The 144,179-nt window shown below is 38.9% G+C and overlaps 1 protein-coding gene across 1 annotated transcript; it reads left to right on the top strand.

Moving 5' to 3' along the window:
- Nucleotides 1-36,599: 36,599 nt before the first annotated feature.
- TRHR (thyrotropin releasing hormone receptor) lies at nucleotides 36,600-91,510 on the top strand. Its single transcript, XM_029222417.1, has 4 exons — nucleotides 36,600-36,855; nucleotides 37,411-38,284; nucleotides 86,558-87,048; nucleotides 91,340-91,510. The coding sequence occupies exons 2-3, from the start codon at nucleotides 37,496-37,498 to the stop codon at nucleotides 86,963-86,965; spliced, it is 1,197 nt and encodes a 398-aa protein (XP_029078250.1). The 5' UTR covers nucleotides 36,600-36,855; nucleotides 37,411-37,495; the 3' UTR covers nucleotides 86,966-87,048; nucleotides 91,340-91,510.
- Nucleotides 91,511-144,179: the final 52,669 nt, after the last annotated feature.

The following is a 144,179-nucleotide window of genomic DNA, read 5'->3' as shown; positions in this document are numbered from 1 at the left end:
TTCCATGGTGGCGCAGTGGTTGAGAGTCCGACTGCCGATGCAGGGGACACGGGTTCGTGCCCCGGTCTGGGAAGATCCCACATGCCGCGGAGCGGCTGGGCCCGTGAGCCATGGCCGCTGAGCCTGCACGTCCGGAGCCTGTTGCTCCGCAACGGGAGAGGCCACAACAGTGAGAGGCCTGTGTACCGCAAAAAAAAAAAAAGAGCTTTAATCTCTTTTTGCTGAGATAGATGAGGTTCTAATTCCTTAGAGGGTTTGTTTTCCTGCTTTTTTTATAGCTGGGAATTTTTCTGCTCACAAAACCTATCTAAAGTCTGTGAATTACAAGCTGCCTTGATCTCCACTGGAGAATATTCAAAGATTCCAAGACCTTCAGTAAGGAAAGATGCTAAGTACTCTTCTGGCAACCAAAATCTACTAAGTAGGTAAAATGTTGAATTTTGTTATGTTGTCATTTAAGAGGTCTTGCATCAAGAAATCAGTGGTACGATTTCACATTATTTGAATTATGATTCCAACGATCTTATTGTGAACTCAGAGTTCAACTATTATAACCCTTGAAAAATCAGAGAAAAGCAATTTAAAAAAGATGTGTTTCCTTGAATACGCCACAAATTGAGAATGGAGTATTATTCACAGCCATCATCAACACAGTAGGAAATAATTATCTTAACTTCAAAAGTGTCACTCACTATCACTGAAAAGTTACCTGCTTAAAAGACAAAATAAAGAAACCAGCATTGACAGTTACTACTAAATTCCTCCCCCAGAAAGCTCTAATTTCTAGCTGCCACTAAAAAAGAAAAACGATTACCATACTCTCTTTCTTGCTTGGTAATAGTTTAGAAGTTGATTTTTCAGACAGCTTAGGAAAAATTTGATGAAAAGCCTCATTTTTCATAATTATGTAAACTGTACATAGTGAGCAGAAAAGAGAAAAATCTTTTATGTGTGAGAATGTCAGCAGCAGCAGAAGCCTAGGTATGGATGAATGACTTGGATGGATTTGAATCCCAATCAGTCTAAGGACAGGAGAATAAAAAGGTTAAGAGGGAATAGAATAAAGCAACAAGATGCTAATTTGGAAGTTTCAAATGAGACCCAGAGAAAGGCTATAAAATAACAATGGCTTACAGTGGGCCAGGCTCTGTTCTAAGAACTTTTCATATTATAAAACTCATGATAAAGACATGAGGCAGGAACTTCTATAAAGCCCATTCTTTAGGTGAGGAAACTGAGGCACAAAAAGGCCAAGTAACTTGTTCAATGTCTCACAGCTATTGTCATGGGTTTCAGATTCCAATTTAAGCCCAGGCATTCTGGTTTAGAGTGCAGGCCAAAGATGTTGCATAAAATACTGAGATAGCTCTAGAGGCTGACCATATGCAGAGATTTGCAGGAAACAGCCAGCCAGAAGCTGGTTTTACAACACTAAAAAAAATCTTATTTACAAAAGGGTGATGAAAGAGAGTGCAGGTGAGAAAGAGGATTTTGTGAGGATGTTTCTTTGGCAAAATCCATCTTTTGAGCCCCAGCCCCTCTTCCTTCAATAAGATTGATGGGTGGCTCCAGCCCCCTCAAAACAAGTCTCGGGATTGAGAGACGGTTGGGGAGAGGGGTTCAACAAGAACACTCAGAGAGCCATTGTTATTAGGGACACAGTGGACTGAGATCTGACCTTTGTCTCTAGAAATCTGGAAGGCAGCAGAAATAGGCCCAGGACCTGCTTTGATAGTGGGACAAAGGCAAGTTTCTGCAGCTTATTGAAAGTTACTATACTCCTCTCTTAAGGTGGGTCAAAGAATGTGTGATTTTCTTTTCTGTGAAACAGAATGGAGACAGAATTGACTTGGAAAATATATAAATCTGTGTCTGTTTTGTTCATGCTGTTTTCCTAGTACTTAGAATTGTGCTTGTCCTAGTGGCTAGGGCAGATTGTTCAATAAGTATTTACTAATTTTATAAATTATTATTATTTTATTATAAAATATTATTTTATAAATTGTCATGATGAAAGAGGGAGAGAGAATGAGAAGGAAGGGAATGGTCCATTTTGACATCCTAACATTCCTTGCCCTTTCCTGTGGTGGAAGACCCAGGTTTTCTTTTAGAAATCTGTCCCTCTTCCATGACTTGCAGTGTTCCTTGATGTTTCACTTAGGGAGCTAAGGATAGATGTGTGACCCAAATTAAGCAAGTCAGACTCTGGTTACTGGTATTAGGATTGTTAAAATAAAATATTGCATGGGACATACTAAAAATTATTGGTTGTTTATCTGAAATTCAAATTTAACTTTGTGTCCAGTGTTTTTATTTGCTAAGTCTGGCAACCCTACCTGTAATTTAAGTCATGGTTACTTGGCACAGATAGAAGCCTGATGGAGTCCAGCTACTCCAGTATCCATTAGTTTTTGCCTCCAAGGTTCCCTAGCACTACCCAGGCTCTGTCCTGCCTCAAATCTGGTTATTTAGTTATTCCTCCAATTCTTTGTCTATCCCTACTCTTATAGCCTTCCAATATATTTAATTTTTTCCTTACCTTTTTTTGTATCAGATATCTAAAGTTGTTTTTTATAGTTTGCAGCAAAAAATCCTGGTTGAAATATCACCAGATATCACCAGCAGAGACACATTGGTGGTCCCATGCTGGAAACAGCCAGGTTTTTTGGCCCCCAAAGAATCTTTAAACTGAATTTATTGCCACTAGGATCTAAGATAGGGATGTTTATATTAAAAAGTGGAGACTTCTGGCTTCTCCAAAACCTCCAGTCTGGCAATATGGGGCTGCAATCCTACATGGTAACAACTGTCTGGATTGGACTAGTTGTTCGCCTTAAACAGATCATGTGCTTATTTATTTATATTATCTGTCAGGCCCTGAGGGTATTTGAGTATGTGATCCATGATATTTATAGTGCCCTCATGTTCCGTGGTTTTTTATTGCTTGCCTGATTCAGTTCAGTTTAACTCAGTAAATCTTTTAACACCTAAAGTCGTTGGCACTAAGGAGAGTGAAATAAGTTATGGTCCAGACCATCAAAGAACTTCTTAGTCTAATGAGGGCTACAGACACTTCAAAGGAGAATTTCATATGTAAGATAGTGAAAGAAATAATAGAGGTAAGTACAGAGTGGTATGAGAACCCATAGAGAGCATCTTATTCAACCTGGATTACCACGGAAGGCTCTGGAGAAGATGATGCCTCACTGAGTTTAGAAGGATAGAGGAGAAAAGAATTCCTGACAGAAGAGCAGGTTTAATAAAAGGAAGAAGACATGAAACACCAGGTAGACTATGAATAAGTGCAAGGGCTTTGTTTTGTTTTTTAACAATCGGCAATTTCTCATGCCACAGCCCTATTTTAACCTCTGGCAGTCTCTAACTCCTGTTAGACTAAACTTTAGCCCCAATTTCTATCTTTACTCCTTGCTTATAGGTGTTTCCTCAACCTTGACCCACTCTAGGATGTACTTGTTTCTGCCAGTGTTGATTTTCCATTCTGTCTTTGTAGTCACCCTCCAGAGAAGTGTGAGTCCCCTCCTTAAAGAAAAAGTTCATGATGCCACTTCCAGGCCAACGGCTTTTCAGAGGAATCAAGCCAGTATGAGTCAAATTCATCTTCTTGATCTACCTGACCCTATCTTCAAAACCAGATGAGGGTTCTATGATTTCTCTCCTGGTAGGCAACAAATCTCTTTTAAAATACCATGTATTTTTTAGTATTAAACTTCATAGATCAGAATCAATAAGATAATGTTACTATAAATTTGCTCCATTTGTTTCTCAACTCTTAGACTCCCCTACTATGATATGGCTGTTCTTAGAAGTATCATGAGGAAACAGTTTTGTCTTGTTCACTTCTGTATCCACAGTTCTGCAAACAGTAATTGACACATAGTGCTCAATACATGCCTATTTAATTAGTAAATAAGGTTTGTCATGTACTTAGAAATATATATATATTTGTAGTTCCACTTGCAAAGCTTTTTAAAATGCAACCAATTCCAATAATCTTTATCAAGCAAATAAAATTAGTATGACTGAATGGTTTAAATACAGACCATAAGCATTCCTTCTTGTTGACATCATCTAAAAGAAAATTTGGTATTGAAATCACAGGCTTACTTTAGAGAAGACAGAGGATCAGTTGCAGAATTATTTTAATCTTTTTGTATGGTGTAGGGATCCAAGCAACTAATATAACTAAATCTTTCTCTTCAAATTGTAAAATATATCAAGTGGTAAGCTGAGAGTTATTTTGTTGTGTTATTTATAAGGTATTTCAAGGAGAGAACCAAATAGACATATTAGCACTTTAGGGAAATAACCTACCCACTTACTTCCCAATAACCTATCTATTTATACCCAATCTTGTTCCAGAAAAGATTGAATGTGGCTTGCAAGGTTACATAAAATACTTAGCACAGATAAAAGCAGAGCAAAAGGAAGAAACAAAGGACATAAAATGCGACCAGGAAGAATACTAAAATGCAAAATGTACATCATGAAGACTCATGATTGCCACAATTGAGTCATAAATGTGGCCCTGAGCATTCTATCAAGTTCATGGGAAAATGCAAACCTGATTAGTTCCTCAATGCACATGGTTCATAACTTAGAAACAGCAATTTATCAGGATTAGTACAATAATTATTGTCCTAAAATCAGACAGGATGTGTTCAATAATGTTCTTATATATTACTTCAGTGTAGGATGTACTGATGATCGCAGTAGAGAACAATTTAATAAAAGCATTTCTACATGGAGGGAATACTTCCTGGTGACTTGACTCTCCTTATGTACTTACTTGCCGTAATACGCATGAGTAGCTAAGAATTACAGTGTACACAGCATGCAGTTGTTGGAACAGTCTCTTATGTAGAATATTCCTATTTATTTTTGTTTCCAAATTATCATTTCATTTTTCACACGATATATTTCTAATCATCAAGAACAGAAACAAAATACACTCCTGTATCTTTAACAGTGTCATTCAATAAAGAACCACCAATAATTTTAACTTACAGGCTTTTATGTTTGCGGCTGTTTAAAGAAAATTATGGTCTTTACCATTTAAAAACTGGGAAATATTCTAGTATTTCCTTTCAATTTGTATCAAGTCTGTGGAGTTCAGCACTGCATCAGCCACAGAATTTTAAATATCCTATTGTTACTGTAATTATTTATGACAAAGAAGCATAAAGATTATATTGTTTGACAAAGTCATGATGACTAAGCAAATAATAGAGTTTTTTAAAAGGGAAAATGTGAAATTTTGCTTTTTGATAGATAACTGTTCCACCTTATAAAAGTAAGGTTAAAAAGAAAATAGCTGGAGTTTCCCTGGTGGCGCAGTGGTTGAGAGTCCGCCTGCCGATGCAGGGGACACGTGTTCCTGCCCTGGTCCGGGAAGATCCCACATGCCGCGGAGCGGCTGGGCCCATGAGCCATGGCCGCTGAGCCTGCGCGTCCGGAGCCTGTGCTCCACAACGGGAAAGGCCACAACAGTGAGAGGCCCGCGTACCGCAAAAAAAAAAAAAAAAAAGAGAAAAGAAAATAGCTTAGTTTTTAAATCAACCATTGGGAGGGGATGGAAATTTTAAATTCCAATTTAACAAGCATTTGTTGTGCAATGGCTATGTGCTAAGCACTGTACTAAAGGTTTTCACATGTGTATAGCACAGTAAGTATCCTAGCAGCAGCCCAGTGATGTGGGTATTTTATCTGTATTTTACAGATAAAAAGCTGAGGCTCTAATGCTAAGGTCAGTAAACTTTTTCTAAAATGGGACAGAGATTAGTTACTTTAGAGATTGTGGGCCATTAAGTCTGTGTCACAGCTACTCAGATCTGCTGCCATAATGTGAAAGCAGCCATAGACAATACTTAAACTAATGGGCGTGGCTGTGTTCCAATAAAACTGTGTCCCCAAAACAGATGGCAGGTGCTTGAACCATAGTTTTCACACTGAAAACATTAGTAACTTGCTCTTGAAGTCACTAGCAACTTGCTCAAATCACTTAGCTAATAAGTAAGGAAATTTGGAATAAAATTCAGATTTTCTGCTTTGAAGCTCAATATTCTTTTTACTCTCCTATAACTTCTTCAGTACCTAGACACCCATTTTAAAATAGTTATTTGTGGACAAGGTTTATTCAATTGTTTTTAATCTAGCCAAAATAATACCCCAGCAAACTTATTAGAAAAGTATTTTTAAATATTAAATCAATAAATATATATATTTTTTGTGGGATTAAGATCAGATTAAACAGTGCAGAAGAAAAAAATCAGTGAGCTTGAAAATATAATAACACAACCTTCCAAAATGAGGCAGAGAAAGAAAAACAGGAATGAAAAACAAACAGATGCATAGGACAACATCAAGTAGTCTAACACATTGTAATTGAAGTCCCAGAAAAAGAAGAGAAAGAAGGTGAGACAAAAACATTTGTCTAAGAAATAATAACCAAAAATTTTATAGATGTGTTACGAATGATAAACCTATATTTCCAAGAAACTCAGTAAATCCCAAGGAGTGTATGCATAAAGAAAACATGGTAATAAGTAGAAAATCTTAAAAACAGCCAGAGGAAAAATTATTATATACAGAAGAAGGAAGATAAGAATTACAGCAAACTTCTCATCAGAAACTATCCAAGACAGAAGAAAATTTAGTGACATCCTTAAAATACAAAATTCTTTCAACCTAGAATTCTCTCTAGTTTATTCTAGGTAGAATGAACTTGCAACCTAGAATTCTTTACCCAGAAGAAACTTATTTCAGAAATTAACTGGAAATAAAGACCCTTTTTCAGACAAGCCAAACTGAAGAGAATTCATTGCTTACAAACCCATAGTAAAAAAAAAAAAAAAAAAAAAATTTAAGGAAAAAATTTTGTGGGGTGCTATTAAAGCAGTGCTTAGAGGGAAATTTAGAGCGTCGAATGTTAAATTTTATCAAGTAGGAATGGTCTAAAGTCAATGATCTGTGATCTATTCCACATTGAGAAATAGAAAAAAAAGAGCAAATTAAACTCAAAGCACAAGAAGGAAAATTATAAAGATAAGAATAGAAATCAATGAAATAGAAAACAGAAAAGTTAATACAGAATGTCAGTAAAACCAAAAGCTGATTGTTGGATGAGAACAATAAGTTGGATAGACCTCTAGACCACAAATACGGGAGCTAGATATTTTTGTCCTCTTGTCACAAATGAAGAAACCAAGTCTCAGACTGAAGAATTAATGTTCTTGTGGTCATTTACCCATTAAGTGGTGGGGTCTTAACTCAAACCCAAGTCTGAGTCTCAATTCCATTTTATTTTCAATAAGTCAGCAATAAATAAGTAGATTATGGACTACAGGGTGGTATGGACAGACAAGTTTTCCCTCCTATTTTCCCTCACACTTAAATGAATGACCAAGCACTAAAAATGAAATACTTTTAGTATCTGAAGTTAGACACACTAGCATGGATTACTATTTAGCAGAGAGTAACAGTATTAGTCCATTCCAGAGTCAGGGCATATGGTTGTACAATGGAGGACTCCAGTCAGCACTGTTCGCACTATGGTCTACGTGAATGGTTCCCCTGCAGTTGTGCAGCAGGTCACCTTCACAGCCATACCTGGTGGCTGCTCTGGTTCATTCATTAATTAAACAAATATTTATTGAGTGTCTGGTATGTGCTAAGCTCTGGGCTACGTTCTGAGGACACAGAGATTAGTAGGGGTCTTAAAGTTTAGTGGGGAAAATGGGCAAAGGGACAGAAAATGGCAGTACATTATAGTGAGAGCAGAGTAAAATGGTAACGCTTAGGAGAGACTTCTAACTCAGAGAGTAGATGAATATCTGGGATTTGGCTCTATTCTCTCTCCGACTTTGGCTTTTTACTCCTCAACATCAACCCAGGGTTTCTGCTCCACAAAAGTTTTAGTGCACTGATGGTCAAGGCAGGAATGGCTCCTTTTCAGGAAGGTGATGGTGGACTCTTAGAATTATTGGCTCATTATAGAGCTCTTAGGCAAATTAATCTATTAGGTAAATTAATCTATAAGGCTAACAGATGCAGGTTTCTTTTTAATGTGAAAATTATTAGGCTAACAGACTCTCCCCATTAGGGGCAAAGCTGAGAAGAAACACAGGAAGGGAATGGGATGGAGAAATCTTCTGCCAGAGCTGTAAATCCCCTGAAGGGAGGAGCCATGAGAGTCTTGTTCAGGGCTATAACCGTCTCCCTCCCACACCCAGCATACACACTGGTGCTGGATTGTTCGTGAACATCAAATAAGTGAATGAATGATTGAATGATAGATGCACAAAAGTATTAGCCTGGGAATGTGGACATTTCAGGGATGGGAAAGACTATTCTAAGCAGAGAGAATAACATATGCAAAAGTATAGGCAAAAGAAAAAAAAGGACAAGAAAGTATGATGAGTTCCAGGAACTGATAATAGTCTAGTCTAGCAAGGCTTGAGAATAAGGGGATTAAGGAATGAAAGCTAGAGATGACATTCTGAGTCAAAACACTGGTCAGTTCGATCCTTTGACATCATGAACTTGTTGAATAAATTGTTTCCCTTTCCATAGACTGGGTTAGCATTCTCTAGCATGTCATAATATCTAGTTAATGAAACATTAAACCACCTTCTATATGTCATTTCAGCTTTTGGGGGTATCACAACAAACAGATCTACCATTTTGAATATAAGCAAATATAATTATTTGAAACATATTATGTATTCTAAGTTTTTCCCAACTTAGTAACTTTATCTGAGTTGTCATGGTTGGGAAGCTCATAAAATCATTCTGTAATTCAAAATATTGTTAATCAGTCTGAAAATTAACATTTTTTTTCTTGTGCTTGCAGCAAAAGCTTCTGAGAGCTTCATTTCAATTAGATTTGTCCAATTATAATAAATGCCTTTAATGAAGACATAAAAGGACAGGAATAAAAGCAAAAAACCAGGAACACTGAAGAGATAGATCTAAAGGGCACCCATTATTCACTTTCTTGTAATTGACCTCAGAATTTACCATCTCCCTTAAAAGAAGGAAATCGGAATTATATATAATGTATTAGTAACAATTGTACTTTGGGAGTTTTTCCAGGTAGTTTACATAAATGGGAAAACAAGTGTATATGAGGTCATGCATTTCCATCTGAATACTTAAGGGTAATAATACTAATTTTAAAGTACACTAGAAAAAAAGGGTTAATCCTTCCCCATTGCCCTTATATCCCTGTTGCCTTATTCGGGTGTACTTGTGAAAAACTTGCAAGAAGAGAAGTTGTCAAGGCCAACATTTATTCATTTTAATCTATGAGCACATATTTTAACTGTAAAAAAATTTTAAATTTCTCGGCCTAAATCCTTAATTACCAGGACTAATGTAATTAATACTAATGTAATTAATACAATACTAATGTACTAATACTAATGTAATTAATACTAATGTAATTAATACAAAGTTAATACTTTGCCAGATCTGGGTTTGTGTGACACACATGTGAGAATATTTCCTGACTAGCTCTTAAGAAGCAATTAAAAATCAGGGTTTCTGGCTGAACTTGTAATCACACAAGTAGCATTAGATAGAATCAAAGTCTATTTGAAACCTATAAGCACATTTTCTTTTAGCAAATTAGCATATGTCCAAGGATGGAACAGCACATTCTAAGTGCAGAGTTAGGGGAAACTGACAAACTTGTCCAAACTAATAATACTAATCAGTTTTGCTCTATTTTTTGCCATAAGAAAGTCTAGGGGGCTTCCCTGGTAGCGCAGTGGTTGAGAGTCCGCCTGCCGATGCAGGCGACACGGGTTCGTGCCCCGGTCCGGGAGGATCCCACATGCCGTGGAGCGGCTGGGCCCGTGAGCCATGGCCGCTGAGCCTGCGCGTCCGGAGCCTGTGCTTCGCAACGGGAGAGGCCACAACAGTGAGACGCCCGCGAACCGCAAAAGAAAAAAAAGTCTAGGATTTTTAGGGAACTTCACAAGAGGTCTATGGAATGAATATATGCCTAGTATCTATTAGATTTTTTAGTTCCATGATTTAGTTTAACTCTCAAACCTCTTTGAGTTAGATACGTTGGTTTTATCATCTTCATTTTGCTGGTAAAGGAAATTAGGGTGAAAAACTTGACCAATGACAGCCAGGAGCAACCAGAATTTGAATTCAAGTCTATCGAACTCCAAAGCCTCTGCTTTATGTTACATATCCACAAAGTGCCAGTCCTATATAAGTTTTTTAAAACATGAAGTTAGTGGCTGGGAATATGTAGTCACTTTACTCCTAGTACTCGTACATCAGTAGTTTTCTTTCCTTCAGCATAAAGGCGTTACTTTATTGTCACGGGGAAATAGTCTGAAATAACCCATTTCTGTAGAAAAGTTTATGTAAAGTATTCTAAAGAGAAGATACCCAGAATTAATATATTTTTTTCTGTTTATAAAGGTTTGCATTTAAATATCACTCTATAGAAAAAAATTTACACCTATGTCTCAATATAGTCACAAAGGCAGAGAACATTTTCTCCCCTTCATCTCGAATATCAAACATCATCTTGAATATCATACATTTCTACAGGAATGTAGCTATTGCTATAATAAATTAACCATTAATCCCCTCCCTTATTCCAATTATTGAAAATCTACCTCAACAAAATTCCATTTAAAAAAGAATAAAGTACAGAATGAACTACAGATTTCCTCAGGAAAACTGGGGTGGGGGGTAGAACTGCCACGTGGATTTGATGTTTCCTTTTCTTCTAATCTTATTTAGGTATTCTAAAAACACAAGAGTTAGGGAAGCTCAGAGAATGCCACCCAAGGGAAGATTCTGCTTAATGAGAACACAAGAAGGGGAGAATAATGCCTCTAAGATTCCCATTAATAAGGCACCAGTCTATTGGCACCAATATATTACTTCCCAAACTCCATCTCTAACCCTCCAATAACACCTCCTCCTTGTGGCTCTTCCCAGCTACTTTACTTCCTACATATTTGGAAATGATTTCAAAGGGAGAGCTATAAATAAACAGAAGTACCCCACTTTCTGCCACACCCTTACTAGATGCAGCATAGAGGTTAAACACATGGACTCTGGAACCTTTTGGCTCGGTTTTTGTCTTCCTGTTTTGCCATGGTCTTGGGTATGTTGCATATGCCTCAATCCCCCATATATAACATGGGGATAAGAACAGTATCTCAGTCCCCCATATATAACATGGGGGTAAGAACAGTATCTCCTTCACAGAGTTGTGCTGAGGATTAAATGTAAAACATTTATAGCAATGCCTGGAACAAGAGTACGTTTTCAATCAGTGTTAGCTATTGTTAATATTTTGAAGAAGTTGTAAGTTTAATTCTCCAACTTCACACCAATATAATTATAAAAATTCCATTTATACTTTCAATTTAATTGTGAAAAACCGTGTTTTTGTTCCAGACTTCATCAGACTCTCACTAAATACTCAGGAGAAAATATCCCATCTGTCTCTGAACAATATTTCAAACCTCACTTCTCCAATTTATGATTATGTGTTTCTAATGAGTCGAAAGACGAGCATTCACAATTTGCCACATTTATTCCCTCCAGCTTTTAATGTGAATAATATTCTCATTTATTTATTAATTCACTTTTAGTCACAACCCACTGAATGGCATGCTAATCTTTCCATGGCTTTTTTTCCCCTATAAATACACATGGCCATTAAAATCAACAACTGTTGTTTTGGTTTCTTTTGAATTATATAAACAATTAGATTTACAGAAGGTAACCCAGTAGTCCCAGTTTTTTGGAGACTTTCTAGATTTAAGCACTGAAAGTCCTGTGTCCAGAGAACTCCTTGATCCCAGACAAACTGGGACAGTTGGTATTTCTACATCATTCATATTGAACAAATGTATTGCAGTTGTCTTTAAAATATTCCAAACCATTAGAAAATGAAGTGCGGTAAAAATGGCATTGGATTTTAGACTCAGAGTTGCAGGTTTCAGATAACATCCTGTTTTGCCTTGCACTCTCTGTGATTTCAGCAAGTCAGTCAAACATTCAAGGTTGTCATTTATAAAATGAAATTGGAACATTGGTCTTCATTACACTAGGGCTGTTGTGAAGGTCAAATGTAGTAATGGTCATGAAGACAGAATCTTGATGAAGAAAGTTTTACATATGTTATCTTTTCTGATCTTAAAATTTAGTACTAAATGGTGCTCCTATGAATTCACGATGGTTACTAAAATTCAGAAGTTAAAAGGAAGTATTATACATGAAGTTTTTGTTCTTTCATACAGATATTTCATATCCGGCCATATCTGTAAGCAACTCTATTTTATGTTTAGTCAATAGTAAGAATTCACATCTCTTCTGGTATTCTAATACTCTGTCATGAGAGTCCCAAAACCCTCCTTTTAACATTTATAGTACAAATATTTTCTCAGTTCAAAAAGGATAAGTTAGGAGAGATCATTTTAAGTACTGCTCTCACCAGTGAGCATTTCACAGATACTTATAAAGATGTTTTTCTAGGATGATCATATTTCCATAAACTGGATGATATGCTGGTATGCAACAAGCTTCTGAAAACAGATTTCTGACTGTCCCTTTATGAGTTGTATGACTTTGAGCCAATTGTGTAGCCTCACTCTGCCTATACCCTGCATCTGTAAAATGGGAGTAATAATAACACCTCCTACCTAGGATTGTTATGAGGACCACATGGTTGGATACAGGAGAAGAGTGTAGAACAATACCTGGCACAAAGCAAGTATTCTCAAAAGTATTTTACCATTCTTATGACTTTCAGCCAATCACAGCACTAGGCACTAAGAACAAGCTATTGAATAAAGGTGGTTACTGCCCTCAAGGAGCATTATGTGAGTACTATAAATGCTTTAGGGGAGGCAATCCAGGATCATGGTGTCAAGCAAGGCTATCCTAGAGAATACTATGCTTAGTCTCTCCCTTTAACTCAGGAAAGGGGCCTAATCTAAGCTTAGTAGACTCTCCTGTTGAAAACCTTAATTCCAAATCATTTCCAGGTTTTAAATGTGTTTAGTCTTCAATAATTTCTCCCCCCAATTTGAACATCAGGACTTTTGACATTTCAAGTACATACCAGGGTCAATGAAAGTAGCTTCTGTCTATGTCTCAGGGCCTTCTGTTTTGAATATTTGAGTTACTAATTTGATTCCTCAGTGCTCCAAACCAAAAGATTCTTTGTTTTCATCCTAACCTTTTCATAGCTTGTCTTCTGCAAGGAAATGTTGCCAGAACATCAATATTTCCTCCATTAGAAAGCTGAAGAATTTGGTTTCCACATAATTCAGTAAAAATGTGAGTGTAATTGAGGATATCTCACTCAGACAGTTAAGCGGACAATATCCTTTGTCATCATCTGTGGTCATGGTGACAGTTTGGGACAGAACCCCCCACCTCTACCCAGTCTCTTCTGTCACTGCTTTCCCACCCTCTCCTCAGTCCCTCACTAATCCTTCAGTGAGAGTCAACTTTCAGCACACAAGGGGGATGATCAGTGACTTTCTGCTCTGTACAATTATTGAAAGTGTAATTATTATTATAATATCTCCTGCTGAAATGAAGCCCATCATATCTCATTTGGTTTTATTAATTGCTAAACATTTTCTTTAATTCTCTTAACAACATGGCGCCTACTACTCAGTTTTCTTCATTGGAAAAATAAGTGTCTTAAAGATGATAATTAGATCTTCTCACTTTCTTCTACCTTGTGTATTTATTTATTAAGGGCAAATGGGGATGATTTCTAAGGAGTGTGCAGTGGCTGCAGGGAAGCTTGCAAGGCAGGTGCAACGCTTGGTGCCCATGTCCAGTCTCACACAGTTGTTCCATTAGCCCCAGCAGTCCATCATTCAGCCGAGCCCCACCAGCAGCCAGGCTGCCTTCCTGATTCCCTTCATGGTCCAGTCCAGGTACTAGCAGAAGCATCATCCAAGAATCAGAAGACCATGAAGTTACACAGGCTTGGAATTGGGTCCCTCCAAACAAAAGTGACTCAACCAGTCAGTTTTCATCTTGTTTAAATTTCTCGTTAGGGCTCTTCAGAGATCCGGGTTTGGCAACGAACCCTGGGTTTATGTTATGGAGGGTCGCACATTCCTCCCTATGCCCATATGCACTCTTCCTTGCCACATTCCAGACTGCTTTATCATGTTTAGTTCTGCTAATTCATGAAGTTTTTTCTTTCACTATCTTACCAATAGGAGGACTATTTCTTTATTTTGTTTAAACTCCTCATATTCTGGAGGCCAGGATTCAAATCCCATTACTCTGTCTGCCCTTAGATATCAAGAGTAATCAGTTACTGAGTTCTAATGATTCCTATTCCATGGATTTTTATCACATCTTCCCCCTTCTTTTTTTATTTTTTTAACTGAAATATAGTTACTGCACAATATTATATAAGTTATAGGTGTATAATATAGTGATTAGCAATTTTTAAAGGTTATACTCCATTTATAGTTATTATAAAATATTGGCTATATTCCCGTGTTGTACAATACATCCTTGTAGCTTATTTTCTACCTAATAGTTTGTACCTCTTACTCCCGTAGCCCTATCTTGCCCCACCTTCCTTCCCTCTCCCTGCCAGTGACCACTAGTTTGTTCTTTATATCTGCGGGTCTGCTTCCTTTTTGTAATATTCACTAGTTTGTTGTATTTTTTAGATTCCATATATATATATATATATATATATATATATATATATATTTTATCTTCATGCCACAATTCTAATAAGGCCAACAACAATAACTATAGTTTATGAAAGGTCTACTGTGGGTCAGATACTTTACCCACATTATCTCTAAATCCTTGCCACTTCCCACCATGCAATGAAGGGCTTATTACCTCTACTTGGTTTTTCTGTCTCACTTATTATGATCTGACATATGCATATTTAATTAATTTATTTACATGTTTATTGGTTGCGTCAGCCAACTCGAATGTAAACTCCATGAGGACAAGGGTATTTGTTAGGTTCATTGCTGTATCACTAGTTCCTAGAACAGGTACCAGGCTGGCAAGGACCAAATCTGTTGCCTATTATTTTCATTTAGAACATAGCAAAGTGTCTGGCATTTATGTGTCACCCAATAAATATTTGTTGAATTAATTAATGAGATCAAGAATGACATACGAGACTCCTTTTCTGCTTCTGCCTAGTTATATTTTATTTTTGGCATTTCATCCCTAATTGGTCCACCTTTCATTTATTTATTCCTCTTAAATTTCAAACTGTTTTGGAAATGTGCTGATACTAATGATATTGATATCATTGCATCAGTCAAGCTTCAATCAGTTAAACAGAACCACTGGAGGAACCCATAATATGAAGGGATTTGTTACAGGGATTTGACCCTCTACAATTGTGGGAGCTGGTTAAGTGATCTTTGTAAGGTTATTGTCTTTGTGTCTGATGTTACAGCTTGAGGTTCGCTCATTAGCCAGTCAGGAAGGGAAGACGGAGATAAAGTGAGAGACAGCCAGAAAGAGCTGGAATCCATAAACACATCCTGGAATCCACGAAGAAGAACTGAAACCTGTGTCATTTCCTGTTGCTTCTGACCTTGATGGTGTGGGTATCTGCAGAAATCTAGGCCTTTCATCATGGAATTAAACACACATACCTGGTCCAGGATTCAGAGGCACTGAAAGAGGATCCAAAGGAAGGCGGAGTAGTTGCAGGCCTGGCCACTGCTTCACAGTTGATGAGGTGAACTAGCAGGTATGTGATATGTTGTATAAGTTACCACCAATGGCTATGGCTTCACTTCTGCCCTCACATATCCTACAAGGTTCTTTCTCGTGGCCGACCCTGTCTGGAAATGTACAGAAAAGGGAATCTGAGAAATATAGCTCATCCTGGCCAAGTTGACACATTACGAAACTGCCTCTCATATCTTCCAATGAATTGGTCATGACAACTTGTTGCATTCCTATCTTGTCAGTTGTTAACAATCCCAGCCTAATTTAGACTAGAAACTTGAGGAACAATGTTTCCTTCTTTTATAAAGGTACTGATAGTATTACTGAATTCCCATTAACTTCTTGCTGTTCCGTGCCACTTAAAATGTAATTGGATATTCATTTAACTTCTCTGTTGGTTAGAAATATATTCGTCTGCAAATTTGAACCCAAACAAACAAATAAATAAAGTCATGCCTTAAGTAAAGTAAAACTTTATCTCTTTCTCACAAAAAAAAGTAGGAAGTCTAGAGCTGGTCTGTCCATGATCATCAGAAACCCAGGCTTTTTCTTTCAGTAAGTCTTAGCATCTTCAAAGTTATTTTATGATCCATGAAGGCTGCTAGATCTCCAACCGTCACACTTACTTTCCAGGAAAAAATAAAATTCAAAGAGCTTACTTCCCAGATCCCTTATAGCTTTCTTGAAGCTTTCCTAGAACTTCTGAAAAGCAATTTCCACTTGTATCTCAGAGCTTCAAGAGAAGCTGAGAATTATAGCCCAGAGCTGAGTACGTTGCTCAAGGAAAAATGAATGTTGGGAAGCAAACAACAATATCTGCCACAATTCCTAAGAAGAAATACTCCTGACGCAAATCACACTAGCCGAGACGGTGCTTTCTTCCCTAGGGATGAGGATATCATCAAATGCAATGGTGGGCTTTAAAGCAGTTGTTTTGTGGGAGGTGACTTCATTTAACATCGTCCACAAATACGCTTGATGTACTACACGTACAATATGGGTGTTACAAAGCAAGTCCTCAAACTCTTAAGCTGAAGCAGTGGAGATAATACCGAGTCATATGCATGACAAGTTCACTACTTGAAAGCTGTGCAGAGTGCTAGAGCTCAGGGGGACCGTGGGCACCCAGCAGCCTTAGGAACTGGAGACTGATTCAAAGAGGGCTGTGGCTGGGCTGGCACGTTGAGATCCACATGAAGCCATCATGATATGAACCAGGTTGTGGAGAGTACAGGGGTTCATTAAATGCCAGTGGGCATTTTTCCAGTTGAGAGAAAGAAGGGGCCCTGAGAAGAAAAATTTAGTAAGAATTCTGAGGACCAGCAAAAGTGGAGGAAGCTATGCAGACTTGACTTTGGCCACAGCATTAGTGTCTATTTAATATCACTGCATGTAAACCTGAATTACCCACCTACTAAAGATAGTTATTCATCCACCTGATCAAAAACACTTCATCAAAACACTTTTTGTCTTCATAATTAAGAATGTTACACCAGACAAAGCAAAACCTTAACGAAACCAATATAATGTTCTGTCTTTGCTTTTACTGCCTTCCCCCACAAGCATTTTAAGAAAAGAGAGAGTTGATTTGTCAAAATTTGCTCATCATGTAGCCCTTCTGATTCCTATACATGACATGTAACTACAGTGTAGTGAGACTAATGTCTCACAATGGAGTGGCATTTATGCAACCCAGGGAATGCCACACCTCCTTCAAAGTGTCGTGGGGAAGAAGGCAGTTATGGTGGCTGCTACAGTTCCAAACATTTTGGGGGCTCATGTTTTAGAATTCAACAGAGTCTGTGGCATTTTTTTGTTCCTTGTTTTTGTGGGGGGTTTTGCCACTCTTGTGTGTGCTTCTTATTTTTCCATCCTGCTTGGGTAAAGGAGGACACAAAGAATGAGTCTGTTCTCTGTGGTAGGCATTGGGGAGACCCAGAGCATGTGGTTAAGAGCACAGGCTCCAGGAACAGAGCATCCAAGTTCAAATCCCAGCTCTGCTCCACATGAGCTGGACAATCCTGGGTGAGTTTCTTACCATCTCCTTGCCTCAGTTTCCTCACCAGCAAAGTGGGGAAACTAAAAATAGCTCTGCATCATAGGGCCTAAGGCAGGGCTGTGGCTTCAGTTAGAGTTTAAGTAACTTTAGCTGTGAGAATAAGATCCCTGGGAGTAACCAGAAGAGGAATTTGGTATTGGTAAACAAATAAGTATGAACTTTAAACTTCTATTTTTACCTCATAAAATATTCTTAAGCAATTAAGTTAAATCTGAACAACCAAGTACTTACAGTTTTTTTATAAATAAAAATGTAACACCTTTATAATTAATGTCTTAAATCTTTTAAAAATAATGGATTCTCAGTAATGTAAAGGGGCTTCCCTGGTGGTGCAGTGGTTAAGAATCCATCTGCCAATGCAGGGTACACGGGTTCGAGCCCTGGTCCGGGAAGATCCCACATGCCGCAGAGCAACTAAGCCCGTGCGCCACAACTACTGAGCCTGAGCTCTGGAGCCCACGAGCCACAACTGCTGAGCCCGTGCACCACAACTACTGAAGCCTGTGTGCCTAGAGCCCATGCTCCTCAACAAGAGAAGGCATTGCAATGAGAAGCCGGCGCACTGCAACAAAGAGTAGCCCCCGCTCACTGCAACTAGAGAAAGCCGGTGCGCAGCAACAAAGACCCAATGCAGCCAAAAATAAATAAATTTAAAAAATAATAATGTAAAGAAAGAGCAGAACGAGGTATTTCTAAATTAGCATTACTGTTTTGAAGACAAAAGTTATTGAGAAGTTAAAGGCAGTCTCTAGTTCCTCATTAGCTTGCCTTCAGGACTGTGAAGTCTAAGCTCTATGCTTTGGAATGATTTTACTTCCTGTCTTCAATAATCCAATGTACATAAGCTGTGTCAGTCTGACAGCTCAAATTTAGTTTGAGGGAACAAACTGGAAAAGTAGGATCAGTTATTGGATAGTTTAAAGATCTTCAAATTGTTTAATTGCAGCCTTTACTGAACTTAACTAAATCTATTTTTATTCCCCATTAAGAAGGGAGCGGTTATCCCCAAACCGCCATGTAGAAACAGGACCGCCATCTGCTCTACCTACAAAGCCCCAGTGCAGATGGATCCCTTGGGCTCCATGACTCACTCAGAGCCCGGGACAGCAGACCAATCAAGCATGCTGGCCATGAAACTGTCGACGTGCTCTAGAAATGTTCATTTGCATTTGGAGTTTTGCAGGAGTATGTGAATTCAGACTTGTGGATGGCTATGGAAAAAATTAGTTTTGACCAAAAGTATGTTTCTTTATTACCAGGATCTGAAAAGTTCAAGTAGGTTCTTGCTTGTCTGTTTAAGCACTCTGTGACTCATGCTCACAGGTAGAAAGTTCTGGTGGCTGGCCTTGGCCATGGCTGTTTCCTTCATTCTTCTTCAAAAGGATACATTTGCTTTCAGGCAGGATATCCCTGCCTATGCATCGTGTATAACCCCTCTTTCTGATTGTGAGCATTGTAGAAGCAGTACCTGAAAGTAATTTATATCATGAGCTTGAATCAGACAGGAGGGAAACCTTTATTAATGCACAAGCAGAATTCTTTCAAATCTGAGATGAAAGACTGTTTTTGGAGTTGAATGAATTTCAACTACTGATTTTCCTTTTTTCCTATTATTTGCTTTCTTTCTCCTATTTCAAATTGTTAATCTGATGTGTTGAGAAAGATTCCTTAAAAAAATTTAAGATGCTCATTATGAGTTAAAGCAAATTGCCCAAGGTCACACAGCTAGTAAGGGAAAGGGGCTGTAAAAACTTAATAAACAGAAACCTCTGTAAAATAGAGTTGGGAGAGCTCCCACACCCTGTGAGGATAGCAGAGCCCAACAGAGAGAGGAAAGACTCTTCTTTTCTGGCAACAACTCGGCCAATGAAAATCCATGGGCTCTATGCTTACTGTAACCCTCCCAACTTCCTTTCCCCCTCTATAAAAATGTTCTCCTTCCCTTGCTGTGTGGGGACTTGCATGTGCCTTGCCCTGAATTGTAATTCTCTGCTGATCCTGAATAAGCCCATCTTTGCTGCAAAAATATCTGGCAGTCTATTTGTTTCAGGTCAACAGGGTCAAGGTCTGAGCATAATAGAGACAAATGAACTCCCTAATGAATAATTAAAGAATAAAAAGAGTTAACATTTCTTGAATTCTTATTCTGTGCTAGGCACCATTCTAAGAAATTTTTATGAATTATGACTTTTATTCTTTACAATTCTATGAGATGCGTGTGATTATTACCCTCCTGTTTTTTACAGAGAAGAAAATTGAGCAAAGGGAGCTTCAATAACTTATTTAAAATTACAAAGTTAGTAAATGATGGGGCCAAGATTAGAACTGACTCCAGAGCCCAGGTTTTTATGATTTGAATGAATGAATAATATAATTAAGTTTTTTAAAAACAGAACTAATTACAACACAACTCAGTAGAGAATCATCCACCTAAAAAATTTTTCATAGGAATCACAAACCTATGAAAATCACCAATCTCAGAAAATGTCTGACACCATTTTTAAGAAACAATAAAAAGTGTCATCAGCGGTCTCCACTACGAAATTGCCACCTGGATTTTCCTAAATTAGAATATTTTGGTACATCATTTCTTCTTATGGCTTGTGCCTTTAAAATAAAATTAATTAAGATTATGATTTGGCCTCTGGGGAAAACTGATTTGCAAGATTTGAAAACAATCATCAAAAAAGAAAATCATCAGAAGGATAACTTCAAGATATTTTAAAAATTCCTCCCCCTCAAAACAAATATTCCTTAGGTCTAAGCTCCCCTAAAGGACCAGGAACCAAAAATAAATGGGAACAGTAAAACAAGGAGAGAAAACAGTAAACATCGTAAAGACAACTTTGTATTTTCATGGACAACTCTGGAAAGGCAGTTCTCTGCTGCCCAACAGCTGTGTGATGTTCTGCAAAAATTTGCCTCTCTGGATTTATGAGGTATAAAGAATGGCCATCATAAGATCTGGAAATGATGACACCAGTCCTGAAATGACCGTGCCGACACTTAGAAAGTGCTGTGGAAGGCAAATAAAAATGATTAAATTTTGTGTGTCAGAAGGTACCAGCATGCAAAGCACCAGCAGCCATTTCCACAGGGAAGCATTCATCATAAATAGGCCATGGATGGTGGGCGGCAGGTGGGCAAAAGGCAGCCTGTATTGCTTTGGTGACTGCGGAGGAAAGGAGGGGTGGCCGCATTCTCACTGTAAGTCACCCTGGCTTTTTCCGCAGATGTCAGATCTTACGACTGACTTGTTCCAGTCCCACCGTGACAGAACATCTCCCCTAGTGCCCTGAGGTCCTCTGTGGATGATAATTGCTCCTATTAGTGAGCTCCTACTGTGTTAAGAAGAATTCTAATCGCTCTTATCTATCCCCGTACTTAAAACGTAAAAACTCCACGAGTAGGTATTATTACCAACTTCATTGTATACATGAAGAAACCAAGACAAGGAGAAATTAACTGCTCAAGATAAAACAGGGGGCTTCCCTGGTGGCGCAGTGGTTGAGAGTCCGCCTGCCGATGCAGGGGACACGGGTTCGTGCCCGGGTCTGGGAGGATCCCACATGCCGCGGAGCGGCTGGGCCCGTGAGCCATGGCCACTGAGCCTGCACATCCGGAGCCTGTGCTCCACAAAGGAAGAGGTCACAACAGTGAGAGGCCCGCGTACCGAAAAAAAAAAAAAAAAAAGATAAAACAGGTAGAATGGAAGAGTGCAGAATTCAAAGACAGTCAATCTGACCCCAGATTCCACCCGGTTAACATTCTATGCTAGAGGAGAGCAAACAGCAGCCTGCTGGCCAAATCAGCCCACTGCCTGTTATTTTAGTGGCCATAAGCAAAGAATAGTTTTTACATTTTTAAATGGTTGGGGAAAAAAATCAAAAGAAGTATAATATTCTGTGACACATGAAATTCACACATGAGTCACATGAAATTCAAATTTGATTGTTCATAAACAAAAGTTTGATTGGAACACAGCCACTCATTCATTTATATACTGCCTATGACTGCTCTCATGCTACAATGGCAGAAGCGAGCAGTTACAACAGAGGTTGGTATGGCCTGCAAAGCCAAAAATATCTATTCTCTGGCCTATTACAGAAAAAGTTTTCTGGCACCTGGTCTATGCAATACTAAGAAAGGGCTGGGGAGGATTCTCCAAGTTTGCCATACCCAAGTGATGACCCGCTGTCCAAGCAAGCCTTCCTTTCCACCTACCGCCACCTATTGATATTTCATTCTCCAACCTTTGCTCTTGTGTGTGAACCTGACACAGTACCACATTTCTGACCTACCACCAATAGGTTAGCTTATTCTGTCTTGAAATGTATGGACAGAAATGGAAGCATGGCACACCAGCAAAACTGGATGAGGGCATTCTACAAAATGGAACTATTGTAGAAACAAAACCAAGTTTCCAAAATATAATTATTGAGACTTTAAAAACATTTGAGCCAGTGTTCAAGTGGGAAGGGAAAGAAGTATTTTAAAATCTCTTATTTGAAATTAATTTTATGGCTCCCATCAAATAATGGATGGTTAAACTGTTGAAAAAGAAAATTGCTGGTCCCTTCATCTGATCCAGCCACTCAACTGCCTTCACTGTGGTCCAGCGATTCTCACCTGAGAATAAGAAAATACAAGTGAGTCACTCACTGAAAGCACCTGTTTGCACGAAACAGCAATCAAGGAGGAAAAGGCAGAGGAAAAAGTAAAGCTTCCATGATCACCGAATTTCAAATATTTTAATAAATAAATTAAAATCCATTTTTAATTTAAACATTAGTTTAATAAAACTTGCCCCTGAATATTTCATGCCTGGCTTTTATCTCTCAGGAATCACTATAGCAACAGGACAGGAGCAGGATTTGGCATTTCCTTAACCACAGTCAAGTAGACAACCAATAAAAGAGGTGAACTTTCAACAAAAGAACCATAAAATATACATCATTAGACCAGTAGAGCTCTGCCTTTCTCTTCTGTTAATGTGCATTCCACAAGAACAGAAAGCAAGGAAGTAAATATAATAATAGTCTCCAAAGAGGAGATACTACCCTGTACTCTCAAGGGGATTTATCTGCATATGTACAGTGGGTTTAAAGGTCCCCAAGAGCTTGATTCTTTGACATCACGTGGGTTGTTCTGCTCTGTTCCCTTATGCAGCTTTTAGCCTCTGCAGTGTCTGCAAGCTAGTGGCCTTACGTGTATGATGCACAAGAACTTGGGCATTTTCCACGCTGAGGTAAACCAACACAGGAGACCCAAATAGAGCAGCCTTGTAGGCTGCCAGCAAATGCAGTTTTGCAGACGTGATAAAATATCAGGGGCACAATCAGAGGGTCCCACTTCCCTGCCTAGGTCCAGAGGACAGCTTTGTCCAGCTTAGAGAGGAAACCCACTTTTTCCATTTTGGTTCCCTCAAGATGTCGGTGTAGGAGAGGCAATAGAGTATGACTCTGGGCTACCTGAACCTTAAACATCATTTCTTTTGATTCTCAACAAGAGTCTAAAATAACCTCAAAATCAAACATTTAAAACCAGAACATGTCAATTATTCCAACATCTTCACTTTATAGATGAGGAAACTGAGGCTCAGAGAATTGAAGTAAATTGTCCAGGCTCATTATGGAACACTCAAGTCTTTTATGGGACACTCAAGGCTTTCCTTTCCATTACACATACACCTTGCCTCCCTGCTCTTCCAAGCATGAAGCCAATTATTTTTTCATATGACGTTGGATCGCTTCACATTAAACTGAACCTGGTTTGCAAAAAGCTAATGTTGCTTGTTGAAACGTTGTTAAAAGCATGTGTCTAGAATGAGGAGAAGGTATTCCCATGACTTGTTCTGCCCTGGAGAGGCAGCGAACACTTGCCCCAATCTAACTGAGACAAGCAAGGAAAGTTGCTGCCTGCAGCAGCTCCCACGGAAGGCAATCAATCAATCAATCGAGTTTCGGTCTTTGAAGTACACTGAGCCCTTAGGTAAGCAGATTCAGCGAGAATTTATTAGGGACAGGCATAATGTTGTAGAAGTTTTCTTTTTCCAGCTGCATTAGTATTCAGTTACGCACACGCAATAGAGCCTAGGAGAATGCAGCTATTTTGGCAAGGTTCAGTGCGTCTTCAAATGTTAGGATGTTGTAGAAAAAAATAGAATGTTTGTTCCCAAAGACATTCTCATTACTAGGGAACATGGTAGTGGGTAAGTTGGGACACCCCAGAGTTCTAGAAACATGCCCCACCTTCCCACCCTTTCAGTTTATTACACACGTTCTTCCCTCAGCCTGAAATCCTCCCTCCTCCTTCTACTCTCAAGATTCAGGTCCAGGATTGGCTTCTCCATGAGCTTTTTTCATCCTCCAGGCCAAGTTGGTGGCCACTCTTATGTACAACTGAGAAGCTCACTGCACTTCTTCTCATTTCTATTGTTGGACTTACAAGTCATAGTATAACTCAGATTTTGTGCTTGCTTGTCTCGCCCATTGGACTATAAACTATTTGAGAACATTGGACCCTGTTCTACTTATCTTTGCTTCCCACAATCCTTAGAATAAGAAGGTGCACAGTTAACATTTATTTTCTGAAATAACACTTTGTGCGGGATATTGACTGAATTTTTTGTAATCTGCACGTCTTAGCAGTTCACCATTTTCTCTCCCTAAAAGCATGCCCTTGACGACTTGGACATCTTACTCTTTTGCATACACTTACCTTCCTCTTTCATTCTTAAATTGATTAAATCATTTGGCTAAGATTCAGAAGTAACCTGAATATTAACACTGGCTGTGATTGCCAAGAGGTTGGAAATTCTACAGAGCTAGTGCATTTGCCCAGGGATGCTGGTATGGTGGGGGCTGCCTATCTTCTCTGCATCTGAGTGGCTTTCAAACCCATTTGACCCATACCCACGGTAAGATGTATATTATATATTATCACCATGTACCCCATACCATCTAGAGCCAGACTTCCAGGTCTGCATCCTGGCTCTGGAATATATCAACTCTCTGTCCTTGTGAAGTTGTTTAACCCCTTGGTTTTCTCACCTGCAAAATGGAGTTGGAAATGAGCTTTATCTCCTAGGATTGTTATGAGAATTAACTGAGTTACTATACATTAAAGTTGTTAGAACAGCGTCAGCCATCATATTATTGCTTATATAAATTAAGTGAAACTAGAAGTTTATGAAATAATACCCATATTATTTGCAATCTAAAAAAAATTTGTCCTGAAATTTTAAATTGATTTCACAACTCAATATTGCATCTCAACTTGCAGTTTGAGGATAACAATGCTTAGCAATTTCATACTCTTTTTAAATACTCATTTGATAGAGCTTGGTAAACATCAGTCATTTGGGAGAATCCCTTTAGAACAGGCAGAGGGACTATAAAGCCTCAGTCAGATGGAGTCATAAGAATGGGCATCCTAGTCTCTCTGACTTACTTCGAGAATTTTTTCAGCAGGATAGAAAGCTCAGAGATAAACCCACACACATATGGTCACCTTATTTTTGATAAAGGAGGCAAGAATATACAACGGAAAAAAGCCTCTTCAATAAGTGGTGCTGGGAAAACTGGACAGGTACATGTAAAAGAATGAAGTTAGAACACTCCCTAACACCATACACAGAAATAAACTCAAAATGGATTAAAGACCTAAATGTAAGGCCAGACACTATCAAACTCTTAGAGGAAAACACAGGCAGAACACTCTATGACATAAATCACAGCAAGGTCCTTTTTGACCCACCTCCTAGAGAAATGGAAATAAAAACAAAAGTAAACAAATGGGACCTAATGAAACTTCAAAGCTTTTGCACAGCAAAGGAAACCATAAACAAGACCAAAAGACAACACTCAGAATGGGAGACAATATTTGCAAATGAAGCAACTGACAAAGGATTAATCTCCAAAATTTACAAGCAGCTCATGCAGCTCAATATCAAAAAAACAAACAACCCAATCCAAAAATGGGCAGAAGACCTAAACAGACATTTCTCCAAAGAAGATATACAGACTGCCAACAAACACATGAAAGGATGCTCAACATCACTAATCATTAGAGGAATGCAAATCAAAACCACAATGAGGTATCACCTCACACCAGTCAGAATGGCCATCATCAAAAAATCTACAAACAATAAATGCTGGAGAGGGTGTGGAGAAAAGGGAACCCTCTTGCACTGTTGGTGGGAATGTAAATTGATACAGCCACTATGGAGAACAGTATGGAGATTCCTTCAAAAACTACAAATAGAACTACCATACGACCCAGCAATGCCACTACTGGGCATATACCCTGAGAAAACCATAATTCAGAAAGTGTCATGTACCACAATGTTCATTGCAGCTCTGTTTACAATAACCAGGACATGGAAGCAACCTAAGTGTCCATTGACAGATGGATGGATAAAGAAGATGTGGCACATATATACAATGGAATATTACTCAGCAATAAAAAGAAATGAAATTGAGTTATTTGTAGTGAGATGGATGGACCTAGAGACTGTCATACAGAGTGAAGTAAGAAAGAGAAAAGCAAATACCGTATGCTAACGCATATATATGGAATCTAAAAAAAATGGTTCTGAAGAACCTGGGGCAGAGCAAGAATAAAGATGCAGACGTAGAGAATGGACTTGAGGACACAGGGAGGGGGAAGGGTAAGCTGGGACGAAGTGAGAGAGTGGCATGGACATATATACACTACCAAATGGAAAATAGATAGCTAGTGGGAAGCAGCCACATAGCACAGGGAGATCAGCTCGGTGCTTTGTGACTACCTAGAGGGGTGGGATAGGGAGGGTGGGAGGGAGATGCAAGAGGGAGGAGATATGGGGATATATGTATATGTGTAGCTGATTCACTTTGTTATAAAGCAGAAACTAACACACCATTGTAAAGCAATTATTCTCCAATAAAGATGTTAAATATAAATAAATAAAGAGTGAGATGCAAAAAATAAATAAAATAAAATATCACTGCCTCTTGAAAAAAACAAAAAAGAATTTGTTCAGCAAAAAAGGAGCCACGCTCTCCACTCCTTTCATCATTAAATAGATTCGAATCCTGTCTTTGCTTTGTCATTTCTTTGTAATACAGATGAGCATCCAGCTTCTGTAGACAGCCCTGCCACTTCTTGAAATCAACAAGAATTTAGCTGGGTACAACTTCAGAGGACCATGCCTCAAAAATCAGCAGATTTGGGCTTCCCTGGTGGTGCAGTGGTTAAGAATCCGCCTGCCAATGCAGGGGTCCCGCGTTCGAGCCCTGGCCTGGGAAGATCCCACATGCTGTGGAGCAACTAAGCCCATGAGCCACAACTACTGAGCCTGCGCTCTAGATCCTGCAAGCCACAACTACTGAGCCCATGTGCCGCAACTACTGAAGCCCGCGTGCCTAGAGCCTGTGCTCTGCAACAAGAGAAGCCTCCGAAGTGAGAAGCCCGCGCACCACAACAAAGAGGAGCCCCCGCTCACCTCGACTAGAGAAAGCCTGCACACAGCAACAAAGACCCAATGCAGCCAAAATAAATAAATTTATTTTTAAAAAGAATCAGCAGATTTAGAAAACAGTCTTTTTCTTCTCCTCTAAATATAGTAGCCATTAACATTTACTCAGTACACTCTTGTGTGGGCATAGTTCTAATAATTTTAACTCGTATTACTACATTTAATCCTAAAAAAACCCCACACACAACCCTATGAGATAGCTACTATTATTATCCTAACTTTACAAATGAAGATATTAACGTGCAGAAAAGTTAAATGACTCACCAAAGTCACACAGACAGTAAGTGAACCGGGATGAAAGACCCAGTCAGTCTGTCAAGAACGATGGGCTTTGTATATGCCTTTGCATTGGGCTCTATGTTTGTCCAAGGGTGGAGGAGTCAGGCACTGCACGTGTGATAGAGTAGCGTTCACCATGGGACATCCTCAGGGAGAACGTGGCACCTACTGCTGTCCACTGAGAATTTTCTATGCATGGTAGCTTCCCTACACCCCAGCTGATTGGTCAGGGGCCATTTGTCCAACTCTTTATTGCTTTTTTTCTCTCCTGGACCAAGGAGTCCTTCTCCTTGGTCTTGTGAATTTACTCCATACCATTTCACATAGAATTAGTCACTCCTAACACCTTACAGCTTTAAAAATATGTACATACCTCAATTATAGCAGCTAACACACTGCATTATAATTGGCAGTTTGTATAAGTCACCCCTGCCAGGCTGGGAACTTCTCTGTGCTTTTCATATTCACATTTCTATCTATAGAGCCTGGCAGAGAGCCTGTCAAATAACTGGCACTCAATAAGGCAGCATTTAACAAGTGTGAATGTATGAGCAGGTGGACTGACAAATGAACCTCCACACTGAAGGTGAGAAATCACTCTGCAATGTTGTCTCTTAATTCATTCACCACACTTCTTTCTTGCCATTCTTCTTGGAAAAGTATTTCCCAGAAAACTGAAAGTTTAAGAAACATTGTAACAAAATATTACAGAAGTATCTCACCTTAGAGGAAATTACTATGACGATGTCACAAACTGAAAATTTGTTCCACATTAATGCCTCTTTTTATTTTTAAAAAGATAATTTTCAGTATTGAGGTGGCCTTTGATTCTCTAAGATGCTATGCTTTTGATTTTGGCAGATCTTACTTATCTCCTTCAAACAAACCCCTGTTTCCTATCACCATCACACCCAACAAGCCCCACCCACCTTCTCCAAGGGTTTGGGCCACCTGTGCGGGGGTCCAAAAACATTTCCTCAGGGAGATGCATCCCTTCTGCACATCAGTGCTTGGATGATTTCATCAGTAACACCAAATAGTCAGCTGCCACTACAATCTAATAATTAAGTGACCGGATTTTATTCTTAACTACTTACTGTCTTCCTTTCCCTTTTTTTTTTTTTTTTAAATATGTACAGTTTCAGTATTCTGTGCTCTCCTTTCTGACTTAGCATGCTATGTAAGCCAACAATTCCTGACAACTAAAACAAGCCATTTTTTTCAACGTTTCCTATCACAATTGTAATTTCGAAGGCATCAGTAAGAATTTCAATTCTACAAATTCCCTCATTCATTATGAACATAATTATGGTGAATGAACAAATGCTTGTATTTTGTTAATTAATTAATAAACAGTTATGGAGGCATGAAAACATTTAATGTTATAATTCACATTTACTGGGTTTTAGAAGAATAAGAGAGATACAGCACTAGGATCTCCACAGAGATATATCTTAGCCAAACCACTAAAAAACCCCATTGGATTCAGCAAGACATATTTTATAACTTAGAAATTTTAAAGGTGGTATGTGGTGTTTTAGCAAATTTAATAATACCAGTTTTATTTTCCATGAACACATTGTGTTTATAGAATAATAAATATACTAAACTTTTATTATGTGCCGAGTACTGGACTGAGTGCTTAATATATATTATGTCATTTACTCAGCATATCTGTTCTATGAATTAAGTTTAAGGTAATCATTTGGGAAAATTTATTCACTCATTTATACAACAAATTCATGTTGTACACGAACTGCCTTTTCTGTATACTCTGTGTATTCTCCCTGCTGCATGCTGGGGGACAAACAAATGCATAAAGCACACTTCACCCTAAATGTGTACAGTTACTTTCTGCTTTGAATTTTTTATATGTAGCCATTACGTAGGTTTCTATGAAAACAAAACATGACGTAAATTTGTATGAAAATGGTGCAATCATTTTGGAAAACATTTTGGTGATTTCTTAAAAATATAAGCATATACTAAATTTATGTCCCAACAATTTTCACACTTGGAATTTGGTAATTCTTATCCAAGAAAAATGGCAGAATGTTTTTACAGACATTGTATTTGCATGCATATTTATAGCAGTTTCATTCATATTAACCAAAACCTAAAAACAAGTGAGATATCCACCAACAGGCGATTGGATAAAATATGATATATCCGTATAGCCATACGATGGAATGTTGTGCAGCAATAAAAGGGAACAAACTACTGCTTCAGGCAACAAAATGGGTCAATATAAAAAACATTGTGCTGATTTATGTGTGCATAAGAGTGCGTACTGTATAATTCCACTTATTTGAAACTCTTCAAAAGATAAATATAGTCTAGAGGTAGAAAGCTGAGCAAGATTTACCTGAACATAGAATTGTTCGGGGAATACAGAATTGCATGGGAAGGAACACAGGAAACATTTTAGGACGATGGAAGTTTTCTGTATCTTCATTGTGGTCGTGACTACAAAGTTATATGTATTTGCTATAACTCACAAAACTCTACATTTAAAGTGAATTTATTTTATGTAAATTGTACCTCGATAAAATTGATTTTTTAAATGATATATACATATCTGGGAAGCAGTGTTATGTGTCTGCATCTGTGTGTCTGACATAATAAATAAGAGCAGAGGAGGAACTGAAGGTCAAATACAAAGTTGATAGACTTAGTAAGCAAAAAAAACATTTTATTGATAAAGCCTTACACAACCATTTATGTAAGGATACAAATTCGGACTTGAAATTCCTAGCAGCCAGAGTCAGCCATGTTCAGCTTACAGAATAGAATTTTATAATAACTAAATTACAGTAACTTTTTAATATTATATGCATTTTTAAAAATAACTTTAGTGTTCCATAAAACATGAAATAAATCAAAATAATCAGAAGCTCAGACGTTTTTTCTTTTTATTTATTTATTTTTTTTTAATTGAAGTATAGTTGATTTATGAGCTCAGAAGTTTTGATTAAAATTCTTATTCTTCAATCTTTTGTGTAGGTCATGACACTTTGGAGAAACTTTTGTAACTGGTGTTAACACTTCCTGAACATGCTTCACCCAACCAGATGACAAATGCTACAGACTGCAGAGGGTAAGAAGCTATGTATATATGTTTCCACTTTTTCATTTTGAAATATTTTTAGGTTGACTTCTACTATACTTCATTTTTAAATCTAAGATCTTATTTTCTCCAGAAGTGTGGACACTAGGGAATGGAAAAATAAGAGTATATATGGTTGAGAAATAGAAAGGAAGGGTGCTTTGTGCCCAAAATATACAGTATTACTGTACAACTTATTTACCTTTCAGGTTCTGTACCTTTTCCAATAAGCACAAACACAACTTCATAATCCCATTTCATAAAGTATTTTTCTTTGTTGATCAACAGCCGACAGTTTTCTCTAGCTAACATTTAAATTTCAGCGAAAATGAATTTTGACACCTTTTCTATAATGTTTGCCAAATGCTTTCTTTTACTCAAAGCTCTGTGATCAAGCTTACACCTGAACAGGGAAATTTTGAAGGATACTTAGTTCAGTATCTAGGTGACTTAGCATCAAATCCTGAGTTGACTTTGTTTACTACTTCCAGAATCCAAACCTTCTATCCCAGTTCCAGTGACCCAGTCTTCTGTGGTTTCTGTGTCAGAATCTCAACTCGATAGGCTGTACCTCACTCTGCTCTTCTAAATCTAGAAACCTGTATAGTTATATAATTTTTCCCAGGAACCAGAGTCTGTGCTAGTGTTCTGTTGCCAACATTTTCTGTTGTCACCTTTCCAAATCTGGGTGGGTTACCCGCACCTAGTTTACTCATCTCCCTGGCCCTCCCACAGCCTGGACACCCACATACCACCACTCCCTCACCTCCAGAGACCAACATTGGTTGGTGTAGCTCAGTGGTTCTTAATCATCACCGTACATACCAAAGGTTAGGCTTCACTTCCTGACTAATTAAATAAGAATATCTGGGAAAGGGACCTAACTATCTATATCTTTTAAAACTCCCCAGACGATTCTGAAATTCAACAAGGGACGGAAAGGGAAAATTCATAATATTGATGCTGTCTTTATTTAAAAAGTTGATATTGTATTCATCAGACTTTTTTGCATAAACTTTAATTTTAAAAATATTGCATTAAAATATTGATGGTATAAATTACTGAGGTTTTGGGCACCCCCTTAAACTTTGCCCTCTCCTCACCATGGTCTGGGTCCTGCAAGCCGCTGACCTAGCTGGATGCTCTACAGTATCTCTGACCCCAGTGCCACTTGACCACAGTGATCATAGATCTTCTCTTTCGCAGCAATCCCCCACCCGCCAAGCCAAGCTCCAGGTATGATAGTAGAGATGAAAAAGAGTGATAGATACCAAGGAGAACAAGTCAATTGCTTTTGTCCAGAGCCCCACTCTCTTTCTCAGGCCCTAGTCCAATCTGGGGACATATACCAAAACCCAAAATACTTAGGAGGGCTAACCTGATATGTAAATTTTTAGAACTTTCTCTAGGTGATTCTGATTCATCATTGCTCCCACCTCCCACACCAGAACCGCTGAGCTAGATCATATAGTACAAGGTTATTCGAAGTGTGGTCCACAGACAAGCAGCGTCAGCATCACCTGGAGTTTATGAGAAATGCATATACTCAGGTCCCACCCTAGGGCTACTGAAACAGCAATTTGGGGACGGTTTTAACAAGCTCTCCTGGAGATCCAGATGCACGCTAACGTTTGAGAAATGCTGATAGCATAAATAATCATCTTTCTACTAAAGGGTTCATGACAACCAGCTGATCGCCAGCTACTACCTAGACAGCTAAGATCACCTTCAGAGACCAGGGTAGGGCTTTCCTGAATTCCTCTTATGTAGAATTCCTCTTGTGTAAAATCATGTCAGCCACTGTGTCTCAGGGACAGAGACTTGGCCAAGCAGATGATTTCCTGGGGTAACTAAGAAAGGGGAAGCCAGATACCAAGAGCAAGCTCTCTGGGTGGGAATGCCAAGAGTGGGAAGCAGAAGTGCTAAATCTTTCCTCAAGCTTGAGGGTCCAGTCTGAGGCCAGGCCAAAAAAAAAAAAAAAAGAGTCCCAGCTTGGAGTCCAAGGGCGTTCTTACAAAGGAGCCTGTAAGTGTGATGCTCATTCTTATTGATGCTAGCCAAGTGGCACACGACTGAGAAGGCCTGGATAAAGGGCAGAGGAAACAGAGCAAAACTGAAAGTGGGCAGTGAGAAGTTCATGCACCATCTACATGCTGTAACCATGACTTAGCAACTTTTTTTCAAAACAGACACCACTGAACTATTTTCAAAGGATGCATTTCTCTCTAGTCAGAATTACTCAAAAGATATAGAAGTCACAGTTGGTTAGAATTTAAGATATTATTGTGAGAAAAAAATCTCAACCCAAAATGTAAAGTGTAATCTAGTTGTACACTATTTCTTTTTTTTTTTTAACATCTTTATTGGGATATAATTGCTTTACAATGGTGTGTTAGTTTCTGCTTTATAACAAAGTGAATCAGCTACACATATACATATATCCCCATTTCCCCTCCCTCTTGCGTCTCCCTCCCACCCTCCCTATCCCACCCCTCTAGATGGTCACAAAGCACCGAGCTGATCTCCCTGTGCTATGCGGCTGTTTCCCACTAGCTACCTACCTTACGTTTGGTAGTGTATATATGTCCATGCCTCTCTCTCGCTTTGTCACTGCTTACCCTTCCCCCTCCCCATATCCTCAAGTCCATTCTCTAGTAGGTCTGTGTCTTTATTCCTGTCTTACCCCTAGGTTCTTCATGACATTTTTTTTTCTTAAATTCCATATATATGTGTTAGCATACGGTATTTGTCTTTCTCTTTATGACTTACTTCACTCTGTATGACAGACTCTAGGTCCATTTCTGTGCAGTTCTTTACACTTAGGGAGCATTTATTAGATATTATCTGATTGAGATTTACAAATAAAAAACCTACCTTATGAAATCACAGTTACTTTGAAAATATAATTTTGCAAAGAGCATAAATTAGCTTGAAAACAGACAGGACCATAAGGGACAGGCAAGTCTGGGATGGTGAAAGCAGAAGTTTGTACTCTCCAGAGAGGAAAGAGCTAGCTAAAGGGGAGGGAAGGAGGAGCCAGGGGTGGTGTGAGTCAGAGCAGAAAGGAGCGCTCATTACTCTGAAAGCTGCCTCGCGGTCACCAGCTCATACGCCTCACGACCAAAGCAGAACCAGAAAATTACCCCCCCACCCCCCACAATCCTTGCCATTTTACACAGCTGGGCCTTATATATTCTGTCTCCTCCAGTCAGAATATCTTCACTCATCCCACCCTTCAAAAAGAAGCTATACTTTTCTTCAAGACTGTTCTCAGATGTGACCTTGCCTCGGAAGCCCTCGCTGGCCCCTCCGTCTGTTGTGCCTACTGCCCACAAATGCTTTCCCCTTCACAACCTAAGCCCTCTCAACATATCTATGCATATTTGTAACTGTTCATAAGTCTGCTTGTCCCAATACACCATGACCTATCTGAAGGTAAAAACAAAATGTTATATACTAGATGCCTGGTACATAGTGAGAGCTTAACAATTAAGTGCTAAAAGAATGAAGACTGCAGCAGCCTGCAGCAGTAAATCAGCAGTTGCATTCTGTTACCACAATTGTTATGTTGGGAGAGGAAGAAAGGGGAAAAAAGGCAAATGCTCTCTCAGAAGCAAAAAAATAATAATAATAAAAATAAAAAATAATCAGAAGAAAAAAATGAAGAGCTGGGAAATAAAAACTAAGATTCCCTAAGCCCAACAGAGCTCAAAGGAAAGCAGAAGAGCTAATAGGAAGTAGGAGGAAGGCAGCAGATAGGCCCAGAAGCTAAGACCAATCCTGTTCCTAAGGGGGGCAGGGGAGGGGAGAAGAAACCTGGAGAAATGGTTTCCCAGCCCCAAGGCAATGAAACTGAAGACTCAGAATGGTGTCCTTACATAGAAATGCTGAAGAATGTGCTAAGATTTGGAGGGAGGTGGAATTGCCAGGGCAGGTAGCACTGTAGATGTTCTCTCCCCTCATGTTTACTACCCAAGACTTAAAATAAGGTCTCTTCAGAAGGCCTGAAAGCTGACTAAAATCCTGGGGATAATGAGAGGGGAAGATGTGCTTTATGAAGTGTGACTTTTGAAGAGGCCTTTCAGATTGGAGGTGGTGGGGTTGGGATGGGGTAGGGAGGCAATGCTTTCACCTTAGAAAGCACTTTTCATTCCAAAATGCAGAGGACTCGACCAGAAACAAGGTGTTCAGAGCAATCTCTGTCCTCTAGGGCAGGGAGAGAAGTAAAGCTGGCACCCAATCTGCTAAACCAGTTGAGGGAACAAACTAGAAGGTGGGCAGAAATCCTATTCAGGGTAAAAGAGTTTGTATTTGGCTGGTACCCTCCACTGTCTCTCTCAGGAACTGCATGTGATACAAGAGTCAAGACTCACAGAGGCCAGGTGTGCAGGATTACTGAGTGAAGCTGGCCTGTGTGACAGAAAAGAGGGAGGAAAAGAGGAGAGGACACATCCTATCCCCCCACAGACTGCTACTCACAACCACTACTCAGCTTCAGATGGTTATTTCTAGCAGGAATATGGACTCTTGGTTGCCAGATCTTTCCATGTTTATGAGAGGCAGAAATCCAGTTTTACTATACAATCTCTCAATATTGAAAGGTAGACAGACGATAGTCTACCTTTGAGCCTACATTGTGCAGGCCAAACAATACATTTCTGAAGCCTGAATCTGAGTCATGGGTCATTAATTTGTAACTCTGGTTGATTTAGAAGGAGAAGTAGATACTCAAGGAGCCCTCGATGGTTCAGAGGGTGGAATTCACTCAATACGATCCAAGCTTCGCCTTCATCCCATTGTTATCTAGCCTTGAACGTGACTCTGATTCCTTCATGGTCCTGTCTACACCGAATCTATTCTTCCATTGACATCTTCTAGAAAAAAGAACATCTAAACTTCTTAGAGTAGAGAATCAACCTGTTCACTCTATAGGGCATTAAGTTAAGGGCTGTTATTCGTTGTCAGTCTGAAATAAAAGTGGACAAACATTAACATTTGGTGTATTCAGTTGGTGCCTGGAGAAGAAAGACATATTTTCTGAGATCCCATTAAAAAGTATAAAGATTTGCCCATGGGCTACTTCAGAGAAATAAAAATCAAGCCGAAGTACACTTTCCTAAAAAAGATTGTTTATAAAGTTTTGTTTCAGAGGCGGTTACCAGAGTGGCCCTGGTTTAGATTCCACCTAGAAATAAATTGACACAAAACATTGCTGGGTGCTACATGTTGTTTGGCAGTCCACAGGGTGGGTGAAGAGGGGAGAGGCGTCCAGAGCAGTTAGAGAGATCCTAGTAAGTGACGCAGAGCCAGAGGTGAAAAACAAAGTTCACAGATCATATGTAGGTTTGAATTGATGTTCTTAGCTCAAACAGGTTTTTAAAAAATAATCTTTATAAGCCTCAGAAGATTGCAGCTGAAATGGTTTAAAATCCATTTCAACTCATTTTCCATTCATATAATATGAGAGGAGGGAGTCAATTTCACTCGTTCACTGGAGAAATAGTCTAAGGGTTTCCCTAGTAGGGAAAGAAGTTGATTTCAGCTCAGTCACATATCTCAAGCTTCAAGGGCTGTGTCTGGACTGAGAAGGATTTGCCATCCCCAAGTCCTATCAAACAGGGAGTGTAAATATATTTCAGGGCTGCCTCAGGTACTGGAGTTGCTGTAGAACTTAGACTATAAACAACTATAAGACCAGCTGCCTCTGGACCCCTTGCTGGTGATTTCAGCCTTCCAGATTAGAACTGTATCACTAGCACATTTAAGAGTAAATCCTTCAAGGGGAGAAGATTATGAATCAGTGAGGACTGACTGGCATTTGCCATTGTGAGTGTGTGTGTTTGCGCGTGTGCGGGAGGGGGGCGGGGGGAGACAGAGAGCGAGCATGTTCTCATTAGGGAACGATCTACGATTTGACAGGCTCTCTGCTGCTGCTTCTGCTGCTGCTTCTGCTGCGGCTGTATGGTCTGTCATCAGTTGGAAAGGCTGCAAGGGTTTAGAAGAACCGCAGTTCTGAAGACAGAGCACTGCTAAGTAGTCTCCCTGTCAAACAAAGTAGACGAGGTTTTCTGCAGCGTTGGAAACTCACGCTTAATACTGCCTCATCTACCTGGAAAAGCAGGCAACGCTACAGAGGAAAAGGTAAGAGAAGAAATTGTTCTCTGTTGGGTCTGCAGGGCAGAGGGCACGGGGAGAGGTAGGTTCAAAGGCTTGCTATTTTGTAGCAAAGGGATCTCACCCTTTGAGAGCAGAGGAGGCAGATGCTAATTTTCTGTCAAGCTTGATCATTGAGCCTCTTGGCTTTTTCCCCCCTCGTATCTTTTTCTTCTCCTTTGTACTTTTCCCAAGCATCTGAGAGATGTCTTTGCATTTATTTTTCAGGTAGCAGATATTGTTTCTTTTCTTTTCTTTTTTTCCATTGAGCACCCTTTCAAAACAAGGAGCATTTTCTGTGTCTCTTTTCTTGAGCATTTTTCTCCATTAAGAAAAAAACCAGTCCCTCTTATGGTAAGGTAGTCAAAACAGTTATTCCATCCTACACTGGAGTTGCAATAAAAGGAGTTTTGGGGAGTACATATGAGCCCTATTACTGCAGAAAAATGGGAGGTGAAAGGAGAGGAGAATTACCTGTAAGTGACTGTGACTTGATCAGAATTGGTGATGCTGTGAATGAATATGAATTGTAACTCTTCACAGGGGGAGAGAACCACTGTGATAAAGGCAGGGCACTGGCAAGAAGATGTGTTGAGAAGTGTTTCAGAGAAACCTCAAGCCACTAAAGATGGAAAACGAGACAGTAAGTGAATTGAACCAAACCCAGCTTCAGCCTCGAGCCGTGGTGGCCCTAGAATACCAAGTGGTCACCATCTTACTTGTGCTCATTATTTGTGGTCTGGGCATCGTGGGCAACATCATGGTAGTCCTGGTGGTCATGAGAACCAAGCACATGAGGACGCCCACAAACTGCTACCTGGTGAGTCTAGCAGTAGCTGATCTCATGGTCCTGGTGGCCGCAGGCCTCCCCAACATAACGGACAGTATCTATGGTTCCTGGGTTTATGGCTACGTTGGATGCCTCTGCATTACTTACCTCCAGTACTTGGGCATTAATGCATCCTCTTGTTCAATCACAGCATTTACCATTGAGAGGTACATAGCAATCTGTCACCCCATCAAAGCCCAGTTTCTCTGCACATTTTCCAGAGCCAAAAAGATCATCATCTTTGTCTGGGCTTTCACATCCATTTACTGTATGCTGTGGTTCTTCTTGCTGGATCTCAATATTAGCACCTATAAAGATGCTATTGTGGTGTCCTGTGGCTACAAGATCTCCAGGAATTACTACTCACCTATTTACCTAATGGACTTTGGTGTCTTTTATGTTGTTCCAATGATCCTGGCCACTGTCCTCTATGGATTCATAGCTAGGATCCTCTTCTTAAATCCCATTCCTTCAGATCCTAAAGAAAACTCTAAGACATGGAAAAATGACTCAACCCATCAGAACAAGAATTTGAATTCAAAGACCTCTAGTAGATATTTCAACAGCACAGTATCTTCAAGGAAGCAGGTAAGCAAATCTGAACCTCCAAGTCCACAGAGGAAATGTGGGAGAGAGTTCCCTGTGAGATGGGATCAACTTTGCCCTACTTAGCTAATGGTAAAACTAAAATACAATCATGCAAATGTTTCACAGTGTAAGCTTCTGCTTTACATATTAAATCCACCTCTAAAACAACTGAAGATCTAAAAATAGATGGGAAAATGTTGATAGCACATCAGCAGATACCAGTTCACGTGCTATTAGGATATAAGGAGATATAACAAAACCCCTAGAATTCCACCTTTAAAATGTTTGCGTCTCTCTGAGAAATGTTATCAAAATATTTAGACCATTTCTGGCTTCTATAGGGAGCAGCTGGATATTTTTAAGAATTCTATCGTCTGACAAATATTTGACAAGATAGTTTGAGAAAAGATGAGTCAAAACAGTAATGAAACTGAGAGGGGTTACTGAACTTTTTTTTTTTTTTTAGTCTTAGTGGAGAAAGATTCTGTTACCTTCTCTTCCACCTCCCTACAAAGTGTCCCAGCATGTAGCAGTTCAAAATGCACTTTGCTCAGGAAATGTTCTAATAAAAGGCTAACACCAGGGCTTCCCTGGTGGGGCAGTGGTTGAGAGTCCGCCTGCCGATGCAGGGGACACGGGTTCGTACCCTGGTCCGGGAAGATCCCACATGCCACGGAGCGGCTGGGCCCGTGAGCCATGGCCGCTGAGCCTGTGCATCTGGAGCCTGTGCTCCGCAACGCGAGAGGCCACAACAGTGAGAGGCAAAGGCTAACACCAAGCTCAATTTGTTACAAACAATTATTGAATTTTTTTTAAATGTCTGTTTTTCTTGCTAAGGATTACTAAAAATCCTTTTACGTTTCAGATCACCTGAATGCTCAGGTGGTTACAGTTGAATAATGGTTTTATATGAGTTAAACAAAGGGTTTCACTTTGTTTCAGTAGATATGGTTTATAAGACAATACAGGAATGAAATACTTTTATATCATATGCACATTTACCTATAGTTACACAATTGTTCTAAGTTATCTATGAACTTGGCTTTCAGGTCCTTTTCCTTCTTTGTTAAGCAGAAAAAAAATAGATGGTAAACATCCTCAGAGCTGAAAAGAAAAACTTGAAATCAACAATACTGGCTCTTTCAAATGGGTTGAATTTTCTTTCTGTTTTTTAAAATCCTGCAGGAATGCAGTTCTTCCTATGTGCACAGATAGAAACTGAGTGTGTACTTTTTTTTTTTTTTGCGGTACGCGGTCCTCTCACCGCTGTGGCCTCTCCCGTTGTGGAGCACAGGCTCCGGACGCGCAGGCTCAGCGGCCCTGGCTCACGGGCCTAGCCGCTCCGCGGCAGGTGGGATCCTCCCGGACCGGGGCACGAACCCATGTCCCCTGCATCGGCAGGCAGATTCTTAACCACTGCGCCACCAGGGAAGCCCATGAGTGTACTTTTTAAAGTAAGCACATGAATCATCCACACTATCACTTCCTAAACTCTAGATCAGCTGAAATATGAAGAACTGTAATTGGACATTGGGCACATAGTGAAATAAGTTACTAATAAATGTAGGTGTTTTAGACATGCATGAAATGAATAATGAACTGTCACTAGAAAGAAATATATACAACATTTTAAATGATACCATGATACTTGATTTATATAACATTTAGTATTAAAGATGCCCAGGTGATAGAAAAGACTTGAGCAACTAGGGAAGAGTTGAGCAACTATTGCCAGCTCTTAGATTTCTGTTGTTTGGGTCTAGCAGTACTACCTAATACAAGGCATATTTACTGGGCCTTGTATTGGGCATCTGTTACCCAAAACTTGATTAAGGGAAACTTAGAGAGATCTGTTGGCCATCTGCCAAGACAAACATTAAGAGAGTAAAGAATACAATAAGAGAGTAAAGAATACATACCTCTCAGTTAGAGACTAAACATGGGGTAATGTCTGTAGCAAAGAAGGTCAAGGAGTAGATTCATTCATTAGACTCTAATTTAGATCCTTGTTTTAAATTCTAAAATATTGTTTGTCTGGTCTAATATCTTCCCTTTCAATTATAGTCATTAGCACCTATCAGCATTAATAATGTGCTTCAAATTGCTAATTGTGTTACATGTTCACACTCTTATTTCAAAGCTATTACAAATAGGCTGCCCTTATAGAGGCTGAGTGGTAAGAGAAAAAGCCAAAGATTTGACTCCAAATACCCTGGGCTTTAAAAGGCCAGGGCTCTAATCAAGCTTGGATGTATGACCTTGGGTAAGCAGAACTCTCTGAGCCTCAGTTTCCTCATCTTTAAGGATAAGGATAAATAACAACCAGGGCTGGTGTGAGGGTTTAATGAAATACCTTATGAATGACACCTAAAATAGAGTGTTGGTTCATCTGAATGTTTAATTAGTTTCATTCTGAGTTTTTTTAATATGTTGGCAACTGTAAGGGAAATATTTATTCTTTAAAATATGCATTCACCATTTAAACAAAGATCATTTGTTGAGCAGGTGTGTATATGATATAGAAACTTCTCCAAGAAACTTTTTAATAATTAGGGCATTTGGAATTGTATTCAGAGCATTTGGGGTTGTCACAATAACATCCCTGTCACTTAGCATCAGGAGCCTGGGATGCCAAATGACCTGAAATGTGCTAGACAGCCCTGCACAATGAAGTGCCCTGTTACAAATGTCAAAACACCCTCCTTGAGTAACAAGGGATGCCATATAAATCAAAAGAAGTGTATTGAAGTAATATGTCATGTAATTCAGTCTTGATTATAGATAGGAGGAGAGTTCAGAGAAAAGAAAGGAAATTATGGGTCTAGAGGGATCAGAGAAGCCTTCATGGAAGAGGTGGCATTTGAGAAGGCTCTGGAAGGATGAGGATAATTTGGAAAGTAAAAGTCAAGAGGGACAGCACTTTACACAGAAAGGACATGGCTGGGATGAGAATGGTATGGATTTGGAGAAGGGGTCAGGAAGGGGATTTTTATAGTATGTAGTGATTTGGTTGACTAAAATGAAGTCTTTGGGGAACAGCAAAAAGTACGATTGGATTGATGTGTGTGTGTGTGAGAGAGAGAGAGAAGGAGAATGAGAGAAAGGGCTGTAGAGGGTCCCAGCTATCAGGCAGAGCAGGAGTTTGAACTTAGTGCAGGGACAATGAAGAAAGTGAGTGGTGAGCAGGCGGCAGCAATGAAGAAAGTGATGTTTGGGGACAATAAATCTGACAGCTGTGGACCAGGCAGGATTGGAGGCTGAGAGACTTGTGGCAGAGGGACCACTTTGGAAGTTGTTGGTAGTAATTCAGGCATGAAGTAGTACGACTCTCTATCAGGAGAATGTAAAGTAAGGTGTGAACCAGAGAGAGCTTTCAAAGAAAGAGAGGGTGAGATGTGAACATATCAGATACAAAGGATGAAGAGGGAACAATTCAATGTGGCTTCAGGGTTCCGAGTTTGGAAGAGCGGTAGTGCCTCCAATGAATGGAATGAGAGCCATGAAGGGGAGTCAGTTTTGTCCAAAATCAGTGACCCTTTGATCTGGCTCTTCCTCTTCTGAAACGGTTCTTTTCTTAAACCTTCCAAAGGTTCTAACTCCACCTCCTATAACCCAAGGACTATTATTCTAATATTTTCTCTGCATGTTTTTTCTTTCAGGCAATTTTAATGTACGTTTTAATAAATATTCTGTCTGGACCAGGTCTTTCTAACCAAGTAATGAAAGTTAAATGTGCATAGCCTAAAAGAACTACTTTTTAAGAAGAAATAAGAGAGTATTTATATGTAAGGGACAAGTTTGGGGTTTTTGTTCATTCATTTGTTTGCTTTTAACTTATATCCCCTATGCAGAAAATTCAGACCAGAATCTTTTTTCTTCCTATTATTCAGATTCAATTATGTTTTAGGAAACCAACTAAATATTTGGTAAATTCAATGAAACAAATTACTCAGAATAATGGCTTGGAATTGTGTAGACAAAAGAATTATCTGATTGACGAAATCTTTTGCTTTACAATTGGCTGTGATGATAATGGAGACATGGTTTAAATGATCACATTTTTCCCATTTCAGCTCTACACACTCCCAAAAGATCTCTCTCTGTTCAGTCAGTTCAGGTGTTCAGCACTGTGTAGATAAAATATCTTTATCATTGACTGCATATATCAAAGGGATTGATTGGATCTTTCAGTATTTTGGAGACACAGAAATATCTTGGTAAAGGACTACACTATGGATAAACACATTCAATTCAAATATATTATTTCCACAGGATACGGGGTATGCAGGATATTTTACAGATCAGGCTATCAGTTTCATTTTCAGCTGAGTCACACTAACATACTTTTTTGTTTGTTTTTTACAGTATATCTGGTGGGAAACTGTGCAACATAGTCCAAGTAGCAACTCCAAAAGTTTATGGCAAAATTTTCATTATGGATTTTGTTTGGCTTAAAAAGCCTTTGAAATGCCAAACAGTCTTTGTTTCCATAAATTTCTTAAAAGCCTTCTACCTTCCTAGAGGAATGTTGGTAGCCCAAGAGACAAAGGCAGCTTTCCTTTTAAAGCAATATGTGCCTTTTGTTGCTGTTGTTGCTGTTATCGCTGCTGATGATAGAAAAGCAGTCATGTATTATGGAAAACACAGAAAACTAGGAATAAGCAAAAAGGCATCCTTTACCCCACCTCTCAAAACCCACAATTTTATTAGCATTTAGTCATATTTATTTTCATGTTTTCACTTGATCTTTTTATATCATTATAGTCAATATACAGATATATAATTTTATATGCTGTTTTTACACAAAATGTGAAATTAATCTTCTCAAGGATAGCACAGAGTAAAAGAAAATGGATAAGATTGTGAGTCAGTTTTTCTCAGCCGCAGTTTTCTCATTAATAAAATGATACTAACAATTCCTCATGGAGTTACTCAAATCAGATGAGATGCATCAGACAAAATTTGTGGGTTTTTTTTTTTTTGTCTCTCCTCCCTCCTGTACCATCAGCTACCCTTCCATCAGTCCTTTACTTCTCAGTGACTTCCATTCCCCTAGGCAGCCTCCTGACTCTGACTCTGAGTAAACCGAGTAGGATGTGCTCATGGAAAATTAAGAATTCTGCCACAGGTGTGGCAAAAAACAACAAAAAAGAGTGTATTAATGATACTAAACTCTCCAGCATTAGGCCTAAATCAGAGGTTCCTCAAGTTTACTGGGACTGTTTTTGTACTGTTTTCACAGGTCCACCTTTCATTTTTAATTGTTTTATTTGTTCCATTTTTCTGGGTTCAACTATATCCTTAATAGTACAAAGATCTCTTAGATGGGAAAAAAGTGCAATTTTTGTAACTTAGCACACAGTTATCTAAGTGTGCAATCTTATTTTATTATTAAAGAAAAGTTTTCCAATTCACATCCTATATAAGGAAAAACTACATATGTCATAAATTGCCTCAGTGAAAGTGCCCTGCAGTTACACGTTTTGTGTCCTTTGGTTAGATGAGCGCACATTGTGTATTCCCAATTTTATGCCTGCAGCTTTGAGACATAATTTCACCAGTAAAGAAATATAAATTTTCCTGTATGCCTACAAAAAGGAAAAACCTGCACTCGTACAGAATTCTTGATTTTACCACACACCAAGAAACACCTTAAAATCAGCTAACCTTGAAAATGACAAACTATATTTCTTTACGTAGCCTCTTGTGAATTCTTCAAATTGCAGGTATTCCAAGTTCCAGACAGATTAAGTCTGGGCCGTAACCATGTTCTTAGTCTCCTTTACTTTTTTTATGAGTTGGGGGAAGGGTGAGAGGTATAAAGCTAGAGCTAGGTCAACATCCAGCAGAATTTTGCAGTAGGTCACTTTATATTCACTATCCTCCTCACCTTAATGAAACATTCACTCACAACCCTAAAAGCACCTAGTGCTGTCCTAGGTGGGGGCTACGGGGATACAGAAAGACACACTCTTCATCTTCAAGGAGCTCACTACTGGCCATGTACACAAATAATCCTGAGCAGACCATTATGTTCTACAGCAGAGGACAAAGCCTCCATGAGGGGAAAAGCAAAATGGCGGAGAATGGAGGAAAGCTCTATGGAGAACATGGCATTGATCTGGGCCTGTAAAGATGGGCAGAATGTCTAAAAGCAGCAATAAGGAGACAGAGAGAAAAGGAAGAAAGTTCAACAGAAAGAGAGGAATAGATAGGGGAGGGACTGGACACGTTCAAGGAGAGAGTAGTCTAGTATCATTGAAGTGGGGCAATGAAAGTGAACTGTCTACTGAGGGAAGCCTGAACCAGATTGTGGTCCTGCTATATCTAACTCCCATCTCTCCTCCCCATCCTTGACCTTTGTCACTCTACCTACTTACACCCACACCCATGATTACAACTCCCAACTATGAGAGTCTAGTACACAGCTCTAGCAAAGACATCTTCCTGACCCCTACGCCTAATTGAGTTTTGGACATCGTGTAATTACATCAAATCCAATATGTCTAAAACTAAATCCATTCTTTTTTCCTTTGTAAACCCCTACCTCTTTTTTTCTTTCCTATTTTAGATTCCCAAGCCACAAATCTAGGAGTCCTTCTAAGTTCTTTTCTGTCCTATATACTCACCCCAAATCCAAGTAATAGTCAAGTGCTAGTGACTCTAGCTGATAACTCATTATTTGACCTACTCCATCACACTACCATTGTCCTAGTTCACTATTTCTCACCTGCTCTATTTCAGGACACACCTCACCAAGCCTCTCTGACTCCCATTCCTCTGTCCCCCCACATCATTCTGCACATTTCTCACTAGGGGGTTTCTCTAACAAACAGATATGTTATTAAAATGCTTTAAAGTTCCCGGAGGCCTAGAGTTTAAACATCTTAGCATAACAAGTAAGATCCTGGCTCCTTTATATGTTTTTAGCTTCATCATTTATGGCTTTCCTAACTCAGACTTTATGCTCCGGTGATACTGAATTATTTGTAGTTCTCTGAACTTGCTATGTTCTCTCAGCCAAAATACCTTTCATCTGGCAAACTCTCAATTATCATCCAAGTCTCAGATCAAACAGTGCCCCCCATGCATCCCATCAAGCCTTCCCTGAATGTCTCAGGCAGATCTATGTAACTGGATGCCTAGCTATAACCATGTGTGTTAGGTATTCTACCTATGTGTCTGCAGTACATTGCATATACTTCTGGTTTAGTAATTCTTATGTATCATAATTGTTACCTGTTGGTCTTCCCATTGCCACTAACATCTGTAACAGTAGGGCCCGTATCCCCAGTGCCCTCAGCACTGAATTTGGCATGTCACAGGCTCCCAGAAGAGTTTATAGATAGTCGTGTGTTGCAGCCAAAGAGTACAGGCTTTGCAATACAGCAGGTGGCTAGCATTTCTTCCCAAACCTATGTTCAGTGACATCACACTGGTTGCTTAAAATTGGTCATGGTTGGAGTACTAACACTGCAGAAATCAGCAAATATGACATTTCAGGGCCCCTCCCTTTTTTTGTGGAGAGCCAGTTGTTAAATACTGATCAGTATACTTCTCTCTATGTGCATATCACACATAATAAATGAAAGTGTAAAAGAGTATATACACGAATACTTTGGAGCTAAGTCAATTCCAACACTCTATTTTGCTCCCTGAAAAATTATTGTGTATTTATTCCATATCCTTCACTGATTTTAATTAAAATTTATTGTCTTTTATTGAATGTCTTTTGAATTCCAAAACAGAAAAACTAGCAACCAGCTAGTATGATAGTGAGTTTGTTACTAGATAAGACTTTTGAGCAAGATTTCCACCTTCCAGACAGAACAGACTGACTTAGAAACATGGCGGACTCAAATCATAATTTACTTTTTGTACAGAATCCTGTTGGCTTTCCAAAGAGCCTTTCAGATATCCTCCCCAATGAGAGAGGTACATTAGACTGAATGCACAGAGATGCAGAGGGATAGCAACTTAAGGAAGGAAACAGTGTGAGCAGAAGTATTAAGATGAGAATAAATCTATCCAAGCACTCCTATGTGGCTAATTTTCCTAAAACAATTTGCACACATCATCTTCTTTCAAAAAGAAACATCCCCAATCTCCTCTGACTGGCTTTCAAAGCCCTCTAAAATCTGACCTTTTCATCATTTTTCTGGCTTTGTTCATCCATTGTTTCTTTAATTTAATAGACAATTATTGAGCACCAATTTCATGTCAGGCATTACTCCAGAAAACCAATAATAATCACTGTCTTATGGGAACTTTCTGTAAAATACAAAAGATCACCTTTCAAAAATGGTGATAGTATTGGGGTAGTATTTTTGTTTTTTTCAGATATATACTCAGGAGTGGAATTGCTAGGTCATATGGTAGCTCTATTTTTAATTTTTTGAGAAACCTCCATACTGTTTTCCACTGTGGCTGCAGCAAGTTACATTCCCACCAGCAGTGCACAAGGGTCTCCTTTTCTCTACATCCTCACCAACATTTGTTATTTGTGGTCTTTTTGATGATAGCCATTCTGACAGGTGTGAAAAAACAAAAACACTAATTTGAAAAGATACATGCACCTCAATGTTCATAGCAGCATTATTTACAATTGCCAAGATATGGAAGCAACCTAAGCATTCATCAACAATTGAATGGATAAAGAAGATATGGTACATATATACAATGGAATATTACTCAGCCATAAAAAAAAGAATGAAATCTTGCAATTTGCAGCAACATGGATGGACTTGGAGGGTATTATGCTAAGTGATATGTCAGACAGAGAAAGATAAATACTGTATGATATCAGTTATATGTGGAATCTAAAAAGTAAAACAAATCAGTGAATATAACAAAAAAGACAGACTCACAGATATAGAGAACAATCTAGTGGTTACCAGTGGGGGGAGGAAAAGGGAGTGGGGAAAGTTAGGGTTAGGGGATTAAGAGGTACAAACTATTATGTATAAAATAATCTACAAAGATATATTGTACAGCACAGGGAATATAGACAATATTTTATAATAACTATAAATAGAGTATAACCTTTAAATATTGTGAATCACTATATGGTACACCTGTAACTTATATAATATTGTACATCAACTATAATTTTTTTTAAGTTGAAAAAAACAGTTGGAAAATACAAAGTTAGGCTGTACAGTGTGCAGAAGAGGCAACAAGGAATGAGTGAACACCATACATAAGGCTGGAGAGCAGGCCCTCAACAGAGAAGAGTCACTTCACTTTAGAAAAATGAGTAGGTGTTCGCCAGGCCAACGTGAAACCAGCAGAATTTATGTAGCCAAGCAGAGCCCAGGGTAAGACCTTGGAAGTCCCTGTGTGCCACTGAAAGCAACTAAATCTGGTTCTAAGGCACCAGGGAACCACTGAAGAACTCTAATAAGGACAGTGGCAAACTGGATTTGACTTTCGGGAACTTCACTCATAAAATTTTACAATGAAGCCAGCCCATAACCAGGGAAACAGAAATGAGGCTTTTGCAATCCGAGCAAAAAGCAAAGAAGACTTGAATTAGGGCGTAAGAGTAGAGAAGTCTAGGAAGGATATACAAGAGTTAAATCAGTGGAATTTAACTACTAATTTGGCAAATGAAAAAGAGGTTCCTAAAGTGAGTCCCAGATTCTCACCTGGAGTGACTGGGCAGGCAGTGGTGTTAGCAAGCATGGCACAGAATACAAGAGGAAGAACAGTCTTAACTATATTTACTCCTTCCGCATAGAAGGGCGTGTCTCACTAGATTCCCCCATGTATAATAAGCTCATTTGATTTTGCAACCTTGCTCATGTAATTTTTCCCACCTGTAGAGCCCTCCCCACTCTTCATACCTCCCACCTCTCTGAAAAGCTCAAGTTCCCAGCTCAGGCTGCAGTTAGAGCCAGGGGTTCCGTACATTGGACATCTACCTGAAGGCAGAGTCTAGCATGAGCTCTAGACTCAGAAAAACGTAAGTTCAATTCTACTTCCTATCTCTGTAACTTTGGATACGTTATTTTACTCCTTGATACTTGTTTGTTCAAATGTAACATGGGATACTAATGATACCCACTCATAGGGTTGCTGTGAGGAAATGCTTAGTACATAGTAAGCGTTTAAAAATGCTTATTTACTACATTTAAATTATATGCTCTAGTTAAAATATTATTTACCCTGCCTTATTCATGAAATAGCAAAAAATACAGACTGGTAATTCCCCAAAACGACAAAGTTTGGAGGTTATAATAGAGGTTGATCTTCCAGGCTGATCTAACAGCATATTCATAAGATCAAATTAATATTTCTTGAGCTCTGCTATGTGCCCAGAGAGAAATACATTAAGTTTATATGAACTAACTCAATATATCTTCACAACAATCCTGAGAAGCAGGAGCTAACTGTAGAAGAGAATTTGGAGGCAAGTGAATGCAAAGTGACCTGCTGGTTGTAGCAAAGCCAGAATGTTGACCCAGCACACCTGCTCCATTTCAACCACAGGGCAAGAGAAAATCAAATAAAGGTGAGACTGGTGAGGGCTAAAGTAAGTTTCCTGGAGGTGGATGTTTGGGCCGGGTTAAAGAGACTGAGAGGAAAGAGGTCGTTCCAGATAAAGGAGGGAGATGGGAAGGATATGACAGTATTATCAACAGGAGAAAAAAGCTCAGAATTTTAAAAAGCATTTTCTGTCTGAGGAATAGTAATGAGATTAGTCAGATGTGGGCCAAAAGTTTATGGGAAATAAATTTGGAGGACATGCAGACTGGGGCTGGAACAGTGAGGCCAGAAAACCAAGCACAGGACCACCACCTGCCTCCCCAAGCCCATCATCAGGCTGGTGACCAACACCAAGGAAATCACATTCTATAGGGCGCAGCTATCCCAGCCTTGGAGTTTCCCTTCCAATGGGCCCTCGTTAACCTCTGCTGATCCATTTACAGGACCATCACCGGTTCCCTCCTTTCATGCCTATTTCAAAACTTTCTACTCTCCTGAAGTTGTCACACCTGGAATTTTTTTCCCTCTGAAATCCGCCCCCAACATCCAACCTCTCCTCTCTAATGCTACTTCCTTAATTCCAGTCTCATCATGTCATCCCTGCACTGTAGACCAGGAGGCTGGTCTCTCTGCCTCGCCAAACTGTTGCATAAGCATCCTAACCAACTTCCCTGCCTCTTAGTTGCCCTCTTCCAATTCATCCCCCAGGGTGCTGCTAGAATCATCTAAAATGCAAACTTGATAACAGCATCATGCTGCCTGAAGTCTTCCAATATCCTTTTTCCCTATAGGTTTAAATCCAAGGTCATAATAATAGCACACTGGGACATTTATGTTCTGCTCCCCACTTACTTTCTCAAGCTTATCCCCTTTCTGTCCCCAACATACCATTCTACAAGCAGTTTCCTTATCTGGCCACACTCTTTCCTACCTCCAAGCCAGTGTGCATACTCCCCCTGCCACGAGCATTCCATACAGATGCAAGAACAAAATGCTACAAATGGGAGGGACAAACACCAGTCCCTGCCAATGGAGAAAAAGGAAGCCTGCTCTGCGTCATGACCTATGAGAGGGTCAAATGAGGGCCTGCGCGCACCGCATTGCTGTAGTAATTTGTTCAAATGTCTCTCCCACCAGATTGTGTATCCCACAAGGGCAGAAACATTATCCCATTCATTTTTGTGTCCACAGTGCCTGTCATGGCGCCTAGGGACATACTGATAAATGACTAAACTAGTAAAGACTGGATATAAAGGTAGAAGGGTCAAGTATGACTCCAAAGATTTTTTCAGGAGACCAAAAATGGTAAAATTGTTGAAAGAAATGTTAAGGGAAAGGATGTTAAAAACACTGTCAGAAATCTTTAGCTTAAGATGAGGATATGGAAATTTTACATTGTAAGTATTTAGGATTTGGAAAAATTTAGACTGTTGAGTAGTCAGAATCAGATATGTGCATTTATGAACCAATAGAATAAAGGAAAGAAGGTATGACTAGGGTTGAATTTATTTATTTATTTATTTATCTATCCTTTTTATTGAACTACAGTTGACATACAATATTGTATTCATTTCAGATGTACAACATAGTTATTCAACATTTACATACATTATTAATTGATTACCACTATAAGTCTAGTAACCATCAGTCACCATACAAAGCTGTTACAATATTACAGACTATATTTCCTATGCTGTACATTACATCCCTGTAACTTATTTATTTTATAACTGGAAATTTATACCTCTTAATCCTCTTTACTTATTTCACCCGACACCCCACCACCCTACCCTTTGCTAACCACCAGTTTGTTCTCTGTATCTATGACTCTGTTTCTGTTTTATTTTGTTTGTTGTTTTCTTTTTAGATTTCACACACAAGCATACTTCATTTTTTGCACTTCACACGTATTGCAATTTTTGCAAATTGAAGTTTTGTGGCAACCCTGGGTTGTTGGATGATGGTTAGCATTTTTTAGCAGTAAAGAATTAATTAAGGTATGTATATTGGTTTCTTTTAGACAAAATGCTATTGCACACTTAATAGACTACAGTATAGTGTAAACAAATTTTATATGCCCTGGGAAACCAAAAAATACATGTAACTCGCTTTATTGTGATATTCTCTTTATTGCCATGGTCTAGAACCAAGCCCACAATAGCTCTGAGGTATGCCTGTATAAGTGAAGTCATATAGTATTTGTCTTTCTCTGTCCCACTTATTTCACTTGGCATAATACCCTCTAGGTCCATCCATGTGTTGCAAATGGCAAGACATCATTCTTTTTTAAGGCTGAGTAATATTCTATTATATATAATAGATACATTATATATATATATATATGTATATATATATCACATCCTCTATCCATTAATCTGTGGATGGATATTTATGTTTCCATATCTTGGCTATTGTAAATAATGCCTCACTGAACATAGGGGTGCATATATCTTTCGGAATTAGTGTTTTTGTTTTCTTCAGATAAATACCCAGAACCAGAAGTGGAATTGCTGGATCATACAGTAATTCTATTTTTAATTTTTTGAGGACCCACCATACTGTCTTCTAAGCTGGGTGCACTAATTTATAATCCCACCAACAGTGCACCAGTGTTCCTTTTTCTCCACATCCTTGACAACACTTGGTATTTTTTTTTAATTAATTAATTTACTTATTTATTTATTTATGCTGGCTGTGTTGGGTCTTAATTTCTGTACGAGGGCTCTCTCTAGTTGTGGCGAGCAGGGGCCACTCTTCATCGCGGTGCGCAGGCCTCTCACTGTCGCAGCCTCCCTCGTTGCGGAGCACAGGCTCCAGACGCACAGGCTCAGTAGCTGTGGCTCACGGGACCAGTTGCTCCGCAGCATGGGGGATCCTCCCAGACCAGGGCTCGAACCCGTGTCCCCTGCATTGTCAGGCAGACTCTCAACCACTGCGCCACCAGGGAAGCCCACCAACACTTGTTATTTGTTGTCTTCTTGATAATAGCCATTGTGACAGGTATGAGGTGATACCTCAATGTGGTTTTGATTTGCATTTCCCTCATATCAGTGCTGTTGAGCTTCTTTTCATGTGCCTGTTGGCCATCTTTATGTCTTCCTTGAAAAATGTCTATTCAGCTTCTCTGTCCATTTTTTTTAATCAGGTTGTTCTGTTTTCTTGATGTTGAGTTGTATGAGCTCTTTGTATATTTTGGATATTAACCCCTTATCAGATATGTCATTTGCAAATATCTTCTCCCATTCAGTACTCAGCCTTTTCTTCTCGTTGATGGTTTCCCTCACTATGCAAAAACTTTTTAGTTTGTCGTAGTCCCATTTGTCTAGTTTTGTCATTGTTGCCCTTGCCTAAGGAAACAGATCTAAAAAAGTATTGCTAAGACTGATGTCAGAGTGTACTCTAGAAGTTTTATGGTTTCAGGTCTTACATTTAAATCTTTAATCTATTTTGAGTTTATTTTTATATGTGGTGTAAGAAAATGGTCCAGTTTCATTCTTTTTAATGTAGCTGTCTTGTTCTCCCAACACCATTTATTGAAGGGGCCTTCTTTTCCCCACTGTTTATTCTTGCCTCTTTTGTCGTAGATTAATTGACCACATAAGTGTGGGTGCATTTCTGGGCTCTCTATTTTGTTCCACTGGTCTATGTGTCTGTTTTGGTGCCAGTACTATACAGTCTTGATTACTATAGATTTGTAGTATAGTTTGAAATCAGGGAGTGTGATACCTCTAGCTTTCTTTTTGTTTCTTAAGATTGCTTTGGCTATTTGCATTCTGTTGTGGTTCCATACAAATTTTAGGTTTATTTGCTTTAGTTCTGTGAAAAATGCCACTGATGTTTTGATAGGAATTGCATTTAATCTGTAGATTACTTTGTACATTTTATCAATATTAATTATTCCAATCCATGAGCACTATATATCTTTCCAGTTTGTGTCATCTTCATTATCTTTCATCAGTGTCTTATAGTTTTCAGAGTAGAGGTCTTTCATCTTCTTGGTTAAACTTATTCCTAAGTATTTTATTCTTTTTGATGCAATTGTAAGTGGGAGTGTTTTTTTAATTTCTCTTTCTGATAGTTTGTTATTAGTGCATAGAAATGCAAAAGATTTCTGTATTGATTTTATATCCTGCAACTTTACTGAATTCATTTATTAGTTCTAATAGTTTTGGGGTAAAGTCCTTAGAATTTTCTATATATAGTACCATATAATCTGAAAACAGCAGCAGTTTTAATTCTTTCTTTCTAATTTGATGACTTTTATCTCTTTTCTTGTCTGATAGCTGTGGCTAGGAATTCTAATACTGTGTTGAATAAAAGTAGTTATTGATAGAGGACATCCCTGTCTTGTTCTCAATCTTAGAAGAAAAGTTTCAGATTTTTACCATAATGTTAACTATGGGTTGTCATATATGGCCTTTATTATGTTGAGTAATATTCTCTCTATATCCACTTTGTTAAGAGCTTTTAGCATGAATGAATGTTGAATTTTGTTAAATGCTTTTTCTGCATTTATCAAGGTGATTATATGATTTTTATTCTTCAATTTGCTTATATGGTATATCATTTTGATTGATTTTTGGATACTGAACCATCATCCTTGCATCCCTATAATAATAAATCCCTCTTAATCATGGTATATGATCCTTTTAATGTACTGTTGAATTCAGTTTGCTACTCCCCCTACCCCACATTGTACGTTTTTTACATTGTATTTTACATATTTTTATTTTGTTTGTTGCTTAACTAATTATTTTAGGTATAGATGATTTTTACTACTTTTGTCTTTCAGTCTTCATGCTGGCTTTATAGATAGTCGACCCACCACATTTATTGTATGCTTGCCTTTACTAGTAAAATTTTTTCTTTTATAATTTTTTTGTTTCTTGTTATGGCATTTTCTTTTCTGTTTAAAGAAGTACTTTAACATTTTTTGTAAGACTGGTTTAGTAGTGATGAACTCCTTTAACTTTTGCTTCTCTGGGAAACTATTTATCTCTCTTTCAGTTCTGAATTGTAACCTTGCCAGGTGGAATATTCTTGGTTATAAGTGTTTCTTTCTTTTAGTACTTTGAATACATCATGCCAATCCCTTCTGGCCCATAAAATTTCTTCTGAAAATTTAGCTGATAGACTTATGGGGATTCCCTTGTACATAACTAGTTTTTTTCTCTTGCTGATTTTAAGATTCTTTCTTTATCTTTAACTTTTGATAATTTAATTATAATGTGTCTTGGTGTGGGTCTCTTTCAATTCATCTCATTTGGGTGTCTCTGCCTCCTGGACTTGATTGTCTGTTTCCTTTAACAGGTTAGGGAATTTTCAGCCATAATTTCTTCCAGTAGGTTTCTGTCTTTTTCTCTCTTTTTTCTCCTTCTGGGACCCCTATAATGTGAATGTTAGTACACTTGATGTTGTTCCAAAGGTCTCTAAACTATCCTCATTTTTTAAACTATTCTTTTTTCTTTTTGCTGTTCTAATTGGGTGATTTCCATTACCCTGTCTTTCAGAACAATGATCCATTCTTTTGCATCCTCTAAATAGCTGTTTATTCCCTCTAGTGTATTTTTTAGTTCTAGTTAGTTACTAAAAAATACTGATTGGTTCTTTTTTTATAGTTTCTACCTCTTTGTTGAAGTTCTCACTGAGTTCATCCATTCTACTCCTGTTGTAATCATCTTTACAACACTATTACTTTGAACTCTTTATCTGGTAAATTCCTTATCTCTGTTTCATTTAGTTCTTTTTCTGAGGTTTTTTCTTATTCTTTCATTTGGAAGGTATTTCTTTGTCTCCTCATTTTGCCTAACTTTCTGCGTTTGTTTCTGTATATTATATATATCAGCTATGTCTCCCAGTCTTGAAAGGATGGCCTTATGTAGAAGGTGTTCTGTGGGGCTCAATGGTACGATCTCACCTAGTCAAAAGAGGCAGGTGCTCCAGGGGTATCCCCTGTGTGGGATGTGCATGTCCTCCTACTGTGATAGAGCCATGATAGCTGCAGACCTCTTGGTGGACAGAGTTGGTTCCCAGGCCAGCTAGCTGTGTGGGTTAGCCACAACTGCTGCAGACTCCCTGGTGGACAGGGCTGGTCCCTGTCCCAAATATCTACAAAACCTGTCTGTAACTGCTGCAGGCATGCTGATATGAGGGCTGGCCCTCAGTGCAGCTGGCTGGGAGGTCCAACCTCGATTGCTGCTGGTACATCGATTTGTAGGGCTGGCTTCCTGTAGCTGAAGCCACTTTGAAGGGGCACTTTGCCAGCTAGAATAGCCTGACAGGTTGGGGAGGACAAGAGCCACTTCAGAGGGGCCAGCCAGGACAGGTGGGTTGAGTGAGGTGGGTCCCAGAGAACACCAGGGTGGGGAGCACGGTTTTAGCTAGGTTGATGGAGTGTGACAGAAATGGCACTTGCCAGCGCTGGGCCAGCTAGGTGAAAGGCAAGTAAAAGAAAACTGGCACCCACCAGTGCTTTCGTCCCCAGAGGAAGTGCCGCCAGATACCTGTGCCTCCGGTACCTGCCTTTATGTTAGTCAATGATTCTCCTTTGTATATGACCCAGGTTCTTTTCAAGCTGCTGCCTCTGTGCTGGGATTCAGAGGGAACGAGTTTATGTGCAAGCCCTTTAAGAGTGAAATCTCAGTTTTCCACAGCCCTCCAGCTCTCCGGGCCATAAGGCCCTCTGGATTTCAAAGCCAGCTGTTTTGGGGGCTCATCTTCCCGGCGCAGGACCCCTGGGCTGAGGAGCCCAGTGTAAGGCTCAGACCCCTAGCTCCTCAGAGGGGAATTCCATGGTTGTGATATCCCTCCCACGTGTGGGTCACTGCCCTGGGGTCGTGGGTTCTGACTGGACCACATCTCTGCCCCTCCTACCCATCTCGATGTGGCCTTTTCTTTATACCCTTAGTTGTAGAAAAGCTGTCCTGCTAGTCTTCAGGTTGTTCTCAGAGACACTTGTTCTCTATATAGTTGTAGTTTGGGTGTGTCCCTGGGAGGAGGTGAGCTCAGGGTCTTCCTACTCCACCATCTTGATCCGGACTCTGGCTAGAGTTGAATTTTTTAAAATGGAAGGACAGACTGACAAAAACCTAGTTCTGGAGGAATGTCTGCATTTAGGAGGCTAGAAGATGACTGGATTCTTTGCTACAGATTAAAAAAAAAACACCACACACAATTTCCCTGTCCTCGAACAGCCAGAGTGTCAAAGGCATAGCTGTAATGGGTGATTCCAGTTAGGAGGGAAAGTAAAGAAAGAAGAATGAGCCAGGGAGAGCGAGGAGGTTCGGTTAAATGAATAAGTGGATTTATCTAAAACTGGGGCGTCGTGTCCTTGCCACTAGAGTCAAACACAGCTCTTCAGAGCTGCATGGGAGGCACCTGAAAACTAAAAATTAAATTAGCTCTGAAAATTAAACAAGGCTAAATACATGTGCACATGGGATAGGATGAATAATGTAAAACACCTGACATCCATATTTAGTTGAAATAAAAATAGATAATATTATGTTGGAAAAGAAAATATTGCAACCTTTTGTAAACAACACTTTTAGCCAAAAGCTATCTCTCTTGGATAGATTGCCTGAACATAATTTTATAGCAGCTGCAAATAAGTACAGCATCCTCTGCCTCTCCATTCCGTGCCTTTGTTGTTTGAGTCTTACGTGGATTTATGACTATGGGAGAACTCAGCATACTTTCCTCAGGCAGCAGCTCTTAGCTTTGAAAATAAGGAAGTGACTCAGTGAGCGAGGTGGCATGATCATGAGAATGAAAGAGGAAAGAGAGTAAATGCAGAGCACCCCATCACTTTTCAAAGATCATTTTTAAAGTCAAGTGACCCAAGTGCAGTATTGACACCCTGCCATGTTTCCTCTGATAAGGGTTCAGCTTTGTGAGTGATTCTACTTGGCAAACATTTGAAATATTATGCATATAGAAAACTCTGGGTGGGAAGAGTGAGAGAAAAGTGTGCACTGAGATAGTTTCTGTTCCACTGGGAAAGATAGAAATAAGCTCAGATTCAGGGTGAATTTACAGGAGAAATATTTGACTAGATATTATAAAGTGCTAGAATGGACCACCAGGAATTTCTTTACAAATCAATTAGACAAGTCTCTGAATAAGTTAAGAGCAATCAAGTCACTACTTTTATATAAACCAACTGTAGTGCACAGTGGAGGTATGATCCTGGAATTAAAGATGGCCTTGTTCAATTATTACAGTCCCTTCCAGTGCATTCTTATATGGAATGGGAAAATAGTGGAAGTAAGGACAAATTCGTACCTACTCATTTATGAGTCAATTGAGAACCTACTATATGTCAGGCACTGTATTAGGCACTAGGATATAAAAATGAAAAAGTCAGAGTTCCTGCTCACAAAAAGGTCACAGTCTAACAGGAAAAAACATGAAAGTAAACTGATCATTAAAGCCATAAAGGAATGAGTGTTATCACGGGAAAAAGCACAGATTAGTGTTACCTGACCTAGATGGCTTGGGGAAAGGTGGGCATCAAGAAGGCCTTCTGGAAAAGAAGACTCCTAACCTGAGCCTTGTGAATTAATAGAAGCTTTGTAGGTGAAGAAGGGAAGGAAGATGGTTTATGCAAAGGAGACTCTACCGTTGAAGACCAGGAGTCCAGAAAGAACACAATCAGTCCAAAGAACTGCAAGTATTTCATTAAGGCTGGGCAACAATAGAGGAGACTAAACCAGGAAATAAAGTCTTAATCTAGGATACTGAGAATTTGGACAATATTCTAAAGGCTATGAAAAGTCACTGGAAGACTGCAAGGCAAGGTGTATTATAATTACATTTGCGCTTGAGGACGATCACTGTTTTCAGTAGGCAAAGTATTAGATCAAAGTCAAGGGCATTAGTTAGGACAGTGCTGCAACCATATGGGCGAGATAATCGGAGTAATTCTGCAAAGGCCTAACATGATGAGGTAAATAGCAGTGAGGATAGAAAGAAGTAGATACATCTGGAATAGAATCAATAGATTTGATATATGCAGATGTGTAGAAAGGGAGAGAGAAAGGATTCAAACACCTGCACCATTGAGAAAAAAAAAGTGGTATGACAGTTGAGAGTCTGCATTCTGGAATCTCATGCCCATATGAGTACCTGGAACATGAAAATAATAAACGTTATTATTAATTGGAGAGTGTAATTTGCCTAAATGAAGACAATTGGTGGAGGAACATATTTCACGGTGTGGGGGTGAGCATGTTATTCAATTCTGCCTTTGCAGTATTTGAAGTGTCAGTAGGATACATGGGTGCAGTTAGAAATATAGAATTAGAGCCCAGAAGAAACATCTGGCCTGGAGATACAGATCTGAGAACAAATCAGGTTTGTGGAAGACTCCGGATTAAGTATAATTACAGGAAGAAATTTTGTGGAATGGAACGGAAACCCTGGAGTAGCTAGAATTGTAGGGAGACTGGGATGAACAGCCTATGAAATAAACAGAAGAAATTGCCACGGGCTTCCCTGGTGGCGCAGTGGTTGAGAGTCCGCCTGCCGATGCAGGGGATGCGAGGTCGTGCCCCGGTCCGGGAAGATCCCACATGCCGCGGAGCGGCTGGGCCCGTGAGCCATGGCCGCTGAACCTGCACGTCCGGAGCCTGTGCTCTGCAACGGGAGAGGCCGCCAACAGTGAGAGGCCCGCGTACCGCAAAAAAAAAAAGAAAAAGAAATTGCCAAAGAGGAAGGAGGAAGAACAGGAGAAGTAGAGTCCCAAAAGCCAGAGGAAGGGACTTTCAATAGTGATCAATAAAGAGGAAAAGATAAGAACTGAAAAAGCACCTAAAACATGCATTAGTAACCTTTGTGAGTAGCGTTTCCATAAAGTGTAGGGGGGAATAAATCGGATCTCATGGAGTTGGTGAATGAATTTCTAAGCGGAAAAAGACTGGAAAGAGAGTAAGAGTAAACAGCTGTCTTAAGAAACTTGATTATGAGAGAGAGAACAATAATGACAGTGAGAAACAGGGCAGGGCATTTATGTTTGTTTTACTTGTATTTTATTTCTTAAGATGAAGAAACCTGAGCCTGTATAAATCCTGATGGGGAAGAGCTGGTAGAGTGGGAGGAATTATTTGTAGATACACACGTGAGACTGAGTGTGGAGAGAGCACCGTTCCTGAGGATGCAACAAGGGATACCATGAAGAGTGTGGGCAAAGCAGTCAGCCTTGGAGAGAAAAGGGTGCATCCTTGTTTTCCTTGTCAGCAGGGTTTGTCTCTAAGTCACTGACCCGTTTACGTCACCTAGCACCTAGCACAGTGCCTGGCTCATAGAGGTACCCAATAAATGTTTGTTAAGTAAATAAATGGAAAAGTGAGTGAATGAAAGAGGAAATGAATAAGATACAAGGAAAAGAGATGAGGATGACTGTTGCAGATCAGTTTTAAGTTCTGGGGCAGGAAGTGGTGAGTTCTCACAAGCTGCTCTCTATTTTCTCAGTGATAAGATGGACAATATTGATTGAGCATGAAAGGGCAATGGCAGAGGGAGGGGACATGGCAGTTCGTTGTGGGAAATGGGAAAAGTAGATGACAGGTAGAATGGTAACAGTGTTCAGTCGCATTCCTGTTTAGAAAAAATGAACTGGAGCAGTAGTAAATTACAGGCGATCTAATTTCTTAGTGACATCTGAGTACTTGCAGTGGACCTCCTCTGGGACTTATTCCAGTAAACATCTTCTCCAGCAAATTAGGAAAATCTATCACTTTGTTCGGACCATCAGAGGTCTTTATGCATGGTGCCCTATTTAGATGAGCCATTTCATTGTCCTCAAGGTTGTTTCCTTTTCTGTTGCAAGTGACACATCCACAATGGGTACAATTTCACATTTAGCACTTCATTCCCCTTTATTGAGGCAAGGATCTTAGGACAAAGGGCCAGATCACATCAGATGTGATGCATTGCCACAGGGCAGGGACTTCTACATTTGCCAAAATTGCCACGGGGAGCCCTGCCTCCAAATGGAGAGGAGCCAGGTGCCTGGATAAACCCCTTACTCAAAAAATATCGTGAATAGGACCAGCTCATGGGCAGTAACTCCTTCCTCACCACCTAGAGCCAGATCTCTCCATTATCAGCATCCTCAGCTGACACGCCTAGTGTTCAGTCTGTTCTTCCTTCCCCTCAAACATCTTGGCTCTTTCCACTTTATTTTTTAAATTTTTATTGAAGTATAGTTGATTTACAATGTTGTGTTAGTTTCAGGTGTACAGCAAAATGAATCAGTTATACATATACATATATCCACTCTTCTTTTTTTGATTCTTTTCCCATATAGGTCATTACAGAGTACTGAGTAGAGTTCCCTGTGCTATACAGCAGGTTCTTACTAGTTATCTATTTTATATATAGTAGTATGTATATGTCAATCCCAATCTCCCAATTTATCCCTCACCCCCCCCTTATTCCCTGGTACCCATAAGTTGGTTTTCTACATATGTGACTCTACTTCTGTTTTGTAAATAAGTTCATTTGTACCCTTTTTTTTTTAAGATTCCACATGTAAGTGATATATGATATTTGTCCACTTTATCTTTAGAGGATTTTGGAAACACACGTAAAAGCAATTAGCCTTGGGGCAAAAGCAACACACTCCATTTTGCACACAGTCCTTTACTTTAACTTTGCTCTTGACTTTATCTCAGAGAAAGAGGGTATCATGAGGTGCAGACACCCTTAATAAATAGGGATCCACACGATCGAGGGTGCTTGACCCTTCTTGTCCAAATGCAAGCATACCAGCTTCCCGTGCCTCACCAGGACTCTTGAGATGCTAAAGGGAAAAGCCAGAGAGGCTCCACATAGTAACACTTTCTTCTATCAGTGCTACTCTTCACACTTCAGCATCACGCAGAATATTTCTTTATTCCTCAGGGGAGCTCTCCCATCTCAAGAAGTCTGTGCCAGCCACTCAAAATCCAGTGCAGACCCAAAATTCAGACAGGTGGGGAAAATGCTGTTATTCACGGTGGCTCTTAAGCTCATGAATAACAGCTTCTGTTGCTGGCGCCTCCCCAACTCCACCTATTTCCTCAGAATAATTAATCAAAAGAGGTTATTAAATCATACCAGGCTTCTTGTCCCCTTCTAAACATGCTTTAAAATAGAAAATTATCCATGCACTCTGGAACTTTTTTTTTTAAATCATGAAAACTGAGGCACCAAAAGAAAACTCATGGTCCTATTAAACTCAGCCAAAAGACAGAAATTTCTAGACTGTGATGGTATGAATTTTCTCAAATAATTTTTAATGACCATTATGAAACTCTTGGTAGCATTTAAGGAAGGCACAATAATTTTTGCAAACTGATGTAAATGTAGACCCACCTTCAGATGCTGCTGCTATCTTTTAAAGAGTTACAGAGTAAAGATATTATAACTAGAATTCTATTTATTCAATAAGGCCATCTTCCTGCCTCAACTAAACTGACTCAGTACAATCCCAATATTAAGGGTAGAGTCAAGTTATTTAGTAACATGGAGGAATATGAACTATTCTTTCAAAAACACCAATAATTTGTCATGAAGACAACTTGAAGCGTGGTGATTAGCAAGGATAAAATTCACAAAACCGTTTATGGATATGCATACCCTTAATGGCCTGGGCAGTTTCATGAGTGTTCTTAAAGTGAGCACAAAGATTTGAACCTCTTGACTCGCATGATTTTGTGGGGTTTTCTCGGTCAAATGAATAGTGAACCATTTTTAGCAGTCACCTCAGGCCGCTTACCGGAAAAGGCTGAAACTTCCAAGAGATTCTTACAACCCTCCTCAAAGCCTCCCCACCCCAGGTGGAGAGTCACTGTTTAAATATGCTACCTTAGATTCTTCAGTTAAAATCATGCCCCAGGCCACTTGCCTTGTCTTCCTCCCACCAATGTAACCAAGCAAGTAGTCTGTCCCACTTGCCTAGGTGTCAGTTGTTTATTAACCTTTTTGATAGGTAATATTATTGAGCTTTTGCTACATTGAGCCAGGCATGTTTCTCAGGGATTTTCACATCTCATCTCATTTCTGCCTCTGACATAGACATAATTTTCTCATCTTAGTTTTAAAGGTGAGGAGTCTGAGGTTTAGCAACATTAAGCTCAGGGCCCCCAGTCAAAAAATAGGAGGGGAAAGAGTTTAATCCTAACATCTGATCTAAGCCCTCTAATAGCAATGCTACACTCTACTTCCTCACATACCTGTCCACGGTACTAGTATCTCAGAGATTAGGTATAGAGTGGGCCTATCTGCCTAAGAAAAGGGGAACTTCTTCTTGTATATGTGACAGTTAAATTGATTCGTTCATTCCACAAAATGTGTTGAACACCTGCTTGAATGATCCAGGCACTGTTTAGACCTTGAGAAACAGAGATGAAAAAATAAGACAAAAATCCCTGTCCCGTAGACCTTACATTCTAAAGGGGGAGTGGGAGGTGGGAATCAGGGAATAAATACACATAATATATAAACAAACACACATAGTGTATCAGATTTTAGAGAAGAATTAAGCAGATAAGGAGGATATGAAAACTTGAAATAGAAGGGGTATGCTTTTAAATAGGACAGTCAGAGATATCAAATAAATAGCCCATTAGCAGAGTGCAGTGTTATTTTGATTCTATATGCAGGCATTAGTAAATGTCATTTATAAATCAATGCCTGAAACAACAGGGTTTTTCCCATTGATGAAATGTTAAAACAGGCTGGCTTAACATTAGTCATTTGGCTTTTATGCACAGGAAGTGTAGAATTAGTGATACTATTTAATAATATTTCATAAACTTGTATAGCACTTATTCTAAAAGAAAATGAATTTTACGTTCTAATTCAGAACTGAAGTATTTCCCAGTGGTGGGAATAGGGACCTCTAGGTAGGTCAGTGATTGAGAGAGGTTTGTGATAAATGTTCCTTTATCCAGGTACAGTGTCAGGCCTCTTCATTTTTGTAAGAGAAAGTCTGACAACCTCTATCTTCCCTTCTCAACTGGGAAAGAAGAGACAGTTGCCTTTTTAGGGACAGGATAAGAGAATTCCGTTTTTTCGATGGCAGCCGGAGTGGTTAAAGAGCAGATTGGGACAAACTGCCTGGATCAAATCCCAGTTTTACCCCTTGTAAGTTGTATATGGGTTCCCTCGTTTGTAAAATGGAGATGATAGTACCTTCCTCACGATACTATTGTAGAGATTAAATGAGCTAATGTGTAAATGAAGCACTTAGAACAGCACTTGATGCATAGTAAGTAATGAGTGTTTTCTATCATTAGTTTCAAAAATACCTTTCGCCGTTCTAGCATTTGCTATGTCCCAAGACCTAGCATAAGCACTTGATCTACATCATCTCATGGTTCCACACAAAAACCCTGGGAGGTAGGTAAAATTTCTTTCACCATTTCCCTGAAGAGAAAACTGAGACTCAGAAGTAGTTTCAGTAGCGCCCAAAGTCTAACAATTGGTAAGTGGTGGGACCGGGATACCAGCACAGAGTGACTGTTGTAAGAGAAGAGTCTTTGACGTTAGTAAATTAGGAGGGTTTGATATAAAAACCAAAGGACTGGCTTGCTTAGGGACAGGAGGACCAACTACCAATCAACATGTAAATGCACCTTCTCCAACTGGCTCCTATACTGGTTTCTGAAATACTCCTGACTTAATCACCCATGAAAGTGCATCATACCTTCTAGAAAAGTAGCTCCCAGGAGTAGCTCCCAGGATTATTGAAAGTACAGTGTTAACATTACATTTTTTTTTAAGGTCGTAAATCTCCCGTATCTTTTTTTTTTCTTATATATAAATATGTTCCCATATCTCTTCCCGCTTGCGTCTCCCTCCCTCCCACCCTCCCTATCCCACCCCTCTAGATGGTCACAAAGCACCGAGCTGATCTCCCTGTGCTATGCGGCTGCTTCCCACTAGCTATCTACCTTACGTTTGGTAGTGTATATATGTCCATGGCTCTCTCTCGCTTTGTCGCAGTTTACCCTTCCCCCTCCCCATATCCTCAAGCCCATTCTCCAGTAAGTCTATGTCTTTATTCCTGTTTTACCCCTAGGTTCTCCGTGACATTTTTTTTTCTTAAATTCCATATATATGTGTTAGCATACGGTATTTGTCTCTCTCTTTCTGACTTACTTCACTCTGTGTGACAGACTCTAGGTCTGTCCACCTCATTACAAATAGCTCAATTTCGTTTCTTTTTATGGCTGAGTAATATTCCATTGTATATATGTGCCACATCTTCTTTATCCATTCATCCGATGATGGACACTTAGGTTGTTTCCATCTCCGGGCTATCGTAAATAGAGCTGCAATGAACATTTTGGTACATGACTCTTTTTGAATTATGGTTTTCTCAGGGTATATGCCCAGTAGTGGGATTGCTGGGTCATATGGTAGTTCTATTTGTAGTTTTTTAAGGAACCTCCATACTGTTCTCCACAGTGGCTGTATCAATTTACATTCCCACCAACAGTGTAAGAGGGTTCCCTTTTCTCCACACCCTCTCCAGCGTTTATTGTTTCTACATTTTTTGATGATGGCCGTTCTGACTGGTGGGAGATGATACTTCATTGTAGTTTTGATTTGCATTTCTCTAATGATTAGTGATGCTGAGCATCCTTTCATGTGTTTTTTGGCAGTCTGTATATCTTCTTTGAAGAAATGTCTATTTAGGTCTGCCCATTTTTGGATTGGGTTGTTTGTTTTTTTTGTTATTAAACTGCATAAGCTGCTTATAAATTTTGGAGATTAATCCTTTGTCAGTTGCTTCATTTGCAAATATTTTCTCCCATTCTGAGGGTTGTCTTTTGGTCTTGTTTATGGTTTCCTTTGCTGTGCAAAAGCTTTGAAGTTTCATTAGGTCCCATTTGTTTACTTTTGTTTTTATTTCCATTTCTCTAGGAGGTGGGTCAAAAAGGACCTTGCTGTGATTTATGTCATAGAGTGTTCTGCCTATGTTTTCCTCTAAGAGTTTGATAGTTTCTGGCCTTACATTTAGGTCTTTAATCCATTTTGAGCTTATTTTTGTGTATGGTGTTAGGGAGTGATCTAATCTCATACTTTTACATGTAGCTGTCCAGCTTTCCCAGCACCACTTATTGAAGAGGCTGTCCTTTCTCCAGTGTACATTCCTGCCTCCTTTATCAAAGATAAGGTGACCATATGTGCGTGGGTTTATCTCTGGGCTTTCTATCCTGTTCCATTGATCTATATTTCTGTTTTTGTGCCAGTACCATACTGTCTTGATTACTGTGGCTTTGTAGTATAGTCTGAAGTCAGGGAGCCTGATTCCTCCAGCTCCGTTTTTCGTTCTCAAGATTGCTTTGGCTATTCGGAGTCTTTTGTGTTTCCATACAAATTGTGAAATTTTTTGTTCTAGTTCTGTGAAAAATGCCCTTGGCAGTGTGATAGGGATTGCATTGAATCTGTAGATTGCTTTGGGTAGTAGAGTCATTTTCACAATGTTGATTCTTCCAATCCAAGAACATGGTATATCTCTCCATCTATTTGTATCATCTTTAATTTCTTTCATCAGTGTCTTATAATTTTCTGCATACAGGTCTTTTGTCTCCTTAGGTAGGTTTATTCCTAGATATTTTATTCTTTTTGTTGCAATGGTAAATGGGAGTGTTTTCTTGATTTCACCTTCAGATTTTTCATCCTTAGTGTATAGGAATGCCAGAGATTTCTGTGCATTAATTTTGTATCCTGCAACTTTACCAAATTCATTGATTAGCTCTAGTAGTTTTCTGGTAGCATCTTTAGGATTCTCTATGTATAGTATCATGTCATCTGCAACCAGTGCCAGCTTTATTTCTTCTTTTCCGATTTGGATTCCTTTTATTTCCTTTTCTTCTCTGATTGCTGTGGCTAAAACTTCCAAAACTATGTTGAATAGGAGTGGTGAGAGTGGGCAACCTTGTCTTGTTCCTGATCTTAGTGGAAATGCTTTCAGTTTTTCACCATTGAGGACAATGTTGGCTGTGGGTTTGTCATATATGGCCTTTATTATGTTGAGGGAAGTTCCCTCTATGCCTACTTTCTGCAGGGTTTTTATCATAAATGGGTGTTGAATTTTGTCAGAAGCTTTCTCTGCATCTATTGAGATGATCATATGGTTTTTCTCCTTCAATTTGTTAATATGGTGTATCACGTGATTGATTTGCATATATTGAAGAATCCTTGCATTCCTGGAATAAACCCCACTTGATGATGGTGTATGATCCATTTAATGTGCTGTTGGATTCTGTCTGCTAGTCTTTTGTTGAGGATTTTTGCATCTATGTTCATCAGTGATATTGGCCTGTAGTTTTCTTTCTTTGTGACATCCTTGTCTGGTTTTGGTATCAGGGTGATGGTGTCCTCGTAGAATGAGTTGGGGAGTGTTCCTCCCTCTGCTATATTTTGGAAGAGTTTGAGAAGGATAGGTGTTAGCTCTTCTCTAAATGTTTGATAGAATTCGCCTGTGAAGCCATCTGGTCCTGGGCTTTTGTTTGTTGGAAGATTTTTAATCACAGTTTCAATTTCAGTGCTTGTGATTGGTCTGTTCATATTTTCTATTTCTTCCTGATTCATCTTGGCAGGTTGTGCCTTTCTAAGAATTTGTCCATTTCTTCCAGGTTGTCCATTTTATTGGCATAGAGTTGCTTGTAGTAATCTCTCATGATCTTTTGTATTTCTGCAGTGTCAGTTGTTACTTCTCCTTTTTCCTTTCTAATTCTATTGATTTGAGTCTTCTCCCTTTTTGATGAGTCTGGCTAATGGTTTATCAATTTTGTTTATCTTCTCAAAGAACCAGCTTTTAGTTTTATTGATCTTTGCTATTGTTTCCTTCATTTCTTTTTCATTTATTTCTGATCTGATTTTATGATTTCTTTCCTTCTGCTAACTTTGGGGTTTCTTTGTTCTTCTTTCTCTAATTGCTTTAGGTGCAAGGTTAGGTTGTTTATTCGAGATGTTTCCTGTTTCTTAAGGTAGGATTGTATTGCTGTAAACTTCCCTCTTAGAACTGCTTTTGCTGCATCCCATAGATTTTGGGCCGTCGTGTCTCCATTGTCATTTGTTTCTAGGTATTTTTTGATTTCCTCTTTGATTCCTTCAGTGATCACTTCGTTATTAAGTAGTGTACTGTTTAGCCTCCATGTGTTTGTATTTTTTACAGATCTTTTCCTGTAATTGATATCTAGTCTCATGGCGTTGTGGTCGGAAAATATACTTGAAACGATTTCGATCTTCTTAAATTTACCAAGGCTTGATTTGTGACCCAAGATATGATCTCTCCTGGAGAATGTTCCATGAGCAGTAGAGAAAAATGTGTATTCTGTTGTTTTTGGATGGAATGTCCTATAAATATCAATTAAGTCCATCTTGTTTAATGTATCATTTAAAGCTTGTGTTTCCTTATTTATTTTCATTTTGGATGATCTGTCCATTGGTGAAAGTGGGGTGTTAAAGTCCCCTACTATGAATGTGTTACTGTCGATTTCCCCTTTTATGGCTGTTAGTATTTGCCTTATATATTGAGGTGCTCCTATGTTGGGTGCATAAATATTTACAATTGTTATATCTTCTTCTTGGATCGATCCCTTGATCATTATGTAGTGTCCTTCTTTGTCTCTTCTAATAGTCTTTATTTTAAAGTCTATTTTGTCTGATATGAGAATTGCTACTCCAGCTTTCTTTTGGTTTCCATTCGCATGAAGTATCTTTTTCCATCCCCTTACTTTCAGTCTGTATGTGTCTCTAGGTCTGAAGTGGGTCTCTTGTAGACAGCAAATATATGCGTCTTGTTTTTGTATCCATTCAGCCAATCTGTGTCTTTTGGTGGGAGCATTTAGTCCATTTACATTTAAGGTAATTATCGATATGTTTGTTCCTATTCCCATTTTCTTAATTGTTTTGGGTTCGTTATTGTAGGTCTTTTCCTTCCCTTGTGTTTCTTGCCTAGAGAAGTTCCTTTAGCAGTTGTTGTAGAGCTGGTTTGGTGGTGCTGAACTGTCTCAGCTTTTGCTTGTCTGTAAAGGTTTTAATTTCTCCATCAAATCTGAATGAGGTCCTTGCTGGGTAGAGTAATCTTGGTTGCAGGTTTTTCTCCTTCATCACTTTCAATATGTCCTGCCACTCCCTTCTGGCTTGTAGAATTTCTGCTGAAAGATCAGCTGTTAACCTTATGGGGATTCCCTTGTGTGTTATTTATTGTTTTTCCCTTGCTGCTTTTAATATGTTTTCTTTGTATTTAATTTTTGACAGTTTGATTAATATGTGTCTTGGCGTATTTCTCCTTGGATTTATCCTGTATGGGACTCTCTGTGCTTCCTGGACTTGATTAACTATTTCCTTTCCCATATTAGGGAAGTTGTCAACTATAATCTCTTCAAATATTTTCTCAGTCCCTTTCTTTTTCTCTTCTTCTTCTGGAACCCCTATAATTCGAATGTTGGTGCGTTTGATGTTGTCCCAGAGGTCTCTGAGACTGTCCTCAGTTCTTTTCATTCTTTTTTCTTTATTCTGCTCTGCAGTGGTTATTTCCACTATTTTATCTTCCAGGTCACTTATCCGTTCTTCTGCCTCAGTTATTCTGCTATTGATCCCATCTAGAGTATTTTTCCTTTCATTTATTGTGTTGTTCATCGTTGTTTGTTTCATCTTTAGTTCTTCTAGGTCCTTGTTAAATGTTTCTTGCATTTTGTCTATTCTATTTCCAAGATTTTGGTTCATCTTTACTATCATTATTCTGAATTCTTTTTCAGGTAGACTGCCTATTTCCTCTTCATTTGTTAGGTCTGGTGGGTTTTTATCTTGCTCCTTCATCTGCTGTGTGTTTTTCTGTCTTCTTATTTTGCTTATCTTACTGTGTTTGGGGTCTCCTTTTTGCAGGCTGCAGGTTCGTAGTTCCTGTTGTTTTTGGTGTCTGTCCACAGTGGCTAAGGTTGGTTCAGTGGGTTGTGTAGGCTTCCTGGTGGAGGGGACTGGTTCCTGTGTTCTGGTGGATGAGGCTGGATCTTGTCTTTCTGGTGGGCAGGTCCATGTCTGGCGGTGTGTTTTGGGGTGTCTGTCGACTTATTATGATTTGGGGCAGCGTCTCTGCTTATGGGTGGGGTTGTGTTCCTGTCTTGCTAGTTGTTTGGCATAGGGTGTCCAGCACTGTAGCTTGCTGGTCGTTGAGTGAAGCTGGGTGCTGGTGTTGAGATGGAAATCTCTGGGAGATTTTCACCATTTGATATTATGTGCAGCTGGGAGGTCTCTTGTGGACCAGTGTCCTGAAGTTGGCTCTCCCACCTCAGAGGCACAGCACTAACTCCTGGCTGCAGCACCAAGAGCCCTTCATCCACACGGCTCAGAAGAAAAGGGAGAAAAAGTAGAAAGAAAGAATTAGTAGAAGTAGAGAGAAAGGAGGGAGGGAGGGAGCAAGGAAGGAAGGAGGGAAGGAAGGAAAAAAAGAAAGAAAGATGATAAAGTAAAATAAAATAAAGTAAGATAAAATATAATAAAGTTATTAAAATAAAAAAGTAATTATTAAGAGGAAACAAAAACAAAAACAACAACAACAACAAAAATGGATGGATAGAACCCTGGAACAAATGGTGGAAGCAAAGCTATACAGACAAAATTTCACACAGAAGCATATACATACACACTCGCAAAAAGAGGAAAAGAGGAAAAACTCATAAATCTTGCTCTCAAAGTCCACCTCCTCAAATTGGGATGATTTGTTGTCTAAAGGAGGGAAGGAAGGAAAGAAAGAACAAAGATAAAGTAAAATAAAATAAAGTTATTAAAATAAAAATTAATTATTAAGAGAAAAAATTTAAAAAAAAACGGACAGATAGAACCCTCGGATAAATGGTGGAAGCAAAGCTATACAGACAAAATCTCACACAGAAGCGTACACATACACACTCACAAAAAAAGGAAAAGGGGAAAAAATAATAAATCTTGCTCTCAAAGTCCACCTCCTTAATTTGGGATGATTCGTTGTCTATTCATGTATTCCACAGCCGCAGGGTACCTCAAGTTGATTTTGGAGGTTTAATCCACTGCTTCTGAGGCTGTTGGGAGAGATTTCCCTTTCTCTTCTTTGTTCTCACAGCTCCCAGAGGCTCAGCTTTGGATTTGGCCCCGCCTGTGCGTGTAGGTCACCGGAGGGCGTCTGTTCTTCGCTCAGACAGGATGGGGTTAAAGGAGACGCTGATTCGGAGGCTCTGGCTCACTCAGGCCGGGGGAGGAGGGAGGGGCCTGGAGGGCAGGCGAGCCTGCGGCTGCAGAGGCCAGCGTGACATTGCACCAGCCTGAGGTGCGCCGTGCGTTCTCCAGGGGGAGTTGTCCCTGGATCCCGGGACCCTGGCAGCGGCTGGCTGCACAGGCTCCCCGGAAGGGGGTGTGGATACTGACCTGTGCTCGCACACAGGCTTCTTGGTGGCGGCAGGAGCAGCCTTAGTGTCTCATGTGTGTCTCTGGGGTCCGCGCTTTTAGCCGCGGCTCGCGCCCATCTCTGGAGCTCCTTTAAGCAGCGTTCTTAATTCCCTCTCCTCACGCACCAGGAAATAAAGAGGGAAGAAAAAGTCTCTTGCCTCTTCGGCAGGTCCAGACTTTTCCCCGGACTCCCTCCCGGCTAGCCGTGGCGCACTAACCCCCTGCAGGCTGTGTTCACACCGCCAACCCCAGTCCTCTCCCTGTGCTCCGACCAAAGCCCGAGCCTCAGCTCGCAGCCCTGCCCGCCCCGGCGAGTGAGCAGACAAGCCTCTCGCACTGGTGAGTTCCAGTCGGCACCGATCCTCTGTGCAGGCATCTCTCTGCTTTGCCCTCTGCACCCCTGTGGCTGCGCTCTTCTCCGCGGCGCTGAAGCTTTCCGCCTCCGCCACCCACAGTCTCCGCCCACGAAGGGGCTTCCTAGTGTGTGGAAACCTTTCCTCCTTCACAGCTCCCTCCCACTGGTGCAGGTACCGTCCCTATCCTTTTGTCTCTGTTTATTCTTTTTTCTTTTGCCCTACCCAGGTACGTGGGGGGTTTCTTGCCTTTTGGGAGGTCTGAGGTCTTCTGCCAGCGTTCAGTAGGTGTTCTGTAGGAGTTGTTTCACGTGTAGATGTATTTCTGGTGTATCTGTGGGGAGGAAGGTGATCTCCGCGTCTTACTCTTCCGCCATCTTCCCGAAAGTCCAACATTACATTTTTTAGGTGATGTTTTTTAGAGAGGTAATTCTAACCATGACTCTGTCATAAGAGAAATCAAATTTTAAATCAAAACTTTGCTTCACGAGCTAAAAGCCAGCATTATTTGGTTTATATTTCCATAAGCTCTGTTGATAATGAAATGAAGAACTTGAAAAAAATTAGTCATAAAATACAACAATAGTTTGAAATACATTATATGCCATTTGTTGTTTTATTTAAAGTGTTCAACTCTTCAGTTGGTTGGCAAGCTACAGTCATGGGCCAAATCCTGTTCAACTGCTTGTTTTTCTAAATAAAGTTTTAATGGAACATAACTATGCCTGGTCATTTATGTGCTGTTTATGGCTGCTTTTGCATTACAATAGCCAGGTTAAGTAGTTGAGACAAAGACTATATGGCCCAAAAAGAGCTAAAATAGTTACTATCTCGCCCTTTATAGTAAAAGATTGCTGACCCCTGAACTCTTCCTATTTAAGAGTTTGTAGGGCTTCCCTGGTGGCGCAGTGGTTGAGAGTCCACTGCGTGCCCCAGCCCGGGAAGATCCCACATGCTGTGGAGCGGCTGGGCCCGTGAGCCATGGCCACAGAGCCTGCACGTCCAGAGCCTGTGCTCCGCAATGGGAGAGGCCACAACAGTGAGAGGCCTGCGTACCACAAAAAAAAAAAAAAAAAAAAAAAGAGTTTGTAAAAATATTATATACTTAGTACAGGCACTGGTAAATGACAGGTGTTCAAAAACAAATGATAAGTACATATTAAATAAATATGTTTGAATTCCACAAAATTACTCAAAACAGAAAAGTTCAAGCTTATCACAGGCAGGCTAAGTTAGCAGCTAGTATATCCCCTGCCTTCACTTGACTCTATATCTCCTAAAGAAAATGCTTTGCCTGTTACATGGGAGGATCCTTGATTTAAATAGGCTCTAAAAATACAAATTTAAGATGCAGAGTGATATCTAGAAAAATTGTTTTCTACAGTTTCATGAGTGACAGAGAAGCCACAGATGACTAAATTTGACAGCAGCAGATAAGAACAGAACAAGAATGGCTATAAAGTGAGATTTATATCTTTTGGAGGTAAGCTTTGGTATATATTAACAGAGTACAGTCAACATCCAGTAATGGGAAATGAACTCAGAATAAATCATATTGAGTTAGCATCTCTTTAGCTCTTTACATTTCATAAGTTCTTCATAACAATATATCCAACAATTCTTTATTTCTACAGACTATTCCCCAGAAATTTTTCTTCAACATAATTTCAGTCTGATCTATCATGACCCTTCTGGACACTGAATCTTTACACACTGATTTTAATTTTTACCTTCAAGCATTTTTTGATGCCAAACCTTGCCTCAGGGGCTAGAGATAAAAATGTGCTCTACACGTTATTCCCACCATCAAGATCTTATGTACCAGGAAAGAAAACAGACCCAAAATAAGAATGACATTTGCAATTAGGGCTGGAAGTATCAAACAACCACGTGGAATTCCACGGAGGTAGCAAAACTTAGAATAGCGTTAGTGAATTGTTTCTTCATTTGTACATTCATTTCTTTCCTGAACATTTATTGCACCTACTCGGTACCAGACCTTCACGTTGTTCCTTGCATGTAAGGTAGAACAGGGATCCTCAAGGAGGCCTCATCATTCTAAGGACAAAAAAGAGACTATAAACAAAGAACCAAATGAAGCAACAGGATCTCTTCAGAATGTGATTATCAGTACAGAAAAAATAAACAGGAAGAGATGAAAGTAACTTAGAGAAGGGTTTATACCCACCGCTCTCTATTTTTAGAGAGTATTGTTTTCCTGTCTTCCTCGCAATTAATCTTCAAACATATGTTTTCCTATATTAAATGCAGACACCAAGGCTCCAGAAAGCTTTGAATGGTAATGACTAGTGAAGCTAAAATTTCAAACCAGATCTTCTAAGACCCATGTTTAACACATCAGAAAGTTAAATTCAGTGAAAATGCTGAATTTATGGCTTGCTGAAGGAAAGAAACGTATCTCCCCCATTTTTGGCTGTCTCTGTGGGTTCTTTTGGGACAGCTAGAAAATTAGCTCTGTAACTCCAGTTGGACCCAAGCATGGTACGGGCTGTCTCTCCAGGGACAGACACAGGTAGAGAAGGAGTTGGCTGCCTCCCAAGTGCTCTCAGCCCCATGATAAGGGACTTTGTCCAAGACCTTTAGAAGCAAGACAACTAAATGCCCACTAAAAGTTTGGCAGCCCTGAGAGCTTTACTGCTATTTAGAGATTACCTCCCTTCCCCTCCATCATTCATATTCTACATCTTAAAATATTCTCATTGATTTCCCATCCCCTGGTGGGTGAGCAGCTGAGGGATCACTTGTCTGTATTACAGTCTACAGTGTCTCCCGTAAGAGGCCAGAGAAGCACAAGGGAGAGATGAGATTGGGAAATAGCTCCCTCAGAAAGGATCAGTATCTTCATAGATGTGTGATAGCCAGTAACCGGATTCCCAGCTCAGAGCCAGCCAAGATGCCTCATTCAGAATTTCTAAGGTCTCATTCCAATGAGAAAAATGATCAAAGGAACTAAACATACCCTAGGTACAAAGGTAAGGAAACCAAAGGAAGACTTATTAAGACAAGCTTTTCCACATGCTTAGCCATTCTCCAATAATTTACCTGGAAGAGAGAACACTCAGAAAAGACTAAATAGGACATTCAACCCACAGCAGATGAACTGCAGCATTGTTCCAGCGTGGCTCATGACAGAATTCAGACTGACATTTCATTTTCTAAATTGAGATGTTATTATAATTTGAATCCCAGGTGTGCCAGCTGAGTTTTTCCCTTCCCAGCATGTTTCCAAATATCCTCCTCCTGCGAACAAGAAAACAGCCAAGCCACAGGAAGGAAGCCCGCCTTTCATCATGCGCAGTAGTCAGTCTCTGTAGCCAGTACCGAAGCCTCCACCCTACAGTAGCTACTAGCGTTGCAGCACGTTTCGCATCTAATCCTCAAGTCCAGCTGCACATGTTACCTAGCACACAGCTGCTTTCTACTCTTAGCAGAAGAACTTGAAATCAGAAACATTCCAAAAATATGTTCTGTCCGGACTTAGTATTGCAGTATGAATGGGAGTATCTTTGTTAGGTGCTGAGACATAAACACTGTGTTGAACTAAGAATGAGGCTTTCTTTTTTTTTTAACATCATCTCGGCCCTTTTTTTTAATTGGAGTAAAAATTGAAGTAATTACAATGTTGTGTTAGTTCTGGTGTACAGCAAAGTGATTCTGATAAATATATATATATTCTTTTTCATATTCTATTCCATTATGGTTTATTACAAGATATTGAATATAGTTCCCTGTGCTATACAGTAGAACCTTGTTGTTTATCTATGTTATATATAGTAGTTTATATCTGCTAATCCCAAACTCCTAATTTATCCCTCCCCACCCCTTCCCCCTTTGGTAACCATAAAATTTGCTTTTTATGTCTGTGAGTCTATTTCTGTTTTGTCAATAAGTTCACTTGTATCATGTTTTAGATTCCACATGTAAGTGATACATATGGTGTTTGTCTTTCTCTGTCTGGCTTACTTCACTTAGTATGATAATCTCTAGGTCCATCCATGTTCCTGCAAATGGCATTATTTCATCCTTTTTTATGGCTGAGTAGTATTCCATTGTGTATATGTAGCACATCTTCTTTATCCATTCATCTGTCATTGGACATTTAGGTTGCTTCCATATCTTGGCTATTGTAAACAGCGCTGCTATGATCAGTGGGTTGCATGTATCTTTTGGAATTAGAGTTTTCGTCTTTTCTGGGATTGCTGGATCATATGGTAACTCTATTTTTATTTTTTTGAGGAACCTCCGTACTGTTTTCCATAATGGCTTCACCAATTTACAATCCTACCAACAGTGTAGGAAGGTTCCCTTAAGAATTAGTTTTTCATCCTCCCTGCTCCCCTGCACATACAGCCTTCATCAATTCCAACCTTTAAGCAGCACATTTTATGGGTTTGTTTTTTTCTTTTTGGTTTTGCAAACTCCAGGAAAAACGTATTTCTTCCCCAAATTCAAGGTATTATAGTAAGGAGGATAAGGAGACTTTGGAGTCAAATATACATGTTTATACATGTTTTTAAACTGTGGCTTTATTCCTTAACGTGTGACATTTCTCAGCATCAGTCTTACCCTTTGTAAAATGCAGATAACGTAGGGCTATCATGAAGAAACTGACAAGCACATTGTCTGGTACATAGTAAGTATTTCATAAATCTTAATTCTCTTTCTCTCCTTCATCTACCAATTCCCATTGCTAGATTGGAATACCTTTCATTTTCATCCAGTTTTCTTCATTCTAGATTGAAACATGTTAAGAAATACTGCACAGTCCCCATCTAACACAGATTCTCAGAGATTCTCAGAAAGTGAGGCTTACGGCCGGCCACTCAGGGTCTCTCTCTCTCACCCTGAGAGGTGTTGGTGTAATTTTACCCTGAACCCTAGCTCTACTAACTGGGACAGCTCAACATTCCATCACTTTTTCTAACTCTTCATGTGTCTGTGCCTCTGCCTGTCTTTGCTCTTGAAAGAAAGTACAAGCTTTGAGGGTTCATCCCACATCAGAGTTGGGTGCAGAGCTCTGCCCATTTCCCACAAGAAGTGACTCACACTTGGTATTTTTGGTGACGCTCAGTGATTATTCTGGAGACCTGGACGTGTCACAACAGAAGGGTCACATCGTGTTCTGCACAGAAATATGCCACCCTGTTACTTCAGCTCTCATCTGTACTCTTGTATCTTACCAACAGCAGTGGCCACTTGTGGCTTTACTGGCACATGAAGCCCCCCTGGGACACAGAGTCCAGGTTTCTGTCCCCACAATCGTCTCACTCAAGAAACAGCTCTGCTGGACAAGTCCACCTTCCTCAACACCCCTAGAATTGTGAAGAAATTTTTTTTCAATTTCACTGGATATACCACACTTACAAATTTATACTTGAAAAATCTTGTATCACCATTTTTTTCACTTAATCACTGCTTCTCCTTCCTCAGCATCACCAAATACAACCACAGTTTCTCTACTGTGAACCTCTGCTAACATTTTTATGGACCTTTTTAATCAGACTAGAGCCCAGAAAACACTTCAGAATTCTTGCCAGAATGGCTATTCTGAGTAGAACATTTAGATACAGTACTTGACAGGTGGAGTCAAGAACCCATGCATTAGCATCCCTGTGTGGCTTCTTGTGAAGAAATCTATAAGTAATCCACAACACAGGATATGACAGTCCACAATCTCTCCACCATGAGTCACCACTCAGCCTTTATTCACTTTTATTATACTTTAACTGACTTTGAGTTGATTCCAAGGCCTTTTCTGGCCCCATCATTAATTTTTAAATCCCGTCAATGATCTCACACCAGGATATGAAGCACCCCACATTGATTAGAACTGTCTTTTTTAAACTGCCTGTGCAGATACTAAGTGAGAACAAAGCAGAACAAGCTGAAAGTGGAAAATTCCAGAGCACCCCAATCAGTGTAGAAGCGTGGCTAAATTTATATTTATATAATTGTCTAGTCAAGTTTTTCCTTCAGTTGGCTCAACTGATGTAACAAAATGCAAGAGGACATCGATCACATTGATCATAGGCCATCTGAGAGCAAAATACTCCCGGTAACAGAACACTTGGCTAGTATGCAGCAATGCAGGAGAACGTGGATAGTCTCCAACCACAGAATATATTGTCACCCTTCAAAAAGTGGCATTAGAAGATTAAAGGCTAACTTTTATATCCATTAACCAACAAACTGTGTCTAGAAGGATGTACACTTCTGAAAATGGGGACATTCCAGTCAGAAGTGCAAGAACTAGAGCACTTCGCTAATTTAAAGAGCCCTGCACCCACACAGACCTCCACAATTACATTTTAACATTTGCAAAAAATAAGTATTTACTCAATAATAATTCAGCTGTTAATTGAACACTTATTATATCACAGGCATGCATACAAAGGCCTTCTCCCAACCTGTTATGCAATCCTATAAAAGTTAGTTGTTCATTTACTTTGTTCATGAAGCCAAAAACAGAGCTTTAGCATTATAGAATGTGGGATCCAATATTGATAAAAGAGCCTCTTTGCAAACTGAAGTTAGCCTAAGATGCTCTTGATGATCACTCATAAAAGTGGTAAGAGTCCGCCTGCCGATGCAGAGGACACGGGTTCGTGCCCCAGTTCGGGAGGATCCCACATGCCGCGGAGCGGCTGGGCCCGTGAGCTGTGGCCACTGGGCCTGCGCAAAAAAAAAGTGGTAAATATTCTTTGAGTACATTTACTGACGTGGTTGTCACTTCCTGTAATATGGCTTTGCCTTTTTAGTTCTAAGAAAGCTTTTTCAGATTGCCCTGAAATTTAGATATTCTGCCCCTAAATGACAGCCAAAGGTTTGCATGGGCCTTGGTACATTTTATTAAGTAATTTTTGTCTGGCTATTCTTTTTAAATCTTCTATAAATTCAGTTTTTAAATTGACAATACCCCTAAAAAAGGATTTAATTATTTGCTTTCTTCTCAAAGTGTTACCTCTATATCTTTCTATAACTCCATGTCTTCAACAATATTTCAGTTATAATGAACTTTATTTTTTTTAATTTTATTTTATTTTTGGCTGCATTGGGTCTTCATTGCTGCACGCGGGCTTTCTCTAATTGCAGCGAGCAGGGGCTACTCTTCATTGCAGTGTGTGGGCTTCTCATTGTGGTGGCTTCTCTTGTTGCAGAGCACTGGCTCTAGGCACGCGGGCTTCAGTAGTTGTGGCATGTGGGCTCAGTAATTGTGGCTCGTGGGCTCTAAGCACAGGCTCAGTAGTTGTGGCGCTCGGGCTTAGTTGCTCTGCGGCATGTGGGATCTTCCCGGACCAGGGCTCGAACCGTGTCCCCTGCATTGGCAGGCGGATTCTTGACCACTGTGCCACCAGGGAAGCCCTATAATGAACTTTAAAAAATAAATAATAGTTGGTCTGGAAACCAGGGTCCTGGGTCTAGAGATGCACTGTGTTCTTAGATAGCCACAGGAAATTAATATAAATTCTAGTAATGTCTTCAACACTTCAAGAAACTTCATCACCTCTCTGAATGCAGCAATTAAGATGATTACCAACAATCACTGTGATTGGGAACTGAATCTCTTCCTATAGTTCATCAGCATCTTGAGGGATACATATGCTCCTGGTGTTATTTCCCTTTGCCTGGCCTTATAATCCCCAAATAACAAAATCCCATTATGTGAAAAAGATCACAAACATGTCTGAATATTGTGTTACTATTAATAACATATAAGTTCGATTTTCTCAGAATGTTCAAACTGGAGAGACTTTTGAGAGGAATCCAGATTGTGTATTTACTGGCTCGGAATATGAGGTTCAGACATAAGTCATGTGACCTGCCCAATCTCCTCAGAACTCAGAGGTGGATTGTGAAACCAAGATGCTGGACACCAATTCCAGCTCCTTCTATGCCCACTGCACTTTGTCCCTCACTAACACACAGAAGGACTATGCCACAGCATTTATCTCCCAGGGGAGAATGTCCAGATAACAGCAGGGCCCATGACCAGGCACAGGGTTTTTTCTGAATCATACATAGAATCAAAAATCAATTTTTTTTTCTGAATCAGTACAAGAATTCCAACTAAATTTCCCAGAGTACTGAGGTATCAACCATTCTCCATGACCTCCTAGGCAGACTAATAAACCAATCTCTGATAATTAATCAAAATGTCCTCAGATTCTATGTAAGCAGATCCTCATGAATGGCATACTATTAATTGAGCTGTAACCCAAAAAAGAAGTTTCCATTTTATTTTTTTATTCCATTTTATTTTTTATTCTATTTTATTACTTTCACATTTTAAATTTTGTTTGTTTTTTCCCTAGGAAATTGGTATGAAGGATTCCTATCTGCCTTGATATGACAGTTTTCTTCTCCCTAATCAGTACTTTCTAAATGCAACGCTCCAATTTGGGGCAAAAAATCATATGTGATTCCAGGGCTACCAATGATTCCTGCCGATAATGTTATCCTTTCCAAATACTTCAAAAGCATTTTTTTATTGGAGTATAGTTGATTCATAATGTTGTGTTAGTTTCTGCTGTACAGCAAAGTGAATCAGTTATACATATACATATATCCACTCTTTTTTACATTCTTTTCCCATATAGGTCATTACCGAGTACTGAGTTCCCTGTGCTATACAGTAGGTCCTTATTAATTATCTATTTTATATATAGTAGTGTGTATATGTCAATCCCAGTCTCCCAATTTATCCCTCCCCCCCACATCCCCCCAGTAACCATGTTTGTTTTTTTTTTACATCTATGACTCTATTTCTGTTTTATAAATAATTTCATTTGTACCATTTTTTTTAGATTCCACATATAAGTGATATCATATATTTGTCTTTCTGTGTCTGACTTACTTCACTCAGTATGACAATATCTAGGTCCATCCATGTTGCTGCAAATGGCATTATTTCATTCTTTCTTATGACTGAGTAATATTCCATTGCATATATGTTACAGCAAATTTGAAGGCTTCAGCTTACCATATATGTTGATTTTTGTAATTATCTAGAAAGAAAACTAGACTTAGAGTTGACAGACCTTAGTTTAATAACTAGCTTTGCTATTTATATGTGAGCTGTATGATCTTATTTCTCTGCTTCTCTGAGCTGTTTCCATTCATCAATGAGATGGGAATAATAACACCTGTCCTACAGATCTCACTGGGACATGAACAGAAAATGGTTTAAGGACAGTGAAAGTACTTTGTTAATTCCAAGGAATTAAACAATTGACTGCTCTCAGGACTCCATTCAGGATTCAGGGTATTGACAAGAAAGTGGCATTTTCTCCCAGATTATCTTGATTGCTTAGATCAAGTGTGGCTAAGAACAAAAAAAGAAAAGAAAAGAAAAGCAGATATTGACAAAGTAATTTTGTGTCTACACTTGAGACGAGGCCAACCACACCACTTGGGCACTGGACTCTGTTCCCTATTCAAGAACATAGTTCTTCCAATTGTCTTCTTTCTCTTTCTCCTGGATCGTAGGATTTCCCCTGTCTCTGGGGATTGTTCCCTAAGCAAACAAGCATGCTGCGATGTCTCTCATCTTTAGAAAAATAGACTCTTCATCACCCTCTGGCAGCCCTTCTGCTTTTCTACTGCTTTTCCCAGAAAAACTCAAAAGATATGTTTATAATCACTATCCACTTTTCCCATCTTCTCTTGAGCCCACTCTAGACAGGCTTGCCTGATAAATTAAAGCTTTTATTTGTATAAATAAATAATCCTTTTCTCCAAAACTACTCATTTCCTCTTATTCATGCTATTCTGTCTTGTAGGTGTTCTCCAAGTTACAAGAGTAGCCTAAGAGGGTTGTCCCAACTATTTTAGTTTTGTCTTTTACTCTTTATCTTTCTTGAGTCCTGATCTGTAAAATCAGTTAGTACTTTTTACTAGGCATCATTGTAATAGTTATCAGAATTATTTCATAATTACATCAAATATTAACTGTTTAATATTCTTGAATACTTTGTAACTTAAAAAGCAATATGCAACCTGGCAATTCCACTCTTACTTATAGACCCAAGAAAAATAAAAACATACATGCACACAAAAACTTGTACACCAATGTTCATAACAGTATTAATCATTATAGGCAAAAAGTGGAAACCACCCAAATGAGTGGATAAATAAAATGTGGTATATACATAGGATGGAATGTTATTCAGCAATTAAAAGAAATGAACTACTGATATAAGCCGCAATATGGATGAACGTTAAAAACATTACACTAAGTGAAAGACACTAGTCATACACAAAAGACTGCATGATCCCAATTATATGAGATATTCAGATAGGCAAATCTATGGAAACGTAAAGTACATTAGTGGTTGCCTAGGGCTGGGGAAGGTGAACAGTGACTGCTCATGGGTATAGGGTTTTTATTCAGGATGATGAAAATGTCCTAAAATTAGATTGTGGTAATGGTTGCACAGCTCTGTGGATATACTAAAAACACCTGAATTGAACACTTTAAGTGGGTGAACTTAATTATATGTAAATTATATCTCAATAAAGCAATGTACGAGGTTAACATCATTAGTCATAAGTCAAGTTGATAGCCTGCGCCCCTGATATGTTGTGTTGAAAATGGCAGTTCACCTCTGTGGCCTTCCTCCAAAAAATCCATTACTTCATTGTAACCATGAGGAAAACATCTTCCAAACTCAGGTTGAAAGACATTCTATAAAATGCCTAACCAGTTCTCCTCAAAACTATCAAGACCATCAAACATAAGGAAAGTTAGAGAAGCTGTCACAGCCCAGAGGAACCTGAGACGATGTAATGACTAAATATAATGTGGTATCCTGGATAGGATCCTGGAACAGAAAAAGGGCACTAGAGAAAAACTAATGAAATCTGAATAAAGTATGGAGTTAACTAATTCTGTGTAAGAATAGTCATTAATTGTGACAAAGAAATGCACCATACTAGTGTAAGGTCTTAGTGATAGGGAGAGTTTGGTGCAGGGTATTTGGAAACTCTCTGTATTAACTTTGCAACTTTTCTATAAATCTAACACTGTCTTTTTAAAGGTTACATACAAACGTTAGCTAATAGTTTTAGAACTTGTAGTAAAAGTCATAGTACTAGTACTAGAGATAGTAGTTAGTAAAACGAGGTTCCTCAGCAGCCTAGAATAGAGAAACTAGTTCGCCTCTGGTTTTTCACAGACAGCACACATATGCAAAGTTGAGCTTGTGTCCACTCAGGGAAATGTAATCTCAACCTTCAGATAGACATCTCAACAGTCAGATAGACATCTACCCAGTTCATGTATTTTTAAAAAAAAATTTTAAAGGAAGAAAAGAAATCCTTGAATAGGGTCTTTATCTAGAGATTTTATAGATTACAAAATGATGTTTTGAGGACTGAATTAAACTCTCTTGTGAGAACTATATGGCACTTATTCCACATAATTAAATATCATAAAGAGTAAAATATATATAGTAGGGCTTGATTCTAAAGTTTCCAGCTGATACTCACGAAAAAGTTAACCCTTCACCATGGTGGCCAAGGACGGGGCCTGCCCACCTTAGACCCTCCTGTTCCCACCCTGCTCTTCTCAGCCACCCCTGTAAGCAGTTTCTCCAGCTGAACACTATGTTTTAATCAACTGATTTTTATGACCTCTTTTCCTTGCCCTCAATATACTCTGCAAAAATGGCTGCCTACTTCTTCGTTGACTTTTTAGCTCCATGGAGCTGACCCTTTTAGGACTCAACACTCTACATCCCCTTTGGCAGCTGCATCTCCCCTTCTGTCCTAGCAGAAGGAATGCCAAGCACCCCACAGAAAATGATGGATTTTGTTATGATTTCCACAAGCTTCCTAGAGAAAAGAGATCGCTCCACTTCTTTCCATGGTCTGCAGTTAGAACTTGCACACTAAATTACTTCTAGTCTTCATGCTATGCCCCACTATCTCATGCCTCCAGATTGTCACACACACCCAGTCTCTGCAGTAACACTTGTCCTGCCTCTCCTTATCTTCAGACTTTGGCTTAACTACCACTGAGACCAAATCCTCACTCACCAATCCTCAACCTCAGGTCCAGATCGGGGGCTCTCATAGAACCAAAACTTTCCCCTGTGTTAGCATTTGTCACATTGTATCAGATTATAAGATACATGAAGCTATTGGCAATGTGTCTCTGGGTCACTGTCGAATCCTCAACAGCCAGGACATTGACTGGTACACAGTAGGAATGCCAATGAATCTCCTAGAGTAAATGAGTAAATTAATTCCTTCCCAATCAAAAATATATGGATATATATATATATATATACCATATATATATATATATGGTAAGATCATTTTCCCCTGAAGATTGTTTCATGCTGTTTCTCAAAGACCTTTAGGTCCTGGGGCAGAGGCGTCTGTAAATAAGCAATCTTTCAACCCATTGTGTATCCCATGCACTTCCCCAGTAAAAATGTCAACGCCTAAAAACAATGGCCCAACAATATTTTCAAATTTGCATTTTTGTCACTTATTTGGAACCACAACAGAAATAAAACTTCAGCAACCGACAGTGAAATTAATTGGGTATGGAAGACAATCTCTAGGACATTTCCTTTCTAGGTATTTGCTCCTGTATTAAGAACTATTAAAATCCAAGCTATGGCTACACCAAAAACTTGGGAACATTTTAGAAAGTGATTAAGCTCAATCAAAGATATTTGGAATTAACTAAAAATAATTATGAGTGAGATTGAATGTATTCTCTATTATCCCACTGGAGACATATGTTCCTCCGGGACAGTCTTCGAAACGTCACTGCATTTGTTTTATTTTAACACTTCCTTAACATTTAAAAAATGTATATTTCAAACAAAAAGCTGAAGTATATTAAGGACTCATTTTACTAATTAACCAATCTCTATTTAAAAGGGATTTTTAATATTAAAAAATTAAGTGTTTGCAAAAATCCTCTAACAATATGTTGAAGTATTAAAAACCCAGAAAAGGAATACTCGAGGAACGGTGTCTCCTCCAGGATGGAGTATGGAGTGAATAGGGGGCAGCTCCAAGGGAACCAGGTTCATGAAGCCTCCCCTTCTCTGCAGGTGGAGTAAGTTAATCCTTCCTCAGAACCCTGGACTCATATATATCACAAGGCACATATCACAGTCTGCTTATTTTTAATGTATAAAGTCAGTGACTTCACAATGCATTGATATAAGCAACATGAAAAGAGGAGAGAGCCTTACTGTTCGAATCCCCAACATCTAGAAAAGTCCCTAGGATATGGCAAGTGCTTAATAAATGTTCACTGAATGAAAAAAAAACAGAAAAGGATCATGATTACATATTTTGAAATAATACTTTCCATGCCTGAATTTATTCAACATTAATTGAGGGCTATCTTATGTCACATACTGTATTAAATACCTGAGGAAAGAGAAATGAATAAACTTTACTCATGTCCTGAAGAAGCTCACCATCTATTGGACAGGTGGACAAATATAACTCATTGCAATTAAAAGTTTGGGGAGTGATGCCAATGTATGCATGGGGGCCTGTGGAAGCGCATGGCAGAGATACTAACCTAGAAACAAATTGCTTTTCTTTGAGACAATGAAAGTTGCCCCCTTACATGAATTAAAAAGAGGTAGGTAGATATTATATGTGCATTCAGTGTTTCATCTTAAAATAGTAGGGAAAAATAAACAGATAAAATTCAACCTTTAAGTTCAGAAATTAAGCAGCAATAAGTATGTTGAAATTATACTTAGAAGAGATTAAATGTTTTTGGCAACCATGTGGGAGTAACATGGTAGAAATATCATTAATGAAAATGCAAAAGACTTTCACAGGGAGAGCAAAGTATAAAGGAAAGAGCATGGGCTTTGGCTTAAGCAGACTTAGCTCGAATCATGGGTGTCACTTACTAGCCATGTGTCTTTAGACAAATCACATATACTCTCTAAACCTCAATTTCTTCATAGGCAAAAGAGAACCAATACTAGCTTACACACGGAGTTATTATTAAAAGCATTAAATAAGATTATGTTTACATATCTTTATGATGGGCCATTTATAAAGACTCAAATGTGATGCTAGCACTCCAATTGTAAATCATACTGGGGGCTCAAATATAAGATGCTTAGTCCTTGGCAAGGAGTGAGAGGATATTGGTAAGTGTGAAGCAGTGACCTGATATCAGAGAACCTGGAGTTCCGGGCGGTGGAAACAGGCAGGGATGTGAGTGATGATGAAGACGATGAAGATGATAATTACTGTGGCTCCTTCCAAAGCTCAGAGTATTTATCACTGAATTAAGCCTTTAGTTTCCTAGGATCAATTAAAGTATTTACTCATAATTTTAAAAGTCAGCTTTGAAAAAGCAGGCTTCCATTAACCTCTTGTCTGAATAGATCCTCTTTATCTCTGAAAGAAGTCAAGAATCTCTGAAATGTTTTACTTGGTATTAAATGAACCAATGTGAAAGTCATATCTTCCCACTGAACAACTTCCCTACCCCAGTAAGCCAAATGTAAAATGTAATTATCCTACACGCGGTGAGTCAGAAGGACAGTGAACAGTGATCACTCAGGGAACGGTGAGTGAGGTAGAGCTGGAGGGCGTGGGGCACATTCTTAGAGGGTAGGAAGGACTTCAAGAAAGTGATCAAATGGCCCTGGAAGCAGAGGAAACACAGTAGCTTGAGAGTAGGTGTATAGAGAGCTCATAGGCGCCATTGCAAAGAAGTTGTAGGAGTTGTTCAAAAAAAGATAGTAGTGGTTCAAAAAACGATAAAGGCTATGTGTGTCGCTAAGTGAGAAGTCTTACAGCAAATGATATGAGCCACGGAAGAAGGCAGTTACTATAGAATAACAGCAAGAGGGTAGCATTACCCCCACGATGTGGGATTCATGGGGAGTTCCTGGGGTGGACAAGATATAGTTAAGGGTAGGACAGAGCCCCAGTATCAGAAGGAGTGCCAGGAGGGGAACGGAAGGTATTCTAACACAGGAGAGCAAGATGGATTCTATTATCAGGATTAAGTACAAGGAGCTGAATTTATAGTAGATACTAATGACAGAGTGGGTATCTAGCTGTGGAATCCTTATTTCTACACTAAAGAACTTTTAAAAGCCCTGTGTAAAAACAGGATCTCTCTCAATGCCAGAACAAGATAGAGGCTGGTGGAGAGGGCTTTAGGAAAACAGCTGAGAGGTGGGGAAGGATGAAAGAGGAAGTATCAGTTCCTTCTATTTGCGGTAGTTTTCAAGTTCAGAACATCTAGAAAGTCTGGGCTGAGGAAGCTGAAATTTGTCAAACTCTGTAAGAGACTATAGATAACTAAAAACTTATTTTAAAATATGTAAAGTGTTGCTGTTGAAGGAAAGGTGAGTAAAGATGGGATTAGACCCTAGGTGTCCTAGCGTTCAGAGCAGACACTTTTGGTGCCCTGGGTCACATCCTCTGAGACAGACTGTGGTTTCAGCCATGATTTCATGGCTATTGTGGATGGTTCCTGCTTGCTGAGAAGACCGCACTACAGGCATACAATGTCCCCTGACTGTCTCTTCTCTTCTCCGCCTCAAGGTTCTGTCTAAAGCCCCTAGGAGTTTCCAGGTAGGTGAAACTTGAAAGTACCGTGCATTTAAAGCCCCTAAGGCACCTCTCAACAAAGGGGAGATGGCAGCCAGTAGATAAATGCCTCGGCTTCCCTGTCTCTGGACAGATGATCCCGAAACGCATTACTTGATCCACAGTTGCCCGCAGTAGGAGTTGTCTCAAAAACACACCGTATTTTGGCTTTTCCTCCTCTGTCACACTCTCTTCTATGCCTTTAATCCTGCTTCCTGGGTTCATCTCCCAAATACTGTAAACTGCCTACACTTAAGTCCTTGTCTCAGACTACATCTTGGGAACTAAATGCTGGAGGAGGGCAGAGGCGGAGTCGTTTTATTTTCACGTTTCGGTTCTGTTTTGTTTTAATTTGTGTTTGCTTTGCATTTCTGTTTCTCCACAGGTCACCAAGATGCTGGCAGTGGTTGTCATTCTGTTTGCCCTTTTATGGATGCCCTACAGAACTCTTGTGGTTGTCAACTCATTTCTCTCCAGCCCTTTCCAAGAAAATTGGTTCTTGCTCTTTTGCAGAATTTGCATTTATCTCAACAGTGCCATCAACCCAGTGATTTACAATCTCATGTCCCAGAAATTCCGTGCAGCCTTCAGAAAGCTCTGCAACTGTAAGCAGGAGCCGGTGGAGAAACCGGCTAACTACAGTGTGGCCCTCAATTACAGCATCATCAAGGAGTCAGATCATGTCAGCACAGAGCTTGATGACATCACTGTCACTGACACTTACTTGTCTGCCACGGAAGTGTCTTTTGATGACACCTGCTTGGCTTCTGAAATAACCATTAGCCAAAGTTGATTCATGAAGTAGAAGAAAATGGATGATAAGGAAAGTGAGAATCTGTGCAGTTATCAACCCAAGAGAGGAAACAGCCAATACTGGTATGTGACGACAGAGCAGATAAAGTCCTCGCCAGTGCTCTAACACTACTGCCCCAAGACACTTTAACCCATTAGAATGATTCACAGCTTCCTTCTCGTATCAAGAAAATGTATATCATAGAAAAACTGAGCAGGTCTGTGAAAAACCCAAATGGTGGAAATTTTCCATTTAATTTGAGACTTTATTTTCTGGGGCTGTGAAGTTTAGATAAAATCTAGACATCAGTTTACCTTATTCAAAATAACTTTATCAAATGTATTTTCTCACCCCTCCCAAATTATTTATACATGTGGTAATTTGGCAACATGAAAATTTTTAATGTTTTCATTTAGCATTTCATTTTAATAAAGTACAGTGCTATTTTCATGAATATTTGAAACTACAGGGGAAAACAGAAAAAAAATTTGAGGAGTAAAAATGAGATTTCAGACAAATATATTCACCATATGAAAAAAAAGTCATAATGCTTATAAAATTCTGAGTTGATTTTTATATCTTACAAAGTGTAGATGGTGAGTCACCATTCAACTTTAATGTAAATAGCCAAACCCCAAAATAGCCAAAATTACTCATTGAGAAGACATGTAGATTTGATATTTAGATAAATCCAGCTCTGTACTCTGCAAGGCGTCTAAATGATGGGTGAGACCGGAGAAATATCAAGATTAAATAACTGTGAAGATACATACTAACATATAATTAATATTGAAAAGTAACCAAGACAAGACCAAGTATTCAAAATAAGGTTTTACTTCTTCCTCTGAGACTTTTAAGGAAGAAAATCCTATTTGAGCATTTGAGAAGAAAATCCTATAAACTACTGAGCCATGTCAAGCAAATCCTTTTAGCTGAAACTAGCTAAAAGTCTGAAACATTCTCAAAAGCTTACTTGCTATTCTAAGTCAGCCAAGGGCTGACTATTACACTTCCAGCTGAAGACTCCCCACTGAGCATTGTAGCCTATGGATTTCAACTTGTCTGCAAGTGTCTTTCCTTCCTGCCTGCTTGTCATTTGTAGGTTCTCTCTCTTTTTTTTTTTCCAAATGCTTGTGACATTTTGTTTACAGATTCTAAATCAAAGCAATGCAAAATTTTGTTGGCTTTATTTCCAATAGAGCTAAAACTAATTTCATCTCATTATTAATATCTCTTTATCGTTATGACTAAGGCCTGCTCTTCTATTCCAGTGATTATTAGAGAGTTGTGAATGTGAATCTGTCAGGTCCTACTTTAATCCCTTTCAATCGACTCACGTACTAAGATGTGGCCAAGTGTAAAAATCGTCCTTGGTGTTGGTTCAGTAATAACTTTTTTTTTTTTAACATCGTTATTGGGGTATAATTGCTTTACAATGGTGTGTTAGTTTCTGCTTTATAACAAAGTGAATCAGTTATACATATACATATGTTCCCATATCTCTTCCCTCTTGCGTCTCCCTCCCTCCCTCCCACCCTCTCTATCCCACCCCTCCAGGCTGTCACAAAGCACCGAGCTGATCTCCCTGTGCCATGCGGCTGCTTCCCACTAGCTATCTACCTTACGTTTGGTAGTGTATATATGTCTATATCTCTCTTTCACTTTGTCACAGCTCACCCTTCCCCCTCCCCATATCCTCAAGTCCATTCTCTAGTAGGTCTGTGTCTGACTTTTAATGACTGGGTCAAAAAGTACTGTGTACTTCTAAGTGCCCCATAGACTGGCATTTTCCCTTTCCACGGTATATACTTATCTTGTGGATTTTTCCCTGAAACCTAATTGCTAATGATAATTACCCACATAAACACCTTCTTTACGAAGAATATTTTTCAAACTTCAGTTTTTAAATGCTGCTTCATGGAGACTCTGCCACCCAGAACCTCAGTCCTGAACATGCTTTGGTGAAAATTGGCCTCATCTACTCCATGAAAACATTCTTATCCTGTCACTGTTTCCGTAAACAAATGCAAGCAAACACTTACAGGAGATACACTAAAGGTCTATATGCACGACACTAAGAAAACTATTTTTAACTGACTTTTCATCCTGGATTAAATATTAATTTTGGGATCATATAGATAGAGCACTAGAGTGACCCAACCCCAAATCACACATGCACGTATGCAGGTGCATACAAGTACATACACATGGATGTGTAAATTGCTTATCCATGGGGATTGGAATATATTAGATTTTTTTCATTATGGAAAAGAACTGATATCATTGAGCATCTACTCTGTCTCAGGCATGCTGGTAGGTACTTAATCAACATTATCTTCATCACAGTCTCACTACAGCTGTGATTTTTTTATGATAAGACCAGGGATCAGGGATTAATTCCCTGAACTGTATAGATATTAGGGAAAGAAAATGAAGAAATGTCTTTCTTTTTTCTTTTTATAAGCCAGCATGCTGATTAAAATTCTTGTGACCTGATGGCTTAAATAATTAAAAAAATATTCTTTGCAGAGTGGTAATATCAGATGTTGAAAAAAATTATGATTAGTTTTATATGTTATACACAAAACACAATATACTCTTCCCACCTTTGGAAATTTAATATATGGGCTCAGTTTTTGTTTTAATGTTTAAAAAGTTATTTGCTAATAATCTGTTAGTTTTAGACCACGTGGGAAATTCAAAAGAACACAGTTCATAGCGTTTCAACTCTAAAGCAAATGCCATTATGAAATTAAATGTTCCCATGCAATATCCAATAGATATTTGGGTTTACACAGCAGAAATATAACTTTTTAAGGTATTCTTTATCACACTGTACTAAATCATAAAATATTGCCATAAATAATCAAAAGTTAACAAACCATCAAATGAAAAATAGATTAAAAATTGCTGACGGAGTGATGTTATTAAGGCCTCCCTTAATAAAATTCCTTGAGCTATTTTATTACTTCCAATTTCATTAATTGCTGAGTGTCTTTGGTTAGATCTTGGACCTGAGGTAATTAGGTAAAGGGCACAGATCATGAATAAAACAAGCAGACATAAATTTCCTCTTAAGACTTCTCCATCAGTATTATGAGTTTAGTTCTAGAGCTTCACTCCAACACAAATATTCTAAACGCTAAAGAGAAATGAGAAAAGTGAAAACTCTGTAATCACTCTTAAACAGGCCAAATGCACGGAACAGCACACCTTGACAATATACCCAAACACATGGCTGATTTGTGCTAAACAGCTAGTTAAGTCAAAGAAAACTATAGCCATAAAACTTAGGTTAGTGTAACTAAGTCTTAAATAGATACTTGAATTGTTTCATTTTCAGAAGAATGTGTTGGAGTAATAATGACAGTATGTCATAGTAAAGCTGAGTCCACATGGTTATGGACTTACTCTTAAAGAATAAGAGTTACATCATTCCAAACTATGTTAAATCTATAAACATGAGAGAAGAGAGAAAAGATTAACTTTTGGGAGGAAAAGGAGATTTTAAATAGCTTACCCATGGTTCTATGAATTCTATAAATAATATATGCAACATTATTTATGTCTCCCAAGTGCAGCTCACAAAGGGGTTGGACTATTTGATCATGGAGTAAGGGAACTGGATGTGAATGATGGAACAGCCACAGACAACCAGTCCATCCAGGCTAAAAGGACATTTATTTAAAATATTTGGAGTCACTTGTTCTCCTTGGAAAAAGCAGAGTATGAACATCTCTAGCAATGTGTTTTCTGTTTATCTGTAGTTGTCCACAGCAAATAACCATCAAAACCAAGATTTGGCTGAGCAAATATAAGTTTTTAGAGTAATACACATGAAGAAGTCTTACAGCACTCTGTAGTAATAAATATATTTTTCTCTCCTTCCCCACCTCCCCTATCAAACTCTTCTCCCTCCGCAAACATGGTTTTCCTCAGAGCAGCCAGTTTTATGTGACTTTATTCAAGACTAAACCTGGACCTGAACTATCTTAAGTGTACTCTCAAATATATGTGATATGTATGTATGTGTGTATATATGTGATATGTATGTGTGTATATATATGTGATGTGTGTGTGTGTATATATATGTGATATGTATGTATGTGTGTATATATGTGGTATGTGTGTATATATATGTGATATGTATGTGTGTATATATATGTGATATGTATGTGTGTGTATATATATATATATACACACACACATATATATATACGTATATATATAGTTGCTCTGAACACTTGTGTGTTTCATAAAATCATGTTCAAATTGTGGAAGAACTGATGCTTCTAAAGTTTCTATTTAGGTCCCAATTTTCATGGTGGGGAGTCATGTGTAGAGTTGAGCTGCTCAATGTTTTTTCCCTCACAGATAAGTGCAAGTCTGGCATTTCAGAGCTTCACTGAGAAACCAATAAAGGATACTCCATATGTGAAAAACTACTGCAGAAATTTAAGAAAATAAAAGGCTCTCCCCATTCTTAAGGATTTCACAATCCAATGAGGAAAAACTAAATCAATATAATATCATCTCAAGTTATAACATTTTGGCAATATTTAGAACATGAATTAGAAACAGAAATGTTTTAAAGAAGCAATTAAGATCGTTCATGTATTATGATTCTGTTTTATGAACTATAATTAGAAATATTGATTAATTTTTAACTTCATTGATCACACGGGGGAGAAAGGTCAGATACAGCCCTGTAATATTTTGTTTTTATGTTTAGTCTGTAATCTCAAGTCACTCAGCAGAAAAGCTCATTTACGAGAGTGCCCACTGGGGAATAGTTTTGTTTCTGAGACGGTTAGAACCAAATGGACTATGCTGATATAAACTAAATCTATATGGTTCTGATTTTAATATTCGAGTAATCTCTGTGAAAAGAATTGCCAAGAATGTTTGTAGACAGTGTTGTCAGGCTTGTTTACATTATTCTACACCAAGTACATTTATGGCAAATCCAACATGAGGTGATTGGTTTATATTTTAGAGATTATGTCTGGAAAAATTAAGCTGGATGAAATAGTTCAGCTGGGACAGCACATTGTCCGAACTGTCAAATCTGGATCCTGCAAGAGAACAAAAGACAGCTTTATGGCCAATAAACAGCAAGTCCACACAATGATCACCTGTATATCCTCGTGGAGGAGCATCTGGGTCAAGTCTGTACTACAGGCTCTCAACTGAAATAATGGAAATAAAAGCATTTTTAATGTTATACAAGTTAAAAGGATGGGATTAAAAACAATGGAGTTGGCTAGAGTTCCTGCAACTTATTGAGCCTCTAAGCAACACCCATAAGTGAATATTTCATTCCTCACAGAATAATGGACTTAATTTTTGTGCATATGGTCGTTCTCTGACTTGTAAGAAAGGGAGAATGAACTTTCTCAAGAATGTTATGAACTGATATTGATAAAGATGGAGACTTTCCAGAACAGAAAAATAAACACAACATGGCAGTAGAATAAGATTGAACTTAACCACAGGTCTGAATTTAGAAGACAATTAAGAACATTTTCTGTATTCCTGAAATGGCACAAAATGCCCCAGTAAGGAGGCTAAATGTTTACACCTTAGCCAAGAATAATAAATCACTTTAATATACATAAGAATTATCTGGAAGCTTATCTTTTTTTTTTTTTTTTTCGGTACGTGGGCCTCTCACTGTTGTGGCCTCTCCCGGACTGGGGCACGAACCCGTCCCCTGCATCGGCAGGTGAACTCTCAACCACTGCGCCACCAGGGAAGCCCTGGAAGCTTATCTTAAAATGCACTTTATTTGATGTTGCCCCAAGATTCTTATTAGGTAATTTTGATCCCTGGAGTCCTCTGACCATACCTGGAAAACCACTGAGTCTTAGCCCCCAATGTAGACCTTCAAGGCTCTTTAATATCATAATTCTTAATAAACAAACTACATGAAAAAATCCTTGAGAGTAAGTCTATTTCATCTTTGTATTCCACAAATTATCTAAACTTGGATGATGTCCCTAAGTATCTGGTAAATGTATGAATAAATCAATGAATTGCAAGCTAATATATTTTTTAATTTTCTGCTAATGTCCAATTTGCCTCTAAATCTTTCTACACAATAAGATAACTAGTTCTATCTGGTTTTTATTTTTCTAAACAGTTCTCCCAGCTCAGTGAAAGGCACTACATTAAGTGTGCTAGATGAGGGTCAGAACAATTCCTTACATATGTGTAGTGCTTGACAATTTCAATAGCACTTCCACATCCTAATTTAATAATTCAAGACTAATACATTGCCTCTGCCCTCAAGGAGATTACAATCTCGTGATAACATATTAACACAGAAACATAAGAAATACAGAATGCATAATTGGAAGCCAAATTGTGTGATTTCAGACTACAATTGAACTCTTCAGAGGTAAAGGGACATCTTTGGTGCCTGGAGTCATTAAGGATAACGTTGTAGAGAACACAGGACTTCTTTCAAGGATACGTTTGATTTAGATAAAGAAAAGACAATACATCTGGGAGAAATAAGACGAGTGAGGTCAGGGAGGTACAAATAAACATTAGAGCAAGGCTCTGGACATTATGGATACGGGTCCAAAGTATGTCCATTTCATGAGAGATTAAGGAAGGCAGCTAGTCCTTTCATATTTGCCACCACCAATAAAACTCCAAGTAAAGGAAGTCAAGAACCTACCTGTGCTTATATTTGGTGAGGAAATATTCACCCATACACTAGAATATAGAGTTAAAAAGCATATAGGTCAGCTATATTTACTTTCTAAATATTTCATTTATTATGTATAGAAAATATAGTACACTATTTGTCTTATAAGCATTATAATTCCAAAAGTACTCTTATAGTCTTAATTTTCGAAGTGGAAAATATGTGTATATATACATATACATGTATATCTTTGTTTCTATATCGTATCATCACCATATATTTTAAAGTATTTATACCTGGGTGTATTATCCAGGGGTCCTTAACAACCCTGGATTTATCCAACTATGTTAACCATAGAAATCAGAGCTAGCTCAGGGACCTAGGCCTTTCATGAACTTAAGCTTTAAGATTAACTTTGTGTTGAAAAGCGAGTAGTGATTAGCTTCAGATCACTTGTGACACCGTGGACTTGCATGTTGCTTTTGATGTGCTCCTGAATGCGTTGGCTTCCTTCTATCAGTTTTAGAAAGTTGTATGCTGACTCATTTCATCACTTGGGAATTAATCACTGTGTCCTTGTGGGACAAGGACTCTTCTTTAAGAAAGTACAGTATCATGTGCTCTGCTGTGGGAAACTGTCTGTACCAATATGTGTATTGTGAGCAATAAAGCATCAAACTGAAAGAACTGGCTCTTTAGTTTTCTTTGTCTTCCAAATTATTTCATTTTGGTGCAGCTTGACTCTTAACCACTTGGTCAGAAGAACATCATTTTAATCCAGTGGCACCCAACATGTACCAGTGTGGTTTTTTGAGATGATTATAAGTAACACAGAGGTAGACGTTTTCCATTTCAATAGTCATTTTAATGTGTATTGGAGCAAATATGACTAGCTCATCAAATTCACGATGTCAATGATGTTAATGAGTTCGCTTGGTGTTGATATTAGATAAGACGAAAAATCATGAGGTTTAAACAAGTGGCTGAAGTGTGGACAGCACTGAAGTAATTGTTTCAGGTGTCTGTCCCTTTTTGAACAATAGCAAAGTAAACCCAGATACTTGTGTGTATCATTGAAAAGCAGATTGCTCCGTTACCTTTGTAGTTCCAAGTAATCTCCAACTTACCTGGAATAAGCAAGGCAAAAATACGTGGACTATAAAGTTCAGCTCTTGTAGAAGTGGATTTGGCTTATTCCTGGGGCCACTGCTCTAGTATACAGACTCTATTTGATAAAGTTCATCTTGCCATGTAAAAGAAAATGCTTGCTTAAGTAAATCTCAAACTTTGCTGGAATGACCTTATTCTTTCATACTTGGAGAACATGAGAAAAATAAAATAAAAATAACATTTGAAGCACTGCAGCATTGAGTGAACAACAGTGGATTCTTTGAATCCTCTTTATTCAAGAATAAAACAACCTTGCCACCACTAACCCTATTTATCTTCCAAAACATTTGTTCTTATATCATGATGGATAGCACCTTCAGCAATGTCACTTTTCCTCAGCCCCCATCCCAGGTCATTAGTTTAGTGGGATTTTACCAAATAGCATATTCCTCTTTCCCAAATCTCCTAAAAATGCTATAAAAATCAATGAAGACACGTTTTCATGCACGATGGGCAGTAAAGTGCAACAACTAGCACACTACCTGGCACATAATGGACCCACCAAAAGTATCTGTTAATGGATGTGAATGAATATGTTTAGCAAATGGTTAAATTTAATGGACAGAAAGCATTTTATGCCACAGATAACTACTAAGAGTATAAATTGCATGTGGACACTGAAAGTCTTAGATCTCCTCAGTCTCAAACACCATCCACTTATTTATACTAACCTTAAAATATGTTCAGCTTCATGATTTAATATTGTTTCCTCTGACATAAAAATCCACCAGGGAATTCCCTGGAGGTCCAGTGGTTAGGACTCTGAGCCTCCAATGCCATGGACCCTGGTTCGATCCCTGATCGGGGAACTAGGATCCTGCAAGCTGTGCGGTGCTGTCAAAAAGTTAAAAAATAAAAATAAATAAAATAAGATAAAAATCCACCAAATGTGATCACTCCATCCACTCCACAAAACTGTGACCTCTGCTGATAGATTTGTTGTAAAAGGTGAGATAATATTAGATGAATCTATGCAAATCAACCAGTGGTAGCAGCCACCTGTGGAGACTTGCATCACATCTCCTCTTTGGCTTCCATGATTTCAGCACAGCTGTGGTGGACAGTTCCATGCACATTTCTTCCCTCGCAGCTCCAGCAAACAGAGGTGACTCTGCTTTTCTGCCTCACAACTTTCTTCAAAGCTGTGGGAAGCCACTCAGCTTGAGCATAGATTCCAAGGGAGTTAATGTCCTTGGGGACAACATTAAGACAGTGAGGGATGAAAACCAGTGGACAAAAGCGCCAGCCTCTCATCTTCTGGTGGAAGATGCTCAACTTTCTGAGCATCTTCAAAAGGTTCTTTAGAAGGTCTTCAGCCTGACCAGCCCCCAGTTTCCATATTGGTAACCAGCTCAAAGACATAACCTTCATTAACTTTTCTTCCTACCTTGTTCCTCTCTCCTAAATTTCTCACTTCTGCTTTCTGGAGTCACCTCCAAAATATAACATTCACACCCAAATCTTTGTTTGAGACTCTGATTTGGGATTTTACAATTTTTTACGATTTTTATGTGAATGTCTACTCAGTGGCAGGTCAGAAACATCATCATCAGAAAGTAACATCAAGAACGGATCTCACTGTATTTCCAGTCAGATTGCCTTCGAAAATCTCAAAGAACTGACGTTGCATATAGCTACCAGTTTTTACACTTCTAATATAGCACAAAATTTATGAATCACAGAAAAAAAAAAGTTGTTTATACTACCATAAAGGATCCTGTCATTTCAATTAATCTTTTTTCTTCTCGATCTCTCTTATGTAATTTATAAGTATGTAACTCAGCATATAATCATTGCATTTGTAAAATGGAGATAGAAGCATCTAAGTATGACCTAGAATGTTTCCCTATGAGATCCAGAATTATCTTGATATTAAGATAGTTTTTTAAATTAGTCAAATGGCAAAATTAGGCAAACCTTAACAAAACCACTAGCAAAGCTCATAGCTGTCAAACCATAATTCAAGTGCAGGGATTTTTTTTGCAAGGAGCTCTTTGAATGTCTCTCACTTGAATCAGTTAGCTTCATATTTTGTTATATAGTAGTATAAACCAGAAAAGCCCCATCCTAACCCCAAATACACACAAACACACTGCCAGATTACAGAATATAGAGAAGCATAAAATAATTAAAAAACCAAACTGACCATAGACAGCTTTCTTTATTTCATCCGTATAACCATACATTGACTAAAATATATCATGCATCTACTACATGACTTCAGTCATTCACAGGTATTATAAAATGGACACTAGTTGACTTCAAGGAGTTTCTAATGACTCTGCCATTGCCAAGGTACCCTCAGAGAAACTCCATCATTGTTGACCAAACAATGTTTCAACAGTGTTTCAACTTTTACCTCACACTCCAGACCTTGAAAATCACATCTTATGTCTTCAGCTGTTATGGCAGGTGACACGGTTGTGGCAATTTCCGAGGTCTAAGAAAGACTAACTCTTAAACTGAAAAAAAAAAACCTGAAAAAGAGGTGACAATAGCAACAATTAAAATACTTGTTTGTTTGTTTAGCTTCTTAGTACTATTAGCTATGACTGGACAGAGGTGTACAGAAACATCTTTAGACAGTATCCCAACAGTCGAAGGGAAGAAATACAATAACAACAACTAAAAGGAAATAAAACAAGGATTAATGAAAATAACTTTTCCAAGTATCATATTGTGTTGGATTTATTGAAAGAAGTTCTTTCAGAATTTAATATTCAACATTTAATAGGAGCACTGCTACTTCATTCATAATAAGTCATTTTCTTTGAGAAGAATGTAATTGTCTACCAGAAGGATCGGAGACAGTTGAAAGAATCATGGCCTTTGCTTGGAACATTGAACACATTCTTTTTAATGCCAAGATATGAAGGATGTGGAAACACTCACTTTTATAGCCAAATGGTGAACTACAGCTTCTTTCAAATTGAGCATTTGCTAAGTTTACCCACATTTCATATTGTTCTCCTAGGTTATACCTCACACTGTACTTCTGCTCGCTGATCGGAAACAGCAATGGGTACGATGAGTACGAATTGCTGTCCTTTAATTTCTTATATCAGTTACATATGTTTGGGATTTTATGAAAATTAATATGACCATGTCTTATTACTGGTATGATATAATCAATAGAGTGGCACTTAGGAGACCCAAAGAGATTGGAACCCAGCATTAAAACTGCTTCCTGCATTTAGCAGGCACTGTGAGAAGGAAGTTGAGGTGAGGGCCCATCCGTCTGTGGAAACAGAGAGGGAGTCCAGCCTATTAGGAAAAATGGCATCTACATAATTCAATTTAAGGCAACAAATGGGTAGTAAGCATCTACAACGTGCCAACACCACGACTGGTAGCATACATCTTACACTACATATACTCGATACTGGGAAGTTCATCATAATTGTTTATTGACTTAGACAAGGAGAGCACTTGAAAGAAATTAATGATATTCAGAGATCTAACTGGACAAATATCAATGTAAATAATCAGAGCCGTGCTGAAGTGTGGGTGACTTGGTGCTGTGTGGAGCAGCACAGTCACGAGCTGTAAGTGTTTACATAGACCCAGCTGAAGCCACAACTTCTTCGAGAGCCTGGAATGAGACTGAGCTTTCAAAGTGAGGTCAAGTGACCCCAGCCCTACAAAGGAGACTGAAGAGACTCAAAGACCAGGCAGACGTGACCAACATTAAGCTCCTATGTTCTCACTTGAACATTGTGATTACTATTCACGTGAAGGGGGATTTCAGTGTCTTTTCAGGAATGGGATGAGCAGAAACACATGCTGCCCCAACTACTGATTGTGTATTTCCCAGAGCAAAGCAGGCGCATGTTTGAAGAATTTGATCATCAACGTTTTAAGTATTTTAAATACAAGTGTTTATTGGGAAGAGAAAGAACCTCTTAGTTATGGGTTTTAAAATTCTGATTAACCACCAAAGTAGGAATGAAATATGCCCCAGAAACCAATAAAAATTATTAAAATCTTGTGTATGTGTTTGTTTGTGTGTGTGTGTGTGTGTGTGTGTGTATTATTATAAAAAAATCTATCCCAAGTAACATGACAGATTTTAATTTGGGATCACAAGTAGTGACCCATACAGTTTATAACAGAATAACTGAAAGGATTATTTTGTTTTAGGACATTTTATATGCTGAGGCTTATATAGAGTTTTTAAAAGAAAAAAAATGTTTTGATCATTATGGTAATGGAGAATAATCCAGGCCTCTAGTATGGTTCTCCAAAAGAAGAGTGTGTCAGGAATTAGACTCTCCAGACTTTTAGAATTCCAGCCAGTGGAAGAAAGGAGTCAACTCAAAGGGAAGATGATCTCAACATTCACCAGCTGCTACAAAAACTGACCAGTCCAGCTTTGGTGAATATCAAATCACAACGTGGAAGCTTACTTTTGAGACTTTAAAGTAGATGTTGGTTGAAATCCCACTAGTACAACTGTTAATTATGTAATCTCAGGGTGGCTGTGTAATTTCCCTGAGCATCTATAAAGTGACCAAAACAACATTTAGGTAAATTTAAATAAGAAATGTGTGCAGTGTATCTGGCACAGTGACACACACATGAGAGTCACTAAATAAGGATAGATAACAATAGACATTGTGAGAATTTTTTTTAGAATTTCAAAGGCATTGGAGCTTCCATGTCCAATAAAGTTATCTTTGTGAGCACCGTATAAAGCATAAAGATTACTGGCTCTATTCCCCATCATGGACACAAGGAAGACCACATTATCCCAACCCCTCTGCAGGCAAGTTGTGCCATGTGACTAGTTGTGCTAAATGAGCTAGTATGCTACCTCCTTCTCCACCATCTCTTTCTCGTAACCGTTCTCATTTTCTTCCCATTCATTCTCCTCCTGGTCCCTCACGGAGCATTATTAAGGTCAGGATGCTAAAACATCAGCATGGTGCAAGAGTTCATTGATAGAGACTCTTTTTACTCTGATTAGGGACTATTTTCCAGAAAAGATCTTAGGTGTGTATTCAATTTACCACTGTTTTACCCACCAAAAAAGCAATATAAGTCATAAGTTAAATATACAATTTTTAAAATCAAAACCACATAAACATAAAGTTATAATTTTTCTGTTTCTGGTACTATAAATTGAAGAAAATATCCTTATTGTACTGAGGGTTGACATCATATATTTAAGGAAGATAGATGGGTGGATGGATAGATAGATGACTGATAGATGACAGATGATAGATAGATAGCTGAGCCAACCAGATAGGCAGCTATTTGAACATTTAAGCTACTAACGGGTGGCAAATTCTTTCTTTAAAATTTTTAAGAGTTACTCTTGGTACCCTTCATCCTCTTACTGTTCTCGTTGCAAATCCACAATCTAGGAGACTCACCAAAACTCCTATGTGTTGCCCTTCCTACATCCCACCCCCTCTACTCTCAGCCCTCTGTTTAAAAAGGCAGCTAACTCATTCCATACACTATCCACTGCCAAGAGGCAGCTTTCACATTGGTTCTTATCACCCCTAGGAGGATACCACTTTCTACAATCTCCTATTTTGATACAGCACAAAACAAACAGAAAAGTTTTCTCATCAGATTTTAGAAAAAGACGTTGAATGCAAATATGCTGAAACAATGGAAATGAAGCAAAAGAGGATGATCTTGTCTGCCAATAATGTGACATTAACTCAAAGTGCCCTAAGGCAAGAGTGCAGTGTCTCTGTTTCCAAGCAAATTGAAATCCGGTGTCCCAAATAGATAGTTGTGTCTAAAACAGAAGCAAATATATTCTGGATCTTCCTGGGATTCACCGGTCTCTGGATATAAATGAAGTCACAGTAACGTTAGTATTATACATAATTTCACTGGCTGGTCAACCCGCCTGCCTAACAACAAGGCCTCAGTCTCCCTTTCAGGTATTTCTTGCAGACCTGGGGGTATATCGCTTTGCTCAGGACCTGTCTTATTTGTCTCCAACTTCAGCCTCTTTATTGAGGCAAAACAACAAGATAGTATCTCCTAGCTGACGTTCTCATCACGACAATGTAGATTTGCCCAAGGAAACATCTCTTCTGACTTTGAAAGATGTAAAGTGTTAGAGTTGCCCAAACCCCCACCCCCAACAAAAGAACACACACACACAAAACCCAACTGCATTTTTTTCCTTACTCCATGTAAAATCCCCTTTTTTCCCCTATTTTATACCATGTTTTGAGATAAGCTTGGCTCTGCATACCACTGCTTATGTTCTGTGTGTAGCAATGATTCCTATAAAAATAAGCTCTTGAAAGGCTGGGAAAAAGCAACATAATAATATCCTTTTCTTCTCCCCCACCTCTCCTCTCAGACACTCATCACAAAACTTCCCAACTCTGGCATCTTTTTCTCCTTTAATACAACTCAGCTCATGAATGTAAATAATGAAGGGCAATGGCCCACCAGAGTGGTGACTAAATCCCAGTTTCGGGTCCGTAAAAATTACAGCTGTATTGAAAACAGATTAAATTTGAGGAACAAAGTAGATGTGCTGGTTTATTTCTTCTTTCTGTAACTTGTAAGAACAAATGGAAAAAAACCCCCAAAACTCAAGGGATCCTTAGCTTACTTCAAATCTTAGTTCAATCCTACCCAAACAAGTAATACTAATGACAGCTTCAGACATGATCAGTCCTGGCTTCAGATCATATCTCAGCCAGCAGTAGCCTCAAGCATTCAGACAGCTTGAGTGAGGGGCAGAGCCAGAGTGAAACATATATTTCTTTCATTAGACCCTAAATGACTGGAAAGAAAAAAATACTGCTTAGTTTGACCAACTGACATCTGATAAAAGTGGAATTTTGAAATCAAACAGGGAGCTCTAGCTCTTAAGATGCTCAAAGCAAATGTATTTGATGATATTTATTCTACTTTCCAGCTGTTGTTTTGTTTTTTAATATTTATTTATTTATTTATTTGGCTGCACTGGGTCTTAATTGTGGCATGCGGGATCTTCATTGCCACAAGAGGGATCTTCGGTTGCGGCTTGCCAGATCTTTAGTTGTGGCACGCAAACTCTTAGTTGCGTTGTGCAAACTCTTAGTTGTAGCATGTGGGATCTAGTTCCCTGACCAGGGATCAAACCTAGGCCCCCTGCATTGGGAGCATGGAGTCTTAGTCACTGGACCACCAGGGAAGTCCCCTCAGCTGTTGTTTTGAAATCCTATAGACTCTGCACTGACATCGCAAAGCATTCTACCCAACAAACCTAGAACGGCTGGATTTGTTCAGTGCATTTGGAGGAAAGTCACAGAGGCTACACTCTACTTCCTCACAACCTGTAGACATTAACTGATAGATTCACGTAATTCAATTTTATGGTGAAAACCTGCAGCATTTTTCTCTCCATGTTTTAGAGACCATGCAATTATTCATTCCCTTCTTTCACAGTGATCTCAGGAGAGAGTGAGGTCTAAATCTTCACCTGCAGGTAAATACAAACTTTCATTAGCAAATGAAGAATGCGAACCAGAAGTTTAATTTTGGTTTGTACATTCAAATCACAAAGCGGCAGCTCAGCCTCAATAAGACCAGAGTCAAATAAGCATCCTTTAAATGGAATCCTGGAAGTCAATTTCCCTCTTTGCATCTTACTTCTCCTGGAGAAATTTCCCCAGCAATTAAAGGTCTTAAATTCATGGAGAGTGACTGTTACACTGTAGAAACCACACACGGAAAATTGGGAGACACATGGCAGCATCAAGCCGTGTAATTAAGCAAATTGTCTTTATGCTTTTCTATGAATATGAATGAATGACTAAATGACTGAGCAGCATGGCCTCTTCATTACCGCGAGAGCAGAGGCAGGGGAAGCACCTGGGTCTCCAGGAGCTCCAAGGAGGGCTAGAAGGACTAATAGAATCAGAAGCCAGTGCCTCTCAAAATGTACGGTCCGGATGCTTACCAACAGAAGATAAAAATAAATGAAACTTGCAGCTCAGGTGCAGTCGTTGAAACATTAGCCTGGGGCAAAAAGGAAATAAAGTAGAATATCAAATATCATCGCTAAAAGGCACCTAGGGAAAGAGTGGGATCTGTGCTCTGAAAGCGGGTGTATGGTCAGGCCACTCAACATGGCTGTTCTCTCGCTCTCTGTAATCCCCTTCTCGACCAGTGCCTGCTTCACCTAAGCCCTTCACACGTGACTGACTTGCCTAGTACTTGCCCAGGCCCCAGCTGGTGATTGTTCTCATCAAAGGGGCCGGAAGGGGCGTACCCCTCTGCTGGTTTCCCTGGTAACTAATGAGCCCACCTGCTGTCAATTCCCCCTATAACTAGCAATCTTCGGAGAAGACCGCCGCCATGTCCTGTCCGCAGTCAGATGCACACGGTGGGGTGTTGCTCCAGGACCTTGCTTCAGACACGTAAGTTTCCCCCACGCATTAAAGCACTGATGTCTCTGTTGCTGGTTCCAGGCCCCTTCTTGGGTCTTAAAGCTGGGCAAGTACAGGCCTTGCAGGGCCGGTGGGTGCAACCCAATGGCGGGTTTTCCCTAAGTTTTCAACTTCCCGGCCTCAGCACTGCTCTTCAGCCTTCCCATAACTCCTGCCTTACTCAGAACAATTTAAAACCCTCGTGTGGTCACAGAGAGCTGGGCTGGGGCAAGCTGTCAATTCCAAAAAAGGCTGAGGAAGAAAGCAGAGAGCCGTGGACTGGGCTCCCTGAAGCACCCCAGTGCCTGGCTGGCGGAATCGGAGCAAGGCCTTGGTCAGGAGGCACCTGGGGGGAGAGCAGAGGAAACACGAAAAGCTGAGGAAGTAGATGTGGGAGGCTAATAGGGCCCAACAGGACACAGCAAGGAAACGGTCAAAGAAGAGGAATTAGGGTCCATTACGCGGGTAGCATTTGCTCTGAAAAGGAGCAGTTATGTGGTCCTGGCTCGTAATCTTTCTGGTAGACTTAGTGACACGTTCCACAATAGTCCCCATATTCATTTACAATGATTCTGGATTTCCCCAAGGTCAGTTTGAACAGTTCTTTTAAAATGTTACCAGGAACGTTTAAACTTATGCATTTGGTGTTCATTGTGAGGAAATATTTATAGAAGAGAAAAAATAGAAACAATCTAAAAGTTCAGTGTTAGAAGATTGATTTAGTAAATTATGGTATTCTTATAGATGGAATTCCATGAGACCTTTAAAAAGATATGGAACATTTGTGTAATGATCTGATTTTACATACATATACATGTGTATAATTTGAATATGTGTTGTTTTATATAAATTTTAACAATCCTTTATCAAGTGATGAATCACTTGTGAACCACTTGTGCAGCCCCCTTGGTTGTTCAAGTGTAGGAAAGCAGGCACTCTTAGATTAGTGCTTTTTAAACTTGATCAAGTCAGGATCTCAAAAGCGTTACCTAGGAGCCCAGAGGACTTCTGGGGAATAAGGGACCACAGATCCAACATTGTTCCTGAGAACAGAACTTGGTGAGACCCGATGGGGCTTTCTGGGATTGCACCAGTCAGGTTTCATTGGCAAGCAATGCGGCACCTGAAATAAATTTACCTTGACAAAAAAGGGTAGCTATTTCAGCTGTTGATCCAGCCTTAACACCAGGGCCTAAGAGTTTTATGTGGAAGGGCTGATTCTGACACTGTATGTGGCTGATATCGGAAGTTCCTCTGGAACCAGCCCCTTGGGGCAAAGTGGCTGTGCTCTGGGAAAGATTGATTTCGCTAAGAGAACAGTCATCTTGGGAATCCAAGTGTGGAATTTGGGTGAAGCAGAGTAGAGAAGATGTATACCCCATCTGCTCTTTCAATTCAAAATTGGCTGCATCCAGCACGTGCCCCAATGGAACAAGTTCTAAGCCACTCTTCCACATCTACTGCTCTCAATGACTGCATGACTCCAGCTATATAAAAAGCACCCAGGAGACTGCTTGTCTTCCAGTAAGTACTCAATAAGCAATAGTCCCTTTCCAATTGGGAGCTGATTATTGATCACAAATGTGTGTGTAGCTCCTTTTCTTAGAAGTAAGTGGGGTAGAACATTTCCATCCATAGTTCTGAATAAGGTAAGCTTTTCATTGCTCCATGTCACCTTCTCCCACCGTCTCCCTGGGAAATTAGTCATTTGTGTGCATTGTTTATAATTTATATCTAATTATTATGCAGTGTGATAACAATTATGTAAATCACTAAATGAGTCAGGTTAACTTTAAGTTTTGTTTGAGGACAACACAAAATTTTGTGTTCGCAGTTTCATAATTAGCTATTTTCATAATATATCTGTTGGTATGGTTTCAACTGCAGTAACAGAAGCCATGACTCGTCTAGGCTTAAACAATAAGGAACTGTATTATTTCGCATAACACGAAGTATGGCAGTAAACTGCAGGGTGATTTGATTCATGGGCTCAAGCTACAATATCAGAGACCCAGATTTTTCTGTCTTTCTGCTCTGCTGTCTATAGAGTGTTTGCTTTATCCTAATGGTCCTTCTTGTTTTGGTCCTAAGATGGCTGCCAGCAGCAACTATAGCCATGCGGTCTCTTGTTCACATCTAGAAGGAGGGGGAGAGGGAGGAAGGGTAAGAAGGAGGGGAAAGGGGGGGAGAGAGAGAGAAATCACTGCTCTCAAGGAAGGAATATGTCTTTCACTTTAATCTAATTGAGCCAACTAAAGTCAGAAGCCCACTCCTGCATCAGTAATAGTTGCCAAGAGAATTCCATGTGATGATCCCTTTAGGCTAATTATCATCCACACTTGGTACTGGAGATGGTGTCAGTTTCCTCTTACTCATGTGTGCTGTGTGGTGCAGGGATGGATAGCTGAGCAAAATCAGGATTCTGGCAGGAAGGAAGAAGGTGTGTTGAAGGGCCATCAGCCGGCAGTCCTGGGTTTAGTAGTCATGTGGGGAGATTGTTTTCCTGAGGAAGAGGGTGTAGGAAAGAGAAACTATGGACCAAGAACCACCTGGGAGTAGCTTACACATTTTGGAAATTGCAGGGGTTTCTCTTTATTTTGAGCAGCTTGGAAGAGCAACTTTCTAAAGGTCTACAGTTATTTCTGTCATCAGTATGCAAGTAGCATGAAAAAGAAAAATGGTTCTGGTCTGAGTTCACAGATAACTTAATTGATGCTAAGAGGGTTGAGCCATAAATCACACTCCTAAATTCAAAATGCCACATTGTATTCACACCAGGATTTCATTCCGTAACTTTTCCTTCTTTGTGGGTGAGCTCCTCACAACGAGGCTTTCAAATAACCTCCAGAAAATCAGTTGCTGGTGACTCCCCACTGTCAGCCATTCAGACAAGGCTGGATGCACCTGGTCCTGAACCCCCTGTGGGTGCGCAGCCTAGGTTTCCATCCGGGACTCCACTATGTCAGCAGCCTCCAGCATCAAAAACAGAATTAAACCTGAATGACAGAATAACCTGCATATATCTAAGTCTAAGCTGTCCTCTGCAGAGAATTGAATAAATGATTGTTCAAGCTAAAATCCATTTCACCGAATGGAAGAATGAATATGATCTGATTAGAGCATAGCCTGTTGAACTCCAAAGGCCAGTTTTTTAAAATCAGACTTTGCGATCTGAGGCAATGATTTGAGTTTATAAATCCTTCAGATACAAGCTGTCTGCAAGTGTTAGTTCCCGAGAGTTAGCTTAGATTACACATTTTCCAAGTCATCGACCCATGCCACCTGGAGTCAGTGAATTATATAATGAAAGCTCATTTACTAAGTAAGAATTTTTTATTGAGCACCTACAATGTGCACTGTGCAAGGTCAAGGCCACCCCCATCCTCAGTTGTGAATTGACACATGCACAGCTACACTGAAATAAGCTTTTTAACCTAGCGATCTGCAAAGTATTTGGAATCACATATAATAAATGGTAAATTCTTCCTGAAGATACCAGGACAGCCATTACAAAGGAGGAAGCATTTAAGAAAGGTCCTTAAAATAGGTAAAATCTTGAGATAGAGAAAAAAACTGAAAAATACATTTTTCAGGAAAAGGGAACGTTATGGGCAAAGCACAAAATATGAACAAGCATGAAAATGTCAAAGAATGTTAATGAACAGAAAAATTGCTAAGATTTCAGGAAAGAATGGATAAGTGGTGTAGGAATCAATAAAGGACAGGACTTAGATTCTAAGACACTGAACCCTTATTCCCACTTAACCATCAATCATCGGTAGATTACGAGTGTTACTGTACCTTAACTGATTCACAAGGTGATCCCTGATCACCTTGGGAACACGGAGAGCCCTTGCCGTAGATCCACCAGACAGACACTCATGTCAAAATAAATTGGCATTTTTATAAAGGAGGTTAAGGTATCATGCTGTCCAATGAGGCATTAATTCATTTGCCAGATCCACTTGGAGACACTGACAGTACAAGTGGCTCCAAGAGGATTTTCAGAAAGGCTGGAAGAAAAAGCCTCTTTGGGCAGGCAGATCTTTTGTCCCCGACCCATCATAGCATGTTGATAGCTGCCCACCCCATCACTAGCAGTATTAACCCTGTCTGCCTGAAAAATTGACTAACTTCTTGATACAACCTAATTCTTACCATGTGAACTGTTACTCACTTAATTTGACCTGAATGTTTTTCAGATATGTAAAAGCATCCTTCTTTACTACATTACACTGCTTCCCATGATTCCTGGTGTTTGGGCACCAATAAGAAACCATAAATTAATATGCTACTTAGCAAGATAAGCAACACAGATTATTCATTCACTGAAGTGCTCTAATTTCATTTTCAGCCATAAAATGAACATATTCTTTCCTTCCAAGTTAGGAATTTATATATATATTTTGTGTGTGGGGTGGGTTTATTGAGGTATAATTGATGTACATTATAAGTTTGGGTGTCCAACATTAGTGATTCACAATTTTTAAAGGTTATATTCCATTTATAGTTATTATAAAATATTGGCTGTATTCCCTGTGCTGTACAATATATTCTTGTAGCTTATTTATTTTATACATGGTAGTTTGTACCTCTCAGTCCCCTACCCCTATCTTGCCCCTCCCTCTTCCTCACTTCCCACTGGTAACCACTAGTTTGTTGTCTATATCTGTGAATCTGTTTCTGTTTTGTTATATTCACTAGTTTGTTTTATCTTTAGAGTCTACATGTAAGTGATATACAGTATTTCTCTTTCTCTGTCTAACTGATTTTTCTTAGCAGAATACCCTCCATCTACATCCACGTTGTTGCAAATGGCAAATTTTCATTCTTTTCTATGACTGACTGGTATTCCGTTGTATGAATATGTGTATATATCTCACATCTTCTTTATCCATTCATCTGTTAATGGAAGCTTAGGCTGCTTCCTTGTTTTGGCAAACGTAAATAATGCTGACGTGAACACTGGGGTGCATGTAGTTTTTCAAATTAGTGTTTTCATTTTTTTCAGATATATACTCAAGAGTGGAATTTTTATATTAGAACAGAAGGTAGGCTTGCATGGAGTATATAACCCTTCTTATCTTCTCTTTCGATTTGTTCCTGGGATTTTAACTGTAGTGGGTTTTGAGATACCTTGGCTCATATTATTAAACTCTCTCAGGGAGCACTTTCCTTTCTTTTTTTTTTTTTAACACCTTTATAAGAGTGTAATTGCTTTACAATGTTGTGTTAGTTTCTGCTGTGTAACAAAGTGAATCACATATATGTATACATATATCCCCACATACCCTCCCTCTTGAACTCCCTCTCACCCTCCCTATCCCACCCCTCTAGGTGGTCACAAAGCACCCAGCTGATCTCCCCTTGTGATGCAGCTGATTCCCACTAGCTATCTATTTTACATCTGGTAGTATATATATGTCATTGATACTCTCTCGTTCATCCCAGCTTACCCTTCTGCCTCCCCGTGTCCTCAAGTCCATTCTCTATGTCTGCGTCATTATTCCTTTCCTGCCCCTAGGTTCTTCAGAAGCTTTTTTTTCTTTAGATTCTATATATATGTGTTAGCATACAGTATTTGTTTTTCTCTTTTCGACTTAGGTCACTGTGTGACAGACTCCAGTTCCATCCACCTCATTACAAATAACTCAGTTTCATTTCTTTTTAGGGCTAATATTCCATTGTATATATGTGCCACATCTTCTTTATCCATTCATCTGTCATGGACACTTAGGTTGCTTCCCTGTCCTGGCTGTTGTAAATAGTGCTGCAGTGAACATTGGGGTGCATGTCTGTTTTTGAATTATGGTTTTCTCAGGGTATATGTCCAGTAGTGGCATTGCTGGGTCATATGGCAGTTCTATTTTTAGTTTTTTAAGGAACCTTCATACTGTTCTCCATAGTGGCTGTATCAATTTACATTCCCACCAACAGTGCAAGAGGGTTCCCTTTTCTCCACACCCTCTCCAGCATTTATTGTTTGTAGACTTTTTGATGATGGCCATTCTGACTGGTGTGAGGTGATACCTCATTGTAGTTTTGATTTGCATTTCTCTAATGATTAATGATGTTGAGCATCCTTTCATGTGTTTGTTGGCAATCTGTATATGTTCTTTGGAGAAATGTCTGTTTAGGTCTTCTGCCCATTTTTGGATTGGGTTGTTTGTTTTTTTGATATTGAGCTGCATGAGCTGCTTGTATGTTTTGGAGATTAATCCTTCGTCAGTTGCTTCAACTCATTTGTTTTTTCAGCAACTATTGATGTGCCAGCCAGTGAGCCAGGCACCGAAATACAACAGTAAACCAAGGGCTCCCTGTACATGTGTGATGTGATATGTTTCTGGGGGAAGTACCAGGTCCCGTGAGTACACAGAGGAGGGCCATGGAACTTATGAACATATGAAACTTATGTTCAAATTATGTTCTCATTTGTCTTCTGTTACAATATAAATTTTAATTTTTTGATTTCCTTTTCAAGCCAAAATTTATTTAGAAAAGATTAAATTTCTAAGTGATTAGAGTTTTACTATAAATTTCTTTATTTAATTTGATTGCATTATGATCAAATACTCCTTATTATACCCATTTTTTAAATAATTTTTCTATTTAGTTAGTGGACTAGTATATAGTCTCTTTTCTTAGTGAGACTTTCCATATCCATATATACAAAAAGTGACTGTATGTTTTCAGTTCATGGATACAAAGTTCTCTGCATGTTTATTAGATATAGTTTGGTAATTATTTATATCTGCCATATACTTTTTTATTCTTTATCAATTAATTTCTAAGAAAAATTTGTTAAATTTTTCTGCAACAATTGTAGATATATCCATTTCTTGTATTTCTAATATTTTGCCTTACATATTTTATAGCTATGCATTTAGATGTATATAGGTCATATTTACTTGTTTAATATAAAATCTTTTACCTCTAAAATATGCAGTATCTCTTTGCCTCATCTAACACTCTCATCCCAGAAAGATCCATTATAGTAATTCATAGAAATATAATTTTTTCTCTACTAATATTGCCACGTTCTCTTTTACTTTGTTAATATTTTCCTAGTACATTTTTTGTATCTTGTTATTTCCAGACTTTCTGTGTCCTGATTTTTTTTCCTTTGGCTGAGTCACTTGTAAACAAGAAATGGCTGGATTTTGTTGTGGGTTTTTTTGTTTGTTTTAGTTGTTGTTTTCTCCATGTGTGCTTTGGTAGTATTTCCTAACCCAAAACTTGAGGCATGGGTTATAACATATATATGGTATCTGATACAATAGCAGAAGATAGGAGATTGAGGACTGTTTTTGAAATATGGGGCATTATTGTATACGTGTCATATGGTGTTTGAGGATTTTACCCTAGTAACATATATGACCTCCATCATCTTTAGGATAAGTTGATGCTACGAATTAAAGCATCATCCTTCTCCTATCCTTTAGAGTAGTACCTATCCTTTAGAGTAGTACCTATCCTTTAGAATATTCTTTAATATTCACTTTTAGGTATATACTTTTATAGCATACTTATTCTTTAGTGTATAATTTTAGGGGATTTCTAACCAAACGCAAATAAAGCATCAGAAGCCCTGGAAACAGTAAGCCAAGTAAATTACTTTAGGCAGAAATTCTCATGGAAAAGGGAAAGAGAAAATTCCTTTAACTAATGTCTTAATTTCTTAAAGTTTTTATATAAAAGTTTCCGTAATTATTTATCATTAAAAGGGGTTGTTAGTTTCCTTTGCTCTAAAAAACTTAATTCAGAACCAGAACATATATATCCATGGGAATCCATTCTTCATTGGAATTCATTTCATTTCACTTCAGTGCAGTTAGTTTGTATATATGTTGACCCTTCATTCTTTTCCTTTCTGCAACTGTTTCCACCTTTGGGCTTTTTCTGGTGATCAAAACAGAATGTTTTCCGACTCTTCATTCATGTGGTATGTTATGAATAAACCTCAAAGGCTCTAGTTCAATGGCTAGTGAAATGTTTCCAAATAGAAGAAAGTTAGGTAGTAATCTGCTTCCTCAGGAAGAAAAGGAGAAAAAGAACTGCCAAACAATTTATTGGATAGCATTTCTTTCATTTAGAGAGTATACATCTAAAATTAGAAGGAGTTTTGACTCTTGGCCTAGACCAGACATGCCCTAACCATGGAGAAGATATGGAAGAAATATTGGTCCAGGTTCAGAGATGCATGTCCATATTTTACAAACGACTGTGGAATGGCCAGGACTAGTTAATAGGTAAAACGGGAAGGAGGCCATGTTTATTTTAGCATCATTTTCTGACTAGACATCTGGAGTTCTTTGATATATTTCTATATGTATGTATTTGTAAATGCATATATAATACTTAATAGAGTGACATGACCAAAGGAAGGAGAATAAAAGGTGGGGAAGGCCCTGAGGGAGGAAGGGAGGAATTCAGGGAGAAATACAATTTAGATGTATAAGTCTGGCTTATTTAGACATCAGATTGGAATCAAATTTTTAAAGTAATAAAAAACAATTTATAGTTGTTGGAAAAGGACATAGAAAGGAGCAAAGGAAATCAAATTCCTAAAATTACAATGTGAATATACTGAGTAGAGTGTGTTAAGTAATCCTGTATCTTGAACCACTTACACATTCCAAAGATGCTATTATTTGGGGAGGCAGAGTGATGAAGTGAAAGTGCCCAGTTTTAGAATCAGACACTGAATTTGCCACTTTCATTGAGCACAACTCTGCATCTCAGGGCTTCCCTCTGTTAATTAGGGTGATCAAAATACAAACTAAGTCCAGTTGTTTTAAGGTTGAAATGATGTGTAAAACGGGCCAAGATCGTAGAAGTCAGTCAATAAACAACTGGCATATTAGTGTTTAATTATTCGGTTTTCTGTGAACCATGAAACAGTTAATAAACTTTAGGTTTTTTCTAAGCTGATTATCGAGTACGTGAGATCCCTTCTGAAACACCTTTCATCGGAAAACAGAATTTGACAGTGGCTACCCACGGGGTCCAAGGACCAATGCAAGATGCCTTTCCATCAAAAACACTTTTTGTCCCTGTACTGCATTCCAGGATATTTATAAGGAGATTGTATGAGAGTTGCCCTGGAGTTTGGGAAGCTACAGGGAAAACATTTAGAACGACCCTGTAATGAGCACAGTGGATACTCATGAATCTTTACAACAAATCTGTGAGATAGGTATTATGTTCCCTATGTTACATATGAGGCAACTCCATTCAATTGAAGGTAAGTAACTCCAAATTCCCACAGCTCATCAACAGCCAAGCCAGGATTCAAATTAGACCTTACTGCAAAGCCTGCTATCTTTTCATCACATAATAATGCCACTGAGAATCAGTCTTGGACAGGTTGGTCTTCTAATTTTCAATGTAACTATAGTTTAGAAGAACAAATACATGTGCACGCCAAGTTTAGAGAACAGAGTTTTGGATGACAGGTAATCAAATGAGAATGACATTCAGAATTGCACTCTGATTGTTTTTCTCGGGAGAATCTTAAAGATCAGTGCTCATAATAGAACAAAAACAATAAAATTGGCATGATGCAACAATATTGGTTTGTTAGCCATGAGAGCTGAATCTAATTCTCTTTTTTTAGTCTTGGAAACTATTTGTGAAACTGCTTGTGACATAGGTTCAAATTATCTGTTTTCCAGTGAATGTTTTTGCTCCCAATAGTCAATTTCTAGATGCAACAGATGTTTTGTTCTAAATGACTCATTACTCGAAACTTGGAGAAAGCCTTCTGGCAAGTCAGCTTCTTTGCTCTGTCCTGTTAAGATTCAGAAAATTCAACGCATTCCATTTTTATATGGAAAATGTTCGTGTTTTTCCCCCAGTTTTCTCAAGAGGCTGAAAGTTCAGGATGGTGTGTTGCGTCCTGTCATTCATGCACAATGCGTCACTCTTAACTGTTCATCTTCAGAGGGAATGTTCATAAAATAGCTACCTGATCCTCCTGCCTCCAAACAAGTCTTAATCCGTGGCTTACATTAAAATAGCCAAAACTCCCACCATAATGTCCCCTATATTGAAAATTTAAGGACTATTTCCATTAGAGATCTCACCTAGAGGTTCCCTAGTTCTCCTTCCAGAATGCATAATCTTTGATATTTTTGTATCAGAAATTCTGTTGACTAGTGAAGAATGGGCCTGCAGTATTCCGTTTGCAACCCTAAAATATTAGACCTGTTGTGGGTGGTATTACGGCGAGTTAGTGTTGATGAAAGGACGGCTAGAGAGCTTCAGGGCTTTGTTGAAGCAAAGGATGAACTACTGCTCAGTAGGAATTCAGTTACATGAAGGGTAATTGGATTATCTTTTAATAATAATTAATAATAATCAGGCACAATTTCTAAAATACTTCATGCTTGGTATATCAAGTGCTATATACAGTATTTCAATACATCATTTTATATTTTTATTTTTTTAACATCTTTATTGGGGTATAATTGCTTTACAGTGGTGTGTTAGTTTCTGCTTTACAACAAAGTGAATCAGCTATACATATACGTATATCCCCATATCTCCTCCCTCTTGTCAATACATCATTTTAAAATTTATATTATTATTACCATTTTACAGTCTAATACACTGAGACTTGGGAGATTAAGTAATTTACCTGAGTTCCCACATGTAGGGAATGACACATCAGTATGTTATTCCAAGTCTGTCTGACCCCTTAAGTTCAGGTTCTCAACCACTACACCATATTACCTAAGAGTCAGGATTTGTGTATGTGTGTGTGTGTGTGTTTGTGTGTGTGTATTTAATTGTTATCCTGTGAACATCACATTCACACTCATACTGCATGTCCCTTAAACAGTTCAAATATCTTAGAAAATGTGGTAAAACTGGAAATTATTTGGTGGTTAAGGCATTAAGACCATTTCTGCTACAGTCAGGAGTAGAGTCCACATTAAAGCAACCAAAATTATCTGAATTTTTTTCTTTGTCTAAGCTCTCATTCTTTCCACTACTTTGCCTTTTTACCAGAGTTGAGGTGCAGTGTGTGTGTTTTTAAATTCTGCTGCAATAATATATGCAACCTTCATTTTTCAAACATTTTCTGAGCATTTACAACATGCCAGGCACAGTGTTAGGCCACAGGCATACATAGGTGAACCCTACCCCATCCATATAAAGAAACTAACAATTGTGGAAATACAGGGCTTGCTCTAAATACTAGATGTTTAAACTTAAGTAACACAGCATGCTCTCCTCACCACCACACACACTAATCACTATGCCTACACAGGAGTCAGTTGATCAAGAAACATACAGCTGCATAGCACAGGGAGGTCAGCTCCGTGCTTTGTGACCACCTAGAGGGGTAGGAGGGAGGCTCAAGAGGGAGGGGATATGGGGACATATGTATGCATATGACTGATTCACTTTGTTATACGACAGAAACTAACACAGTGTTGTGAAGTAATTATACTCCAATAAAGATTTATTTTTTTAAAAAGCTTGCTAAATTTCTGCTATGTATCAGGGATGGATTAGTACTGGTGACACAATGGAAAACAAGTTAGACACTGCCCTTACCTTCACAAGGGTACAAATGAATGCATGTGTTTTGAGGAGGTGCTTCAGCAAAGGCACATGATCCAATCTCGAAGGGGGGTGAAGACAGGAGTAGGAGTTAGCTGTATGGATGGAGAGAAGAGAACCAGGCTCTTCAGGCAGCAGGAACACCCTGTGCAAAGGTCCAGAGCTAAGACAGAGCCTTGGGCCAGTGTGTCTGGTGTACAGAATTTGATATGAAAGAGCAAAGCAGGGATCTAATCATGCAATCTGTGCCAGTGACACTGAAGAATTTGGACTGTATCTTGAGCACAGTGTGAAGTCCTTAACAAGTTTTAAGCATAATAAAAAAGGCATGATCAGATCTGCTTTAATAGAAAAAATTTTAAACCTGTCAACTAAAGAATGAATTAGAAGAAATCAGAGATTTACAAAGTCTAGACTAGATTAATGGCCATAGGATTAGAGAGAAATCTGTATATTTCATAGATGTAAATGGGATACAATCCCCAAGGATTGATATGATTTGATGTACAAGATGAAGAATGAGGAGAAATCAAGGTTGTCTCCCAAGTTAATGGCTGGGCTGGTGGGAAAGTGTTCAATTCTGAGCATTCATTCAACAAACAGTGAGCACAGGCCATAGACCCACATTGTCTTGGGTGCTGGGGAGAAACTGGTGGGCAAAACAATAGAGTCCTTGCTCTGCTGTGGCTTACAGTCTTTTAACATGCTGAGACATTCAAGTGGAAATGTTGGACAGCTGTCCTTAGCGTTCTGGAGAAAGGGCTCTGCTAAGGGGTGTCATTTGAAAGATCCCTCCACACATGTTCTGAAACTTTACTTGACACCAGTGTAGGTCTAATAATCACCAATACAGGCTCTGGGAATGCAGTTGTGGACAAGACAAAGCCTCTGCTCTGATGGAGGTTGCATTCTAGTGGGAGAAGACAGACAATAAACAAAAACTCTCTGACGTGTCAAGGGGATGTAAATACTATGAAGAAATACAAAGCAGGGTAAGGGGAGAGAGAGTGACAGAGGTGGATGGGGTGATGTCTTAAATAGGAGGGTCAGCTTGTCTCTCCCATAAGGAAGGGAGGGATCATGCCAACCTCCAGAAGGAGAACCTTGCAGACCCAGGGAATAGCAATTACAAGCTGAGATGCTTGGTGCATACCAAGCATAGCCAGGAGGCCAATGCAGTTGAAGCTCAGTGAGCAGTGGGAGACAGGGTTCCAGAACCGATGGGGTGCAGGTCCCATAGAGCCTTGTAGACCATGATAAGGACTTTGGACTTTCTTCTTAGTGAGTTGGGAGACCACTGGAGATTTCTGAGAAGAGGGGTGACATGATCTGACTCATATAACTAAGGATCACTGGTTACTGGGTGAAGAAGAGACTTCACACAGGCATAATCCGGATTATTTATATTGGGTAGCTCACTCTAAGTGGTTACCAAATAATTAAATGCTTTCTACCTCTGTCCTTTCCCCTTCCCTCTCTCCCTTTATAGAGTTGCTTCCCGCATATCATCAGCGTAGAAGAGCTGCCGTTGTAGTTTAGGGGGCTCTTTTGCAGAATTGAACAGGGGTCAGGATGGGGCCCCAGAGATTGCAAGCAGGTCCTACACTGATGTAGGCTTTCAGGCATTAGAGTAAAGGAGACGTTTGCAATTCCTTCTATATTAGGCAGGAAGTTCTCTAAAGGTAGGGATTCAAGGCAGAAGTCTCTTTCAGAAGTGGGATGACATTCACTTTTGTGGGGGGCAGTATCTGGTCCCTCAGGGACCTGAACCCAGCAGTGAGTGGGGGTGGGCTGCACTGCACACAGCAGTGAAGAACACTTCCCATGCTCCTCTGGGAACAGCTAGTGTGGCTGCCTTTCAGGGAGGCTCAGGTCTAACTGAAGTGTGCAAGGGGAACTCCAAATGCCTGAGCTAAGTGGAGAAAACCTAAAAGTGAGAAAGAAAAGAGGCCACACTGTGTTTTGCACTGACTTTGTTCTGCTGCTGTGATGCCCTCAGGGCCAGGGAACTAGCAGCTCTGAATTTGCTTTTAGTTTGAGAAAGTTCTTGTTCCTACGTGGTTGAAGGTGTGTTTGTGTGTGCTTTTTTTTAACCAGGCATCAACATTGTTTGCTTACTGGTACAGTCCCACCAGAATCAAATAGGGTGTTTTTTAAGATTGCTTTTGTACTTTCTCAACCCTTAAAGCATGTAGCTCTTGAGGGTTCTATAAGGATCTCTCACATTTCTAGCTGGGGCTCCATGTTCTTAATCCTGTTACATGTTAGAATCACCAGAGGAGATTTTTTTTAATTGATGTTCCATCAAGAGAAAGAGAAGACAAACCACAGACTGGGAGAAAATATTTTCAAAAGACATAGATGATAAAGAACTATTAAAACATACAAAGAACTCTTAAAACTCAGCAATAAGAACCTGATTTAAAAAAAAAAAACCCTAATCTAAAAATAGGCAAACTACCCGAACAGATAGACACCTCACCAAAAAAGAGACACAGATGACAAGTAAGCATATAGAAAAGATGCTTCACATTGTACGTCACTGGGGAAATACAAATGAAAACAATAATGAGATACTGCGACACACCTATTAGAATGGCTGAAATCCAGAGCATTGACAACACCAAATGATGGTGAGGATGTAGAGCAACAGGAACTCTCATTCATTGCTTGTGAGAATGCAAAATGGTACAGCCACTTGGCAAGACAGTTTCTTTCGAAACTAAACCTGCTCTTACCATACGATCCAGCGATTTGCTCCTTAATATTTACCCAAATGAGTTGAAAATTTACATCCACACAAAAACCCGTACACAGATGTTCCTAGCAGCTTTTTTCTTAATTGCCAAAACTTGGAAGCAATTAAGACGTCTTTCAATAGGTGAATAGATAAAAAACTGTACATCTAGCCAATGGAATATCATTCAGCACTAAAAAGAAAAGAGCTATCAAGCCATGAAAAGACATAGAGGAAACTTAAGTGAATATTACTGAGTATAAAAGAAACCAATCTGAAAAGGCTACATACAGTATGATTCCAACTATATGACATTTGGAAAAGGCAAAACTATGGAGACAGTAAGCAGATCAGGGATTGCCAGGGGTTAGTGGGGAGAGAGGAATTAATAAGCAGAGCACTGAGTACGTTTAGGGCAGTGATGTATGATTCTGCAATGTTGGATGCATGTCATTAAACATTTGTCCACACCAAGAGTGAACTGTAATGTAGACTTTGATAACAATGTGTCAGTATAGGTTCATTGGTTATAACAAATATACATACCACTGTGGTATGGGATGTTGATAGTGGGGATGGCTGTTGGGGGGTGGGCAGGGGGTAGCTGGGAACTCTCTGTACTTTCTGCCCAGTTTTGCTGTGAATCTGAAACTGCTTTTTAAAAATTGTCTATTTAAAAGACAAAAAAAAAAATGATGCCCAGACCCCATCCCCAAAGATTCAAATTTAACTGGTCGAAAGAGGAGCCAGAGTTTAGGTAAGATTTCATTGAAGCTCACCAAGTGATCTTGAAGTGCTGCTGGGTTAAGAACCACCGTGCCAAGTAAGCACGTCAACCAGGTGTCAGGCAGATAAATAATTTCTGGCTTTTGGCTTCCATGCTGAATTCTAATTAAATTAGTATTTACACAGTTCTTTGTAATTCTCTACCAAAAGGCATTCATAAATTTTTTCCCTCTGCGGTACTAGCAAAATGCCAAGTAATCCTTCAAATGGAGGAAAATAGGAAAACAAAATTTCAAACTGCAAAATTAAAGCTGTAAGTTTATGGTTCGTTTATGCCTTGAAATATCATTTATATTTCCTTTTGTCCTCATCCCCCTATAAGGCTTAAAAACCTATCCGTCTGCGTCTTAGCAGTGCTTGAGGCTCTAAAAGTGTATTGCAGCATCCATTCTGTCATCTTACTATCAAAAATGAAGGATATCAGAATAAACAAAAAATAATGATCAATAGTTAAGGAACAAATATAAGTACAGTCATTGATGATGGAGAGATTTTGTTGGCTGGGGTGGTGACTAAGGATAGGGGTGACAGATGGCATGTTTTGATGTACAAAGGGCATGAGGGTTGTGGATGTCTTTTCTCTTCCAATTAGCCATGTCCTCCGTAAAGGGGGGGTGGGGGTTGGTGGTCTGAGAAATCAGGTCAGATGGTGCTTTGGAAAACTTCAATAATTTGACAGCTTGGCAGGATGAGTAAATTATTCACAGCTTGCCTTTATGTGCTGTGATGTGGCTTGCCTCAAGCCACTGTACTTCCTTGGACTAAATGCCTTGTACACTCTGAAGAATAACCATGGACTTTGAAACAAGTACCTTAAGGATGTTCTCATGACAGGAATCTTTTAGGTCATCAAAGTTTCCTGTTACTAATAAAGCCAAAACAACATTATTATAACATTAATAATACCTCACATTTATTGAATACCTATTATGTGTCAGGCTTTCTGTTACGCATTTAATATGAATTATTTGATTCTCATAACAACTGTCTGATGTATTGATAGGTGTTATTTTAAGCCCCATTTTACAGATGAAAGAAAGTTTCCTATGGTCTGACTCCAGGACCAGTCACCACTCAGCTATATTGGTGGGCGTTCTAGTGTGTGCAGTGTAGTAATAGACATGATTCAAAGTTGAGGAACATATGTTAATTCTCTTGCAATAGAAATTTATACCTAAAACAAGTTTCCCCCACCAAGGTGACATAGGCCACAGAGGCAAAAGCTGCCCTAGACCGCCAGCAATCAACTGGAAAATCAAGGCACTGCTTCTCAACTTTGTTACATATAAAACTCATCTATAGAACTTTTAAAAAATGAGAAGCATCTCTGGTCCCAGCCTCCGAGATCGTGACTTAATTGATGCAGGGTGGGGCTCAGGCATTGGGATTTTTAAATGCTCCCCAGACAGGACCAGCTACATAATTTGCAGGGCCCATTTTCAAATGAAAATATAGGGCTCCTGTTTAAATTTAAGAGTGTTAAGATGGCAACAGCAGAGCATTAAATCACGGGGGGAGCCCCTCTTTGGACAAGGCCCCATACAGGTTCACATCCATGAAGCCAGCCCTGCCCCACATGATGCTAATACGCTAAAAACTTTGAAAGCCATTGGACCAAATGTTTCCCCTGGCCAGACCCCACTCCTGTAGCTTGGGTGGCTTTTCATCATCATTATGGTCATCACATGTATTAAGCTGTTTGCAAGCATCCACACAATAACATTATGAAGAAAAAAAAAATTGCAAATTACATCCCCATTTTTCAGATGAGCAGACTAAGGCTGTGCTAAGTTATTATTATTATTATCTTTTTTTTTTTTTTTTGCGGTATGCAGGCCTCTCACTATTGTGGCCTCTCCCGTTGCGGGGCACAGGCTCCGGACGGGCAGGCTCAGCGGCCATGGCTCAGGGGCCAGCCGCTCCGCGGCATGTGGGATCTTCCCGGACAGGGGCACGAACCCGTGTCTCCTGCATCGGCAGGCGGACTCTCAACCACTGCGCCACCAGGGAAGCCCGCTAAGTTAAACATTGTGCCTGACGTCCCTGAGTAGTCAGTGGCCCTGCCTGAGTTGAGCCCAGACCATGTAGGTTCTGTATCCCCCACTCTCAGTCATCACTCTACACCACACCTCCTTGAGAAAGTAATTTCTTTATAATCCCCTGTGAGCCCCCAGCCCCAAAGAAAAAGGAAGGTACTGTGAATGAAAACAGATTCATGCCCTGAAAGTCATACCACTTCCTTTATTCCCTTGATACACCTGAATGCGTCTTTGTTTATTGTTTCCTTATATTTTTATTTTGCTGTTGCATTGTGCATGCATTGGCTAGAGTATACAGAGACGTGAAATATACACAGATAGGAATATAACTTGTATAAAATTTCACTGATAAAGCTCAGAAAGGGAGCCAGAAAGCCCCCAAGGCTTCCCTGACTTGGTGCAGCCCCCACTCTAAAAATGCAAGGAAGATCACGGCCATAAGTAGATGCTCATCCCAGATGAAAAGATAATATATGTTCCATCTCATTATCCACCCCGGGCTGTGTGTGTCACCACTATATCTTATTACAGCACTTATCTCACAGTCCTGCAATTATTTGTTACACGAAGGCCACACTGTAGTCTGTAGACTGTGGAATTACAGAAGTGCAGGCGGTGAGGTCTATTCATTTTCGTATCTCCAGCTTTTGACGTGGTATCTGGCACATACTTGGCTTTCAGTGTTTATTAAGTGAATCAATGCAAGCACAAATAAATATCTTTCTTCAAAAAGAGTTAATTGTGAAACTCATACATTCAATGACAATACGAAAATCCTTCAAAGACTGTATTCTCCCCCCTCTTTTAATGACTTCTGCAGCAACTTTCTATAACTTTTTAACATTTCATTTATTTTCACTTATGTTCCTCTGTGGGTTCTAAATAACTCCTTATTTTAACCACTGTCATTTGTATTTTATGGAAATTCTTCAAAGGGTTCACTTGTACAGCTTCAGAGAGTTGTCTTGGGAACTACTATTTATCTTAGCTTTTGGAAGGATTTGGACTCCCAGCAAAACCCTGTGGCCTTGGGAAGTATAAATTCATTACCATCCAAGTTCCTGATGGTGACTGGGGACTAGGCTGTTAGGCTACTTTTAGCTCACCTTTCTAATTTTCATCCTCTTTTAGTCATATTCTCTCAGATTTTCTAGTTCTTATACTTGGCAATATAATTTCAAAAGTAAGTCTTACAAAAGTAAGACAGAAATTTGAATATACATTCATAACAGTCACACAGCATTTTCATTTTATGTTGATTATCCATACAGTGAAACATTTATTGCAAAGAAATTTGCATATAAAGACAATCTCTGGAATTAGTCATCTGCTTTTCTCAGCAGTTTTCAATCTGTGATGTTGTCTAACATAAAGTCACATACCCCAAACTTAGTCTTTCCACGCAGTGGTCCTTGGTACATAAAACTCTGGGTTATAAATAAGACTTTTTATCCCCAGAGCAACAGCAGCTTCCGTGTCTGTGTTCATCTGCTTCTGTGATTTCAGCATTCACTCTTATGATCTGGCCCTTTAAGATTTTCCATACTTTCCTGTGAGCTTAACACGTCATTTTGGAAGTGTTTTGCTGTGGCAGAGAGACCTCTAATAGTACCTTAGTCCATAATACTGTTAGAAGTAGGTTCTCATTCTGTGGTTTTAATTGTGACCAGGATCCTGGTTTTAATTCTTTCCTCCTACCCAATATCTTCCCTTTGTTTTTTTGGACAACTCCTATTCATCCTTCAAAACCCAGTTTAGAAACAACCTCATATGGAAGCCTTCCTATACAGAGAACCGATAGCTTCTTCCTGTATGCTGTTTCTAGAACTATACAATATTCCCTTTTTGTACTTATCACATCATATTGTAATCTGTTTGTTTATGTGCCTGTTTTTCGCACTCAAGTGTAAAGCCCTTGATGGCAGAGGCCAAATAATATCTATCTTTCTTCCACAGATTCCTAGTATAGCATCTAGCAGAAAATAAAGAAAGGAAATATTACAGAAAGACTTAAATCCTGTTGCTTTCTTAAGATACATTGTAACACAACTGATTGGTCCTTCCACTGCTGACCGTGTAAACTTATTCTGGAACAGTCTTCACTTGGCTGTTGTCCAGGGAAGGGCGGAATTGATCTTTATATACTTGATCAGCCCCACTCCAGTGCCTGGATTACCAAAGATAGGACAAGAACAACTAGCAGAGTCAAGGAAGAGTGCTTAGTCCTCTATTTTCTACACACACTCATCCCTATCACAGTAGAGCATCTTTGAAGCTGCTTCTCCAAGTAACTTCAGGAAAATTATATGCTGGTGACACAAAGGCACCACTTCTTTTTTTTGAGGCATAAACTCTGTTCTTCAGAATAGTTTAGTAGCAGAGGAGGAAGAGCTGGTAGGTTTGCTGGAGGCAAAAGGCATTGGAGGCCCCACAGGAGCTGAGGCACAGGTGATCTTTGGGCCCAGGGTCTAGATCATTCCTCATAGCTCCTGGGAGGGGAAACTTTGAAAGAAGTATTTCCAGGATGTGCACCCTGTGGTCTGGAGCTAGGGGGCAGAAGCAGGAAGTGAGTACAGGCCCAGATCTTAGTGAACAGAGTCCAAACCAGAAAGGTCAAGTTCACCATGAAGGTCGAGGAATGAACATGGAGCTGAAACAGAGACATTACCAAAGACTGTGAAATTCAGCAAAAAGTTGGGTAAGGGCAAGAGGTCAAGAGATTACAAAAATAGGCCTGGATTCCCTGGTGGCGCAGTGGCTGAGAGTCCGCCTGCCGATGCAGGGGACGCGGGTTCATGCCCCAGTCCGGGAAGATCCCACATAACTCGGAGCGGCTGGGCCCATGAGCCATGGCCGCTGAGCCTGCACATCCGGAGCCTGTGCTCCACAACGGGAGAGGCCACAACAGTGAGAGGCCCGCATACCGCAAAACAAAAAATAGGCCTGGAGATCTCTTTTCTTTCCCTCCCCTCCCCTCCCCCTTCTCCTCCTCCTCCTTTTTCTCCTCTCTCTCTCTGCCTCCCTCCCCCCCACCCCCATCTCTCCCTCTCTTTCTCCCTCTCTGCCTCTCTCTCTGTCCTCCTGCCAGGATTGAGATAAACAAGTTGAAAATATTTCTCATCAGAAATAATGGGTGGGAAGCGCTAATAAAGGCAGCAGGTATTCTTGAGGAGCGTGAACCCTAGAAGACAGGAGATGGCCAAAGGAGGATAACAGACTTCAGTTAGATCCATAATTTCTGCACCCCAAGAGCAACTTAATCACCCACCGGGTAAGAATTGAGGAGAGAGCACAGGTGGCTGTAAATCACAGTAGTTAAAAGTCATGAGCATTGGAAACCATCTACCTGGGGTTAAGTTGCGACATTGCCCCTTATTAGCTGCATGACCTTGTGCAAGTTATCTCTTTCTTCCTTAATTTCATCCTCTCTGCTTCAGTTTCATCCTTTGGAACATGAAAGCAGTTGACCATTGAACAAAGCAGGTTTAAGGGTGCTGACCCTCCACCAGTAGAAAATCCACATATAACTTACAAGTGGTCCTCTGTATCCAAGTTTCTTCTGTATGTGAGATTCCATATCCTCAGATTCAACCAACTGGGAATTGCATAGTACTGTGGCATTTACTACTGGAAAAAAAAAAATCCACTTATAAGTGGACCCATGCAGTTCAAACCTCTGTTGTTCAAGGGTCAACTGTATCTACACAAAGGGTTGAGGATTAAAGGAGGTAATTTATATAATGTGCTTAGAAAAATGTCTGAATCACAGGAAGTGCTATGTAAGCTGGCACTATGATTGTGACTCAAAGAGGGTGTTGATGCTACTTATTTAACTTATATGAGAAGGAAGAAGTCCCCCCAGTGGAAGCTGGGTGTCCCTTTTGAAAGAGCATGAGATTCAGAATCAGAGGTCAAATCCTCTGTCACTCACTCCTGTAAGTTAATTCTGTGTTCTGGGGCAAGTCTGTTAAACCTCTCTGAGCTTCACTTTATTTATCTGTAAATAATAATAATAATAATAAAAAGTTAATACTTGCCTCAAGGTTACTATGAGAATCAAACTAATGACAGGCTATAAAGCACTTTTCAAACTATTAAGTGACAAGAAAATGAACTATAACTTACTCTTGAATTGGAAAAGAAGAGTTATGTGCATAGAAACAAAGAAGAAAACTTTGACTCCCACCTTCTCCAAAATAATCTGTAACATTAGTGTAGTTTTATTGCATTTTCTTATCAAATTGTTGATTGCTTTGTCTATAAAGTCTCTCTTTTTGGTACATTTATCCCTCCTAAGCTCTGAGTTCATGGCCCTGTTAAGTAGATCCGTCACTTTTTATCTTTTGATAGGAGCACAGCTTCTTCGCCTCATCCCCAAAAGTGTATCAGTTGCCCTGTACGTCAATTCCAGCTCAGCCATGGGGGTGAGAGAAAGAAAAGCAGTCCTTGATATCCAGGAGCTGGCCTTGTACTCCCAGCCAGACCTTGGTGTTCTACTGCTGAACATAAACAATTTCACAGCATGTCAATATCAGCAAGGCCACCCTGTGACCAGGATGGATCAAGACAAAAATAGGACCATTCTGTAATCGTGTCTAGACAGACAAAACATGAATACTGTCCGAGGCACAAAAAACTACCTCTCCCAGTTTATATGAGTAACTGCATCTTCTTTACCAATTATGGCTTTGTTCTCTCTTTTTCCTCCTCCTAAAAAAGATTTTTTAAGATACTAAATCATAGAGTTACCCGATTCCTCACAGCATCCAATCAACAGCAAAATTCTGCTTCTTTAAACCCTCCCCAAATCACCTAACACAAGCCCAAATCCTATAAGTTTCACCTGACACGCTTTTACTGTGACACCCCAAGGATTGTCTTCTCCCTCATGTCAATAAGTCATAGATCCAACTTGAACTTCAGGCATGTTCCTGGTGGTGTTTGACTGGAGAGTACTGGCAGGGACGCCTTTAAACTAATGGTCAACAAAGGTGGATACTCACTTTACTCCAAAGCTGATGTGCCCATATGCATTAGAGAAAAAGCGAGAGATTAACAGGCAGGCAGGTGGCAAGGAGGGAAGAAAGGAAAGAAGGAAGAGACCTATTACCCCTAAAAATAGGTTGGAAGAGAGGATGGCTTCCATCCTATGCTCCTGCGTATCCACTCCACCCCCACCCCTAGGCCTCACTAAAGGGTGCCCTGAGGCTTGGACCAGGCCCTAGATTCTCTGACAGTTCAGCAGAGAGCTCCAGGCAGTCAGTGACCTGCACCCTCAAACAGCAAACTATCCAGAAACCAAATCTTCTATAGCACTGTGGCACTTAAGTAACTCTTGAGAAAGGTTTACAGTCAATAAATTGTGAAGCATATTTTAGTGTTTGCCGTGTGTGTGTGTGTGTGTACGCAGGCGTGTGTGTATGTGTGTACGCAGGCATGTGTGTATGCATGTACACACAACCATACTCAGGCCAAAGCTTCTAGAAATATGTTGTTTCTCTGTATGGGTCTAAAATTCCTTTAGCAAGTATTTCCTGAAGATTTACTGTTTCTCAGGCAATGTGCTAGTTGCTGGGAAAACAGCAGGGAATACGGCAGATATGATCCTTGTGCAGAAAGAGCTGCTATAATAGTAGGTTTGACACTGCTGTCCTTAGAAAGCCCTCCTTGCAAAGTTGACCCTTGTCTGGCCTCTGAAAACTTGGCTTTCAAATGTTCCCAGTCAACAGTGAACTGATAAGGGCTAGACTATGGCTAGAGAGTTTATGCTGCACACGTGTTTTCTTTCTGGGAGTCTGGAATTCTGTTATATGCTATGCAGAGCATGCCTATGGAACCAATGCCCAGTAGGAATCCTGGGTATCATGTCTCTAGTGGGCTTCCCTGGGCAGAAACATCACACACAGTTTGCTGCATTTTCATTGCTGGGGGAAGAGCACATTCTGTGTGACCCCTGATGGGCTAGAGACAACATAAGGAATTCATGTACATTCATTCATTCAATATATTATATATGGGTTCCTCCAGACTCTGCCTGCATCTTTTTGTGTCTCCTTATTACACAGTTGTAATAAATCTTAGCCATGAGTATGTCTATATGAAGAGTTTCGTGTACATTTCTAGGGAATCTCCAAAGGTAGGGGAATCTTGGGAACTCCCAACACAGTTCCTCATGCAGTTCGTAATCTACTATGATTAGAGAGGACAGGTTGGTAAAAGACCCTTACATTACAGTATGAGATTTCTATGATAGCAGAGCTTCAGCGTACTATGGAGCACATGGTAGTTATCTCAGGACCCTATCCTTACAGGGTCATGAAAATCTTCCTGGAGAAGTGAAGCTCCCACTGAATCCTGAATAAGGTACTAGCTACATGGATGCAGTTGATCTTAAGATTCTTTTCCTTTCTCAAATATAATTTCATATAATAGCCTTCAGTGTATCTCTCTAAACCATGATTGTCAGGACACCAAAGGCTTAAGGGTAACAGAGCTATGCCCTTTCACAGCAACAGGGTCTTATCTGGTCCAAACTCTCGATGGCAGCAGAAAGTCAATCAGCTATTGTCTCCAACTGGTTTAGAATCTCAGTTTGGTTTGTCCATAGACACCGATTTTGAACTCTCAATCCTTGGATTTCATATTTCTTCCCTCTGACACACACTCTCCAGACTCTCTGACCTCTGCTCTCTCCTGACTCAGTTTGATCTTCATAGATAAGCAGTAGCTCCTGGTCTTCCCATCTTAGAATAGTAACTTTATTTTAGTTTTATTACTGCCCTCTTCATGCATTAAACTTACAAGACCCTTGCCCCACTATAGAATTGAGATTGAATACTGCTCCTTAAATGATTCATGCCATATACATCAAGTCATGTGCACCTTCTAGAATACGTGCAGCACACTGCCCTACTTTTATGTTCTAGCCCAGGGCAGATAGTATCTCCTCATGGTCTAAGACAGTGATCTCAAACTGGTGTGCATCAGAATCACCTGGAAGGCTAAAACACAGGTTTCTGGGCCCCACTTTCAATATTGCTGATTTAGTAGGTTCAGTGTGAGGCCAAAAATTGCATCTCTATGAATTCTGGGGTGATGCAGATGTTGTTGGTTTGGGGGCAAACTTTGAGAATTATTGGTCTAAGAATTCAAGGAAGAAGCTACGATGTCTCAAAGATGTGGACATATGGGGATCAAAAAACAGTCTCAAGGGCTCAGGAGCCCTCTATAAAATTTTTGAGTTTTGTGTATCTTTTTAATAATTATCTGAAATAAATTATTATCAACTTTAAAACATCAGATAACCACCTTATTGCTAACTATTGTCGTATAATGTCAGTGCCCATATTTGCCTTTATGATTATAATTACATCTTACACCAAACAGTATTACTTTAATTGTTGCTAGTAAGACTGGCTAATGGGATAAGGACTAAATGCATAAAGGGTGCATTGTTCTTCAGTGAAGACCAAATGAAATTCTAAGTGCTATTTGAATAGAGATTTAGCAGTAATTTGCATAGAAAAATGTGCTAGAGCAAAAGGATCGGCAGAGTTGAACCATTCCATGGCACAAGAAAGTATACATGGGTCAAATTCAAAAGAACTCAGTAGCAGTCAGTGTAATAGTCTCTTCACGAATGCTGCCTTAGTTTCAGGAAAATGTCAGTTGTCACATAAACTCAATATTATTATTATGAATTATATTAGAGTGAACTATTGTTTGAATCCAGGTAAATGAGAGAATATATCCCTTTTCACTGAGATGCTTTGGCATAACTTAGAAATAGCCAGAACCCATAATCTTTTCAGTCTTATCAGTCTTATCATAACCTTATCAGTCAACCTATGGATAAACTGGAGGTCAGCCTTTGTGGAGCAAAGGTAGATCTAAACCACTAATTCTACAAACAAGAAGCTTACTATTTCAATCTTAAATTCAAATGCCAGGGAAATCTGATTTATTTAATTCTATGAGGTGACAAAAACTAAAGAAAAGGAATGGATTTTAGAGAAAGACAAAACGGAAATACGAATTGCAAACAGATGAGGATGGAAAAATAGGAGAAAAATGGAGAAGAGTGAGAAAATGAAAGAAAGAAAGAAAGAAGACAGTAATAACAGAGAAAGTCGGCAGAAGTAAATCTGGAAATAAATAATACATCTCTGGAAAGGTCAAAGACATATTATGCCTTATATTCAATGAGAATATAAAATCTAATTATTATGACAAGGTTTATACAAGAAACCCATGAGTCTTTTTCTTTCTGCTATGCCATAATCATTCATCAAAGTTAACTATGTATAAACTTTATTCAAACAAGCTTAAAAACCAACAATGTCAAACTGAGTAAACAAAAGACCTTATTTTAAAAGAGCAGATATATTTAAACAATTTAGCAATTCACAAATGTTGTTGAGGCCTTACTATGTCTCAGCAATGGTGCCAGGCATTAGACATACAACAGTAAATAAAATATACATAATCCTCATTTTAATGGAATTCATAGTATTGAGGGGGTTACAGGCAATACATCAGAAATCACTTAGATGGGAGAAACACAAGAAACTATGAAAACATTAATAGAGACACTTGTCCAGACTTAGAGTGTTGGAAACACTTCCATTAAGAAGTTGGAAAGGAAAAGATTAACCGCAAGTCTGAAATCTATTTTCTTCCTCTAAGGGATGCCTAGCAAGAGTTACCACAGTCAAATCCCTTTGTAAACGTGAAGACCTAATGGTATTTTCTAGGGGGAAGTAGAGGAATCATTTCTAAGAGATGGTCTATCAAGTTTGCTTATTGTCACTAAACTTGGTATTTATAGGTCACTAGAAAATGTCATGGAACTGTGTATTAATGGGCTATATAAAGGAGCTGTTCCATAACTGAAATGGCTCCCTTTGTGCATATCCACCAAACACCTCTGAGAACTTCACATGTTCTAATAAACATCCTAATATGAGAAGAACAGACTTTGATAGTTTTGTTGATGGGCTCAGACTTTCCCATGTTTCACTTGAGTGTTTGTATGCTCCAAATTTGACAATTCAACCTTCAGTGTTGTCTCAGAAATGACAAGTTGTGACTTAAGAAATAAGTGGGAGTTGGCCAGATGAAATCATGGTGAGGGGTAGGGAGGGAAATGGACAAGGGGTGACAGAAAACAATTAAAGCAGAGGAAGCAGCTCGTGAAAGAGTGCATTTAGGAGAGGTGAACAAGGTTTGGCTAGAGCAGAGCAAAAGGTGCAGGAAGTCAAATCATAGGAGGCCCTATGGGCCATGTAGAGTCTGTAATTTACCCCAGAGCAATAGTTCACAACTGAAGTGGTTTAAAAATATAGATGACAGGATCTAGTTGATTTTTAGAAAGAATATAGTACAGGGAAGGCATTAGAAAAAGGCAAGAAGACAAGATAAGAAGCTATTAAAATAATGATAATGTATCTAAACACTGTAATTAAAAGGTGAAGACTATCACTTCAAAGAATTCACCCGACAGAATGCAGACCGTGTGCCACATGAAATTTACAAGCGTGATTTGAGAAGTATTGTTTTCAACAGCCAGAAAACTGGAAACAATCTAAATATCCATCAGCCATGAAATGGATACACATACTGTGGGATATACATGCAATGTGGAATATTCAGCAATGAAAATGAACAAACGGCTGCTGTTCACAGCAATAGAAGTGATGTAAATTTGAGCTAAACAAGTCAGACACAAATAAGTCATCCTCCATGATTTCGTTTATATAAAATTTGAAAACAGGTAGAGTATTAGAATTTGGATCAGTGGCGACCTTTGAAGGTGGACTAGTCTCTGGAAGGGGGCTGTGTTCCTGGGGTGCAGGTAATGCTCTATATCTGGATGTAGGTGGTGGTATCACCAGTAATCACTTTGTAGTAAGCCACCAAGCTGTATGCTTTTTCTTTTTTTTTTTGCACTCTTCTATATGTTTGTTACGTTTTAATGTCAAAATTACTTAAAACGCATAGATCATAAACCTGAGGCTTATTGCCCAAGGAGAAAGAAGATAAAGCAAACAAGTAAGAAAAAAACTGTCAAGTTTGGAATTTTTTTTCCAAAATAGTCTTGAAAGCAGTAACTTTCCATTACAAAAGCCAGGCAATTGAAAGAGAAAATAAATTTTATGTGGCTTGGTTTTCCTGTGGGCAGTTGCTGGTGGACTTCAGGGGGGAATTTTAAAAGCATATCTTTATTGATTAAAAGCAAAGCTTGGAAAAGTCAAAACATAGAGCAGGGAAGAATGTGTGATGGCACAAGAATACCCTTCCTAACACCCAGACAGGTGATCAGAACCTTTTATGGGCTATGGGGGAAAAGGGAATTTGGCAAGAACTCAAAAAGTAAAGCAAAAGAGTTATATGTGCCTGTGAAACACCCGAGCCTCTGCCACACTTCTTCACCCCGTTCTAATCCCAGACGGCAGGCCAGTTTAGAGGAATCATGGGGTGCAGGGGACATGGCCTTTCTGCCCAGGGCTTAGCCCAAAGAGACTGCAAACCTCTGAGAGAAGCCCTGCATCCAAACAGCACCAGGCAGTAGAGGAGCAATGGGTATAGGATAGGTGGAGAGAGAAAGCAGACCTGATACATCCCCCAAGTCTCCTCCAGATCTAAAGCCATAAGGCAAAGGATCTAACAATTCTTAGGTCCCAAGGGAGGCATAAAAATTAATAGTAGACTGAAAGAAAGCTCATGGCTGACATAAGGCTAACACAGATGGTAGTACCCAGATAACTGAAGGCTGTGGAGGAAATTTACACCATCAGCAGATACAGCAGTAGCAGATGGTGACCCCACCAGGCACCCATTGGGATGGGTGATGCACATAAACAGATGCCCAGTTTTGAGGACCCAGTTGTTATTCCCTTCACCTGCAAAAAGATGCTCCTTCCAGGGTATGGGGAAAAAAGTGTCTGTTATCTCTAAAGCAGGAATAATTATCCCAACTCGTAGTGTTATTGTAAGGATTAAGGAACATTATGAAAGCAGCTGTCACCAAGCAAGAGTCAATAGGTACTAATCCCTTCTCCTGCAGAATGAAAGGATTGGAAGAGACCTCCAGGTGCCTTTTGGACCAATCAACTGTCTTTACAAAGGAAAATTCAGAATACTTAAGGCAAATCATTGTCTGACCTAGTTCTGTACGTTTCGGTCATGGAAAATTCTATAATCTATGCTAGTACACCTCACAGGTACAGTCAACAATACTTCCCAACTCCTTCCTAGCAATTTAAGCCACTTCTCATTAAAACCTTCATGAAAGGAGAGAATAATTAGCTATGTCCTTTTCTATAACCTTTCTTTCATTGAAAAATTGTCATCAAATCATCACTTAATCTTCCTTTTTATGTAAGCTAAATGACTTCAATTCATTTAAGCTTTCCTCACTGGTTCTGTTTAAGATCTCATTGGTTTTGATTCTCAGCACTAAAAACATCCTTTAAAATGCGAAGATCAAAACAGAACATGATGCTTTAGTAAGCAGGAAAATTACTTCTCAATTTTTATGACATAAACAACAAGGTTATTTTCTGAAACAACGAACATTGCTAATTTGTAGAAATTTAATATTTGTAAGAGACAACTATGAATTGAATTCTGTTCTGAATGTCACATCTTTAACAAGAGAGGAAGTTAAGAGGCAGGAAAGGTCAGTGACTTACTCATGGCCAAACCGCCTAGTCAGTGCTAGTTAGGGTTAGAGCTGTGATTCTAACTCCAACTGCTCTCTCGCCTGCTGACTTCCTAAATGATTTCCTGAAGATTTGCATGCGCTTAAATGATTTGTCAAAATCACCATTTAAACATTCATACCGGTTAACTTCTGCTTCAGTAAGCAGATTTCAGCTGTGACTCTCCAGTTTCACCTGTCTCTCCAGATTTCAGCATGACGCCTAGCCCTTGACTTCATTTCTCTGATGGATCCAAGAAAAGTCATGAATGTTCAGTTTGTTCAGCTTTTTATTGTTGTAATGATGGCAGTGAAAACTTTCAAGCTCTTTTCTTGCTGGAGCTAAAAATTTATTTACTTTTTGTTGTCCATTTTCTCCCTCACCCTAAGCCCTGTAAAGATAAGATTGTGTCTGTTGCTCACTATTGTCTTTAAGCACCTAGTTCAACTTCTGGTACACAGCAAATACTCAACAAGTACTTGTTTAATGGGTGGGGAAGAAATGAATAACTTAAGTTCAGATACAATTCCAATTTTCTTTCTTCTATGACACATATGCCTCCCTGATCTCATTCTGTCATCAGACAGTCTTGTTACCAATTCATATTGTTTGTTTCATAGTGCCCCTTTCACATATTTATAACAGTGGAAGAAATAAATTCTGTATTAATGACAATTCATCATTCAGTGCCTTTCTAGGAAAAGGAATTTCTTAATCTCTCTCAGTATCCTGTCTTATCATCATTGGTAGTAATTTTTTCAGGCAATAATAATTCATTGGATTCAGAATACAGAACCAGGTTTTCCTCTGCAATGTGTAGTTTGTCTCTCTAAATCTGCCTCTGCTACTTTCTGACTTTCAAGTTAGTTGGCAGACTTTCTTCAAATAAAATAAGCCAAACTTCAGGACTCTGCAGATTGTATAGCTAATCAAAGCTTCAAACTACTCAGATGCTGAGAGCAAGACATGCTTTCAGGTGTGGCAGAATAATTATCTTGCCTGGTTTGCCACAAATCAGTAGATATTTAAAGCTCTATTTATAAAGCCTATGAATACAGGAGCCATGAAGAGACTTCTAGGAAAGGCAGAAAAACCAAAGGTCTCTGTAGTCTTCCATCTGGAAAAAGATTATTTACATGTACATGAATCAGTATGCAACGTACACACTCTCTTACCTCTAATATACACTCCTTACCAAAGCTTGATGTGTTAGCATTCCTCAAGTGAAGCACAAAATTTTATAAGGAGAATTTCATATGTTACTTGTGGGAGTGCATACTGATATAACCTTTCTGGAGGTTATGTATCAAAAGACTCAAATATTGACCCAGAACTATCTCTTCTAGGAGTAATTTCCAAGGAAATAACTAAGGAAGTATGAGAAGATTTAGCTACAAAGATGTTAATCACATAATGTTTGGAATTGTGAAAAACTGAAAACAACTTAAACATCCAACTATAGTATATTAATTGATTAAATTGTGATTCAATCACACAATGGGACATTCTGCAGCCATTAAAGATTATGTTGTAGAGGTGAATTTATTAATGTGGAAATGTTATTAATGAGCTGGAGAGCTAAAACTTACATTTTAAAACACCTTGCATTATATAATTTCAAAGATAAATTTATTTATTTAGATAAGGATAGATAGAAAAAAGATACACTTCAAAATATTATTTCTGAGTGACAGTATGTATCTCTTTCTTATTGTATTTTCTGATTTTGCTATTATGTGCGTGTATTTTATTTATTATTTATTTTAGGTTGCCTTGGGTCTGCGTTGCTGCGCACGGGCTTTCTCTAGTTGCGGCAAGCGGGGGTTACCCTTAGTTGCTATGCATGGGCTTCTCATTGCAGTGGCTTCTCTTGTTGCAGAGCATGGGCTCTAGGTGCACAGGCTTCAGTAGTTGTGGCACTTAGGCTCAGTAATTGTGGCTTATGGGCTCTAGAGTGCAGGCTCTGTAGTTGTCGCACACAGGCTTAGTTGCTCCGTGGCATGTGGAATCTTCCTGGACCGGGGCTCGAACCCATGTCTCCTGCATTGGCAAGTGGATTCTTAACCACTGCGCCACCAGGGAAGCCCGTGCATGTATTTTATGATTTTTTTTAAAGAAGAAGTACTCAATCTATAGTCATTGCCTTAGTACTCTGATTTGGTCATATTGCAGTTTCCTGTTGCTACTATGGTGCCCTTAAAGGGCCAGCATGTTGCACAACTAGAAAGGATGGCAGTGTTGCTAGAGACCCTGAATATGAGGTCATGGACATTATCTGTTGAGGAAGAATATTATTAGAACTCTTTTGTTCCTTGTTTTTCAAAGATGAAGCTAATATATACAGAGCACAATATAGAGCAGGTTTGGAATATCATACTGAGAAAGCAAAGTCAAGATAACAAAATTTCCGTGGTACAAACAAAGGTGGGGTTGGGACAGGAGAAGTATAAGATGTGGTCTTCAATTGGGGTATAATTTTGAGAGGATCTATTTTTCAGATCCTCAACTTTCAGGGGTACTTTTTCCTATCATCAGGTAGATTCCATTCCCCTACTTCCCTTTTCAAAATAGCCCTTTCTTCTCCCACTTTACATAAGAAAGGCATCCCCATGACTCATCCTGTATCTAATTATGTCATTGTTCTGGGGCGTAAAAACATCTAGGGCATGAGCAAAAGACAATTGAAATAGTGTAGAAAGTGTCCTTTGTTGGTTAATCAAGACTGTCTTCCGGGTTTCCTTTGTCCTACACACATTTCTGATAAAACTAAAGTATATGGCATTAGAGATATAGTGGTATGTTGGCCCTTGTAAGAATTTTCCAAAATTACATGTATAATAGAGTAAGCAGTCTTCACCTCTTCCCTTCCCCAGACTCTTTTCAAAGCATACATGACTCCCTGAGACAGAATCTGAGAACAAAGTGAAGAGAGCATTGTTAAGAAACACTAAAGGCTAAAAATTGCTTTTATAAAAGGGACAATTTTTTCAGATATCACAATATTTATAAAAGAAAAGCACCTTTTTGCCAAAGCAGTATATAGCTTGGTGATGCTGAGTCTTTTCAGAGTAACTGGAATATTTTCCAAGAGTATTCAATTCTTTCTAGTTATTATGGAGAGTACATCCACAAATAAAGATTTTATGATTTCTTTTAGATTAATGTGCAATATTCAATGAGGTAATTAAAGTGTAGTTTATCAAATCAGACCGTAAAATACTTACTCTAATTGTATATTAGTTCATCTTATAAAGTGGTTAATATTTTCTATCCCCTATTACATAATATATAATTATATGTTAGTTGCCAGGTAAATTTAACAATAAAAATATTTTTCTTTCGTAAGGTCCCTAGAAAAATGCTATCATCATATCAAAAAGAGTTCTGAATATTTGTTTACAATTCTTTATTTAACACTTCCCCAAAACTGATACAATATGTGCTTAAAAACCCATTTAGGTTAAAAACACACCATGAAAAAAAAAAAAACACACACCATGTTTGATTTATTATACTCCTCCCAACTACTTATTTAACTATCCATCACATTGCATTAATACAAATTAAATAATAAAAAAAGTAACACATAGCTTCCAGTTTCTAGTTCTCCATGCAGGGAGCTTGGAAGCCACCACTCCTTTATAATAACAAGTAAAAACTTGAACAAACTGAAAAATCAATAAGTCTTCTTAGATCTGTAAGAGAATTGAGGTCACAGGGCAAACTGCTGCCCCCAAAATCATTGAGAGCAACAGGCAAACACAGAGAATCAAAACTTACCAGAGCAGAAACATATGAGCCGAAACCTCCATGGGAGCCAGTGCCAGGGTAGGAAAAGCAGAACTGTAATTGCAAATTGCTGGAGGCTTAGAGTAGATGGTCTGAGAGTTAAAAATCACCAGGGAGACACAGTCATAGAGGGGTCTGCCACACTTGTGAGTTTTTCCTGCAGGAGTTTGACCAGGTTTTCACAGTAAATATTTGAGAAAAATCCCCTCATGGAGAGGAGAATGAACCATTTTGCAATATGTCAAAACACCGTTCTTCATGACAAGAAGAAGGCAGGACAAACTATTTAATCAAAGCCTAATCTTCTGAGGTTTTATCAGAACCTAAATGACCTGGGGAAAAGGAAATACCCAACTCCAGCCCGCTCTAGTCATCCTGTTCTACCTAAGAAGGTGGACGTAGAATGAGAAGGACTCCAGAGGCAATGAAAGACTGAGAGCTAATCATAGGACTACAGAACATTTCCTTTCCCTGACACCTTACAATCACATTCCTAAAGGCAGTTCCTTTTACCCAGTACCTTTTGTCTGGCTATCAAGAAAAACTTACAAGGCATACTAAAAGGCAAATACCATAATTTGAAAATACAGAGTAAGCATCAGAACCAGACATGGCAGCGATGTTGGAATTATCAGACTAAGAATATAAAACAACTATGATTAATTAAAATGCTAAGAGCTCGAATGGATAAACAGTACCCAAAAATAGATGGACAATGTAAGAAGGCAGATGGAAATCCTAAGAAATAACCAAAAAGAAATGCTAGAGATCAAAAACGACAACCGAAATAAAAAATGCCTTTGTATCAATTTACATTCCCACCAACAGTGCAAGAGTGTTCCCTTTTCTCCACACCCTCTCCAGCATTTATTGTTTCTAGATTTTTTGATGATGGCCATTCTGACCTGTGTGAGATGATATCTCATTGTAGTTTTGATTTGCATTTCTCTAATGATTAATGATGTTGAGCATTCTTTCATGTGTTTGTTGGCAATCTGTATGTCTTCTTTGGAGAAATGTCTATTTAGGTCTTCTGCCCATTTTTGGATTGGGTTGTTTGTTCTTTTGTTATTGAGCAGCATGAGCTGCTTATAAATTTTGGAGATTAATCCTTACAGCCACTATGGAGAACAGTATGGAGGTTCCCTAAAAAACTAAAAATAGAATTACCATACGACCCAGCAATCCCACTACTGGGCATATACCCTGAGAAAACCATAATTCAAAAAGAGTCATGTACCAAAATGTTCATTGAAGCTCTATTTGCAATAGCCAGGACATGGAAGCAACCTAAGTGTCCATCAACAGATGAATGGATAAAGAAGATGTGGCACATATATACAATGGAATATTACTCAGCCATAAAAAGAAACGAAATTGAGTTATTTGTAGTGAGGTGGATGGACCTAGAATCTGTCATACAGAGTGAAGTAAGTCAGAAAGAGAAAAACAAATAGCATATGCTAACACATATATATGGAATCTAAGAAGAAAAAAAAAAAGATCATGAAGAACCTAGGGGTAAGACAGGAATAAAGACACAGACCTACTAGAGAATGGACTTGAGGATATGGGGAGGGGGAAGGGTAAGCTGTGACAAAGCGAGAGAGTGGCATGGACATATATATACTACCAAACGTAAAATAGATAGCTAGTGGGAAACAGCCGCATAGCACAGGGAGATCAGCTCCGTGGTTTGTGACCACCTAGAGGGGTGGGATAGGGCGGGTGGGAGGGAGGGAGACGCAAGAGGGAAGAGATATGGGAACATACATATATGTATAACTGATTCACTTTGTTATAAATCAGAAACTAACACACCATTGTAAAGCAATTATACTCCAATAAAGATGTTAAAAAATAAATGCCTTTGATGGACTTATTAGTAGAAAGGACACGACTGAGGAAAGAATCTCTGAGCTTGAGATTCTCCAAAACAAGAGAAATCTCCAAAACTGAAAAGCAAAGAGAACAAAAACTGGGAAAAACAGAACAGGATATCTAGGAACTGTGGGACAACTACAAAAGGTGTAACATATGCATAATGAGAATACCTGGAGATGAAAAAGAGAAAGAAACAGAATAAATATTTGAAAGAATAATGACTGAGAATTTCTCCAAATGGATATCAGAAAACAAACCCCAGATTCAGGAATTTCAGAGGATACCAAGAAGAAAAATGCCCCCCGAGACTACACCTCGGCATATCATATTCAAACTACAGGAAAGTAAAGAAAAAATCTTGCAAGAAGGAAAAACATACCTTATTTGCATAGAAGCAAAAATAAAAATTAGATCCAACTTCTCCTCAGAAACCAAGCAAGAAGAGAATGGAATGAAACATTTAAAATGTTGAGAACAGAAAGCCACCAATCTAGAATTCTGTGCCCTGTAAAATTATCCTTCAAAAGTGAAGGAGAAATAGGCTTTCTCAAAAAAACAAAAATTGAGGGAATTTGTTGCCAGGAGACATGCCTTGCAAGAAATGTTAAAAGAAGTTCTTTAGTGAGAATAAAAATAATACAGGTCAGAAACTTAAACTTATATATCATATACATATGTTTATGTAGGTTTATATATAAGTGAAATGAGCAATAATACAAAAGATGAAAGAAAGGAATAAGGATTATTTTGTTGTTATAAGGTACTTACTATGCCACTCACACTGTAAAATTGCATAGTGTTTTTTGAAAATGGACTTGGATTAGTTGTAAGTGCATATTGCAAACTCAAAGGCAGCCACTAAAAAAAAAGTTTTTTAAAAAAGGTATAACTGATGGTCTAAGAAAGGAAATTAAAAATTTAAAAGGCAGAAGTAGAGTGTAAGACAAAAAAAGGAACAAAGAACAAGGGCTACAAATAGAAAATAATAGCAAATACGACAGATACTAATCCAAATACATCAATAATCAATATGAATGACTGATCTAAATGCCTCAATCAAAAGAGACAGATTGTCAAGAGTGAATCAAAAAATAAGACCAAAGGTTATGTTGTCTACAAAAAGCCCACTTTAAATATAAAGACATATAAGTATTAAAAGTAAATGGATAGAGAAAGCTATACCACGCTAACACTAATCGAAAGAAAGAGTAGCTATATTAATTTCAGACAGAGCAGATTTCAAAGCAAGAAAAGTTATCAAGGATAAAGACGGACATTACATAATAATAAAGGAGCCAATTTTCCAAGAAGACATAGCAATCCTTAACATTTATGCTTCTAACAAAGTGAAAATTACATGAGGCAAAAACTGATAGAACTGCGAGGAGAAATAGATGAATCCACTATTATAGTTGTATACTTCAACACCTCTCTATCCAAAATGGATAGATCCAGAAGGCAAACAATCAGTAAGGACATAGTTGAACTCAACAGCATCAATCATCTAGATATAATGACATCTATGGACTGTTTCATCCAACAACAGAGTAGACATTTTTCTCAAGTTCACATGGAACATTCATGAAGATAGACGACATTTCAAGCCATGAAGCACATCTTAACAAATTTTTAAAAATAGAAATCATATACTTTCTTGCTTTCAGGCCACAATGGAATTAAATTAGAAATGTCAATAATATAAAGATATCTAAAAAATCCTAAAATACGTGGAGTCTAAATGACACACTTATAAATAACAAATGTATCAAAGAAGAAATCTCAAGACAAATTGAAAATATTTTGAAACATGACTTATAAAAATGTGTGGAATATCTCAAAAGCAGTGCTTAGAGGAAATTTATAGCATTGAATGCACATATTAGAAAAAAAGAAAGATCTTACTTTTGATTTAATTTGCTCTTCTTTTTCTAGTTTCCTAGAAGGAGAAGAAAAGAAGTAATGAATATTAAAGGAGAAATTAATACAATTGAAAACAGAAGATCAAAAAGCCAGATCTTTGAAAGAATCGATAAAATTGATAAGCTTCTAGCCAGGCTAAACAAGCAAAAGCTAGAGAGAGAGGACACAGATTACTAGTGTGAGAAATGAAAGAGGTGATCACTGCAGACCCCATAGATATAAAAATGATAAAAGAAATACTATGAACAATATTGCCCACAAGTTTAAGAACCTTGATGAAATGGACCAATTCCTTGAAAGATGCAGTCTGCTAAAACTCTCACACACACACACACACACACACACACACACAAATTGACAATTTGAATAGGCATATATCTATTAAAGAAATAGAATCAATAATTAATAAACTTCCAAAACAAAACACCAAGACCAGATGAGTTCACTGTTGAATTCTGTCAAATATTGAAGAAAAAAATTATACCAGTTCCTTATCCCTTTCAGAAGACAGAAACAGAGGGAATGATTCTTAACCCATCCTATGTGGTCAGTATTACCCTAATACCAAAATCAGATAAGGACATTATAAGAAAAGGAACCACACACCAATATCTCTCATGAAAATGAATACAAATATCCTCAATAAAATATTAGCAAATCAAATCCATCAATGAATAAAAAGAATTATACATCATGAACAAGTGGAATTTATTCCAGGTATGAAAGACTGGAATTGACAAAAATCAGTTAATGTCACAACACTGTAAATCATCTATACTTCAGTTTTTAAAAATCAATTAATGTAATCCATCACATCAACAAGCTAAAGGAGCAAAGTCACGTGATCATATTAACGGGTGCAGAAAAAGCATTTGACAAAATCCAGCATTCATGATAAAAACTCTAAGTAAACTAAGAATAGAAGGCGGCTACTTCATCTTGAGAGAGTGTATCTATTAAAAAACCTATTATCATCCATAATGGTGAAAAACTAGAAGCTTTCCTGCCAGGATCAGGAACAAGGCAAGGATGTCCCCTCTCAATACTCCTTTCCTGTCACACTAGAAATCCTACCTAATGCAATAAGACAAAAATAATAATAAAGGATATTTATTGAGAAAAAAGAAAACTGTCCTTGTTCACAGATAACAAGGTTATCTATGTAGAAAATCCGAAAGAATCAACAAAAAAACTTCTGGAACTAATAAGCATGTATAGCAAGGCTTCAGAATAGAAGGTTGATATACAAAAGTCAATTGCTTTTCTATATATAGCAATGAACAAATGGAATTTGAAATTATAAACACAATACCATTTACATCAGCACCCCCAAAGTGAAATACTTACATATTAATCTAACAAAATATGTACAAGATTCACATAAGGAAAACTACAAAACTGATGAAAGAAATCAAAGTGGAGCTAAATAAAAGGAGAAATATTCCATATTCATAGATAGGAAGACTCAGTACTGTAAAGATGTCAGTTCTTCCAATAAAATATTTTAATTTAGATTTTTACACATAGTTTTATTTAAAACAAGTATGATAGGGGATCAATAAAAGAATTTTAAGCATAATGTTAATATGAAACTCTATAGGGGAAGTGGAATAAAATTTAGAGCTAAAGGGTCCCTGGCTGCAGGCTCCTGGGCATCCCAGGTCTAGTACCTGTGCACTGGTGGGCAGGGCCATGTTCAGGGGTGAATGTGGGATCAGGGGGTCTTGTTAGGTGGGGCTGTGTCCCCTCCCATTTAGTTGCATGGCTTGAGGTGTCCCATTATTGGTGCCTACAAACTGGTGGGCAGGGACAGGGCTGGGTTCTGAGACTACAAGACTAGAGGGAAGATTCCAGAATGATGCTTCCCAGCATCAGTGCCCACATGGTAGAACAAGTTTCTCCAAATTGCTGTCACCAGTGTATATGTCCCCAGGGTGAGCTCCAGTTGCCTCCTGCCTCTCTGCAAGACTTTCCAAGATCAGCGGGTAGGTCTGACCCAGGCTCCTTCTCTTTTTTTTCTTTTATACATTCTTTTCCATCATGGTTTATCCCAGGAGATTGGATATAGTTCCCTGTATTATACAGTAGGACCTTTTGGTTTATCCATTCTAAATGTAATAGTTTGCATCTACTAACCCCGAACTCCAACTCCCAGTCCATCCCTCTCCCTCCGCCCCTCTCCCTCCCCCCCGCTTGGCAACCATGTGTCTGTTCTCTATGTCTGTGAGTCTGTTTCTGTTTTATAGATAGATTCATTTGTGCCATGTTTTAGATTCCACATATAAGTGATATCATATGATATTTGTCTTTCTCTTACTGACTTCACTTAGTATGGTAATCTCTAGTTGCATCCATGTTGCTGCAAATAACATTATTTTGTTCTTTTTTATGGCTGAGTAAATTCCGTTGTATATATGTACCACATCTTCTTTATCCATTCATCTGTCAGTGGACATTTAGGTTGTTGCCATGTCTTGGCTATTGTGAATAGTGCTGCTATGAACATAGGAGTGCATGTATCTTTTTGAATTATAATTTTATCCAGGTATATGCCCAGGAGTGGGATTGCTGGATCATATGGTAGTTCTATTTTTAGTTTTCTGAGGAACCTCCATACTGTTTTCCACAGTGGCTGCAACAACTTACGTTCCCACCAACAGTGTAGGAGGGCTCCCTTTTCTCCACACCCTCTCCAGCATTTATTGTTTGTAGATTTTTTGATGATGGCCATTCTGACTGGTGTGAGGTGATACCTCATTGTAGTTTTGATTTGCATATCTCTAATAATTAGTGATGTTGAGCATCTCTTCATGTGCCTACTGGCCCAGGCTCCTTTTAAATTACTGCTTCTGCCCTGGGTCCTGGAACGTGTGAGATTCTGTATGCACCCTTTAACAGTGGAGTCTCTATTTCCCACGGTCCTCTTGGTCTCCTGAAAGTAAGCCCTGCTGGGCTTTGAAGATATGTGTTCTGGGGTCTTGTCTTCCCAGCACAGGACTCCTAGGCTGGGGAGCCCAATGTGGGGCTCAGACCCCTCACTCCTTGGGGAGAACCTCTGCAATTGTAATTATTCTCCCATTTGTGGGTCACCCACCCAGGGGTGTTAGTCTTGACTATACCATGACTCCAACCCTCCTACCCATCTCATTGTGGTTCCTTTATGGTATCTTTAGTTGTAGAAGAACTTTTCTTGTAGGTTCCAGTTTTTTTCATCAATAGTTGTTGTGTAAATAGTGATTTTGGTGTGTGCATGAGAGGAGGTGAGCTCAGGGTCTTTCTACTCCACCATCTTGGGAACTCCCCTTGATTATCCAATTTTTAATGCATTTATTAATTCAATGAATGTTTAGCAAACATCTAGAGTTCAAAAGTGAACAAGACATATGTCTTAGGTCCATGGGTAAGCACTAAAAGATTTTGTGAAAATAGATGACATGATACATGCAAAAAGCTTTGAGTTTCTAAGGAATAAAAATTCTGTATTTCTTGGATAAAAGGCAATTACTATTTTAGTAAGTGCCTGGCACATTAAGTGTCCTAGGCCCTTTATGTGCTTTATCACATTGACTACTCACTATAAACATGCATGGTACATATTATCCTTAAGCTATTACTATTTGCATTTTAAGGTAATAGTATACTTTCAAGTCTCTTGGATAAACATCCCAAAATGGGATTGCTGGATCATATTTTTACTTTTTAATTATTTTTAATTTTTAAAGGAATTCCATACTTTTTTCTATAGCAGCTGCACCATTTTACATTCCCACCAACAGAGCACAAAGTTTCCAGTTTCTCCACAACCTCACCAACACTGGTTATTTTTTGTGAGGGGGAGGGGATTTTTTTTTAAATAATAGCCATCCTAAGAGCTGTGAGGTGGTATCTCATTGTGGTTTTAATTTGCATTTCCCTGATGATTAGTGATGTCGAGCGCTCTTTCATACACCTGATGACCATTTGTATGTCTTCTTTGGAGAAATATCTATCCAAGTCCTTTGCCCATTTTTAAATTGGGTTATTTGGTGTTCTGGGTTTGTTGTTTTTGTTTTTGTTATTGAGTTGCAATAGTTCCGTACGTTTTTTGGATATTAACCCCTTATGTTTTCTTCCATTCTGTAGGTTGCGTTTTTACTCCACTGATTGTTTCCTTTGCTGTGTAGAAGTTTTTTGGTTTCATGTAATCCCACTTGTCTGTTTTCGCTTTTATTGACTGTACTTTTGGTGTCAGATAGAAGAAATCACTGCAAAGACCTGGAGGTGGTTTAATTTCGGAAATAAGGTGAACTTGCCTAAAACTGGGAGTAAGGAGCACGCCGTCCTTCTTTCCTCCTCTGCTCCTGTTGCTTTTGTGTTTGCTGTCGACCCAGATTGTGGAGACATTTGTTTTTCCATTGGCTATATTAGAAGAGGTTTCAGTGTCCAGTCATTACCTTCATGAGTGATACATACCGGGCATCCATTTTCCAGGTACAAGTACAGATTTTAAGAGGTGGTATTGTTCTATCTCTGGCAGCAGTAGCAACACCTTCCTACTGTAGGCTATCCTGACTGTAGCAATAGTGGTT

The sequence above is a fragment of the Monodon monoceros genome, unplaced genomic scaffold (genome assembly GCF_005190385.1).
Source record: "Monodon monoceros isolate NGI ecotype Baffin Bay Population unplaced genomic scaffold, NGI_Narwhal_1 Super_Scaffold_14, whole genome shotgun sequence".
Lineage (NCBI taxonomy): Eukaryota > Metazoa > Chordata > Mammalia > Artiodactyla > Monodontidae > Monodon > Monodon monoceros.
This window is presented reverse-complemented; position numbering and strand designations above follow the sequence as displayed.

Bases quoted from the DNA above. Each gene is read 5' to 3' on its own strand.
- TRHR (XM_029222417.1), top strand. From the start codon at position 37,496: ATGGAAAACGAGACAGTAAGTGAATTGAACCAAACCCAGCTTCAGCCT. The intron at 38,285-86,557 runs GTAAGCAAATCT...GTTTCTCCACAG, and splicing joins CAGTATCTTCAAGGAAGCAG to GTCACCAAGATGCTGGCAGT.